Source organism: Oryza glaberrima, chromosome 2 (assembly GCF_000147395.1).
Source record: "Oryza glaberrima chromosome 2, OglaRS2, whole genome shotgun sequence".
Lineage (NCBI taxonomy): Eukaryota > Viridiplantae > Streptophyta > Magnoliopsida > Poales > Poaceae > Oryza > Oryza glaberrima.
The window spans coordinates 25,414,371-25,551,073 of NC_068327.1; the positions used below are offsets into that span (position 1 = coordinate 25,414,371).

At 44.2% G+C, this 136,703-nt stretch overlaps 15 protein-coding genes, 11 non-coding genes and 1 pseudogene across 35 annotated transcripts in view; 16 read left to right on the top strand and 11 right to left on the bottom strand.

Moving 5' to 3' along the window:
- The first annotated feature begins 2,969 nt into the window (after positions 1-2,969).
- On the top strand, positions 2,970-4,364 carry LOC127761841 (homeobox-leucine zipper protein HOX24). Its single transcript, XM_052286172.1, has 2 exons — positions 2,970-3,513; positions 3,601-4,364. The coding sequence occupies exons 1-2, from the start codon at positions 3,055-3,057 to the stop codon at positions 3,925-3,927; spliced, it is 786 nt and encodes a 261-aa protein (XP_052142132.1). The 5' UTR covers positions 2,970-3,054; the 3' UTR covers positions 3,928-4,364.
- Positions 4,365-5,917: 1,553 nt separating this feature from the next.
- Positions 5,918-10,983, bottom strand: LOC127761297 (embryogenesis-associated protein EMB8). Its single transcript, XM_052285569.1, has 9 exons — positions 10,522-10,983; positions 9,847-9,975; positions 9,052-9,183; positions 8,565-8,707; positions 8,372-8,469; positions 8,181-8,275; positions 7,461-7,514; positions 6,552-6,873; positions 5,918-6,436 (listed from the first exon to the last, which is right to left on the bottom strand). Exons 1-8 carry the CDS (start codon positions 10,981-10,983, stop codon positions 6,646-6,648), a joined length of 1,341 nt encoding a protein of 446 aa, XP_052141529.1. The 3' UTR covers positions 5,918-6,436; positions 6,552-6,645.
- Positions 10,984-15,873: 4,890 nt separating this feature from the next.
- On the top strand, positions 15,874-22,044 carry LOC127763490 (ATP-dependent zinc metalloprotease FTSH 7, chloroplastic). The gene is made up of 13 exons (XM_052288211.1): positions 15,874-16,985; positions 18,100-18,165; positions 18,259-18,393; positions 18,504-18,569; positions 18,651-18,836; positions 18,912-18,998; positions 19,120-19,233; positions 19,309-19,433; positions 19,510-19,618; positions 20,433-20,558; positions 20,646-20,966; positions 21,280-21,403; positions 21,539-22,044. The coding sequence occupies exons 1-13, from the start codon at positions 16,101-16,103 to the stop codon at positions 21,661-21,663; spliced, it is 2,469 nt and encodes an 822-aa protein (XP_052144171.1). The 5' UTR covers positions 15,874-16,100; the 3' UTR covers positions 21,664-22,044.
- A 619-nt stretch (positions 22,045-22,663) lies between these two features.
- Positions 22,664-24,300, bottom strand: LOC127763493 (cytochrome b5-like). Its single transcript, XM_052288218.1, has 3 exons — positions 23,444-24,300; positions 23,224-23,290; positions 22,664-23,107 (listed from the first exon to the last, which is right to left on the bottom strand). The coding sequence occupies exons 1-3, from the start codon at positions 23,528-23,530 to the stop codon at positions 22,845-22,847; spliced, it is 417 nt and encodes a 138-aa protein (XP_052144178.1). The 5' UTR covers positions 23,531-24,300; the 3' UTR covers positions 22,664-22,844.
- Positions 24,301-25,795: 1,495 nt separating this feature from the next.
- Positions 25,796-34,657, bottom strand: LOC127763492 (metal-nicotianamine transporter YSL2). 6 transcript variants are annotated; one of them, XR_008015724.1, is made up of 9 exons: positions 34,108-34,657; positions 33,828-34,000; positions 32,917-33,014; positions 32,703-32,837; positions 32,410-32,599; positions 32,204-32,318; positions 31,146-32,119; positions 30,103-30,230; positions 25,796-26,009 (listed from the first exon to the last, which is right to left on the bottom strand). XR_008015724.1 is itself a non-coding variant. In XM_052288217.1 (8 exons), the coding sequence occupies exons 1-7, from the start codon at positions 34,490-34,492 to the stop codon at positions 31,191-31,193; spliced, it is 2,025 nt and encodes a 674-aa protein (XP_052144177.1). In that variant the 5' UTR covers positions 34,493-34,657; the 3' UTR covers positions 25,796-26,009; positions 31,146-31,190. The 6 variants fall into 6 exon arrangements, 4 of the variants coding, with proteins under 4 accessions (XP_052144177.1, XP_052144174.1, XP_052144173.1 ...); XR_008015723.1 differs by having other exon boundaries at positions 25,796-26,017; XM_052288217.1 differs by lacking the exon at positions 30,103-30,230.
- Positions 34,658-45,355: 10,698 nt separating this feature from the next.
- On the bottom strand, positions 45,356-45,494 carry LOC127764835 (small nucleolar RNA Z247). The gene has a single exon (XR_008015978.1). It is a non-coding gene; the product is annotated as a small nucleolar RNA Z247 (small nucleolar RNA).
- Positions 45,495-51,207: 5,713 nt separating this feature from the next.
- LOC127763199 (iron-phytosiderophore transporter YSL15) lies at positions 51,208-55,646 on the bottom strand. Its single transcript, XM_052287837.1, has 8 exons — positions 55,558-55,646; positions 55,023-55,443; positions 54,133-54,302; positions 53,162-53,259; positions 52,925-53,059; positions 52,634-52,823; positions 52,430-52,547; positions 51,208-52,304 (listed from the first exon to the last, which is right to left on the bottom strand). Exons 2-8 carry the CDS (start codon positions 55,396-55,398, stop codon positions 51,373-51,375), a joined length of 2,019 nt encoding a protein of 672 aa, XP_052143797.1. The 5' UTR covers positions 55,399-55,443; positions 55,558-55,646; the 3' UTR covers positions 51,208-51,372.
- A 3,474-nt stretch (positions 55,647-59,120) lies between these two features.
- LOC127763200 (probable serine/threonine-protein kinase PBL19) lies at positions 59,121-64,013 on the bottom strand. Of its 2 annotated transcripts, XR_008015685.1 has the most exons (5): positions 63,097-64,013; positions 62,263-62,523; positions 60,925-61,047; positions 60,178-60,785; positions 59,121-60,084 (listed from the first exon to the last, which is right to left on the bottom strand). XR_008015685.1 is itself a non-coding variant. In XM_052287838.1 (4 exons), the coding sequence occupies exons 1-4, from the start codon at positions 63,553-63,555 to the stop codon at positions 60,231-60,233; spliced, it is 1,398 nt and encodes a 465-aa protein (XP_052143798.1). In that variant the 5' UTR covers positions 63,556-64,013; the 3' UTR covers positions 59,122-60,230. The 2 variants fall into 2 exon arrangements, 1 of the variants encoding a protein (XP_052143798.1); XM_052287838.1 differs by having other exon boundaries at positions 59,122-60,785.
- A 6,722-nt stretch (positions 64,014-70,735) lies between these two features.
- On the top strand, positions 70,736-77,025 carry LOC127764025 (SNF2 domain-containing protein CLASSY 4-like). 2 transcript variants are annotated; one of them, XM_052288830.1, is made up of 6 exons: positions 70,736-73,080; positions 74,004-74,156; positions 74,297-76,152; positions 76,271-76,348; positions 76,473-76,624; positions 76,732-77,025. In XM_052288830.1, the coding sequence occupies exons 1-3, from the start codon at positions 70,747-70,749 to the stop codon at positions 76,127-76,129; spliced, it is 4,320 nt and encodes a 1,439-aa protein (XP_052144790.1). In that variant the 5' UTR covers positions 70,736-70,746; the 3' UTR covers positions 76,130-76,152; positions 76,271-76,348; positions 76,473-76,624; positions 76,732-77,025. The 2 variants fall into 2 exon arrangements, with proteins under 2 accessions (XP_052144790.1, XP_052144791.1); XM_052288831.1 differs by having other exon boundaries at positions 76,607-76,624.
- Positions 77,026-77,753: 728 nt separating this feature from the next.
- On the top strand, positions 77,754-80,805 carry LOC127764026 (glutamate dehydrogenase 3, mitochondrial). 2 transcript variants are annotated; one of them, XM_052288833.1, is made up of 9 exons: positions 77,754-78,218; positions 78,360-78,473; positions 78,596-78,817; positions 78,921-78,995; positions 79,088-79,204; positions 79,307-79,557; positions 80,093-80,168; positions 80,317-80,403; positions 80,488-80,805. In XM_052288833.1, exons 1-9 carry the CDS (start codon positions 78,111-78,113, stop codon positions 80,671-80,673), a joined length of 1,236 nt encoding a protein of 411 aa, XP_052144793.1. In that variant the 5' UTR covers positions 77,754-78,110; the 3' UTR covers positions 80,674-80,805. The 2 variants fall into 2 exon arrangements, with proteins under 2 accessions (XP_052144793.1, XP_052144792.1); XM_052288832.1 differs by having other exon boundaries at positions 80,317-80,805.
- Positions 80,806-81,245: 440 nt separating this feature from the next.
- LOC127764027 (uncharacterized) lies at positions 81,246-83,958 on the bottom strand. Its single transcript, XM_052288834.1, has 6 exons — positions 83,588-83,958; positions 83,414-83,497; positions 82,555-82,804; positions 82,301-82,397; positions 82,083-82,148; positions 81,246-81,752 (listed from the first exon to the last, which is right to left on the bottom strand). The coding sequence occupies exons 1-6, from the start codon at positions 83,739-83,741 to the stop codon at positions 81,558-81,560; spliced, it is 846 nt and encodes a 281-aa protein (XP_052144794.1). The 5' UTR covers positions 83,742-83,958; the 3' UTR covers positions 81,246-81,557.
- A 2,453-nt stretch (positions 83,959-86,411) lies between these two features.
- Positions 86,412-89,765, bottom strand: LOC127763723 (protein ORANGE, chloroplastic-like). Its single transcript, XM_052288507.1, has 8 exons — positions 89,308-89,765; positions 88,658-88,772; positions 88,092-88,208; positions 87,868-87,954; positions 87,694-87,770; positions 87,447-87,574; positions 86,864-87,000; positions 86,412-86,744 (listed from the first exon to the last, which is right to left on the bottom strand). The coding sequence occupies exons 1-8, from the start codon at positions 89,565-89,567 to the stop codon at positions 86,667-86,669; spliced, it is 999 nt and encodes a 332-aa protein (XP_052144467.1). The 5' UTR covers positions 89,568-89,765; the 3' UTR covers positions 86,412-86,666.
- Positions 89,766-98,772: 9,007 nt separating this feature from the next.
- LOC127764058 (uncharacterized) lies at positions 98,773-101,675 on the top strand (annotated as a pseudogene).
- On the top strand, positions 99,581-99,699 carry LOC127764851 (small nucleolar RNA Z107/R87). Its single transcript, XR_008015993.1, has one exon. It is a non-coding gene; the product is annotated as a small nucleolar RNA Z107/R87 (small nucleolar RNA).
- Positions 99,805-99,900, top strand: LOC127764875 (small nucleolar RNA R30/Z108). Its single transcript, XR_008016014.1, has one exon. It is a non-coding gene; the product is annotated as a small nucleolar RNA R30/Z108 (small nucleolar RNA).
- Positions 99,962-100,059, top strand: LOC127764858 (small nucleolar RNA snoR31). The gene has a single exon (XR_008016000.1). It is a non-coding gene; the product is annotated as a small nucleolar RNA snoR31 (small nucleolar RNA).
- LOC127764850 (small nucleolar RNA snoR31/Z110/Z27) lies at positions 100,106-100,201 on the top strand. The gene has a single exon (XR_008015992.1). It is a non-coding gene; the product is annotated as a small nucleolar RNA snoR31/Z110/Z27 (small nucleolar RNA).
- On the top strand, positions 100,281-100,362 carry LOC127764855 (small nucleolar RNA snoR77Y). Its single transcript, XR_008015997.1, has one exon. It is a non-coding gene; the product is annotated as a small nucleolar RNA snoR77Y (small nucleolar RNA).
- On the top strand, positions 100,427-100,607 carry LOC127764839 (small nucleolar RNA Z112). Its single transcript, XR_008015982.1, has one exon. It is a non-coding gene; the product is annotated as a small nucleolar RNA Z112 (small nucleolar RNA).
- Positions 100,633-100,783, top strand: LOC127764859 (small nucleolar RNA snoR2/U65). The gene has a single exon (XR_008016001.1). It is a non-coding gene; the product is annotated as a small nucleolar RNA snoR2/U65 (small nucleolar RNA).
- On the top strand, positions 100,845-100,965 carry LOC127764872 (small nucleolar RNA SNORD14). Its single transcript, XR_008016011.1, has one exon. It is a non-coding gene; the product is annotated as a small nucleolar RNA SNORD14 (small nucleolar RNA).
- Positions 101,018-101,138, top strand: LOC127764873 (small nucleolar RNA SNORD14). Its single transcript, XR_008016012.1, has one exon. It is a non-coding gene; the product is annotated as a small nucleolar RNA SNORD14 (small nucleolar RNA).
- LOC127764874 (small nucleolar RNA SNORD14) lies at positions 101,227-101,340 on the top strand. Its single transcript, XR_008016013.1, has one exon. It is a non-coding gene; the product is annotated as a small nucleolar RNA SNORD14 (small nucleolar RNA).
- A 5,775-nt stretch (positions 101,676-107,450) lies between the features above and the next one.
- On the top strand, positions 107,451-108,525 carry LOC127761582 (putative glycine-rich cell wall structural protein 1). Its single transcript, XM_052285892.1, has one exon. The coding sequence runs from the start codon at positions 107,617-107,619 to the stop codon at positions 108,253-108,255; it is 639 nt and encodes a 212-aa protein (XP_052141852.1). The 5' UTR covers positions 107,451-107,616; the 3' UTR covers positions 108,256-108,525.
- A 3,451-nt stretch (positions 108,526-111,976) lies between these two features.
- LOC127761644 (cyclin-P4-1-like) lies at positions 111,977-114,418 on the bottom strand. The gene is made up of 2 exons (XM_052285969.1): positions 113,849-114,418; positions 111,977-112,553 (listed from the first exon to the last, which is right to left on the bottom strand). The coding sequence occupies exons 1-2, from the start codon at positions 114,223-114,225 to the stop codon at positions 112,289-112,291; spliced, it is 642 nt and encodes a 213-aa protein (XP_052141929.1). The 5' UTR covers positions 114,226-114,418; the 3' UTR covers positions 111,977-112,288.
- A 2,536-nt stretch (positions 114,419-116,954) lies between these two features.
- On the bottom strand, positions 116,955-120,892 carry LOC127761137 (probable WRKY transcription factor 12). Its single transcript, XM_052285367.1, has 4 exons — positions 120,253-120,892; positions 120,097-120,158; positions 119,849-120,022; positions 116,955-117,387 (listed from the first exon to the last, which is right to left on the bottom strand). The coding sequence occupies exons 1-4, from the start codon at positions 120,562-120,564 to the stop codon at positions 117,222-117,224; spliced, it is 714 nt and encodes a 237-aa protein (XP_052141327.1). The 5' UTR covers positions 120,565-120,892; the 3' UTR covers positions 116,955-117,221.
- Positions 120,893-133,603: 12,711 nt separating this feature from the next.
- Positions 133,604-136,703, bottom strand: part of LOC127763979 (uncharacterized) — a 4,426-nt gene continuing 1,326 nt past the window's right edge. Inside the window, exons 4-9 of one of the 2 annotated variants that reach the window (XM_052288781.1) lie at positions 136,055-136,170; positions 135,917-135,971; positions 135,160-135,280; positions 134,972-135,019; positions 134,408-134,502; positions 133,604-134,259 (exon numbers count right to left, since the gene is read on the bottom strand). In XM_052288781.1, coding sequence (XP_052144741.1) covers positions 134,158-134,259; positions 134,408-134,502; positions 134,972-135,019; positions 135,160-135,280; positions 135,917-135,971; positions 136,055-136,170 — 537 coding nt within the window. In that variant the 3' untranslated portion in view covers positions 133,604-134,157. Of the gene's footprint in view, positions 134,325-134,407; positions 134,503-134,971; positions 135,020-135,159; positions 135,281-135,916; positions 135,972-136,054; positions 136,171-136,703 lie in introns of both variants that reach the window. The other variant, XM_052288782.1, reaches the window with a different exon arrangement.

A 136,703-nucleotide genomic window follows, 5' to 3' on the forward strand; every position in this document is an offset into this window, starting at 1 on the left:
AGATGTGTCATATTTGGTACGAGGTTGGTTTATTTTGAGACGGAGTGAGTATGTCCTTAAATTAATGTTTTTAAACAACACCTCACTCGCTTTTATGCGCATAGTTCTCAAACTGCTAAACGATGTGCTTTTTAAAAATTTTAAGTGAATTTCACAAAACTACAATTATTTTGATGAAATTATCATAAAGCTACATTTTTAAGGCATTGTTTCACAAAACTACATATTTAACATAAAATTTATCACAAAACTACAAATTTAGGACCAACTATGATAAAACTATAGATTTAATACTATAGTTATCACAAAACTATATATTTTATAGCTTAAATCCCTACCACTACTACTATGTTAGAGTGATAAATGTTGTAGTTTTGTACTTAACATGATGCAAAACATGTACAATAGTGATAATTTTATTACTAAATTTGTAGTTTAGTGATCTTTCACCTTAAATGATCTATAGTTCTTTGTAGTTTTATGATAGTTTTGTTAAAAGTACATGTAGTTTTTCTGAAATTTGCTCAAAAATTTTCTATAGAAAAGTTGTTTTTAAAAATCATATTAATCTATTTTTATTTTTAAAATAATACTTAATTATTATTCGCTAATGCACATTTCTTTTTCTTTTGTGTACTGAAGGTCAACCCCCTTCCCGAACCCACCGTAAATGTGGGGGAAATTTAACTATTTGCCACTCTTGTGACATGGCAATTAACGATTTGCCACACCCTGTCAATGACATGTGGGCCCTCATGTGTCTATGACATGTGGGTCTAGTGAAAAATCGTTAAGCACCACTCGTAAGAGTGTCAAATAGTTAAAAGCCCCTAAATGTGGAGCAGCCCAACTAATAAATTTTCTTCGTCCCACGAAAACGAATCTAGAATTGGATGTGATGCATTCTTATACAACAATTTTGAACATAGGTATGTTCAGATTCGTACTAATAGAATGTGTCACATCTCGTGGTAGTAGATTGTTTTCATGGGACGAAGAGAGTAGTGTGCCATAATGCCATGGCGATCAACCAATCACGCATGTCAGATCTGCAAATCAGTGTCTTAAAAAAAAACTGCAGACGAGAAAGGAGTGCCAAGTGACTCATAAATCATAAACGGTCACACTCCAGTTAGCAAAAGGTCTGTGCACCGCGACCGCGAGATACGTGTTGCCGACATGGTCCTATCAGTGACCAGATAACAATTCTCTCTCCCGGCTTTGAACGCACAGATAAAAACACGTACGCAAAAACAATCCAATCCCCTAAAGGCAAGGCTCTCGCAAAAGCTAAACCCAATGCCTACATACATGCATCCGCCCGCCAGTAGTAGTGCTCGCCAAGTAAGTTGCTAGCTACTCCGACTTGATAAACACACACAAGAACACACACAGTGCATATCGGAAAAAAGCACTTGCGATTGCGAGTTGCGACGAGGCGATCGAAAGCTTTGCCGATCGAGCGAAAACAAAAGCGGTTTTGTCCGCGCGGACACGCGCCGGCTCGCTCGGCCTCGCCGCGGCGTACGTCGCCATCACGCCGTCGACGTCGCGGCGACCGCACCACCACCCACCACCCCGCGCACGAGGACCGCGAGCGCGACGCTGACCCGGGCCCGGCGCCCCTGCGCGCGCCCAGCCACGACGGGCTGGCTAATCACTGCAATTATCCCATTAACTACGGGCTTATCGGCGACAGGTCATCCTTAATATATCGGGTGATCAGCGTGTCGTTGTGAACTGTGACCTCGGAGAGCCACTGACGTGTCGGCTCCGGGGACGGGACGACTCCGCGGCCGGCTCGGCCGCGCGCGCAAGCAAACGGTGAGTACGTACGCATGAAGAGAGTATTGTATTGTAGCATTAGTTTTATGTTAAGAGTGATTTGGTTTGATGTTAGTGGCTGCGACTACGTTTCCAGGGGATTTGTGGCTGCCGAAACGGCAAAGGCAGCCATCAGTTCGTTTCCCCCTACGTGAGGGATAGATGACACAACATGGTACTGATCTCAGCCGAGCCGACCACCGAACGAATCACGTGCAGGAGAACCTGGCATGCTAATCGCGCCCTGACATATGTGCCAAATCATATCTGTCGATAAGAAACTGCAAAACTGTAAACTAAGAGGGTGTTTGGGAGAGAGAGACTAAACTTTAGTCCTCTCCAAAAAATAAGTCCTTAGAGAGAGCCCTCTCCCCCAAACACCTCCTAAAGCAAGCGAAGAAGCTCCTAGCTGCAGCTAACCTGCACGGTGAAAATTGCCCAAGAAGCTCACTGGGCGCGTGCAGCGGCGGTTCGACCATCTGTTCGACGCGGAGTCACTCCTGGGACACGTAACGCCGGGGATGATAAGCTTATCTGACTTTTGACGACCGGTCCTAGCTAGGAGAAGGTACAGTGCGTGTATACTCTGCTTGTCCTGCCGAGCCGGGAAAAAAACGCTAGCGTACAGCGACGCCTCATCATCCCTCCCTCGCACGGCCACACACCCCCAGATGGTTGGGAGCCCTCACCCCTGCAAGATAGCCTCACACGCGAGCCCCCCCAGCCGCTGCAACGTGACAAGCCACCCCCTGCCACCTCGGCTTCCCGTCCGTGAGACGCTCTCCGCCGCATGGCCCAGTTGACGTGGACGCTGCCCACCTATACTACTACGCACCATGGCTGATGGCTGCTGCACATTGGCAATTTGGAATTGATTTTTTTTTTTTTTTTTTTTTGCGTAGAGGAGGTGAGGAGGTCTCACACTCCAAGCTCGCGCCACGTGTACGGCGAGAGCTCGAATCGATCGCGAGACGGATAACCATCCGGGGGAGTGTGGGGGCTCCGATGCGGGACACCTGGCGCGGGACAAAAGGCGAGGTGGGGCCCACGCGTACCGGGGCACGAGACCGTGGTGCCACGTGTCGGCATCGGCTCCGGTATAAAAGGTCGCCGCGCGCGCCGTTGTTCTGGAACACACACACTACTGCGACTGCTAGTGCTCTGGTCTTACATTCGACGAACTGATCGATATTCGATACGACGTCTCCTCCTACCTGGAGCTTGGGAAAAATGGAGAGCGACTGCCAGTTCTTGGTGGCGCCGCCGCAGCCGCACATGTACTACGACACGGCGGCGGCGGCGGTGGACGAGGCGCAGTTCTTGCGGCAGATGGTGGCCGCGGCGGATCACCACGCGGCCGCCGCTGGGAGAGGAGGCGGCGACGGCGACGGCGGCGGCGGCGGCGGCGGTGGCGGGGAGAGGAAGCGGCGGTTCACGGAGGAGCAGGTGCGGTCGCTGGAGACGACGTTCCACGCGCGGCGGGCCAAGCTGGAGCCGCGGGAGAAGGCGGAGCTGGCGCGGGAGCTCGGGCTGCAGCCGCGCCAGGTGGCCATCTGGTTCCAGAACAAGCGCGCCCGGTGGCGCTCCAAGCAGATCGAGCACGACTACGCCGCGCTCCGCGCCCAGTACGACGCCCTCCACGCCCGCGTCGAGTCGCTCAGGCAGGAGAAGCTCGCCCTCGCAGCCCAGGTTCGTGCGCCATTGCCGACCAATCATCAGCTATACCTGCTGCATACGTGCACGCATGGTGACAATGCGCGCTTTGCCTTCTTGCAGGTGGATGAGCTGAGGGGGAAGCTGAACGAGCGGCAAGACCAGAGCGGCAGCTGCGACGGCGGCGGCGCCGAAGGGGACGACGACGACAAGAGGAATAGAGTGATGAACGCGAGCAGCAGCGGCCTCGTGGAGGAGGACTACGTGAGCTGCCTCGCGGTGCCGGTGGTGGACGTCTCGGAGGACGGCTCGGCGGCGTGCGGCGGGTCGTCGTACGAGTACGACCATCACCTAGACTACTTGGGCGGCGGCCAGCTGCCCGATCCGTTCTGCGGCATGCCGGATCTGTGGGAGACATGGCCAATGGTGGAATGGAACGCAGTAGCATGATCATGCTAATCAATCAGCGTAGCATACAGTATATAAATATATATGTGTATGAGTACGTGTTGTATTGGGTCTATATAGATATTTTGCTGCTGTTGCTGCTGCTGGCTTGTGCAGTCAGTTGGTCCGGAGAGATCGACTAGAGCCGCGGCGCTCGTAAGCTAGACGGGAGAGCAGATTAGAGATGGAGGATGCAACCGGCCGGCCGGCAAACCATGCAACAATGCAAATCCACACATGCATTGCGTTGCACATATAGAAATCCTCCGGCCGGTCGATCGCCGAGTCTTGCTGCTTGTTATGCTAGGATGTTACATTAATTATTCATGTTCGTGAATCTGGCTCCCCTGCCTCGGAGCCCGTTCGTGCACATATGTGAAACATATATATCAACGCTGCGCATGTGTGCCATGCCCATGCGCATGCCGGCGCTTGTCGTCCATGCTTTGAACGTTGTTGTGTTCGCGCGCAGTGAATGTTACTGTAGGACGTGCAGCGACCGCACCGAGCGGCGGAGGGAGAGATCAACGGAGAAAACATCGCAATCGTTGGCGACAAGGTCGTACTCGCACCACAGGAGATGGGTCGCGTTTTCCTCGAGCTCGTTTGGAGGTTAGCGGTCGATCCGCTCGGCGTGGCGATCGACTGTTCGTCGTCCCGCGGCCCGGGCGCTGTTGCGCGGGGGAAGCAGAGATGCGGGGGCAGGTGTCTGTCGCGGAGAGAGATCGACGAGAGGATATGCTGCGGCGAGCAAGGAGCAACTAGCGAGGATTAAGAAAGTTCTGGATGCGTGTGGCTGTGCCGGCGGCCAAATGTGTGGTGGAAAGCCGGAACGATCGAAGCGAGCCAGTGGGACATGAAAGCGACGCGAGGCCAAATGAGAAGCACGAAAAAGACGTAGCGCAGCCATAGGTGCTGTTGAGCTCTTGGAATCGAGGGCGCTTTGCGCAGGACTAAGAGCAAGATAATAATAGTAGAGCTAATTTCCTGCTATTAGTCCATCTTTGGATCCCTTTGATTTGGAGAATAAACATAGGAATTTTGAGGATTCCAATCCTAAAACAAAGGATTAAATTCTATCTTATCCTTCAAAATTCCTACGAAATGGACAATCCTATAGAGATTTTAGAAGAAATTTAGCGAGAGCTTAAATCTCTTGGAAACTTTCCTTTGAGTCTATCTCTCTCATCCGATTCCTGTGTTCTTCATGCGGTTCAATCAAACGGTCATACATGTGTTTTTCATGTGTTTTACAATCCTCTGTTTTGCACTTGCATTCCTATTAGAATCTTACGTTTTTCTATTCATCCTTTTTTTTCATTGCTACGATTTAAATGGGCACTTAAAGCCAACATATATAATAGATTAGCAATAAGGTTGACCACAATTTTCTACTCCTCTCTCTATTGACACGGTCTCCAAAACACAACTTTGACTTGTTGTTTCTATAAAAATATTTATTGAAAAGTGATATATGTATACTTTTATAAAAGTATTTTTCAAGACAAATCTATTCATATAATTTTTACATTTTCAAACTCAACAATTTAAGAGTTATTCATGATTTATATTCCCAAGGTTTGATTTAAACATTATTCTAAACGACTTCTTTTACGAGTACAGAGGGAGTATACAATTATTGTATTTGTCTTAAAACTTGTGTTAAGCTGCTCTTACATAAGAGCCAACACCTTTGATTTTTTTTCTTACCTGTCTCCACGTAAATTTATAGTAGGCTTATAACTCATTATTATCCTTGCTGTTGTACCGAGCTCAAGCCATTCTGAGAATGAGATGTTCTACCATGATCTTAGTGTTAGAATCAATATATAGAATAATAGGCTTGTTTGGTTTGGAGCCAATTTTTACCTTACTAATTTTTTATAGTGTTAAAACCTCATCAAGTTTTGACACTAGTATAGAACTTGTTCGGTTTGAAGATAATTTTTACCATATACTAAGATTTTAGTGTCAAAATCTTTCAACCAAATTTGGTAATATAGAAGTTGAACTAGTATGGACGTGAAAATTGGCAGCAAACCAAATATCCACGTGGTACCATTAAAGTTGCCAATTTTTTTGTAAGGTGCAAATTGGCTTCAATCTAAACTAGCCTATAGATCATTTCTATGGATGATCATATGATAGTACTATATCTAGGAATAGTAGGGTATGTAGGTACGGTGCTCGTTTGGATACATTTTCTACAGGCCCGGTGGTTGTTGGTGCCACATATGGCCTATAGGAGTATTACTATGTGGTGTTATCTGCCTATCTATGAACTAATAATTACATATGAATATCAGCGCCGCACTTGTATAGACGTATAGTTGTAGGATGTATATTAAGAACACGATCGATATACTGTTTATACCGTTTTATACAGCACGTATCGGCAATGGTCAATACGGAATAAATATTAAAATTAGTTGAACAGGCAAAGCCCATAAATCTGTAAAGAATCCCAGACTGCAGGCCGCGACAATATCGTCACAACTCAATAACGTAGAACCTGCACAAGTAAAGCAGAGGCAGAGCGAACAATATTCATCAAACTATTGATGGAAGAACAGAAAATATTTATACTTAGGAACAAAACTAGGGGTGCATGAGATTTGATCATGTACCTGTCATCCTGGAGCACTGTAGAGCATCTCGACCTAACAACTATGTGCACAAGACATGCCTAGTGAATGGAAAAATCTGGCAAGAGAAACGTTACTATCGCTGCACATGCACAGAGACATCTGGGGCTGACGTTTGTGTAACAATCTGCTGCTCATATGAGATGCTACCCTTGGTACTAGAGTTCTTTTCGTTATGAACATATTCTAAAAACTCCATTATAATTGGGTCAGTCCAAGGGCATCCAAATGGAGCATCTTCACCTGCCACCCATCCAAGGTGACCACCCTGTGGTGTTACTATCAGTAGGCAGTTCGGGTTCGCCTGAAAAGATAAAATAACAAGATTTTCTTGAGTCATTTTAGAGCAACACAGAGCAGAATAAATACATAACTATTGAATGAATCATAAGTTACAGGCCTTCAGTGATCTCAGTGTAAAAGGTAGGTGCAGTACCCTATTGAGTTTTCTATCCTATCTTGGTAGGATTCATGACTATCTTGGTGATGTGGAAAAAGAAAGATCGACTCTCCAATTAGACGCATTAGACTATGGCATTACAGCCAAACCCAAATTTGTTGTCTTTGTTGTATAGTTCAATTCACTCATTAATTAATAAAACAAAACCCCCCACATAAGAGTACCTGAATCCCAGTTAGATATGATTCTCATTTCAGTTAGCACGACCCGGAAATTGTACTTTTAATCAACAAGTTACAGTACACAGAAGTAACAAAGTTCTACTTTTCACCCTTTGGATCTGCATGCACTCTTATTTGTTGACTTAAAACAGAACTCTCATGGATTAGACTCGGTATGCTGGCCTCATGTTCTTATGCAAGAGATCAACGCTGAGTAATAGGGTCCAGTAGGGTGCATACTACAAAGTACAAACTGCAACAAGCGAATACCTTGATATCTTCTCTGGGAATTCCCCTAGATGGTGCAATTGGGTCATTATCCGCCTGCACATAATTAAGCAAGAATAAAAAACTATAGCAGAAAATATCTAAGCAACCCTTAATATGTGATTGTACGGCCTAATTGTTTTCTCTTTTTTGAGAGAGAAAGCCAAATTGTTTTCATTGTATAATATATGAACCAGTACTGACAACTGAATACAAACTGTTGAGCATTGACCTTGTTTTCCAGCATGTCTATGGAAGTACAAACAGATCTAACTACTTTTAAAGCCTTCATGTATTCCTTATTCCATGATTGCTCTATGAATTCCATAGTGCCGACTTGAAGTAATGTGTGAATGGAAGTGCAATACCGTAACTATTGTCATCTAGAATTATTGAAGTAATTTGTTCTATATTGGCAAGACCAAGGCAAGCAATCAAAAGTTTTTTTCCCCTGGCATTTCAATTACACAATTAAGTGGGCTGTGTACATCCATTGTGGATGTAGAGGCCAGGTTTTAATCCATTTTCTAAAAAAAAAATTACACAATTAAGAGGCCATGAGTTGACTTGCATTGAGATACTCCTGCTCTATTTTTGCTTTACAATTTTGACTAAATATTTTTACTGTTCCCTAAGGATGACAAAATGATACTATCAAACTAAGTAATAAGATAATTGTTGTTCCTAATGTGCGAGCGAAGCATATAGAACTAGTAGTTTCACCTGTATGCACAATAAGGGTATGGAAACATTTTTTATGTAATCTGAGCTGCTTGAGTTGGAGTAATAATCATCCACAGACTTGAAGCCAAATGAAACTGCATACAATTGAAGTGTAATTTTAAATGCGGGTCCCAACAGAGAAAAAAAATGAATAGCATCTGGTAAGAGTTATGCTTGATGTCATTTCAAACCTCGGGTTAGCCCTTCATCAAAGTCTCTAACTGATCTTGCATTCGCTGCCTTTGGTATATTATATTCACCTTCCAATCCTTCAAAAAGAAGTGCATGCCTAAAATTTTATGAATTCCCTAAAAGTCAACTGTTAGAATTCATTGAAGGAGAGCAGTGTAATTTAGATTTGATGAAAGGTGAACAGAAGAATACTTCTTAAATATATTCCTCAGAGCCTTAGCAAGGGCTCTGTCATAGACATTGTTAAATCCTTTGTGGAAATCTTCATCTGCAATTACCAAATCGAATGGATTGCACAAAGACACAGCTCCAGAAAGAACACATTTATCAGTTTCCTGGAAAGAGAAAACATATAGCTGTAAAGTTTCAGACTGTTAGAGTAAAGCGTGCCTTGGGATCAATTCTATATAACCTAATGCAGAAAAAAAAACACATGTCAAATTATTAGGTGATAAAAAGGAGCAAGTCCATAAGTTTAAAACATATTGGATTAAATCACACACTGAATCAAACAAAAGTGGCACATATATAGGTCAACTCCTAGTCATCATCAGCTACAAAAGGTAGTACGTAAATCATATGACTTCAAGATGAAATAAACCCTGATAAATATGGCACAAGGAAAAAAAATGCTGTTGTGTAGAACTGTAGGCTCATCATCAATGAGTAAAGAACTCACCTCTCCAAGGTAGCGCACAAGAATGTTTGCTCCAAGAGACCAGCCAACAGCATAAACGTTAGATTGAGGAAAACGTCCTAAAACATGATCAACTACTTGCCGGAGATCTCCAGTAAATGATGCCGAATAGAACTGCACATGACAGGAAAATCACGTTTTAAGAAGACGAGATATTGTAGCGTTTTTTTGCTTTAAATGTGATTTGACTCCATTATATTATACAGTCTGCTAATTCGTAGGTTTCCTCCACAATATTCAATATTAAGGCTTATGAACATGGTGAATGGTGGCTTGCCAATATGTCTGCATTATAGATCAGGTTAGCCAAAAGATGCTGATAAGTTTGAAGGACACAAGACAACCATTTTTTTTCCCAATATAATAGGAAGAAATGTTCTCTAGAAAAAAAAAGGTCAACAATGAAGTGCAAAACTGAATTAACCTTTCATTGTTGACTACATATCTGAGTGCCAAACACTACCATGGAATTAGGAGCCATATGGATTAGCCCTTCACCATATGGTGCTGAAGTAGGTGGCTCATGTCATATTCCCAGCAAGAGCATAAACAACCTTCAGCTTAATTAAGAGTGATCAGAACCAACTAAAGTGCAAGCTACATGTATCAGACAGGATGAAAATCTGAAAAACAGTCCCATAATAAACAACCTCTACCAGCTGAGAGAGTAAAGTTGATCAACTGATTCTGACTTCTTTTTTCAATTGTTACTTGATTTTTCAGGATCTACTGAATTTAGTGAATACAATGAGATTAATAAAATATTTGATAAAGTACCTTGGCTGTAGTCACTGGACTGCCTGCACATCCACGGCTGTTAAACACCACCACGCGCCATCCTTTGTTTCTAGCTCTTAACAGCATATGCCTTACATATGTATCATCACTTCCCCCTGTTAGACCAGGCTGCCGATGTCGAACTTTAAGCATTAGTCACTAACCATAAGCTAGTTAAATGCATGTCTGAACTACAGATAAGCACTGGCCATCTAACAGTAAAGATAAAAGGTAAAATAGAAGTCAGATCAGTTGATTTCAGTTCTGTGGTCATATATGGAGTGGATGTCTTTGACTGCACATTGGACGATTAATTTTAGTTCTGTCAGATGCTTTCAATGGGTCATCTGAGATGTCGTGAACCTGTTCCTTGGAGCAGGTCAACGAAATGTTGCTAGAATCTCCCGTTTGGGGGAAATATTATGACGGCAAAAGCTTAGTTGCTTTTCACTTAGCCACTCTGAACACTAGACTACTTCGATCCTGGACTAGTCATCCTACCAGTGTTATTTGGCCATTTCTGAACAAAAAAAATACTATCCCAATCCCAATGCGAATCAAATCTCATTCATCGATTCATTTCTAACTACCAGCAAATGCATTGACGCTCGATGTATACAGGCATACAGCGCGCAACCACACACGAGACTACGAGAGGGAAAACGACAGGCATACCAGGAGTATGAGCACCGGCGCGTCCCGCGGAAGCGCACGGTCGTCGCCGGAGACCCAGTCGAGCGCGACGGCGCCATCGTCGGGCGTGCGGAGGCACTCGCGGCGGAGCGCGACGGCCGGGAGCGACCGCGCGAAGGCGGCGAAGATGGTCTCGACGTGCCGGTTCGACGCGACGATGGGGAAGGCTCGGTACGGCCGGCGGAGGCTGTCGAACCCGGCGAGGAGGCCGCAGCGCGCCCCGGCGACCTCGAGGCTCGCGTGCGGGAGGAGGGGACTCGGCGGCGGCCGCTGCTCCCCGGCGCCGCCTGAGACGGGGCGGCCGTTGGAGGGGGCCGAGATGGAGGAGGAGGAGGTGCTGGACATGGAGACGGCGGCGGCCGGGAGGAGGGAGCGGAGGCGAGGGGCGACGAAGCGGCGGGTGGAGGCGACCAGTGGGGATGATGGCGTGGGTGGCGCGGCCATTGGGGGGGGGGGGGGGGGGTAGGGGTGGGGGTGGGGTTTGGTGGTGGTTTGGGACTTGGTGGTAGTTTGGTGCTTGGAGTGAACAGGGTGGGGCTTGGGAAGTTGGGATCCTCGGCTTTTCGAGTTGCGGGGCCGGACAGGTAGGAGCCAGAAGGATCTGGTGGCCGGGATTGCGGCCACGTGGCTATCGTGGGAGGATAGCCGCTCAAATCTTGGGCTGGGCCGTGTTTGTTGATTTATAGGCCTATTTTAGGCCCTTTCACGGGATGAGCTGGGAACTAGACTTCGTATAGAAACTGAAAAAGGACTCAGCCCTGTTCTTTTTCTCCAACTAACGTCAACTTTCTTATTTTTCATTAGCATGTTTTTCAAACGGTTAAATAATATATATTTAAATATATATATATATATAATTTGTTAAGAAAAATAAAAAAACCATTTCTAAATTTTATAATAATTAATACTTGGTTAATCATACAGTAATGATTTATTTCGTTTCATGTATCACCAAATATATGGGCCGAACTACTGGGTCTAACTCAGGGGCTTCTAGTTAGCGCACCTGCGCCGGTAATGTTGCTAGCGCGCACTTTTCTGTTCCGCGTCGGGGGTAGAAGGTTAAGCCCGTGGGCCCGGATTAATCTAATTATAGTTTTTTATTATCAAAATAATACATAATAATATAGTTAAGTTGAAAGTTTTGAAAATATGAAGAATATTTTCAAAATCTGAGTTGAAAGTTTAAAAAAAATTATCTTGAAAGTTTAAATTTCGAGTTGGAACCTTTTAACCTCGAGTTGAAATTTTTCAAATTTGAGTTGAAAGTTTTTAAATTTTGACTTGAAAGTTTTTAAATTTCGAGTTGAAATTATTTAAAATTTGGGTAAAAAGTTTTCAAATTTGGGTAAAAAATTTTCAAATTCGAGTTGAAAGTTTTTAAAATTCAAGATGAAAGTTTTCAAAATTGACTTGAAAGTTTAAATTTTGAGTTGAAAGTTTTCAAATTTTAAATTGAAAGTTTAAATTTTCAAATTTTGAGTTGTTTTAAATCATGGTCGTGACTTTTAATTTCTTCTATAGAAAATTTCAAATTTCGTGTATAGAATTTTAAATCTTTAGTTAAAAAGGAAACAACTTCATGGAAAAAAAGGAAAGATTAATTAAAAAATAACTATCGGAAACTAATTACGTGAATGAACTAATCGTCAGATTTTTCTCCAAATCTAGCGCGGCGGCGCGCGTGCACACGCCTCTCGTGGTGTTTTTTTTTCACAAAGAAAACAGAAGTGGACTGGAGCGGAATCGCGTGAGGATATAGGCTTAAAACGCGCGCCAGATCGCTAGCCAGCGCGTCTGCGCTAATTAGGAAACTCGGTCTAACTCAGCCTTACTTGGTTTTATTTTACTTGCGTGGTTCCTACCCACTTGAATCAAATTTCTATGCAACATTTTTCAAAGAAGCTTCTAATGAAGTAAAACTTTGTAATCAGACAGGAAAATTCTGATTTGTCCTTATTTGTACGAATCATTTTCTATCAATAAGTTTTCCTCGCATACGCTTCTTGACCAAAAGTATAAACGACAAGTCAACTTTTACTTAATTAACGAATTGCCATAGTTTTACACCTTTTCTCTTCCTAGTGTCATTTGTGGTCTGAGTATAATTTTCATCCTCGTCCAACTAATGCAGCTCATCCATTGAACTTGCTAGAGATTACTAACTAACAAGCTGCAATTTGTGGTAGCAAATGAGTTATACTAATAGCCAGTAAGAGGAATTGTCACATAGCTATGTCTGGAAAAACATGATATTTCAAATATCTAATGAGAATATAAAAAAGTTGGATTTTCCCAAACTATATATGCTGGAATAAATTGTCCCAATGATATGGCAAGGACCTTCCTCCTAGGCCCTGTTTGGAAGATTAGCCCAGGGCTAATTTTGAGGGCTAATATTTAGTCATGAATTGGTAGGCTAAACATTAGCCTAGGGTGATATGTTTGGATCTATGGACTAATTCAAGGTTAAAAGGTGGAGAGAGATTAGAAAGAGAGGAGAGAGAAGGAGAGAGAGAGCTGCCTTTTTATGGTCCCCACACAAAATTAGTCACATTAGTACCTCTTGGAGGGGCTAACATTTTGAGGGGGGCTAATTCACATTAGCTCAAAATTAGCCCACCTGTTTGGATCCTTGAGGGCTAATTTGAGGCTAAAAGGTGAGGGCTAAACATTAGCCCATGGAACCAAACAGGGCCCTAGTTGTCCAACCGAACATCATATCTATATGTATTATGTTTCATAGTTTACATGGAAAATTATACTATTTAGGGAACTAGAGATTCTGATAGTAACTATTAAGCACTGAAAATTACACATTCGAGCGCGTCCCCCGCCGTCCTCGCGCGGTTGACCGGGGGCAAACCCTAGCCCCGGCCACTGCCACCCTCCCCTCCCCCCTACCCACCTCGCCGCCGCCAGAAACCGCGCGGCCCGCCGGGATAGCGGCGGCAGTCTGTCTCTGGCATGAGGAGGTGACGTAGCACGCCCGCCGTGCGGCGGCGCGGCGAGTGGCTGCAGATTTGGCGGCGCCGCTGTTGATGCGAAAAACACAAACTGGTCTAGAAGATCTGCTTAGCTTCTGCGCATGTCCAATATCGAATCCGTCTTGATTCCAATATCGAACCTGGTTCATATTCTACCAAATTTGGTCGTTAATAGCCGCCGCCAGATCTAGCCCCTCCACGGCTGGATCCGGCGCCGCCGTTGCTGGATCTGTCCTAGGGCACGGTGAGCAAGTGCGGGAGTGGCGCTGGTGGAAGGATGCGGGCGAACAGCGTCAGCAATAGGTTGAGGGCATTGACGACGGCAGCAGGAGGCAGAGAGGTTGCGGCCTCGCTACGGCTGGTCGGCGCGAGAGGCACGGTCGGCAGCCGGCTCGGCGCGAAACCGACGGCGGCGTTAGTCGGCACGGCGCGTCGAGGTGCGGTCGGCGGCGGCGGACGCCGGCGAGGCGCAAGGAGGCACGGTCGGCGGCAGCGAAGGCTTGTGCAGTGCAAGGAGACACGGTCGGCGACGACGGAGGCCGGCGTAGCGTGGCAACATGTGGAGGCTGGCCGGCGGGGGGCACCAGTGCAACGCCCATGCATCGGCGAAGGTTGATGGCGGTGGAGCATCGACACGATAGCTGTGGTTTTGTAGGCGGCGGGCGGCGAGTGAAAACTTAGCCTGGCCTTGGTCTGGGCCGGCAATTACGGTATTTTTGAGTCTCTTCCCTCTTGAGGGTGTTGTCGTGCCATCCCATCTCCTCCAGTGGGTCTGCCGGGTGAAAACCTACTCTCAGTTCTCTTTGAGAACTTGACAGACGACGACAGCGGTGTTTTCATCGCTTCTCTCCCTGGAGACATCGTCTAGGCAACCCCCTTTGCCGAAACCCTCCTAGACAACTGGTGCAAGACCGTGCTCTAGATGCTTGTCCTCTTGTGTCGGCGTCCTAGCTTATGTAAGATGGCCACGTCGGAGGGCTTAGGGGGAGAGCGGTGCCATCTTCTCTCTCACCCTCTCTCTCCCTTAATCCAAAAGAGGTGGCTAGAGTGCGCTTTGGTGTCGGTTGTTAGAGTTATGTTTTGGGCATCCTCAGCTGTAGTTCCTTTGTTAGCCTAGCGGTTGTCGGGTTTGTGTTTTGGTGTTGTCGGTGCGCGGGGTGGTCATTTTTTCTTGTTTTCCTAGTTACAACCTGCCAGTGTTATAATCTTGTAATTTTTTTCTCTATCAATATGAACCTTTTTTTTTCATGAACATGAAAAAGGATTGCACGTCAATATATTAGAAGAAAAGAGTTATAATTACACATCTCAATCAGTTAGACCGGACTATCAATATAAACTTAGCAGTCTTGTGCGAGTCGTTAACTATTAGGAGCTCGCAAAACAAGACCTAGTCGCATATGCACTACGTAAAGCTTCAGACACCTTTGCCCTATTTTATCGAGATGTTTTTTTTCCGAAAAATATGCAGATGCTATCATGCTTATCCTAATGCGGATTGCTGACCTAATTAAAACTCCTTTATGGCTTTACCACAGCCACTTCCGAAAATCACATCACATAACTTGTATCTGCTCTTTGTTAAGGTTGAACTTTCACTATTGGGCATATGTCTAGTTATCTACATTAAATTTGTCTTATAAGCAGTATTTTATTATCCAACCTGTGAGCTGAACTTAATTAGTGGTTGCCACAGAATCAATAAGCTCCGCCTAATGCAACCACCAGACAAAGTGACAAACGGAACCCCACAAATCTGACGGCTTTCAATTAAGTTGGATAACTTGATGGCTACATGGTTATCACGCAGACCATTTACATGCACCAACGTAACAAAACTGACAGAGTGATAAAAGAGGTGCAGATTGTGCCAACGAGTTCAGAACAAGCTTCCCCGCAAAAATAAAGTTGAATAAAAACGAGTTCAAAACATGCTACTACTACATCCAAATTAAATCCATCGGTTTTTGTTTGCAGTGGAAGAGATATGTGCACCCAAATTCTCGCCGTCGTTCCATCGTTTCTGTGGACACGAGCGCCTCGCAGCGCTGCACCATCCGACGTGCCAAATATCTCTAGCGTGTGATAATAGTGTCCCCACATTCTGACGACACACGAGCAAAACTACTCCGACTGACAGCACGGGACCCACCGCCTCCAATCCCGTTACCGCTCCGTGCGACATCCAATCGGAACGGATAAGCCCCGCGCTCTTCCGCGGTGAAACCCCTGCAGCAGCCCATGTGGGCCCACCTCGTCAGCGGCACGTCGCGTACAGATGCATCGGTGACGGGATGTCCGTATAACAAACCATCCCGTGTGACGGCGTAGTGGCGTAACTAACGGCCACCCTCTTTCCCTCCCTCCTCGCCGGTCTCGCCTCGGCCTCTGCCTTCCTCATCTCTCCCCCTCTCTCTCTCTCTCTCTCTCTCTCTCTCTCTTCCTCCTCCTCACCCCGACCCCTCCCCGCCGATTCCTCCCTCCTCCACGCGCGCGCGGCGCGGCGCAGCGAGCGCTCTCCGATTCTTCCGGCTCCGAGGGATTAGGGTTCCGGGGGGGCACGCGTCCGCTGACATGGCCTCCGCCTCCGCCGCCGCCGAAACCCTCGCGGCGGCGTCGCTCCCCGTCGCGTCGCCTTCGCGGTCGCTGCTGCGGCCGCTCCCCAGGAGAGCGTCCGCGGGAGGCGGCTGCTCCGCGTCCGTACGAATCTCCGCCGTGCCGCCGCGGGGGCTCGGGTTCGCGGTCGTCCAGCGCCGCGTCCTCCGCCGCCCGCCGGCGGCGCGCGCCAACGTCGAGCGCGAAGGGGACGGGGCCGAAGCGTCCGGGCCAGGAGAGGCGTCGTCCTCCTCCTCTGGAGATGGGGACCGCGACGGGGCGGCGGCGGCGGCGGAGGCAGGAGGTGATGGCGCCAGCACGAGCACCACGAGCGCGGCCGCGACGCCTCCGCAGCCGCCCTCATCGAAGAGGGGGGAGAACAAGTGGCGGCGGAAGCTGATTAAGGGCGGAGGCGTTGGGCGGTGGCTTTGGGAGCCCATAGTTCAGGGGAGGGAAATGGGGTTCCTCCTGCTCCAGCTTGGGTTCGCCATATTCGCGCTCCGAATGCTGCGGCCCGAGATCGCGCTGCCTGGCTCAGAGCCCCGGCCACAGACAACGTACGTCAGCGTCCCATACAGCGACTTCCTGGCGAGCATAGACAAGAACCAGGTGAAGAAGGTCGAGGTGGACGGGGTGCACATCATGTTCAGGCTCCGTCCTGAGGTTGAGGCCCGTGCAATGGAGCAGCCACAGGTGCAGCGTGGAACAGATTCTGTTGCTGATAATGCTGGAGTTCCAAGGCGAATTGTCTTCACAACAACACGTCCAGTGGACATTAAGACACCATATGAAAAAATGGTGGAGAATAGTGTTGAGTTTGGGTCGCCGGACAAAAGGTCTGGTGGCTTGCTCAATTCGGCTTTGGTAAGGCACTACAGCTGAAAAATAAAATTGTTATACGTGTGGTATTTTTAGGCTGGATATCTTAGTATAGGGAAAGCAATAATCACATCAGAACATAGATAGGGAAGAATGCAGTATAGCATGTAGAATGATGGTTATTGTAGGACTGGTGTGGTGTTGAGTTTTGAAATGGAGAGATCAATTAGTTGCAGTGACTTATGCAAACTAGTTATTTTGTGGCTTATAGCACTATATACAGCATACTTACCACTGGCCAGCCATGAAGGAGAAGAAAATGCTGTGTGTTTAACTGTTTACTATTAGCATGAAGGCTCGAGATATTTGCAACTGCGCGAGAGCACATAATTCATGTTAGTTTCAACTTATGGAAAATCAGAAGCATCATTGCTCAATTTGCTAACAGAAGACTCAGAAATCACATATTCCATGGTGTTTGGTGATAGTTGAAATGATGTTTTATAGACATGGTAGTTCAGAGTTAAAAGTTTACTATATTTGTGCCCTGGTCACAGATAAGCCGATTATTACAAGAACATAAATTATAGTCAGTTGCATATCACAAAAAATCCTCGCATCAATATGCCAAATAAATCTTCGGATATGACCTGAAATAATGGAATTATCTGAGGATTCATGTGGGTATTTCTACATGCAGTTGTAATATTACGCAGTAGATTGAGTTTCTAACCTGACTTCAAATGCAAATTGAAAGCACAACTTTTAACATTAAGACTTTAAAATCACTAGTACTTTTCTTCGTTATTATCATATTCCCCTCGTCCCTTCATCCTTGTGAACTCTTCATTCATCACCACTGTTGTATACCTTGAATGAGAAAACAGGATGGAATGATTTATGGATTGGTTCACACGAAAAACTGAACTTCCAGTTGAATGTTGGAACTTACAGATCAATGAATTAATGGGGTTTTGTTAAAACTTAGTATGCAAAATGGAATCCTAAGTAGAAAATAGGTTACAGAGCATACCATTTATCTGAGACAGCACTGTTTTGCTGTTTCATTTTGTTCCTAACTTCTTCTTTATTAGAAATATACAGCTCTCTCTCCTAGCTGCCTTTTTTTGTCCTAACCATGCCCTTATTTTTTTTGCAGGTGGCTCTTATTTATGTTGTATTAATTGCTGTAGTTCTGCAGCGATTGCCAATAAGCTTTTCTCAGGTACTGATGAATGCACTTCGTTACTTCAATCAACTAATGAACATACTCGGTTATATCTTTAATAGATATAATATAGTTTCTTGTGTATATCAGCATTCAGCAGGCCAGCTGAGGAATCGGAAGAATTCAAACTCTGGTGGGGCCAAAGTTTCAGAAAGTACCGATATAGTTACATTTGCTGATGTGGCTGGAGTAGATGAGGCCAAAGAAGAGCTGGAAGAGATTGTGGTATGTGTTTTATGCTCAATGTTACTGGTATATGCAGTTATCCACTGATATTATGCCTTATCTGTTGACTCGAGGGGAATAAGCTAGTTATATCTTAATCTTATGTTCAGGAGTTCCTAAGGAACCCAGAAAGATATATTCGTCTTGGTGCGCGACCTCCACGAGGTGTCTTGTTGGTCAGTTCTGCAGTCATTTAAGTAATGATGAATGTTGCTGGACTAGAGTTTTTGTACTATGATGTAATTCATTATTTACAGGTGGGCCTTCCAGGAACTGGAAAGACGCTTCTTGCAAAAGCTGTCGCAGGGGAAGCTGAAGTCCCATTCATAAGTTGCTCTGCAAGTGAATTTGTGGAGTTGTATGTAGGCATGGGAGCAGCTCGAGTGCGTGACCTATTTGCTAGAGCTAAAAAGGAATCTCCTTCGATTATTTTTATTGATGAGGTAACCTACTGTTTGAGGACAAAAATCTAGTTTTATGTGCTTAAATGTGTGATAACTAATTGCATTTCTTTGTAGATTGATGCTGTGGCAAAAAGCCGTGATGGCCGTTATCGTATCGTCAGTAATGATGAGCGAGAGCAGACACTAAATCAATTACTCACGGTATTGATAGTAAAGAGTCCTTTAATCTTGTGATTCTGACTATATTTTACTCACATACACACATCTTTAGTTGGGGTCCAATTGAATTATCTTCGTCTTAATTTTCTCTGAATCTACCTAGGAAATGGATGGATTTGACACCAACTCAGCTGTCATTGTACTTGGAGCAACAAACCGAGCAGATGTTTTAGATCCTGCCCTCCGACGCCCTGGGAGATTTGACCGTGTAGTTATGGTAAATTGATCTTCTCAATAAAAAAAAGTGATACTGGATCTCTGTTGTCTGAGGTCATAGATATTTATGTGATAGGTTGAAGCTCCCGACAGATTTGGAAGAGAATCTATTCTGAAAGTTCATGTGAGCAGAAAGGAGCTTCCACTTGGTAAAGATGTAGATCTTAGTGACATTGCTGCAATGACAACTGGTTTTACTGGGTGAGAATTCTTCTGCTCCTTTTTAATAAGCATGCAGCATTTTCAGTTGATTTGACATTCTTTTTACACTATACAGGGCAGACCTTGCAAATTTAGTAAATGAAGCTGCTTTGTTGGCTGGGAGATCAAATAAAGAAATAGTGGAAAAAATTGACTTCATCTGTGCAGTGGAGCGCTCTATTGCTGTATGTTCCTTTATCTCAAATTCGTTTGCTATTATTGTTTGCTAAGGTCATTTTATACAAGGAAATTTCGTCTGCTTGGTTTCTTATTTCTATCCTAGTTTTCTTAACCGATTTACAAGAATATGTGGAATGGCAACTTATACAAGACAAATATCTAGATATCCATTTTGAAACTATTCTTGACTTGTCTCTCCCAATTCTGCTTTTGTAGTATAGGTAATAAAGCTGCCAGTGCATTATGTCCACTAAATGCGTTCGGTTTCTTGCAATGAATTTATGTCTATTTCCACCCTTGCTGGTAGTCAAATTTTTTGAAGTTTTTGAAATACCGTTCAACTTGTGAGTTTTTTGATAGATTTTGGGGCCGTTTGGTAGGGCTCCAACTCCTAAATTTAATTCCAAGAGTTGGGTCTGAAGTGGATTTATGGAGCTGCCTAAACCCAGCTTCACCTCTCTAGTTCATTTTGTGAGAGCACTCCAGCCAGCTCCACTCCATTCATTGGTGGAGCTGAAACTGTTTGGTTGGGCTCCAGCTCTAGGAGCGGTGGAGTTTGAGCTAGAGATATGCCAAGCAGGCCCTTTATGGATTTTCTTTATTTGATAATGGGGACGCCATAAGGTCATATATGATGTTACTGTCCTCATTCTTTTCCTACATGCTGTCCATTGATTCAGCACTGAAGGAATGGCCCTTTTGTTGATCCTTGCCCTAGTTCAATATTGTTATGGAAGATGTATCTGTTCCAGCTGTTAGAGTAGACATTGTTTTACTTCCACATTGTTTCCTGGAAACTAACTGGAATTATTTTCTTAGGGCATTGAGAAAAAGCATGCAAAGCTGAAGGGTAATGAAAAGGCTGTTGTTGCACGGCATGAAGTTGGTCATGCCGTTGTGGGAACTGCTGTAGCAAACCTATTGCCAGGGCAGCCACGTGTGGAGGTTTGAACGCAAGCAACTATCGATAGAACAGTTTAAGAAAATGTTCGTATTGGGCTTACATTTTAGTGTTGTTCTTTTTTCCACCAGAAATTGAGTATATTGCCAAGGTCAGGTGGTGCATTGGGCTTTACGTACACCCCTCCCACAACAGAAGATAGATATTTGCTCTTTGTTGATGAACTGCGTGGACGTCTAGTAACACTTTTGGGTGGAAGGGCAGCAGAGGAAGTAGTACTGTCAGGGCGTGTTTCTACTGGAGCACTTGATGACATAAGGCGTGCCACTGACATGGCATACAAGGCTGTAGCAGAGTATGGTCTTAATCAGCGCATAGGTCCGATATCGGTGGCAACATTGTCAAATGGTGGGCTAGATGAATCCGGAGGCTCTCCATGGGGAAGGGATCAGGTCTGTCTCAAAATGTCCCTACTCCTTTACTTGAATTTTTTATTTGGAATTTGGACATTTTCGCGGGTACTTTTTTTTTAACTTTTTAGAAAGTCAAGTTCTTTTTTAGAAAGATTACCCGTCTTTGTCCACGCCTATGAATCAGTCCACATTTTGAACAAATTTTACGAACAGAAGCTCTTTTTTTCATGTTTCCGTATTCCTTTATTAAACTATGAATTTACTCTTTTGGAAAAAAAAAAGTCTCTTTGCCTGACAAATGCATAAGCTACCATCTGCATGTATTGTGCTCACACTGCAAAACTAATGACAGGGCCATCTAGTTGACCTTGTCCAGCGGGAAGTAAAAGCCCTTCTTCAATCAGCCCTTGATGTCGCTCTTTCAGTTGTCCGTGCTAATCCTACAGTTTTGGAAGGCCTTGGAGCATATTTAGAAGGTAAAAAACTAGACCAAATTATCAGGTTGCATATGTTATTGTGGCTCTCCTTTCTATGATGGGTTTTGCTTCATTAGATTAAAAATGAAAACTGTTTAACCTATGCATAACGGCTTTCTTCTCTACCCCATTCAGAGAATGAAAAGGTTGAGGGCGAGGAGCTTCAAGAGTGGCTCAAGTCGGTTGTTGCACCAAAAGAATTGACCTCATTTATAAGAGGAAAGCAAGAGCAGGTTCTTCAGCTGGAAGCAGGCTCCTAGCACTATACATTGGTCTCGTAGAATCAATTAATTAATTTAACACAAGTAGCTCCAACAGTTTAAACTGTACAAGTTCTGAGGTACGCAACTCACGCCCAAGCCAAGACCCTTGTGATGCTGTATATATCTATGTGCCGCTCCACGACCCTTGACTACAGGTCTACCAGGAATGATTCATAGCGAGTTGTAAACCCCGGAGTATTGTAAGTTCCTTCGGTTTCCTCGTTTGCCGTTGGATGTTGTTTATAGATTAGGCGGGTGGTACACATGTAAAAGAATATTCGTTTTTCTTCTGTGTTCTTTCTCTTTCTGTTCATCCTGCGGAAGGAATTTTTTGTTACATTGTCATCTTGGCAAATATTAATAGGAATAATTCATATACGTCGTTGATCCTTGTATTTGGATTATTTACTCAGTCTGTTCCCCCATGCTTGGCTTGCTCAATTGCCTGGTTAAACGATGTTTTCCTGGACAAGCTTTTCAACATTTAAAGAAGGCATACATAGCATTGAGATATATCTCATTTGTATTGAGAAAAGAGTATGAAAGCATTATGGCAGATGACTGCCTCAACGGCTCAACCTGCTTCAATCTTCCCTCCCTCCGTCCCGTGTAGCCATAATTTTTCGCACCTAACTTTTATCGTCCATCTTATTTAATTTTTTTAAAAAAATTTAAAAACATAAGTCAGTAAAGTACTATTCATGTTTTATTATTTCATAACAACAAAAAATACTAATTATAAAAAAATTCAAAAAAACTAATATTAGGTGAAAAATTTATGGTTGCATTTAAAATTGGATGGAGAGAGTAGTCCATAGATTTTAAGTCATTATACTAGTACTATAAACGGAAGATGAGTAGTCCGCAGATTTTAAGTCATTATAGTACTATAAACGGAAGATTCTAGATGATCCAAAGAATGTGAAGTGTGAACGATGGAGATGAATCAATGGTTCATGCTCAGATGCTGAATGGCAGAAAAGCAGACAACAACAAAAAATAGAAAACAGAACTTCATCGGCAAACATTTATTTTTCTTTACGGAGATTACTAATAATTAACTAGCACTTAGCACTGGTACACTTAATTGACAGTCTGACACTTCGACCTATGGACCCAAATATTCAGATGACGATTCCAAGAGGCCCCCAGCCTGCAGCGGCAGAGCCGCCCTAGCCCTACGCCGTCTTGGTCTTGGCGAAGTCCTGGAGCGCGTAGGCCAGCCCCAGCAGCACAACCGGCACGGCGAGCTGCAGCGCCGTGAGCCAGGCGCCCTGGCTCGCGGCGTCCGGCTTGGCGCTCGCGTCCTCGGAGACGACGCGGTAGGCCGGCTTGGCCGGGACCGTGGAGGCGTCGACCTCGCCGATGCAGTACTGCGGCATCAGCTCCTTCGCGGTCGCCGTGTGCCCGATGTCGTTGAAATCCGCGGTCGCGTCCTTGCCTGCAGAGTGAGACAGTTCAATCCATTCCCTGGATCAGCTTGTGTGATCATGTCGATCAAAGTCTCAGAGCATATGTGGTGTTGGGGGGAAGGAATCAGATCGAGCGGCGGCTCACCGGTGCACGCCAGCAGGACCTCGTCGCCGCCGGGGTGCTCCTCCATGAACGGCGACACGTCGTACACCTGGAGAAGAAATGAAAGCCAAACCTCAAAAAGAAAGAAAGAAAGAATAAAAGAAAGAAGAAATGAAAAAAACCATCATAATTATCATGCTGAATTCAGTTCAGAGAAAAACGATAGGGAGGAGGAGAGAGTCTGGAAGTGGCGAGAGCTAACCTTGCCGGCGATGATGAGCCAGCAATCCTTCCGGTCGTTGTGCTTGCTCACCTCCTGGAACGAGTACACCGCCTTCCCTCCGGCCATCGCAGCCAACCCTTCCGGTCTTCTGTTCTTCCTCCCGGAACAAACCACAAACTGATTCGCTTATACACTGGAGATCGACGAGTTCTGCAACTTATACGGCGACACGAACGTTTCTGTTTCTTGGACCAGACAGACAGGCGACGGCGCCTTTCTGGCTGGACTATCTATCTTTCTATCTATCCAGTACTACTACTATCTATCTATGAATCTATCCCACCGTTTTGCTCATCCCGTGTGCCGGGCGGCATCTTCCGCGGCTGACTATATAGATAGAGAGAGTCTCGTCACGTGTTGGCGGCATGCGGTTTTGGTGTTGACCTCGCGTGCCTCGGCAGGTGTCAATTTCTAATGGTAAGACCCACATGCTAAGACGTTTGGTAATTGGAGGACGTACTCTCCGAAGTAGCTCTCACACACCAGACGTTTGGTAAAATCAGCGAAAATTCGTTGGAAGTTTGCATCTTTTTGACTTGTAAATTAAAATTCCTCTTGGGAAGGCGGGGGCAAAGGTATGTACTGCAACAGCTCCAGAACTCTATATAACTACAAAATTGCTCTCTGATGCTGAACGGCACATGTTCATATTGATTCTTTTTTTTTTGAAGGGAAATGTTCATATTGATTGATACAACATACAAGTATACAACATCTTCCTTGCGAGCAGAGATCACCAACCTTGGCTTCGAAAGTAAAGAGGTGATGACATACGAGCTTCGACCTGGCTAGTAGTCGAGAAATGCTCAGGGATCTTCTGACTAGCTCTGGGCTATATGATCTGCGTTCGAAGCTTCACCCTTTCTAAATATTTTATATTTTCAATTAAAAAATTTAGTTAAAAAATATTTAATATTAGATCCTTCTCTAATATTCGTGTTTTTTTCCGCCTAGTAGTCTCCATCTGGTCCAAGGTGTTTTCACGGGCAACACAACAGTTGTAGTAGTAGCAGTTAGCAAAGGCATCGAGTGAGGCATCGTATCTCCATCATTCAGATTTGTCTGACCGGGCCGGTAAAGGCTTCCATGGTCTTCCATTTCGGAAATTAATTAACAGCGTCTTGGTACACTGATATCAGCGAAAATGCTTAGGCAAAAGGCCAAAGATTGCTCAGGAAATGGCACATGAATTTCGCCCCCCTCATTTCTATTTTACTGCGGTTCGAAGGTGCAAACCAGCGGCGACATACCTGTGGGCGGAGGCGGACTGGCAGAGTGGAGGACTTGACCCGAGTAGCCTCAGGCGTCACTGCGTCAGCGCGCGCTTGGCACGGCAAGCGGCCCGGCGCTGCGGAAGCGAAGCGGCTGCCGCGAGAGGAGCATATGCTGCTGCGGCTAAGGTTCACCCACTACTAGAATCCTAAGATTTGCCAAGCGTCCAAGCAAAAAATCCTACAGACCGTCAGGAAGATTTAGGTGGCTGACCGTTTAAAATTTTAGCGAGGGTTGTTACGAGAACATTTGGCTATTTAGCATGTGGCCGACGGGATATATCAGTGAGTGAGAGTTATAAGATACCACTCGGAAATGGTTATAAGTGGCCGACGGGGTATATTAGTAACCGAGGGGTTTAATATAACTCTCGGAAATTATTATTAGTGGCCGACGGGGTATATTAGTAACCGATGGGGTATATTAGTAACCGATGGGTTTAATATGCCTCTCGGAAATGGTTATAAGTTCTGAAGGTACAAGAAAAAATTACTGAGAGGACATACCTTTACCAATGGTTCACAATGGTACCTTTGGCAATGATATGTGACAAAGAGAACTATATTTGCATGAAAAAAATGTAATATAATATGTACTGTAGGCTATAACTGAAAAAAAAACAAACGTCCTTATATATAGTAACTTGGTTTTTTTTTTATCTTTAGTTTAGATCAAATTGAAGTATATACACGTGGGCACAATAAAATGGACTCTCTAGTCTTTACCATATTAACCACATAGTTGTTATCTTCAATTTGATTGGTTTCATATGTAAGACATCTTGTGCTTAGCATCAAAGATAGTATATACGCTTATCCATTTTATTCTCATATATCCTCTTCGTACGAGTTATTCTCATAGCCAATTTTCTCCTTTTCCATTTCATTAACGGTACCGTTCACCAAACCGTCCCAAGTGTGGTTACTGTAAAAATCGTACGATTATCGTGAGATATACAGTGATTTTAGAAACTGAAAAAATTACTCTACGTGATAATCATGATAACCGCATGGTAATCATACGATTATGTAAACCCTGCTAATCATGATAACCGTATGGTAATTACTCTATGTGATAATCATGATAACTGCATGGTAATCATACGATTACGTAAACCCTGCTTGCAACGAGCTGCGTTCTTTGGCGGGCCGGGAGCCGTGCGGGCGTCGCCACCGTTCAAGGGGGTGGCTAATTGGCGATCGATCGCTTGGAGCGATTGATTCCCATCCCCCCTATACGCTCTCTCCCCCTTTCTCCTCCCATTCTTCTCTTCCTACAACACTATAAATTTAAAATAAATAAAAAAAAATAAAGTTGAAAAAAATTATGTATAGAAATACTATATATAAAAATATTTGAATTTAAATTCAAATTTGAAACGGGTATATAAACTTTTGATTTATAAACTTTGGATCTATAAACTAATATTTGAATTCAAATTCAAATTTGAATCGGATATGTAAACTTTTGACTTATAAACTTTGGGTCTATAAACTTTAGGTGTATAAACTTTAGATGTATAGAAATACTATATATAAATAATATTTAAATTCAAATTTAAATTAGATATAATTCAAATTTGAATCAGGTATATAAATTTTTGACTTATAAACTTTGGGTTTATAAACTTTAGGTGTACTCCGTATAAACTTTAGATGTATAGAAATACTATATATAAAATGTATTTGAATTCAAATTCAAATTTGAATCGGATATATAAACTTTTGACTTATAAACTTTGGGTCTCTAAACTTTAGATGTGTAAACTTAAGATGTATAAACTTTATGTGCATAAATTTACTAAAATAGAAAAGTAATGCGGTGAAAAAAAAAAAGAAACCACTGGAGGAGAGGGGGTATCGGCTGATCCGATCGATCGCCCCATAGCCTTTTCGCCGTTCAAGCTCTCGTGGCGCACGCTGGGTCGGTTGTTATAAGTCGTGCTGGGCCTAGGACTTGTGTGGGAGTGGGACATGGATGTCAACCCAACATTTGCTTTGTGGAGGACCGACCTGCAATACACCAACGTGAGCGAAGACGTACGGGTCATGACGCCGATGCGCACCGGCAGTCCGGCACGTACGGGAGCTCCATCTGCGGACCAACGAGTGCTTCTGCCTCTTTATGAAAACTTTCAATCTATTATCTATGGACTACGTATTAAAAGTTAATTAAACTTCGTATAAACGCTTCTAAACAATCACGGGTCACTCCTACCAACGCTTCTGAGCCGTCAACTGACGCTCTAATAAATTAGAGAGAACATTACAAATTTCCGATAAAAAAAATAAAAACATCCAACACACTATTTTCAACCATTAGATTAAATTTACTTAAAATACATCCTATATAACCTCCCCGAATAAGAAAATCATGTGAATAGTTGTACGTACATATACGTACTTCCGTACTTTACTACTCATGAAAAAAAATAAACAAAAAACGTAAGTACGGTTGAGAAAAAGAAAGAAGGATTAGCCCTGCCGCTCCCACCAAATTGCTATGAGAGAAACTGCATACATACTGTTCCCCAGAAAAAGTGAAAAAAAACTCACATGTACAATACGTACTACTATTCATGGATTGAGAAAAAAAATCTTCGAATATGTACATGCTATGCACCGTCCTACCATCCTTGAATCTTTATATATACAAGCAACATCCATCCATCCCATAATAGGCCCCTTTGAATCAAAGGATTTATATAGGAATTTCATAGGATTCAAATACTATAGGAAATTTTCCTATTTGGCCCTTTGATTCAAAGGATTGAAGCTTTTCAAATCCTATGAAATTACTATGGAATGGCACATTGCATGTGGATTTTAGAGAAAATATAGCAAGAGCTTCAACCTCTTGGAAAATTTCCTTTGAGTCTATCTCTCTCATCTGATTCCTGCGTTTTTCCTGCGCTCCAATCAAACGACCATTCCTGTGTTTTTCCTATGTTTTGCAATCCTCTATTTTACACTTTAATTCCTATCAGAATCCTGTGTTTTTCCTATTCCTCCATTTTTTCAACCCTGCGATTCAAATGAGCCCTAAACTTATCTAAATTAGATGTATGTATGGAAAATATTACGACTAGATTTGATATTAACTATATTTTTTAAAGGAGATATTAACTATATTTTAGTTTAATAATTATCACATGTAAGCATATTTAACTCTTTGTCCAGTAAACATCCTATAAACGCTGTCAAACCATCACGTAGCACTTCTACAAACGCTTATATGCCTGCATTTTAATAAATTAGAAAAATCACAAAAAAATATGAGAATGAACAAAACATTTTGATGTAGTTTTTTACTAATATGCAGTGAACCCATTGTGCGTACATACCTCCCCACCTATTTCCTTTCTCTCCTATTTTCCTCTTTTAGTTAGATGGAAAAAATATTTTATGGTAACAAATTTTAAACAACTACATCATCTAAATCATATAGCTAACCTCTTATTGGTGCACACCACTAGATTATTTACTATAGAACTTAAAATTGAAAATACAAGTGAACTATATTATTAAAAAAATCATTACTTTGGCTATTGTTCACTGATCCATACATCTTTAAGAAAAAAAATCAAATAGATTTTTAACCTTCGGATTAATAACATACACTTAAATTAGAATAATTTAAAACAATTTAAGTAGTTTAATTAAAAAATACAATACCCAAAATATTTTCTAATAAATCTAAGATTAACTGTATTTATAAAAATAGATAACTCGAAACTAGGACCCATTCGATCTATCTTTAAAACATTAATATCCTCCCATCCTCATGCCGTATGTATATCTCTGACCCTCCCGTCCTCTTCTATCCAATTCAATTAACCTCTTCCATTTTTTTAACTAACATAAAATAAAAACAGTCATAGATATTGTTTTATTTATAATTAAATAAATAAATCAAGATCGCATTAGCTATATTTTACTATATAAAAGTTAAAATTACATCATTTGAAGGTAGACTCTATCGTTCGCATGGCAACTAAATAACAACAACAAAAATTAATTGAACATATGTATTATATTATACTAAATCATTCTACATAACAAAAATCAATTAAACACCCTCCAGAACGCTTATAAATAATTGTATATCATATTCTAAAATTCTAAGAAAAACCAAATAAATTGACGTGTCCATAATTTTTAACTATTAGATCAATTATTTTTTTTTAAAAAAATCTTGAATCGCCATGTGTCACGTCCTATTAAAAAACAGAAAGAACCTTCAAAATTCTTAGAAAAAACGAAACACCACATCATCGGCTTTCACTTAAATCATTTAGAAAAAAATAGAAAAATAAAATCTCCTCCTCCTCCTCACCCTCACATGTACACAACACTATCCGCCCCCTCATATTTGTATCTATTAAAATTAAAGAGAAAAAAATCAATAAAGTTGGATATTGTTTTGAGAAACAAAGTACAAACGCATACGCTCACAACGCGCACATACTCACCCCTATAAACGCGCACACACACCCTATCCCTATAAGTACCTCCAACAGACTAGGCTGACATATTTTGAGATTAACGAAGTCACCACGAGTGCCACGCTGTCGACAGATACGTTGCTTAGCACTGAAAGAATTTGTTAAGTCTAGGACTTGAACCCGAGTGGGCAAGTTCTACCATAAGAAACCTAACCAGTTGAGTTAGTTTACTTCACAATAATGTTGGATATTAAAATAACCATAGTTTTTAAACTATATTTCTAGAATACTCATATGCGTTTTAAACTGGTGGAACCATTATTTCTAACCGTTAGATCTATCTTATATTAGAAAAAACATGTGTGTATTCATCGTACATTACATTTCAAAAATATTATTGTGCAATTATATTTCGTCCTTATCGTATTCACGTTAGATTGTGTGGTACCTCCGACCCACTTTACTGAAATGTTCATAGATGGACCGCCTCTCAAACTATATCAATCATATTAGGCTTTATAAACCCATACATTTAGTGGAGCTTCATATCCCATCCAATTTGTCCTCTAATAAACTTAGGTTAGAAAATTATAAAAGCAATTAATGCCGCCAAAAACAATTTACGGAAAAATCATAGCTGATGTTCTCCGGTTAATGTTTCGTTCTTATAAGTGTCTCAAACTTAATTTGTGTATGACGCATGCCCACACGAATGTGCGGGCTACCTTCGTAGTTGTAGAAATAGAAAAACAAAGAAAAAAAACACAAGATTCTAACCTAAATACAAGATACATGTGTAAAACAGATTATTGCAACAAATAGAAATAATCGTTTAATTGGACCATAGAAAAAACATAGGAATCGGATAAGAGATATATAATCAAAGGAAATTTTTGAAGAGGTTGAAGCGTTGTAACGTTACCACACAGGTGGAAAGTTGTTTCTTTTGATGTTCTGATTGTAAGCTGATGTCCTCATCATCAACTTTTTCTGTTTTTATTTACTTCTGTAAGTATCAGCTTTCAAAACAAGCTGAGGTCTCCCTCGCCCCTTTATCCAAAAAATAAAATAAGATCCATTATTATTTTCCATAGAGTTCCCTAGGCAAAGCTGAGAGCTCTTCACCTGCCTGGGATGCGGCAGGAGAGGAACACAGAAATTTCGCCAGAAGTTCCACTCAGAACCCGGAAAGGTTCTGAATGAGTACACTCTCCAAAAATTGCAATATGCTACTTGCAAGGTCATAGCACTATTAATTACTGTAATTCTTTGGTGTAGCAACTATCTAAAAAAACAAACTAAAATAACTAAATACAGGAGGTTGGGCAATAGTACTCTATTCATATTTATCCTTCAAAATGATGCAGAACTACAAGTTCTCTATTATGTACTTAACACAATACACAACCGGTAACAGTAGTCTGAAGAAGTTAAGATCCACTTCCCTCTGGAAATACTGAGAAAAACTGATTTTCAAGGCACCAACAGATAACCTCCAAAATGGTGCCTATTTAATACTCCCTCCGTTTCAAAATGTTTGACACCGTTGACTTTTTAGTACGTGTTTGACCATTCGTCTTATTCAAAAAATTTAAGTAATTATTTATTCTTTTCATATCATTTGATTCATTGTTAAATATATTTTCATGTACACATATAGTTTTACATATTTCACAAATTTGTTTGAATAAGACGAACGGTCAAACATGTGCTAAAAAGTCAACGATGTCAAACATTTTGAAACGGAGGGAGTACTTGACAAACTTGTTGCATTTTTATCTTTCCAAAACAGCGTGGAACTATTGTAATAAGTGATGGTTTGCTTTGTGCATCCTAGATACAGAGGCCGGTCTATCCATTACCTAAAAGAACAGATAACCTCCAATAAGCACGATTCATTAAAAGGAATAATACGGTAACAGAACAACACTAGTATCCAAAATGATTATATATTAGTCATCTCACCTATCATACCATGTCGAACTCAGCATCCAGGAAACACCTGTTTCTCTAGCTTCCGGGAGTGAACTTCATGCAGATTGGTGGCTTAACCTTAGCAAGGGAAAGCAGGGAAGAAGGGAACATCCATATACCATCTCCACAAATAAAACCAGACGCAACCGCTGGCACTAGCAACGCAGACTCCTTGCTGTTGATCTTGTGCCAGGCAAAGACTATCAGGCTTCCCACACACATGTCAATAGCAAAATTTGCACCAACAAGGAATGGCACAGCCATTGCCGTCGGCAGGGGCACATAATCCCTGTACTTGCGTGGCAAGAAGTCCCTCATAAGGTTGATGAGCACAGAAAATGCAAAGAAGCCAGCAGACAGCTCAAGACAATGCTTTGGTAGTGCAGAAAAGCCCTCGACGCCAAGAATGGCCATGTTTCGAAATATCAGGGCATATGGAGCCTTCCAGTATCCATCAGGGTTCCCAATATCAAATGCTTTGTAGAAGAGCAAGAAAGTCAGTGGAGCGATTATGCAGCCCATGGCTGTACCAATGGCCTGCCCAACAAGCATGGATCTTGGTGATGTTAATGTCAGATGACCAGTCTTAAAGTCGTGCATCAAATCAGCAGAGACTTGTACTAGCTGCTTCACTATTCCACAACCAACAAGACCAGCAATGACACCGTTGTCCCTCCCTCCCCAAGCTGCAAAGATGAAGAGAGCAATCTTGCCATAGTTGTAGCTCATGTTCATGTCAGTTAGCCCAGTTCCATAGGCATTGGAGAATCCCAGCACAGGAGCAAGCACAAAGGCTACAACAACATAGTACCACTTCACCTGTTGGAACATTATGGGTATCGCAATTACCGCAACAATGCTCAGTAAGGCATATCCAGCATACGCTAGCCAGTTTGGAATATAGTCTTTGTTGAAGAACTCGTCACGCTGCATATCAGCAATTACAAATGTATCCTCATCTGTCGCTGCAATTCACTCAGCTTCAGCTACCTTGGTGATATAAGAGGGAAGAAAACGTGGAAATAGTTAATTTCGCAGAGCACGTTTACCTTTCTTAGCATGTCTACGATTGGATCGTTCATGCAGGCTCTTAGCAGTGATACCTGTTACTTTTATGAAGTGGTAAAGGCCATCCCCCATGATCAAAGCTACACACATGAAGGACTGAGAAGGAGAAAATTAGAGATACTGTACCATATAAAATTATGGATTCACATCAGACTATTTTGAGAAAAAGGTAAATTGTATGCCTGACCTTGTAACCAAACAAGCTTGTCATGCTGCTTTCAGGAACATTTCCAGGATACCACTTACCCTTTTGTATGCTGATCAGTGGCCACATTATCCCCCAAGAAAGTATTGCGCCAAAGAGCGCAGAGAGGTTTACAAGGTGTGAGCAGATCATTCCCGCACCAACATATGTGAGGCTGAAATCAAAATAGAACCTGCAGCAAAAAAAATTGGTAGTTAGGAGAATCTGGCTGCCTGACGAATATGCAATTATGCATAAAGTAGGGGTACAAACAATGGGTGACCAATAGTGCATACGTTTGTTTCCAAGCCTTTAGACCAAAGGTAGGGAATTGAAGAAACCCACAACTCTCTCCACCAGTGTAGAACCACTGGAAGAAGCTCCATAAGAGGCTGATCCCAAAGCAATTCAGAAATCCGCGGACTTGCTTCCTGGCATGAAAAGTAGAATTAATAATTCATATCACGAACTGCGATGATGTATTTAGCACAAGTGAGACCTGGACCATACTTTGCACTATTTTCTCCTTGAGGGGTATGGAATCCGTTTATAAGAACAGCAGTTGCAGTCCCACTTGGATAGGTTAACTTATAATCTATGATCAAAGCCTGAAAACGTCATGCACATCATTAGGTGGGACAGACAAATGCAAAGAAAACTGGTTTCTGTCTTAAAACTACAGATTGTAATGACAAATTTTTTAGACTTGAAGAAGAGTATCTAGAGGGAATTCGTGTGTACAGTTGTCTCATTTAGTCTATGACATTTTATTTGTCTCAAAAAAGTTCATTTCGTTTTAGCACTTTAGTCAACTTGTTGGTTAAGGATAATGGAAATGTAATGCCGCATACCAAATATTAGGATGTGTACTATGTAGAACTCCCAATTGGTGTTGAACTGTTGCAGGTTAGTTGGGTTTCCATGCCATGCACACGATGTGCATTACTCTGGAGTCTGAACAAGTAGTTCTAGTTAAAGCCTTAAAGGTTAGCAAGATAAAGCAGATCAAGAACCTAACAAAGTAAAACAGATAGTGGTAGACTGATGGGTAACTTAAACTTCCTAGTCTTTCTTGAAAACATGACCTATCCGTATACTGGGATCAGACAAATTTACAAATGTAACAACAGATTGTTTATGTAAAATATCATCTTAAAATAGGAGTGAGTTCACAATTTTTAATATCAGCACAAAACTGAGAATATAGCACGGATTTCACATGCAACAACTGAGCTATATTCTCCAAAAATCCGAAACAAAACTGAGAGAAAAAAACAGTTCACTGAAAGATAGCAAATCACAACAATTAACGAACATAATAGCAGGAACTCCAGAGAGTCCTGAATTTGCAGGGACAGGTCTAATTTAATCCATTGCATATTCAGTACCAACGGAACAAAAATTGTGGGCAAAGTACACACCTTTCTGAGTGGAAGCAAGTTAAGGAGCCCAACGAAGCTAATCGCAAACAGGAATCCGGTCATCCACCCGACCCCGGGCTCCTTGTAGCTCCCCGGCGAGTTGCCCGGCGTGCTCACCCCGGCCAACTCGTACGTCTTCCTGTTCAGAGCCAGCAGCGACGACCCGAACCCACCTGGGCGCACGATATCCCCCAATTTTATATACAGGCGCCATCGCAAGAACAAATTAAGAAAGACTTGGGGAGAGAAATCAAACAGGAAGTAGTAGCGGGGCGCGCACCGCCGAATCCCATGGTGTAGCAGGCGACGGCGCAGGTCTGGACAACGGTGTTCTCCTGGCGGGTGAAGGGGCGGCGCCGGGAGGAGGAGGAGGCGGCGCCGCCGCCGGGGAGGAGGAGGGCGGGCGCGCGCGTCCAGCCGCGGAGCGCGAGGAAGGCGAGGAGCGCGGCGGAGACGTTGAGCGTGGGGATGATCCCCGTGGTGAGCGCCAGCTTCATGATGATGACGGTGTAGACGAATCCGATGAGCAGCGCCGCCACCATGCCCCGCGCCGTCACCTGCTCGCGCCACGGCGGCACGCGCTCGGCGGCGGCGGCGGCGCCGTCGTGGTCCGACTCCACGTCGCCGGCGTCGCACCTCTCTATCTCGGGAGCGGCGGCTTCCATGTGAAAGGTGGCGGCACCAGCTTAGCCGCAGATTCTCTCGTCGTCTCCCTGAAACGAGAGGGAGGAAGTTGGTAGCGTGATATATTTAGGCATGTCATCTCTTGTATAAGAAGTCTTATCTGTGCTAATTCACACGGTTCTCTAATCTCTCTCCATTCTGTTTTTGTAAATAGGTTCAGTAGATAGCGTAGGGTTATGCTTATATATACTCCGTGAAGTATATATTTAAAAATTAGTTACACGTAAAGAACTATACATGTTTTATCGTTTAATAACAATAAAAATACTAATCATAAAAAAATTTTAAATAATACGAATGGTTAAACGTTGAATATAAACCGTGCAAAACTATATTTATTTTGTAGCGGAGAAAATATTTCACATTAATTAGATTGTTGTTTTATGGAAGGTTGGAGAGCTGCGCCGCCGTTGCGCAGACCTAGGAGGCTGCTTATAAGTTATAATCAATCAATTCACGGATGCCGGCTGGGACGCGGCCCATCGTCCGGGAAGACGACAACGCAACGCAAAAAGCCGATATGCCTCCAAATTGCCATTGCCACCTCTACGGCTGTTTATACTGCTCCAAATCAAAAGCGTCCATGGAAGAATCTAGTATTTCCCGCAAAGACGATGATGATATGCAGGATTGGATATATAGGGGGTTGTTGCATGATTGCTAGAACTCCCGTTTCCGAAGTTGTTCGTCCATTTTTAAAGCTGCCAAATAGGAATTTATTTTGTTTTCAAGTGTAATAGAGCTCTGTCCAGATGAGTGAATTATAATTTGGTTCACATTTTATTTGCTAAGTTTCAGTTTGAACATTCTCAAATAACTTTTTTCTTCACTTTTTAACCGAGTAACTTAGTTATTTTTTCCGTTTGGACCACCCAACAATTTGTTGCTAAGTGCATCTCACCCGTCAAATAATTCCTTTGAATCCAAATTCAATTATATCCCAAAAATAAAAAGCTTCTGAATTCCACATCAATTCAAACCCCAACCATTTTAATTTCTCTCCATATTTTCCATTTCTCTATTTTTACCTTTCTCTTTTTTCCATCTATTTATTTTTTTCCTTTTCTATTTCTTTCTTTCTCCTTCCTTTCTCTGTTTCCTTCTTCTTCTCCTCGGCTAGGCCCGAGCCAGCCCGTGCCGCCTCGCGCCAACCCTGTGCCGCCTTACGCCGTGCTTGCGTGCGCTCGCGCCCACCTCGTGCCCAACCCGCGCACGCCACACGCACACACGAGGACGATCGACGGACGAATGCCGCCGTGACAGCTTCCCGCAATCATATCCCCTTCCTTACTCAGCTAGAAGGCTCAAGAACCGCAACTTTGATCTCTTCCACCCTCTCAAATCCGCCCCAACCCCTGCTGACTCAATCGCCATTACCGGAGGAAAAATCCCCGAAACCCTATTACCGGCGCCACTAATGGAGCTCCAAAATTCGTCGCGTAATTCGAAAATATTCTGAAATTGAAGGTAAAAATGGAATCTACATGCGAAGTACTCCCTTTCCCCTCCAATCCGTCGCTGGAACGCCGCCGGCGCTGCCTCCCGCTGCCACTGCCCTGTTTGGCCGCCGACAGCCGCATGGCGCGCCGCTGCTCCAGGCCGCCCTAGCTTCAGCCGCCGCCACCTTTGGCTCTGCCTCCCTCCTCTTATGCTCACCAAGCCCGCCTCCCTCGCTGGAGATCGCTGGAACCACCGCCGCCATGGCCGCCACCGCCTCCTGCTTCTGGCCGCCGCCGCCAGCCTCGCCACCGGCGCCTATGCCACCGCCGACCACGGTAACGGAGTCCCTACACCTTGGGGACCACAAAACCGGCGGCATCCCTCCCAAAACCGGCCGCCTCCACCGCCGGCGTTCGTGGGATTCCGGCCAGTTCTGTGCAGAGCGAGAGAAGAAGAGGAAAAATAGATTTTCCTATTGAAAGATAAATCAGAAAATTCCTTTTTATTTTCCTATCAAGTTGACCATCCGTTTGACCTCAAAATCAAAATCTGAGACCTACTTCAAACTCCTAGATTTATTCCGAACCCATCCGTGCCAGTTTCATTGCAATCTGAGCACCCGTTGACGCAACCCTAATTTTGGCATAGGTTTGTCGTTCGCCGAAATTCCAAAAATCTTTAAAATTATTTATTTAAATCCTTTTCACCCATTGTTGCACTTTGTAATACTATTTGTTTGGGTTATCTTTATTTTTTTGTTATTTATTGTGGTGATGATTGTTGCGTAAATAGAAAACGCCGACGTTGGTCCTGTAGTCGGAGCGAGTGAAATCTCCGTGCCAGGAGGAGACGGTTTGTATGACTACATCGAGCCCGAAGGTTGCAAGACATGCACCTCCTTTGAACAATTTAATCCCAGTATTTAGAGAGTTATTTTAGTAATGTACTTATCCTTTGAAATATGATAGCCCGCATGAGTTCTTTTAAATTAATTATATTATTGTTAACGATCAAATTTGGTAAATCATAGATTGGATTGGGAGTCAAAGCCAAAGTGGATTTGGAAGGACTTCGTTCAATTACTAGTATTGCATTATATTTTATGTTGTTGTTATGGACACCTTAATGAGCCTTAGAGTCTAACAAGCTTAGGATAAAATTTGAGAAACACCTAAATGAATAGTAAGGAGAGTTAGGTAGTCCATACCGAAGAAATGGTAAAGTTACCCGGTCTAATGTAAAAAGACTGGTTTAAGGGTGATCCAAAGTGAAACTTTAGCAATAGAAGACTACTCACACTGTAATTTATTCTAATACTCTCTCCGTTCAAAAATAAGTGCACTCATCTAATTCAAATTTAAACTAGAAGAGTACACTTATTTTAGGAGAGAGGGAGCATGGATCAGTATTATATTCTAGAAGCAAATGCTAGCAGTATTTCTTACTGTAGGTTTATGATAGGTGTGCCAATGTGTAACGCTCCGCTTTTCGTGAGACGTTAAAAACTAGTTTGAGAAAATCCTAATTGCGAAAATTTTCGTTCTTTGAGTGAGAGTTAAGTCGTGCCGTAGATCTCAATTCAATCTCCATCGTTGTTCCCCCTCATCGCGATCAAAAATCCTCCACCTCAAGATTCCAATTCCGATTCAATTATTCCAAAGGTCAATCGCCTCCTTTGAATCCTCGCCAAATATTTGTCCTGATTCCAAAATATCCGAGTCCACCTTGAATCCATTCCTTTGCTCCTCCGTATTTCGCTGAGTTCAAATATGCAATTTGAATTCAAACCTAAACTCCAATTCTCTCCAATTCAATATCTCTGCAGAAGTCTGTTTTGCGTCCTTCTAATTTTGGATGGGCCGGATCCCCTCCCATCAGCCCATCTCCTCTCTCAGCCGTTCCCCCTCCTCCCCTCGTATGTGCGTCGCGCGTGCGCCGCGCTCGAGAGAGAGAGCGCTTGCTCTCTTCTCTTCCTCTCTCTCTCACCCGATTCTCTCTCTCTCCCTCTCTCTCTCGCTCTCTCTGTTTCTCTCTCTCGTCGAGCTCTCCCCCCAGCGCCGGTTTCCCGCCGTCGCCGTTTGAATCCGGCCGCGCCCTCGCATCCGCGCGCGTGCTCGCGCGTGGCCGACCGCCCTCGGTCGCCGTCCGTCCTGGCCCGCCTGCACGCGCAGCCGCCCGCGCCTCCTCTGCCGCCGCAGCGCGCGTGCGTCCAAGACGCGGAGGCAGCGCCTCTCTCTCCCACGCGCTCTCTCCTCCCTCAACTCGCCCAAAAACAGCAAGGAGCAAAGCTCCTTCCCCCTTTCCCTTTTTGCTTTTTCCCTTCCAGCCACCATCGCCTCCTCTGTCGCGCCCGTGACCACGCTCGACCACCATCTCCTGCTCCTTGACCGCCTAGGTCGGTTTCCTCCCAAACCGACTTCATCACCCCTATAAAGCCCAAAGCCGAGCTCCCCTCCCCATCTCAATCCCTCCCGCTTCAGACTCCTACTCCACCGCGCCATTGTCGCCCTCCCTCTGCTCTCGCCGTCGCTGTCCGCCGCCGAGCACCGGGGAGACCGGTGCGTGCGAGGACGCGTGACGCGGGACTCCGGGCGCCCGTCTTCCTCCCCTTCCCAGGCCCGAGACCGGATGGCTTGCCCCGCGCCATCGGCCGTGCATGCCTGCGCCCATCTCGATTTGGTAGTGCCCCCTTCCGTTCCCCTTCCTCGCTCTCCCTCGCCTCCTTTAGCTTGCGCAGAAGCTCGGTAGCCGTCCCGAACGCGCATAGACCAATGCCCGCCGCCGCCCGGCACGACCTCGCCGCCATTGCCGCCCGCTCCCGGAGGTCGCCGCTCGTCGCTGGCCCTCCTCGGTGAAGGAAATCACGAGAACTGGAGTAACGTTGCCCTTCACGCTAGGGTCAACGGTGCGTGTTTCACTTAGTGCACAAATCGGCACAGGTAAGTACATATATATGCATAGACTTGTGAGGCTCGGCTGGGATTGTTTACATAACAAACTTGATCTTGTCTAACTATCTAAACCACCGGCCAAGCCTCATCTTGTCTATGTTTGTTACATGGGATAGTATCTCTAACACTCCCCCTCAATCTAAACTTCTAATGTTGAGATTGTTTCTGAACAAGAAAGATAGGATTAGCTGACAAATGTTTAGCTTCCATGTTATCACACCATACCTTTGCAGCTCTAGGAGTTTCAATGCCCAATTCTTGAAGCAAAGTCTGTATCCACATCAATTCTGCAGTTACATTAGCAAGTGCTTTGTATTCCGCTTCAGTGCTTGATCTAGTCACTGTTGCCTGTTTTCTTGCACTCCATGACACAAGGTTGGAGCCAAGATAAACAGCAAAGCCTCCAGTAGATCTCCTGTCATCAAGGGATCCAGCCCAATCTGCATCTGTAAAAGCACTAACAAGACCAGACTTTGATTTTTCAAACTTAAGTCCTAGACTGGCTGTATACTTCAAATATCTTAAAATCCTCTTCACTGCTGCCCAATGAACTGTAGTAGGAGCATGTAAAAACTGACACACCTTATTCACTGAGAAGGAGATATCAGGTCTAGTCAAAGTTAAGTATTGCAGAGCCCCTACTATGCTTCTATACTGTGTGGCATCACTAGACCCAAGTAAATCTCCCTCATGTAGAGAGAGTTTCTCTGATGTTGATAAAGGTGTGTTAAAAGGTTTGCAATCACTCATATTGGTTTTCTTAAGCAAGTCAGCAGTGTACTTTCCTTGAGTTAGTAGCAACCCATCATTTACCTTGTTCACTTCTATTCCAAGGAAATAGTGCAAATCACCCAAATCCTTTAGTGCAAAATCCTCCTTAAGATCCTGCAACAAAGCTGACACTGCACTCTGTGTTGAACTAGCAACAATTATATCATCTACATAAATCAACATAAATATTATGACATCACCCTTGCTATAATAAAACAGAGAAGTATCTGCCTTAGAAGCTTTGAAGCCTAGCTGCTGTAGTTTCCCACTCAGTCTTGCATACCAGGCTCTTAGTGCTTGTTTCAAGCCATATAAAGCTTTATCTAATTTGCAAATAAAATTGGGTTGAGATGAATTTTCATACCCTGGTGGTTGTTTCATGTAGACATTCTCTTCAAGAAGACCATGCAAAAAGGCATTCTGAACATCCAGTTGACGCAGACTCCATCCCTTGGACACAGCTATAGACAAAACAGTTCTAATAGTAGCTGCTTTGACCACAGGACTAAATGTGTCCTCGTAGTCTATTCCATACCTTTGTTTAAAACCTTTTGCTACTAATCTGGCCTTGTACCTGTCTAAGCTGCCATCAGCTTTCCTCTTCACTTTGTATACCCACTTACAATCAATGACATTTTTGCCTTGCTCAGGAGGTACAAGGTGCCATGTTTTGTTTCTCATTAATGCAGTATACTCAACATCCATTGCATTTCTCCATCTTTCATCAGTTAAAGCCTCATCTAAAGTTTGAGGCTCACCTGTAGCAGCAAACCCAGTATATTTATATGGAATGGTGTCACACCCTAAAAATCCTAAATATATAAATTGTTGTTTAATTGGAATTATTAGAAATGATTTTAAAAGCCTAGAAGAGAAGATCTAATTTTAAAAAAATAAATTCCAATATAAAATGGGGCTAGATAAAATTTCATTAAATACTTTGCTTAATTCTATAATTCCTAGATTTTTCTGGGATTTATTTGAGCTAAGGAAGTATTTTTAATAAATGGAATTGCATTTCATGAATAATTTAAATTGGAAAAGGTTTTAAAAGTCTCTTTTGGCTTTGGGCCGAAAGTCGGCCCAAAACCCTCTCTCTCTCCTCCTCGGCCCAAGCCAGCCCAGTCTGCAACCGAGCCGCCGCTCGCGCGCGCGCGTCCGCTCGTTGACAGGTGGGGCCCGCCTGTCAGGTCGTCGTCTACCTCCGGCCGATCGCCGCCCGAACCCTAGCGCCGCGCCGCCGCCGTCTCCTTCCAAATCTGGCCGTGCCTTTCCTTCTCCGCTGAAATCAATAGAGGGGAAATGATCTTCGGGACCTCCTCTACCTTTTCCCTTTTGGAAACTTCATCTAAATCGCTTTGGAAATTCGTGGATTCGATCTCGAATCGGATTCGTCTCTTTTCCCGAACCCTAGACCTTTCCTTCGCGTCACCGGTCGCCGTGGGCCTTCGCCGCCACCTCCTTGCCCCTATAAAAGGATCCCCAAGCCCGCCGCTACCCGTCGCCACCCTCGTCTTCGTCCGCCGCCGCTTCTTCCTCGTCGCCGTCGCCGTCCGTTGATCTTCCGCCGCCGTTTTGGTCACCGGTGAGTTCGCCGTGCCGTCCGCTACCCGTAGGTGCTCTCCGTTCGCGTCGTCGCGCCGTCGTTCGCCGGCGAGCTTGCGCGCCCGAGCCGCCGCCGGTGGTGACGTCACCGCTGACGTCATCGTCGTCGTCTCCCGTGGTCCAGCCGTGGACCGGTCGATCTCGGCCGTTCGTTTTGGTTGGATAGATCTCGGCCGTCCGTTCCCGTGAACCGTCGCCGTGCACCCGGTCCACCGCGAACCCTAGCCGCTGACGCAATAATTCCCTTTTTCTTTTCAAAAATAATTCATTATTGCGTCATAATTCAATTAAAATCCATATAAGTGTTTTAATCCGATTTAATCTTTAAAAATTCATAACTAATTCATCTTAGCTCGGATTTAGTTGGTTCAAGTCTCTAAATTTTTCTAAAATTGAGATCTACATGTTAAAAATATCCACACGTACTGTTCATGCTTGTTTATGTGCTATTTTGGTGTTTTTGCTCTTTTCTGTTTAGTTTCCGACGTTCCCAGAGAGTCTGAGTTTGCGGGAGAAGATTTTGAAGAGTTCCAAGGCCAGCAAGGCAAGTCACACAGATCCCAAACAACCCTTTGAGCATGTTGATCCCGTTTAAAGCTATTGTTTCTATTCAACTATTGCACTTATTTTCGAATGTCATTGGGTGGAATTAACCTATTGTTTGTTATAGCCCTTTTGTTCTTGATTACTTTATTCCTTGATACCTTGGGTTATTGTAACTTGACTAGTTGAGCTTTATATATTAGTTCAGCTAGATAATAGATACGATTGCTTAGCCATGCTTAGAAACTTTAGCACACTATTGGAATAACTTGTGACTCACTATTATTTAATGATGGCTTAATGATAGCTCGAGATGGTTCATCATGATTGGTTAATTAATTAATTTGTCAACTAAAATCTGATAATGGTGGGTTGTGAGCACATGGTTTTGATGGTCGTGCTCATGACAATTAAGGACCGGTTCACGAGTTTCGGTTGTGAAACATTAACCGTGCCAACCAAAGCCAGCGTGGGCAACGGCTTTACCTTTTGTATAACATGGTTCATTGCGGGGCACCAGACTGAGAAGTGGCAGAGATAAGCCCACGGGGGTCGCTAGGAAGTCCATGCCTTGTTTATAAGGGGGTGATTATGATCCAGGAACGGTGCGCCATGGTGGATTGTGTTGTGCGAGGGGTACTGTCACAGCTCCTTTCCGAGGTACCGTGGTGGTATTGAGGCACATGGTGACATGTTGTGGGGCTGTGTCTTGTGGGTACAGTGGTACACCTCTGGCCAGAGTAAAACTATTCGAATAGCCGTGCCCGCGGTTATGGGCGGGTCTAACAATGTCTTTCGTGATTAGTTTCACACTTCTCATCATAATAAAAGATGCTATAGCTGGTAATAATTTGATTAGCTCCTGGTTTGGAATGGTATATTCCTGGTTTGGAGATAGAACTGTGCAACCGGGATGGTTGTTCAGAATGGTTGGGCCTATGCAACAGGGTGTGTTGTATAGCGTTGGATTAATATTGTTTAATTATTACTTAACTGTTTTATTAAATTCTGAAATGTTTATTAAATGTTGTTTATGCAAATGAAACCCTATTATGCCATCCCTTGTTATCCTGTGCACTTGCATATTTGCTGCGTGGCTTGCTGAGTATGTCATATACTCACCTTGCAATCATTCATCAGAGGAGGAGCTCTATAGTGATGCTGATGGTGTGGAGGATTAGGTGTAGCCCTGGTCAAGCTGCCTGTGGAGTGGAGTCGTCTGCGCCATTTATCTTATTTTCCGCTGCTTAGATCTTTATTGATTGAGAGGAACTATCTACCTCTGTAATGACATTTTATTCGCTTATTAATTAGAGTAATAATTGTACTCTATTATCAATTTGTTATTGTGTGCCTCGGCTGATTCCTGGACGAGGGTTCACACACATGTAAGCGTTTGGAATTTTGGATAGAAATTCCGGGCGTGACAAATGGTTCCATCAGTATATACCTTAGGTTTGCGGATTCCTCCTTGCAACCGTGTTTTCGGTCTTGTAGGTTCTCCCCCTGTCTCAGGCATCAGTATCGTCTGCTCGACAGTACTATCATCAGGAGTACTACTTGCATCTGCAGCAGGAGCACTGGTGTCAATAATTATATTATTCACCGGTGCATGCGTCAGGGAGGGAGTGCCAACAGCTTCTCCCTCTCTTTCTATTGATGTGGACGCGCCCGGTTGGTCAGTACCGACGCAAGTATGCGACGGTGTTGCAGTGCCGCTATCACTTCCATCTATCTGCATGGAGCTGTCGCTTCCATCTGGCTGCATGGAGAGTTGTTCTGCTTCCTGCACACCATCACTTGCACCCAGATTTTCTGCATTTTCACTAGGAGCATTAGTGGTATTAGGAAAATCAAGCACAGAATTATCTATTTGTTCTCCCCCTTGATCATGTGCAACTAGAGAGGGTGAAAGTGATGTAATTTCTGCACGCAACCGTGCACCTGCATTGGGCTTGAGGCTAGAAAAAGGAAACACACTTTCATCAAATATAACATCTCGGGAAACATATATTCTTCCAGATGAGACGTCAAGGCATTTAAAACCTTTATGCTATGTGCTATAGCCAAGAAAAACACATTGCTTCGAACGGAACTGTAATTTTTGAGAATTACATGGGCGCAAATGTGGCCAACATGCACAACCGAAAGTGCGAAGAGAGGAATATTCAGGACTTTGGTGAAACAATCGATCAAGAGGTGTCTCAAAATCAATAACTTTGTTAGGAATTCGATTAATAAGGTAGGAGGCAGCTAGGAATGCCTCATCCCAGAACTTGAGAGGCATGGAAGCATGGGCTAAAAGAGAGAGACCAACCTCAATGATATGTCTATGCTTTCTTTCAGCTGACCCATTCTGTTGATGGGTATGAGGACATGAGACCTGATGGGAGATCCCAATTTGGCGAAAAAAGCTATTTAGTTTTTCATATTTTCCACCCCAATCGGTTTGCATGGAGATAATTTTTCGATCAAAACGTCTCTCAACTAGAGCTTGGAATTCATGGAAAATTTTAAAAACATCGGCTTTGAACTTTAAAAGATAAACCCATGTATACTTGCTATAATCATCCACAAAACTAACATAATACTTCTTTCCTCCAACAGAAGTGGGTGCAGGCCCCCAAACATCAGAGAAAATGAGTTCCAAAGGAAATTTAGAGACACTATTAGACTTATGATAAGGTAGCTGATGGCTCTTGGCCATTTGACAAGCATCACAAACCGACTCTCTACTTTCCACAGCTTGACATGGCAATTTATTTTTGCTAATGATTCGAGACACGATAGGATTAGCAGGATGTCCTAGACGACCATGCCACCTTGCAAAAGACGGCACCACAGCATGAGCTTGTTTTGTTGGTGAAGTGGATGACGACGAAGTGGGCAGGGGGTAGAGGCCTTGGCGACATCTCCCCTCAAGCATTGTGGTCCTCGTGGCTCGATCCTTAACCAAGAAATATTTACCATGAATTTCAACAAAGGCAGAGTTATCGGAAGCAAGTTTTGATGCGGAAACAAGATTTTTTGTGGCTTGTGGAACATGTAAGACATTTTTCAGATGTAAATTGCGCATGGGGGTAGAAACAAAAGATTGACCTATGTGCTTGATTTCCATACCTGCTCCATTGGCGGTGTGCACATGATCATTAACCTTGTATTTGTCGCGGATGGAAAGTTTGTCGAGCTCGCTGGTGATGTGATCTGTGGCACCAGAGTCTATATACCAATTGGAGTCAGCTCCATAGGCATATGAGACTGCTGCTGCTACATGACGCTCTTCCGGCACATAGTTCTGATCAAACCTGTGCCAGCAGTCAGACGTAGCATGTCCTCGCTTGAAGCACACCTGGCACACAGGCCGGGTGTCATTGCGGCCACCGCCACCAGTCCGGCCGCCACGGTTGGAGCCAGCGCTCAGAGCTCCACGGCCGCTGCCGCGATTTCCACAGCCACCGCGACTGGAGAAGCCACCGCGGTTGCCTCGCCCTACTGCATTGGCAGCGATTTCTGCTCTCCTCATCTCGAGCCTGTTCTCAAAACTTAATAGTTGTGCATATGCATCTGACAGTGTAAGTGGTTCAACCCTAGCAACTAGAGCCGAAACAATAGGATCATATTCATCATCTAGACCATTTAATATAAAAGCAATCAATTCTTCATCATCAGGTGGTTTTCCAGACGCTGCAAGTTCATCTCCATATGCCTTCATCTTACCAAGATATTCAGAGATTGTGGATGACCCCTTCTTTGTTGTGCAGAGTGATAGCCGCACGTTCATGGACCTTGCTCGAGTCTTCGTAGTGAACATACCTTGAATCGCAGCCCATCCTTCAACCGCCGTCTGCACCGTGGCTACCTGAGACAAGACGTCTCGAGATAACAAGGAGAAGATGAAGCCGAGGACCTGTTGGTCCGCAGCGAACCACTCGTCGTACGCCGGGTTCGCCATCCTGACGATCTTGTCGCCGGTCTTCTTGTCATCTGATGGAGTCTTGTCGATCTCCTTGGGAGGAACTTCGGTCTTGCCGGTGATGTGTCCCTCCAGTCGTGCCCCACGAATCGTCGTGAGCACTAGAGCTGACCACAGTTGGTAGTTCTGCTTGTTGAGTTTTTCGGAGACATGAGATCCGAATAGAGGGTTGGTTTGGGAGGTGGAAGAGGAAGAACTGGCCATGGTGGATGGATAGATTGGATCTAAACTTCAGAGCTCTGCTACCATGAAGGAAATCACGAGAACTGGAGTAACGTCGCCCTTCACGCTAGGGTCAACGGTGCGTGTTTCACTTAGTGCACAAATCGGCACAGGTAAGTACATATATATGCATAGACTTGTGAGGCTCGGCTGGGGTTGTTTACATAACAAACTTGATCTTGTCTAACTATCTAAACCACCGGCCAAGCCTCATCTTGTCTATGTTTGTTACATGGGATAGTATCTCTAACACTCAGTGCCTCTCCTCCCCATCCGGCGCCGGAAACGGATTCCCCGAGCCCCGGAGATGCTCCCGCCGCCCTCAATCGATCCCTCGTTGACCGCCGCCGTTTCCCCTCTTTGCTCGCCGCCGGTATGCGCCGCCGCGATTCATCGCCGCCGGCCTCCCTCCGGTGAATCCGGGCCGGTGGTTCGCTCCTTATTGTCCCTCCCGTCGCTCCGGTGACCTCCCTCTCCCTTGAATCCCCGTGTGCTGCCCCGGCGAATGTCGCCGCCGTCCGCCGTCCATCCGGCCGTGGCCTTTCTCCCTCCTCCCGCTCGCCAGCGTGGCCGCCACCTCGGCTTTGACCGAGCCAAGCGGGTCAGCCACCTCCTCCCTCCCCCACCCTCACGCGCGCGGTCCACGGTGCGCCAACCGGCTGCGCGTGGGCCCACCGCATCCATGGTCCATCCGGTGCACGCGCGTGAACCGCGCTCACCCGAATCCTAGCGCCACCCTTGCGTGCGCCCATCCCTCCGTGAGCCGCGTCACCGACAAGCGGGTCCCACTCGGGACCACGCGATATGAGCCCAGTCCACCGGCTCCCTCCTCCCCTCCCGCGCGCCCTAATGGGCCGTGTCTCCTCAGGCCGGCCGGCCCGTTAGCTCGGCCGAGCCGCGCCCTAGCCGCCCGAGGGAAGTCTAAATCTCCTCCCCATTTCTTTTCCTTTTTAAAAAGGGTTTAAATAAATCCTTTTCCCCCTATTCCGTAAATCAATTCTTTATTCCAAAAATTCCATGAATCATTTCCCTTGGTTCCGCACGTCAGTGACTATCAATAATATTCTTGAGAATATTATTTCTATAAATTCCATAAACCATTCCTCTCATTCTAGAAATTCCAAATAAACTTCCGAAATCCATATCTTCTCAACCGCTCATCCGATTGACTCCGTTCAACTTCCAGTAATTCCGTAAAATTAAGATCTATCTAATGGCACTATTAATTAGTCTAAATAGGGTCTTTCTTTTGATCTTTTGTTTAGGTTTTTGATTGTTTGCGTATAGTTGCGGTTGCGGATTTTCATCAATCAAGGATTTCTCGAAGATTCGTGAAGCTTCGTGAAGACCTTGAGCAAGGCAAGTCACCCTTTGACCAATTGCTCCTATAATCAAAAAAATCATTATTATTTTGTTTGCAACTTGCATTATTAGAATCACTCGTTTAACTTGCTTGGCCTCGGTTTGCATGCCAAACCGACGGACCTACCTAGTAGTCGCACTAATTCCTGTAGGCTATACTACCCTGACTCCTTGTAGCTCCACATTTGTGGTACCTCGGTATCCATGCTCTCTGAGCGCGTATACCAAATATCCCACATACACCGTTGTTTGTCGAAAACTTGGGAAATGGGTTTGAGAAGCCTTGAAAACCCGACATGTAGTGTCGGCGTGTTTGAAAATAAAATAAATTGTGAAAACTCGCGATGCGGGGGTTGTGCCTATGTGGCACTGTCCCGTATTCGCATATAAGGACCGATTCCTGTGGGAAATTCATCCGAGCATATAACAAGTGCGACCACATGGGTGCAATGGGACGCCCCTGGCTAAGTAATTAGCTAATCGGGGGAGCCATGATGCCAAGAGACATGTTGATTCAACGGGGTGGTGTCGGGGAGAACCCTCGGGCTTCCTAGCACAGTATGGTCTAGGACCTAACCTGGTGTTGGTCTGGGACCCCTCTCGTTGGTATATGGTAAACCTGTGTCGGCTTTCAAAATGCCTTGTCATGAAAGCCTTAGGGTCTCCCGACGTGGCTGATCTCACGGGCTGGGTGATCCGGGTTAGTAATGTCGTGCGGGTAAAGTGTACCCCCTCTGCAGAGGTTAACTAATTGTTCGAACAGCTGTGCCCACGGTCATGGGCGGATGTGAGGTGTTTCCTGTAGCGTAGATTTGTTTGCTTGTGCTTTGTGAAAAGTTGTTGTGGTGTGGGAATCGTTACCAGAATCAGCCTATGTGGCAGATGGATGACCTGAGTGGTCAAGAAACGAATCTGTGTGATTCGGGATGTCTACGGGCATCATAGACTAGGCTTCTCGAGCGGAAGCGGATTGTTGTGCTGCTGGGCAGCTGGACTCTGGGAGTCCGAGAACATGAATAAGGCTCTGGGAGCCGCTTAATCAAGTGAAATGGCTCTGGGAGCCGAGAAGTAATGATCTGACCTGGGGGGGTCGGTACATTACCAATTGAGTTGTTGAAAAACATCTCTTAAAGTCGAATCGAGACGCAAGCTTCTTTTCGGCCCAAACTTAGAAAGAAGTAAACCACTTAGTGATTTCAAAATGATTTCAAAACAAAAGATTTGCAAAACAACCTTGCCTCTCTTCCAAGCTTGCATTAAACACCTAAATTCCTGTGACTTGCTGAGTACGAAAGTACTCACCCTTGCTCTATATAAATATATATAGTTCCTCCGTCCTGAAGTTGAAGATGAAGTAAAGTGAAGATTAGGGTTTCGTCCTGGTTCCCAGCCGTCGCCTGTGGTGTTGGGTGTTAGTCCGTTGGTTCCGCTGCTGCTGCTGTTGGTGTTTCCTCGTCCGTGTCGTCGGTTGTATTCTCGGGCTGTCTTGAGCTGCAACCTAAGTTAAGGTAAATAAGTCCTCTATTTATTTTAAGGATTGCAATGATTCATATTTGTCACCGTGGGTACCAACGCTATGTCCTGGGATTGGTACTGAGATCGCGGTTTCGTAGGAAGTGGTTCGCGCCGTTTTTCCTACTACACACTCCTGTCAGGTGCCGTTGTACGGTGGTGCCAGATTGGGGTGCGACACAATGGAATGTGAGGCAAGATTTATGATGTCATTTCATTCGCCCTTGTACGATAAACACGACTGCAAAAATTCCTTACAATAATTGATTGCGGAGCAATAAGAAATAGCCTTAAGCTTAAGACTAGCCTTTACTAGCTTATAACTCATCCATAAGAAATAAAAAAGTGTTCTTTCTCTTACTTCCTTTCATCATGTTTATGTTTGTGTCTGCAAGCTTTACTATTCTGGATATCTTTTTTCTCGTGGGATCCACCTTATGGCTTTACGTACTATTTTGTTTTTATTCATAGAACACCATGACCAGCGTGAGATCTCAATTAAGGGTCGTATGACCTCCATACATTGAGGATGCCCATAGACGATTATGCTGCTAAGAAGCATGCGAACGAAACAAAATAGGAGCAGCAGTTCTGATATAAATGCAGCCGAATAAGCACCGAATCTGACGTTCCTGCTCAGCTAGCGCCACGAACGTGAAGAAGCCAAGCCGATCGAAGGATGGCTGCCGTGTCGTGTAATCGTGTTCGTGTAGAGCCACGTGAAGAGGCTGCATAATTTAAGAAGCTGATCCTGAAAATGTTTGAGAAATTCACGAACTTCGATCCCTCGAGTCAGTTATGAAATCTTCAGAGTTCCGGCTATGGATGTATGGAACTCATCGAGTCCTCTCGTTTGGCGTTTGGCGTTTGTATGGGCCTAAAACTCGGCCTGATGATATATATGGGCCTAAATTTTAGTTCGACTTTCTTAGCCTATGCCGGATCTGGCCGGGATTGATGAGACCCATCCAAACAGGTAAGATCGTAACAGATGTGGAATAGGTCCGTTTTGCTTTCCCTATCTTTGCTTTGAGTTTAAATCGCAACTCTGAATCACTCAATAATGAGTATTTTTTATAATGTAAAACTTTCTAGCATGCATTGTCTATGAATGTGAGTAATGCTAGAAAGTTTTACATTGTGAAACGAAGGAAGTAGAAATCTTGAGCACCTAACTTGTAAAACAGGATTAAATTAGATCCTCTGAAAGTATAGATGATTGGTTTCACTGACAAGCCGAATGATCAAACAAGATAGAAGCACATGTCATTACTTTGCCATGTCTCTTGTCTTATTGATGTCAAAGGTACTAGACAAAGACGGATGGACGGAGGCACACTATACCACATTTACATAGAAGAGGAACTCCTTTTCTATAGAGCATTAACTATATTTAGTACTATTCAATTTCATAAGATAATAATTAGTACATGCTTTTGCCCACTGATTGATACTTGAGCAGATATAGGAGTGGGGTACATGTAGTAATTCTATACTAAACTTCTCTAGACATTAATTAAGTATAAGAAACAGGGTTTATGATTCTGAGATGGTCTTCCGTTTTGGGCTCTAGCAAAATGACGGTTTTCGCGAAATCTAGTGGAAAGCCAGTAGATTCCGAACAAATTTCATAAAGCAAAATTTGAATACAAATTCCTTGACTTTACCAGTTGGCTTTGACGAAATTCTGAGTGAAATCATCGAAATTTCAATCGGTAACTAGAAAAAAAGGTGAACTGAAAGTGCTTTTCTTTTTTTAATTCGTTATTCTTTTCTCTCTTACCGTAAGTTTTAGTAAATACACGAAATATATCAATTTTTTCGAAAATTTATATCCCAATATGTTATATGAATATCATACTATATATAATATTTTATTTGATATTTTCCTTTTTTATCAATTCAAATTTGAATTTGGATATAATTCATTGAAATCTTAGACGGCATCTACTTTCGAGCCTCATCGAAACCTTGAAATTTCACGGAATTTGACCGGTTTTTGTCGGAATTGTGAGTCCTATTAGTATCGAGGCCTTTACAATTATGCTTAGGCCCCATTCTAAACTACAATTCCAAATTATTTTTTCGTTAGCGTGTCCATAACTGCTAAATGGTACATTTATTTTTAAAAAATTTATATAAGAGTTTCTAAGAGAAGAATTAAACAAATTTATTTTAAAGATTATAATAATTGATACTCGAACACAACCTTAGCTGAGATTACAGTGTAGTAGTCATCAATCCTATACATGTGAGTAAAAAAAGTTATAACATATTTTATGTATGCCAAACTAAACAATTCTCAAGTTATAAAATGTACAAGTGTACAAACACAGCTAATTCGATAGGTAAATTAAAACACAAACATGACTTGGATCATAGGCAAACAGCAGCTCACTACAACCAAAAGACACATTTACAGTTAATCATCACTGTTTATTTCTGCAATCCTCCACCCATGAAATTAAACACACTACACCTCTTAGCTTCCAGGCGTAAACTTCATGCAGATCGGTGGCTTAATCTTAGCGAGAGCAAGGATAGAAGAAGGGAAGGTCCAAATGCCATCGCCACACATGAGCCCAGACGCAACAGCAGGCACCATGAAGGCAGCCTCCTTCTTGTTCATCTTGTTCCAAGCAAACACCACCAGGCTCCCGACGCACATGTCGATGGCGAAGCTCGCCCCTACGAGGAACGGCACGGCCATCGCCGTCGGCAGCGGCACGAGCTTCTTGTACCTCGCCGGCAGGGCGTCCCTCGCCACGTTCGTGAGCACGGCGAACGCGAAGAACCCGACGGAGAGCGAGAGGCAGTGCTTGGGCAGCGCCGAGATGCCCTCGATCCCGAGGATCGCCATGTTGCGGTAGATCAGCGCGTATGGCGCCTTCCAGTAGCCATCGGGGTTCCCGATGTCAAACGCCCTGTAGAACAGCATGAACGTCAGTGGCGCGATGAAGCAGCCAATGCCTGTCCCGATGAGCTCTCCCACGAGCATGGACCTCGGCGATGTCAAGGTGAGATGTCCCGTCTTGAGATCGTGCATCAGATCGGCAGAGACGAGCACCAGCTGCTTCACCAGGGTGCCAACCACAAGGCCGGCTATGACGCCATTGTCCTTGCCAGCCCAAGCTGCAAAGACGAAGAGAGCGATCTTGCCGTAGTTGTACCCCATGTTGATGTCCGTGAGCCCTGCTCCGTAGGAATTGGCGAATCCTAGCACCGGGCCGAGCGCGTAGGCTATGATCACGTAGTACCACTTCACTTGTCGAAACATTATCGGTATGGTGATTACCGCAATGATGCTTAGCAAGAAGTAACCACTGTATGCCATCCAAGAAGGGACAGTACCCCTCTTGAATACCTCATCACGTTGTAGATCATCTAATGAAACCATATCACCCTCCTCTGATGCTGCAATTCATTTCATTTAGCCATCATTAACAGTGTTATGAGTATGTGAAAATTAAGGTGATGGAAGAGTGTGAGAGGCATTCCATTTCCATGTAGTTGAATTTGCAATGGTTTCATTTTCTCACCTGTGTTGCTAACGCTTTTTCGGTTAAATCTATTATGTAAACTCTTAGCAGTGACACCGGTAACTTTAACAAAATGGTACAGGCCATCCCCCATAATCAGAGCAATGCATAAAAACGACTGCAAAAGGAGCAATTTACATAAGTTATCTGATGGTTTTGTAAGTAGTATCTGCTTTTACATTAAGCATTGAGAAAATATGAGACCTTGTAACCATACAAACTTGTCATGCTGCTTTCAGGTATGTTTGCAGGGTACCAGTCCCCCTTATGTTTGCTGATAAGTGGCCACATTATTCCCCATGAAATGACCGCACCAAGGAGGGTAGAGAGGTTCACAAGGTGTGAGCAAATCATCCCCGCACCAACATATGTGAGGCTAAAATCAAAGAAGAATCTGATATCCAAACAAATTCAGACTTAGAAAATTTGTCACCGCATGCTACAATTTATATAAATCTGTGATGAACAATTAGGAAATTAGCATATAATTCTTACGATTGTTTCCAGGCTTTCAGACCAAAAGTAGGGAACTGAACAAATCCACAGGCATTGCCTCCCGTGTAGAACCATTGGAAGAAGCTCCAAAATAAGCTAAGCCCAAAATATTTTAGAAACCCATGGAGTTGCAATCTGTCATGAATGCAGATTGCAGAATTAGTTCATTTAGGGTCAACGACTGTCTAACAAGAATAATGCAATGAGCACAATTAATTGAGGTGAAAACACGTATACTTTGCATTCTTATCTCCTTGGGCTGTGTGGAACCCGTTGATAAGAACAGCTGTTGCAGTTCCACTTGGATAAGTTAATTTGTAGTCTACGACCAAAGCCTGAAAGCATTTAGTACCAATTAATTTAGTAGGAATAGATAATTGAGACCTATTTTTTATCCTTAAAAAATGTTTTGTGTCACATCACTACTTATATAATGCTACTGTAGTCCATGAATGTTCCCATCCTTTGGGCTCTGCTTTTTTTTTTTTTACATTGCTGCCACGTACCAACCGCATCTTGGATTTGTTATTTCCAAAAGTTTTTTTTTTACTTGATTGCATTTTCTTACTGAGTTTATGACAGCTTTGTCAATTGTCAACCAACTGGCTTTAGAAATTAGGAGAGGGTGGCGCAGTTTGAAACAGATCATTATTGGGCGGATTATTGCTACGTATTATCTACTTATTTATATATATATATATATATATATATATATATATATATATATATATATATATATATATATGTGTGTGTGTGTGTGTGTGTGTGTGTGTATAGTATATATATAAAGAAAATATTTTAATAAATAAACTTAACAAATCTATACTGCTTTAAAAGATTGTGGTGGTAGTGTTCAGCCACCAATCCACCACCAACAACAACTATCATGTAGGGGTCCATGGAAAGTGAGATAACACTTTGATTTTTTTTAGCCACCTCACACAAGAGAGTTATGATAATTGAATATCCTTTTTAAGGAAATTTTATTAATCTATGATATATTAGATAATAGGGATGACTTTTTCTAAAGGCTCTAAAAATATATACAATGAATTATTTTTTAAAAGTGATCCAAACGGTACACTAGTAGAAAGTTTTATCAGAAAACACATTTTTCAAACATTAAGTAAATAATTTGTTTCAACAATTCTATAAACAATTAAAAAGAACTAACCGAAGTGGATCAAATTAAGGGAAGAAAGGCACACCTTTCTTAGGGGAATCAAGCTGAGGTTACCCGCGAAGCTAATAGCCAGGAGGAGCCCTACCATCCAGCCAATCCCAGGCTCCTTGTAGCTCCCTGGCACATTGCCTGGTGAGTTCCCGGCCAGCTCGTACGTCCTCTTGTTCAGGCCCAGCAATGTCGATCCGAACCCACCTGCATGAACCACTCACACCGATCGATCAATACAGAGCACAGATCAACATCTATGTGAGGTTCACATTCTCGGTGTAAATTTCCGAAATTTCAGGTTTTACGGTGGTATCGGTACAATTTTCCAAAATTTCACTAAGATTGGCTCTGCTTAAAAAAAAATTTTTGAAACATAAGGCGGAATGAACTTTGTTCCACTTTTATATTTAGAAGAAGAGAATTGATCCAGTTTATAAGGAAAACCGGATCCGAAAACCACACAATTGCACGGTTAATTATAAGGAAACTGGCTGAAACTCACCGCTACACAACTAACAACGACGGTGAAGCCCAAAGCTTAAAAAAAAATCGCATATGTATAAATTAGCTAAAATATGTTTCAAACTTCAAGAAAGTTATTCCAAATTTTTGAATTTCGGTCTTTTTTTTTCCATTTTGAAATATAAAACCCTGCTTAGAGTCAAGTTATTGAAATTGAAAAACATTTCAGGAGTACTGATAGAAGCGAAATTTTAGAAATTGTGGGAATCTCAAGATGTTTTGGACGAAATTAAATACTTAAATTTAAACAAAATTTATTTAAATTTAAATGTTTTCTTGAAAAATGGCCGAAAGAATATTCTATTGGAGGATCAAAATTTCGGAAATTCCGTTCCAAAAATGGAACCCTCTGCCTATATAGTAATAAGAGATCGACGCAGAGGCTGCAGCCCGGCGACGTACCGCCGAAGGCGATGGTGTAGCAGGCGACGGCGCAGGTCTGGACGACGGTGTTCTCCTGCCGCGTGAAGGGCCGCGGCGAGAAGCCGAGGCGCTCCAGCGCGCGCGTCCAGCCGCGGAGCGCGAGGAAGGCGAGCAGCGCGGCGGAGATGTTGAGCGTGGGCACCAGCCCCGTGGTGAGCGCGATCTTCATCACGATGACGCTGAACACGAACCCGATCAGCGCCGCCGCCACCACCCCGCGCGCCGTCACCTGCTCCCGCCACGGCTGCAGCCGCTCCATCTCCCGCGCCCGCGCCGGGTCCGCCTCCGCGTCCTCGTCGTGCAGGCTCCCGATCTCGGGCGCCACCCGCGTGCGGTCCGCGTCGGCGCGCTCCATGGCGGCGGCGGCGGCGGCGGCGTCGATCTCGCTTAGCTGCTCGATCTGCACCACGAGGACAAGAAAGAAACACGGAATTGATTATCTCCTCTTCAGCGACGTCGAATTCCGACGAGCATTATTTGAGCCAAGATCGATGAACACGGCAGCATGCTTCACCTCAAGTTCGCACTGCTCGTTCGATCAGTGCGCCAATGGAACAGTTGCTCACTGCTCAACGTGAGATCTGCAGCTTCCAAGTTCGAGTGATGCAGGGGTGATGCTAACTGCGATCGATGGCATGTATTTATACCCACGAGCTCTGGAAAAGGTCTACGATATACGTACAAGATTTTTTGTGTCCAATTTGTCACAAAGAAATTCCCGGATTACTTTTCATGCGTTGAACTAGTTTTGCTTCTTCTATAAATGTTTGCTGCAGTAGAGATGCACACACAAACGCATTCTATCTGTGCTTCCTCCCAAATCTTATCGTTCTACTAGATATCCTAATCGCGGTTCCATTTGACTGAGCACCAGTTGTCTAGGAACTTTATATTCTTATTGTGTATCACTATATATTACGTAATCAGTGGCGGCACTTTTCTTGCCGTCATATCATTGATGTGGAATTCACTTCGGCAATGCTCTACTCATGATTTTGTTGAATCCGAAGCTGATGATATGTACCGAGGAAAAATGCTCACTAATAGTACGGCAAAGTCAAAACCCCAATATGGTTAGTTCTTGTTTTTCTTAATAAGTGCTCTAATAAGGAAGCGGAATCATTAAACCACAAGTGTTTCATGGCAGTGCAAAAAAATTAACGTGGTCAACTTCAGTTTATAGTAAGCTCGTAAATTAACCTGAAAGTAACTTTTGGTTGTACATTAACCTGCTATTTTTTTAAACTTTTTTTTTAACGAATTGACGATATTTTTTTCATAGCTTGATTTTTACAAACTTTGAACCGGGAAAAAACCATGAGGAAATTCAGCAAAAAACATTGCGATGGAGAATCTGGAGACATGCTAGATTTCGCACTACAAAACTTGGCATGTTTTCCTGTTAAGCCGGCTCTAGGCCTCTACTTATATTAAGTGATCAATATTCATAGAGTAACAGAATATATATACTCCCTCCGTTTCAAAATATTTGACACCGTTTACTTTTAGTACGTGTTTGACCATTCGTCTTATTTAAAAAAATTAAGAAATTATTTATTCTTTTCATATCATTTGATTCATTGTTAAATATATTTTCATGTACACATATAGTTTTACATATTTCACAATTTTATTTGAATAAGACGAACAGTCAAACATATGCTAAAAAGTCAACGGTGTCAAATATTTTGAAACGGAGGGAGTAATTAACTATTTTTGTAGAAGACTATATAAAAATAACCAAAACCACACTGACGGGGTTATTTGATGAATAAAGCAAGTAAGCAACTGCAGCTTTCGGAATGTCAAACGAGAGAGAAAAGATGCTTATCACGCAACGCCAAATGCACTAATTCAATAAGTCCGCGGAGTCAAATGCTATACTATATGCATCATGGTTCAGCATTTCCTGGCATAAAAAAGAGTAGTAGAACAGTACGCCCATTTCATGCCGCCTTGCTCTTAGTCTTAGTGGCCTATGCCCCTTGAAATGATGGGTTGAGGTATCAAGCAACAAATGCTTTTGTGCTCTCTCTTTTGATTTTAAACCACGATTCAAGGATGAATGACAACTAATTGCCCTCTTTAAGCGAACCTGGTTTAAGAACGTGTTTGGTTTTAAAACTATTTTTTGAGATGAATGGTACACATGTCTGATGTTTAGAGGACTTGTTTGGCTGAAAATCATACAAAATTTTGGTAGTGCCGGTTGGCAAGTTTTAGCACTACCAAAAAATTAGTAAGGTAGATTTTAAAACCCATTTGAATGGATGCCAATTAGACACATGTATATGGGTAATGCCAAATTGTTTTGTGAGGTATCAAAACCAAACAGGCTAGAATGTTTCAGTAATGCCATAGCCTTGCCTGAATACTTGGTTTCGGCCCAAACTATGAATAAAGAAGGAATAAGTTTATCTGAAATTTGTCAACGAATCTGATTTTCATCCTTCAACCTGAAAACCAGATACAACGGATCCCTCGACTGTTAAAACCGGTGCAAAATAAGTCCCAAGGCAGTTTGTATGGCGGTTTTAGCTAGCGTGGCGCCTACGTCCCAAGACCGAGTTAAACTAGCCACGTAGGCGACACGTCAGCCAAATCCGTCTTGGGACTTATTTCACACCGGTTTTGACAGGACCCGTTATATCTGGTTTTCGGATTGAATGATGAAAATCAGATTCGTTGGCAAGTTAAAAACCTCATATGAACTTAGACCAATAAAGAAGTGCGGTGCGGTGCTGGGCTGGGCGGCCTGCTTGCTGCCCGGCAAGCCACAGGCCCACAAACACCGAAGCCGGCCCGCCTCGCCGCAGACGTTTGCCATCCTCCCTCAACAAAAATGGAAGGCGCTGCTTCCAGCTGTCCTCAAGCCATCCTCCACCGGCTACTCGACAGCGCAACCTAGCTAATCACCTACACCTACTGCGCAGCGCAGCTTTACTGCTTACCATCTCCCCTTGCCAATTCTGTTTTCCGCTTGCATTGTCACGATGGAGAAGAGGGAATGAGGGATGGAGGGCGAGAGAGGTCGGGCGCCATGGACGGGGGCTTACTCACCAAGGGTCAACCGGTCGACGTCGCGCTTGACGCCGCAGTGGGTGGCGAGCCGAGGAGATCTCACCGTGCATGCAATGCAGCCCCTGTGGTGGCTCGGGACCGGGAGGAGGGGAAGCCCCGGGCGACGTGGGCCGAGGCGCTCGCCAGCTGTTCGATGCAATGCCCACGCCTGCCTCTGGTTCATGTGCCTGTGGGAGGAATCGAGGGGGTGGAGTAGTCAAATGAGATCACAGACTTCCACAGCTTGTTTCAGGCAATGAGGCAAGTGTTAGTCATGATTGGCATAGCTTATTTATCTGAAAGAGGCTATGAACTTATCATGGCATCTTGTGACTGGTATGCAGATCACTTGAGAGTATATGATCTGAAAACTTACATGGCATACACCTATATCATAATTCATAACTTACAAGCTCAAATTGTCAAGTGCTGATCTACAGCTAGACTCTGAAATGCTACTGCTCATTATGTAGTTTCAGTGGCCTGGCTTGCTGAAGTCTGTGTACAATACACCGACTGGTGTCAGCCCAGAGTTAATTTGCACTATGGACACTCTTCTCCTTTGCTGGACTAGAACTCTGGAAGATAATAACCAAGTCACTGTGAGCTCATGTTTTGTGAACATCAAGTGCTATGGGTTGCCAAGATTGGGTCGGATTTCCCAGAAGGACGGAATATTGATTATGTTGATCATTTGGTGGCCATAATCGAAGGTCAGCAGTTCTTCTAGTTCTATTTTCGTAACCAATGAGTTAAGTCGTTAAGATATTGATTGATACTAAGGGCATGTTTGGTTGGTTCCCCATAATTAGCCAAACTTTCAAGCCACATGTTTTGTATGATGCAATTTTGGTGGTGGCAAAAGAGCTCAGTGCCATTGTGGCAAAGTTTGGCTAAGAGATGAGCCTGTTGTGGCTGTGTACATCCTTCGGGATGTAGAAGTCGGGTTTTATTTAACCCATTATCTAAAAACGAGATGAACCTGTGGCATGTAAGGATTGGGGATAGGAAAAGGTGGCAAGTATTGGGTGCAACCAAATGCTTCCAACTGTACGTCAAACTTGCCTAAATTGTGCGTGACAAGTTTGGCAATAAACCACAAACATGCCCTAAAATTCATGTTTACTAGCTAAAAATGTTTTTCTGCCATCATGTTCCGTTATGCACTTTACGATGTTGCACGGTGGTAATTTCTAAGTATTCGGTGTGCTTTGTGATTAGTGTTTAGTACATAGTGTTCTCTTCTCAAAAAAAAAAAAGGAAGAAGAAGAAGAAGGAAGTACGTAGTGTTCTGTTTTTTTCCATGTGGACAGAGATCCTTTTGCCAAGCCAGTCAAAAGAAATATATACTACAGCATAGTAAGGTTGTGTTTAGTTCACACTAAAATTTGGAAGTTTGATTGAAATTGGAACTATGTGACTGAAAAGTTGTGTGTGTATGAAAGATTTGATGTGATGGAAAGTTGGAAGTTTGAAAAAAAACTTTGGAACTAAACAGGGCCTAAGCTTCAAAAAGAGACATGAAAATTCTTAATCCTAACTTTTCATAATTGGAAGCAAAATTATGACTCACATGTTAGATTCTCCCATGAGAAAGGGAACTGTTACAGTTAACCAAATCACTTATTCATCACTAATAAAGAAAATATTAAAGGGGAAAAAGGACAATTTGTTGAAGAAAACACAGGAGATCAGTTTAAGTTTTACCTTACAAATTACAAGAAATCAAGAATAGAGTGCAACATCATATTTCATACTAATGGTAGCAGGCAACATTATTTCATACTAACTGCAAGATTTTTAGTCCATGCAAATATCAAATCAATCACAATTTTTTTCATACGGAAACATTTTCAGAGTCTACATTCACAAGTTCAGAACACGTAACAAAAAAGAGAAAGCAGAATTACATTTTGTATTTACAAAGACACCACAAAGAACTCCTCACAGTATTAACTGTAAGTCTGATGTTTGACTGAACCTACAGAATTGTGTATTACAAATCTACAGTAAGCAAAATGTTGGATCTTTTTAAAGTATTTATAGTGATAAAAAAGTTGACTAATGGACCTACCTTTACAAGCACATCAGAATAATACAGTCAAGAACACCAACTCTTGCAGAAGTTTATGTTGGAGTTGGAGCAGCAGCTGCCCTCATGAGCATGAATCTCCTCCTCGCAATATTGTTTGCATTTTCACCTAGCGCAGCCAGGTGAAGCATCCGCCGCCTTGCTGCCGCCACAGCAACATCATCTGCGGTTGGCTTCCCAGGAACCTCATGAGGTGGTGAGCTCTCCCCTGATGCCTCGACGTCACCATCCAATTCATTGTGCTGCATCACTTGCTTTATGCTCTCCACCACCTCTCTCATAGTTGGGCGGTCTTTTGCATGTTTTGCAAGGCAGCTGTTGGCCAATTTGGCAATTTCTCTAGTGCCCTGCTTAGAGTAATTGTGCCTGAGTCTGATATCTATAATCCTGCTGAACCTCTTAGTCGCAACAGGATACTGCCTCACCCATTCCAGGAGTTTCTGCTCGTTCTTGGGACGATTCCTTTCCATTGAACGGCGTCCTGTGAGGATCTCATATAGGACAACTCCAAAGCTCCAAACATCACTCTTGTTTGTGAGATGGCCTGTCTCAACATAGTCTGGAGCTGCATAACCATAAGTCCCCATAACCTGATAGCAGTAAAGAAAATTGTTCTTGGTGAGCTATGAAATCCATGTTCCATTATCTATTTTGATAAGAACTGGAATGTGCAGAAGCTGCATAGAGGAATTCCTTTACTTTGATCAATGAAAATAAATCAGTACTTACCGCTGTGGACACATGAGTGTTATCTGCAGTTGGCCCTTCCCTTGCTAATCCGAAGTCTGAAAGTTTCGGTCTGAATTCCTCATCGAGTAGCACATTGGATGCTTTGAAATCACGGTATATGACCTATAAAATTTTCAAGTCTGAAACAAGAATTTTCTGTGTTTCCTCAAGCAAAATCAAAACCATAATTGACAGGATTGCATTTTTAAGGATCTCTTAAAAGCCATTTACAAGCTGGAGGTAACATTCATCGTTGGGAGAATAGCCACTATGGTCCCTGAAGTTTCGCTCTGAGATCATTTTAGTCCCTGACCTTTCAAATTGTCCAAGCAAGCCCTTAAACTTTATCATGTGGACATATACAGTCCTTGGCCCATCGAAAATTGCCACGTGGACATGCCATGTCATCTTCCAATGCAAATATATGATGACATACCCAATTTTCCCTTACACATATCGTCATAGGGAAAAAAGAGAGAAAGAAAAGGAGAAAAATAATAATAATAAAGAAGTAGGTGATCCTGCATATTAAATATCCGTTAGAGTTTTAACATTGAAATGCAACTACTTACATGAAATTTATTTGGCATGATAATTATATATTTAGTGGTTGTAGCTAATTTAACTTTGTATTAGCATAATCCAGTGAAAAAAGTTTGCCATATATCCAGTCACATTGAATAAAGTTTGTAAATTCTTTTCATTATTTTTTATGGTACATGGAAGGGTAAATTGGACATTTTACCATATATTTTGCATGAGAGCATAACATGGCATGCTCATGTGGCAATTTAAGTGGAACTAAGGACTATATTAGCCCACATGACAAATTATAAGGACTCGTTTGGACAATATAAAAGGTTAGGGACCAAATTGATCATGGAGCAAAACTTCAAGGATCATGTTGGCTATTCTCCCTTCATCGTTCATGGTAATCATTTTCTTTCAAGTATGTCCCATTCAATCAATATGTCATATGACTCAACGGACATTCAAAATACTTGCAATAAAAAGGATTGAGTAATATGTCCATCCAAGCTATATGATTAGATTCATTCCAGATCTCCAGTCATGAAATATATAGTTAACTTTAAAATTCAGAAGTGTTGCAAAAAGATCAACATAATTGACTTGCAGACAACCATTCTTGCACAGCATTTGCTAAATCACAACATTAATATGGTACGGCTCAGGGACACCAACAAACTGTGAGGCCTTTAGCAATATAACTCTATTAAAAGCTGTCCTATTTCAGACTTTAGGGGAGAAAATGGGTAATCCGTTATGATTCAGATGAATAAAATGAATTTCTTGATGGTGAGTTGCCAGCGGTGTTACCTGAACTTCCAATCCCTCATGGAGGTACAACAACCCCTCAGCAGCACCCAATGCTATCTTCAACCTGATGTCCCATGGGAGGACGGGATATGCTTTATTGAATAGATGATCATCCAAGGTCTTGTTCGACATGAACTCATATACCAGCAACCTCTGAGGGCCTCGTTCACTCTGAGCGGCACAATATCCAATGAGCTTGACGAGATTCGGGTGCTCAACAACCCCTAGAAATTGAACTTCTGTCAGCCATTGCTTGTGACCCTGATCAGAATTGGGATAGGACAGAAAAGGATAAGGTAAAACACTGAATGGTTTCTAGGCTCTTAAATATAAGCATTGAAATGAACCTACAATTTTAATTACATAGAAGGCATGCATCTATGTACACCATTAGAAACTACAGAACAAAGAAGTGAGAAGACAAAAACATTGAAATGATACACTAACGCCATCACAAATCTTATTACCGTGTTAGCAAATTCCATATTATCTACTAGACTATACATAGTTATTCAGACCATGCTCAGCTAGGAAGCCAATATGCCGCAGAGTTGCATAATTCACATATTAGAACTACCACAATAGAAGTCAGAAGTATGAATGTCAATTGGCTGGTACTTATAAATTGTAAAGTACTGGCTAGTGATCAGGGATTCCAAAAGTTTGAGCCCAAATTTTTTAATTGAAAAACAGCTGCATTTTCTTTGTTTAAAATTTTTGGGTTTAAACTTCAGTTTGATATTTTTTTTTCTAGTGATTATATACTAGTAATATAGTTGGATTAACCCGGACAACACCGCCCAATTGGACAATTAAATTGCAGAAGAAGGATACCTGTCGGCTGTTGGGATTGAGCTTTTTTATGGCGACCTCGGTGCCACCGGCGGGCCCTCCGGGCAGCCGGACGACGCCCTTGTAGACGCTCCCGAAGCCGCCCTCGCCGATCTTGAGCAGGCGGCTGAAGTCCCTGGTCGCCGCCTGGAGCTCCCGGAGCCCGAACTCCTGCAGGGAGCTCGCGCCCCTCTCCTCGTACAGCTCCGGGATGCTCCGCGCCGACGAGACCGACCCGGACGACCTGCTCCACCCGGCGGCGGGCCTCGCCGCCGCCGCGCTCGAGTCCTCGGTCGACTGGCTCGTCGCGACGGCCGACGACGACACCGTGGAGGTGGAGTGGGACGAGCCGGCGAGCGACGACGGCGGCGGCGGCGGCGGCGCTGGCCCCTCGTGCGGCGGCGGCCTCTTCTTCCCCTTCCGCTTCTTGATCATATCCCTCACGCGGCCGAAGCAGCCCATCTCCGAGGAACAGTAAGCTGGAGAGAGGGGGATTCGGGTCAGCTCGTGGTGCTCTTCTCCATGGCCTTCACCTCGTCAGCTCGAATCGTGAGGAGAAAGGGAGCAACCTTTCGGCGATAGAAACGGAAGCCTTCTTCTTCTTCCTTCTCCTTGCTGATCGGATACAACTACAAGAACTATTTTCTCCTGGCCTCCACGAAACACGACAACAAACGGAGACGAACACGAACGAACTCGCGTGAGTCGGTAAACTGACGCAGAATCGTTTGACGCAAGCAAGGACGAGGGAAGGATGACACCAATTTGTGCTGGGTGAACAGGAAGTTCGAGTGTATTTTCCTTGTTCTTTTTCCCCTGGGAGGCGAAGAATTTTGAGCCACGCTTGCTGGACAAGTACGGGAGTAGTACTTGAGGAAGCAAAGAAAGCAGATTAATAAAAGAGGTGGTTGAAGTACAAATCTCGAATCGCGGGGGCTCAGAACAAATCGTAAGAAAACCTTGTAGGGGGTCAAACGAAATGGGCTGAAAGTGACAGGAGAGGCCGCGGATGCAAAACTGCAACAACTACTCACCCCGGTCGCAGCTCCACAGGCCCCCACTATACTCGTCGGGACCACCTATACATTTATCGACAAATTTTCTACTAAAAAAATTTGACAGATGTAATTATAGTACAATCATAGTGTAATTACACTGTAACTTGTATGTAATTACACTGTAAATTGCATGTAACTACAGTGTAACTTGTATGTAAGTTTCATGTAATTTTGAATCGTTAGATCTATTACAAGATTTGTTCTGGTGAGGAAGAAAAAAATCACAACACACACATATATGAAAGGATTTGTTCCCACGACCTCTATTTTATTGAAATAACATGTTACAAAGTTACATACAAGTTACATTATAGTTACAGTGTAATTACATACAAGTTATAGTGTAATTACACTACGATTGTACTGTAATTACATCTGATAAATATTAGGGGGAGAAATTTGATGACAAATATCTAGCAAAATTGGACTCGTTTGGTGTATTTTCTATTGTGCTTAGTCTTTGATAAAATCCAACCACGTTACAAAAAATTTTGTAAGTTTAACACTAATTTTGTTTGAAGTGTTCAAACACGTGAACATCAACCACCACAAAAAAGATTCACACATAGACACGCTATGGTTCGTCCATGAACCCCTTTTTATTTTTTTTGGAACGATCATGCTGGTGCTAACGTTTTATATATAGAAGAAGATGTCTCACTCTAAGGAGAAAATGAGACCAAACCTTATAGCGCACAGTTAATTAGAAATAATTAGACGAAAACCACAACTACAAACAACTCATAACAAACTAACCTAAACAACTAAACTATAAGAACGCGAAAACTGACAACCAGGCTTACTAAATAGTGAACCCCTTTTTATGCTCTTGAAATGCAAGTTTTATACAAAAGAAAAACTACAACAAGATCGAGAAGTGTACATATTGTAATCACGCACAAAATATAATTAAGGTAAGTGATATATATATGGTATTTTGCTAAAAAAAGGTTTAACAAATCAATCAAACTATCACCGACGGATCGCAAAACGGATGGTCCAAATTAATCCTTACCTCCTATATAAAGTTCACTTGCCATTCCCAAAACCCTAGTTCTCTTCCTCCCACTCCACTGGCCGCCTTTCGCCGCCGGCATCAATTGTCCTTCTCTCCGCTACTTGCCTCCCTTGTTCCTCGTCTTTCATGGCAGCACAACCTTCTTCGTTGCTTGCTTTTCTCCTTCCTTGACTCCGCAGCACCACTGCCTTCCTTACTATCTCTTCTATCTTACCCCTTACTTGTGAGCACCGACTACCACCCTCGCTCGGCCCGACGCGTCGCCACCCCTTGCCATCCCTCTTGTCCCTTTCTACTCCAACCCCAAATCTAAACAAGAAAATACATAGGAGAGGATGGCTCATCGGACTTATAAATGACATTGACCGTGGTTAGAGCATGGATCTGGACTTCTATCCTAAGGTTAGGATTTCTATCGTAAAATCAAAAGTTATTTTTAGTTGAGCACAAAAGGGATCAGATGTAACATATGTTAGAAGATTGGAATCCGTTTCAAAATGGTGTGGTATCAGGTGGTACCAGATCTGATACCTATGAGTACCAGATCTGATACCAAGGTATTGGTACCCACAGGTACCAGACCTAATACCTGAGTATCAGATCTTGTACCTAGGTATTTTACATGTACCAGCAACAGGTTCCATCCTAATGGGTCATGTGCACCATTGCGGAGATCGGGCACAACCGGTGATGTGTCTGTGCTAGTGGCCAGAAGCAGGTCGCAGCGCTAGTGTTCGCCATGGCCGTCTACACCGAGATCATTGTTACGGTTGTGTTGCTAGTTGTTATTGTTATAGTGATCATGGGGGTCGATGTTGTGGAATCGTGCGGAACTGTACAAAGGAGATCATGTTTGTTGTCCTCAGCGCCACCGTTGCATTCAATCATGAAGCAAACGATGGCGCAGAGGGCCCGCGAGTTGCTTACGTAATGGCTATAGTCTGGGTTGAGACGCGTTGGAGAGCAAGGTGGAGGCACACAGTGGTCGCTAGCCAGCGACCACCGCATGCGCTGCATATCATCAACCTGCATCACGTCGATTTACAGCCACATCACCTTATTGCCCTGGCAAACCCGCCCCTTGTCGTCATTCTCATGGAAGTTGATGTCGCGCAGAGGACTATGACGGTGGCACTTCCAGCGGGAACACCTAGCTAATACTGTCGTGCGCTGTGCACGTGATCTCATGCACTAGCATTTTCAATATTAGAATTCCTATTTCCAATTATTTTATGGTCATATTTTGAACCTATTGAATCCAAAACTTCACGATTCTATCCTATGCTTTCGTCGACATGATGATCACCCTCTCTATGATACTCCTGGCATAGTACTTCCTCCATCATAGAAAAAAGGGGATTCCTAGTTCTCCAAAACAAGAAGAGTAGTGAGAAGTAAATACTAAAATGCCACTCATTAATAAGAAGATAGAATTGGTGGTTGGGGTGAAGGGGTATGGAAACTTGGAAATGATAGAATTTCGTGATGGACCCGGGTAGATGAGAAGGTATAGGTTGATTTATTTTTGAAAAAAGTTTAAATTTTAGAAGATGTTCGCTCTTTTTTATACTGAGGGGGTATGATTGTGTCCAATCCACTGAAGGGCTCTCCCATTTTCTTGGCGGAACATATCCCCTAGCAAGGCTTTAGCTTAGAAATATATTTCCTATCCGTCCAGATTCGTAGTATTAGAATATATTTCATCCATCTCAAAACCCTTATATTTTAAGACGATGGGAGTATGTACTATATTTCTCTCTTTCTTTCTTTCTTTTCTCCCTTTCGTTTGCAACAGTGCTCGAGACTTATGACGAAGGAATTGCTGCTCAGGGTAAATTTTTGTTGCTGATGCACAGGAGGGATGTACGGGATGGTGCATATAGCTAGCATACATATAGTACATAAATGAATCAAAGCAGTTTTTTTTCCCCCACTTGAGAGAAAGCTCTAGTGTTGCTGAGTACATAAAAATGTTGACAAGTTGACACGGTAGTCGCTTTCGACATACCTTGCGACCTAACCATGTTTGACTTCATTTTCCCCTTGACCTTTATATATCAGTCAGTACTGTATCATGTTGATCTCTCATGAGAGGGGGATTCATTTACGAAGGAACTGATGTTCTCAACTCTCCAAACAGGACCAGGACTATACATGACTATACATAGGATGTGCTTGTTGGAGTTTTTGGCTTATGCAGCAAGGTTGTCCTAAAAGTCAAACTCTACATTGAACATCACTGGTATATCCCCTGTAAGCTTTTACCCTTTCTGCTTATTTAGTTATCCGTTCTGCTAGTTATGGAAATGGTTTGCCATAAATACCCAATGATCATGATACTTACTACTATATTTGTCCTAAAGGGTGTGTTTAATTCACGCTAAAATTGGAAGTTTGATTGAAATTGGAACGATGTGACGGAAAAGTTGAAAATTTATGTGTGTATCAAGCTAGGAGGAGATGTGACCAGGGATGTGACCCCTATTAAGACAATATATGTGGACACCCCTTATGTCCACATACATCAATCTAGGAGGGGTCACATCCCCTATTAGATTGATTCTTTTTGGGACGGAGGGAGTAGGTGGGCAGAATTAAATAGGCTTATGTGTGATTAGTTGGGAAGATAAAGTAGGTGGAAAATTAAATGAGGAATGTTGTAATTGGTTGATAAGAGAAAAATAGGTGAAGTTAATATATTTGGCACAAAATTCAACTGCTAGAAGTTGTTATATTTTTGGACGAAGGGAGTAGTACGAGTGCTTACTGGTATTTAGAATAATTGAGAAATTTGATGAATATCGTTAGGCACTCATTCTTTTATGGGCATGAGCCGGATCGAATCCTGAATGTAGTGGATACTTTAGTATAATTTGCAAGTTTTGAATTTGACTTGAAGAATATAAAAAAAATTGAGAAAAATCCTATAAACATTGATCATGGTAATCCTATGAGGCATCAAAATATGTTTTAAAAGTAGATTTATGTGAATTTTGGCACTTCAACATAATCAAATATTTTCTAAAAAGAAAAAGGCAAAAAGACAATAGAATGTTATATAGAGAAATATCTGGTGAAAACCAAGGCACTATTCACCCCCCAAATGAAGTTGAGATTGAAATTAAGATTTGGTGGAAATGTATCTCATGCCTATACCTATCTGGCTATCTCCAGTATTTTTTTCCATGAATTTATAAAATTTTAGGTTCGGTTGTTCACGGGTTTTCACTTGTACGAGGTTTTTACTGGATATTTTTTTACATGATATATGTTGTTATATCAAATATTTTTTTACTATTATATTCCTGATGTCATAGCCATTATAATACTACATCCGTCTCAAAAATATCTTCATTTTTAACCATACGTACTCAAATAAAGTGAAAAAGATCAAAGCATCCCTCATCAATATGAAAAGTAGTATTAGTGGGTATGTATATAAAGGTAGGTAAGTGGTATTGAAGGAATAAGACTCATCAATTTGTGGACCAAGAGTAGGTAAAGAAAAAGAAGTGAAATTATTTTGGGATAAATGGGAGAGGTGAAAAATGAACTTATTTTGGATGGAATGAGTATTCTGTTGTCATATTATATTATATTATATTGCTTCATGTTTGTTAGACATTATAATATTGTGTTGATGATGGCATGGACTTTAAACTTTTTCAACCATTGTCATAATAATTTTAATTCTATACATATGTTACATAATTGCATAACTATCAATTGTGTTGTTTCAATTGGAGGTGTCCAAATCATAGCAAAGGTCAAAATGTTTCAATTGGGGGTGTCCAAATCATAGCAAAGGTCAAAATGTTTTCTTGGTCGAAATCCATTCTTCGTTCACTCAAAATTGGTCACTAGGATTCAAATATTGATTTATACTATTTTGTTGTTATTTTTCGCGCATGCCACTCGGTATTTCACAGATTTTATTATTTTGCGGAGTTTTGCATTCCTTGCTTTAAACGGTTTTGTAAACCCTGATTTGGTCAGTTCATCTCCATGTTGTGGAAACAATCATTCCTGGATTATATCTCTTTGGTTTGCTGGGTGAAATCAGCCTTCACAAGTTTGGTTTAGAACAATCCGAAATTCCTAAAAGTCAAACTTTCCAAATCTCTGTGGCTGTGTACAGTCTAAATATTAAATGAATCACCTAACAAAGTTGTACATAATTAGAATCCTAGAATACATGACAAAATAAAGATCAGCCATCATACCTGTACTCAGTAAAGTTCCAGTTGTATATGAAAACGCATAAAAATGCTGGCACTTAGCTTGATCCTTAACACTAGGATTAACTGTTACCGCTACCAACCTCTTTGTTCTTGAAGCCAATGATGATGGCTGGCTCTTTGGCCTGTGTGTCGTCCATGACCAGATAGGAGTAGGAGATGTAGGAGTATCATTCATTGGGCCAGCTAGTACTTTCAGAGGATCTTCATCGGGGAAGGATGAACTGGCTGCTGAGAGCAGGTACAATAGCAGCAGGCTATAAGTCAACTGCAAATATATTTTAAGAAGATAAATGAGGAAAGAGAAAATCAGTGGGCTACAGATTTATAGCCAGCTGTAGCACGGACTTCAAGAAGGAGTGTGTGTATGACAGGTGGGACCAGATATTAATAGTGTAATATGTAACTATTATATGAATGGGCTATTAGATTGGCTATAGATGAATTAGAGTTAATAGTTGGCTATACTATTAAACTTGCTCTGACTGCTGAAGTGCTGAGCACCACCCAACCCCCCCTACGTTGGTTACCTACGAATGACGGTTTGGGGCAAACAGCACATGCATATGTAGGCCCTTTGTACTTTCTACGTAAAAACTTTTCATTGCGTGTAAATTACGAAACAAATCTTTTAAGTCTAATTGCTTTTTGATTTAATAATATGGTGCTACAGTAAATATTTGCTAATGATAAATTAATTATGTTTAATAAATTTGTCTCGTAGTTTATAGATAGAATATGTTTTGTTATTACTCTACTTTTAATACTTTAAATGTGTGTACATATATCAATATGATACTTTTCAACCCCTCGAACTAAACAGTGCAATAGTGCAGCACGAGTAATAAAAGAGCTTTGGTCTTTTCCAACAAACGCCTCACACATTTTTTTGTCACGGCTGTTTCGTGCGTTCGCCCTCACTGACATCCATCCCCCGATCGACGACGACCCGGGGGAGACCTGACCTGACCGTACCCGACCCTGAACCTGAACCATCGGGCGCTGACTCGTGGGCCCCACCTTCCGTTACTTGCCTTGCACCGGTGAGCGCCCGCGTACTTCCTTCACCGGCGGGGTTCACCCGACGTGTCCATGACGGGTGGGCCCCACGATCCCGACCCCCCAACACCCCCCCCCCCCCCTCTTCCCTTTTCCCGTTCTGGTATGTCGAAAATGCCTTCCCCACCTATGCGCGCTCCTCCTTCCCGTGCATATCGTAAAACAAACAAAAACCCATCTCCAACGCGGAGCAGAGTAGAACACCGCCCCGAAAAACCCACATCGCTCGCGTCCTCGCGCGGTCGCGCCCCCCGCCGCTTCGCCTGCCACCGCCGCCGAGATGCCCCGCCGGAAGGGGAAGGGGAAGGGGGTCGAGGACGAGGTCGAGGTGTACGAGCCGGCGTCCCCCCCGGAGCGCGTGCTCATCATCCTCGACAGCAGCGAGGACGATCTCGACCTGCAGGAGGTGCGCCGCTCGCTGATGATCACGGGCCGGGGGCGCGCGCGGGCGGCGGAGCGCGTGGGGGAGGAGGCTCCGCGGGGTTCTGGGCGGCGCGCGGCGCCGGTGGTTGCTAGCCGGCGGAGACGGAGACGGTCGCGGTCGCGGTCGCAGAGCCCCCGCGCCGCCCGCCCGCGCGCGGAGTCCTCGCGGCGGCCTACGGCCCGCCGTGCCCGTGCCTGTGCACGTAGCCCCTCGCTAGAGATCATCGACGTTGACAGCGGGAGCGACAGGGGCGTGGTGCGCGTCAAGGAGGAGCCGCGTTCCGGAAGCGACTCGGACTACAATGGTGCGAGAGGTCGTGCGCGTGCGCGGGCGCGGGCGCCGGCCGCCGCCACCGCCGCGAAGAAGAAGAAGAGGAAACGAGGAAAGGAAGCTCCAAGCAGAGCCCAGGAGAGCCGGGAGGTTGTCCGCGTCAAGGAGGAGCCGAATTCCGACGGTAATGGTGCGGGAGGTCGTGCGCGTGCGCGCTCGCCGGTCGCCGCCGCCGCGAAGCAGAGGAAGCGAGGAGGAAGAGAAGCCCCAAGCAGAGCCCAGGAGAGCCGTGTGCCCGTTCAAATCAAGGAGGAGCCGTATTCCGGGAGCGATTCCGACGGCAATGTGGCCGGTGGCCGTGCGGTCGTGCCGGCCGCCGACGCGAAGCAGGGGAAACGGGGAAAGAAAACCCCAAGCAGAGGCAAAGGGCGACGGGTGGTTGTTCGCGAGACTTCCACACCCGCTGCTCCGTCCAATGGTGCTCCCTCCGTCGGCAGGGGAAAAGGTAGAGGGCCTGGGAGAGGTCGCCAGAGAAGCAAGGGCGCTGTTCGTGGTCGCGCTACTCCGGTGAACCGGGTGAGCACGGGTGTTGGTTCGAGAACTCGGTCACGCTTGGCAGAGCAGGGGAGAGCTTTTGCACAAGAGGAAGAAGAACAAGTGGAGGAACGAGAGGAGGAGGAGGAAGAACAAGAGCAGGGGAGAGCTTTTGCACAAGTGAAGGAAGAACAAGTGGAGGAACAAGAGGAGGACGAAGAAGAAGGTGAGGAGGAGATGGAGATGGAGGTGGAGGTGGAGGTTCGTTCAGATGACAACGATCATGGCAATGGTGGAATCAGGGGAGAAGGTGGAGGTACGGACGATGTTGCGGAGATAGAGGAGGAGGAATTGGGTACGGATGAAGATGAAACCAGTGATGATAGCGATGAGAACTTCAGCGATGAGGAAGGGGATGAAGAGGAATTGGAGGAGGAGGAGGAGGAGGAGGAGGAGGAAGAAGATGATGATGATGATGACGAGGAGGAGGAGGAACCGGGTGATGCACCTGATCAACCGGGTGAGGCCGGTGAGGAATCTCCTCCCCGATCAAGAATCATGGCAATGCCGCTGATGGGAAAGAGGATGTTTGAGGGATTTAGTTTTCTACAACAGGTGGACACCTCGACTGGCAGGGATATCAGAGCTCGCACACGATCAAATTTCAAACGCAAGAAACTCCTGGACAAGAAACTGCTCAAGCGTGGGACGTTTGCGAAGCCTTACTGTATCGATGTGTCTAGCTCGGGGTCGGAGGAGGATGTGCCACAGCCGGAGCAGTCGGCGTACGGTGGGGATTGTGCGGATGATGATGGCGGCAGCGATGGCAATGAGGAGCATAGAGCTGTGAAGAGGAGGAAATTGAACAGGAGGCAAAGTGCCCATAGTGATAGCGAGGAGGATACAACATTTGTATGTGATGTCAAGGAAGGATCAGGTTCTAGGAGGGTACAAGAAGGAGCACCTCGTAGGCAGGTTAAGAAGGAGGGTTCCAACAAGAAAAAGGATGGCTCCACTCCACAATGCGTCAGAAACAATGGACCAAAAGTTGGGAGACAAACAAATGGGCTCAATGGACAGGGTGGTGTATCCTTCAAGAGAAATGTAAAGATTGCTCAGAGGAGGAAGCGCAGGCGAGCAACGGCAGACCAAGAAAAGTATGGTCATTTGCTCGACCCCATGTTTGATGAAATAGAGAGCAACCAATATGAGCCTGTTCCTGAAGAGCAAATTGACAGGAGATTGCCCCTGGTATTCGCATTTGGGGATGACGATAAGCTGGAAGAGATATCCAAACATGACAAGTTACAGGATGAAGATGAACTGTGGAAAGAATTTGATTTTGCTTTGGAATCCATAAATGTTTGTTCTCACAACTGCGAGGAGGTACATCGTGCTCTCTGCTACGCAAATATAGTTAGAATTATAATTATTATCTAAAATGATAATTCTAATTATGTCAATAGAAGTGCGCTATCAGCCCTGACTTTTGTGTTTCTTGAATGGCTTTAATGTGAGGTTTATTATTTAATCAGGAATAATAGCTAGGATGGATTCTATATATATATTATATAAGCCAAGTAAATGTGTCTAATGACTAGTTTTGGATTCTGAAACTATTATTGAAATTAAATCAGCCTGCTCCAAACCTGACTATTGATCATTAATTTATAGAACAATAAACTGTTTTGTCTTTTGTGTATGAATAGATATTTATGTACATAAAAATTCAAAACAAAGAGTAATTAAGAAACAAAAAGTTTGTTTGCATAAGAATATATATGTATGGCGCAGTCGCAGTCCCATTTTTCTTGCTTTGTTTCCCTTTCTAAGTGCAACTGCTTACTTGCACCATTGTAAATATTGCTGCCTTTTCTTAATATAACACCAGCAATTGCTTGCTCGGTTTCAAAAAAAAAGAAAAAAGAAAGAATATATATTTAAAAAGAAAGTTAGTCTTGCTGCCTCACAAGATTATTCATAGCTGTAGTATCATTTAATTTGTAGTAAAATTTTATATGCATATAAGTATGCAAAATAAATGCATCATCAATAGCCCTTGCTAATACACGAGTTAGCTTAATGTTCTTAATGGATATCCATCAGCCTCAGGAAGTGGTTGTCAGAATAAGTTTGTAAAGCCTCCCTATAGGGAGGTCTGAGTTGCCTTGTTTGTCCTCTCAGCATGTTAGGACAAACATTAACTTTTGTATGCATTCAAATGTAAACCTCTTTTGGAAATTCTGTGTTTTTTTATCTCCAGTAAAAAAATCTAAATACAAAAGTGATGCTCATATCGTTGTTTTCAGGGTGAAAAGGAAGATGAGCAAGAAATCCCTGCGGACAAAGCAGCTTCATGCATCCAAGGGAAGCATGAGCTCATTATTGATGAGCAAATAGGACTTCGATGCAAGCACTGCAACTTTGTTGATCTTGAAATCAGATTCGTACTTCCCTCCATGGTAAGCTACTACTGTACACTTCAACATGTTTCCCAAAGACCTTATACTTCACCTGACTGATGCTTTTGCCTTTCTTCTGATTAATCATCTATTATCTTGCAAAAAATTATATATGTTTTCTTTTTTTTCTCATTCAATAGGTAAAGTCCTGTACTGAAAGGGACATGAGAAAAGATCACGAGTTAGACTTGTTTTTTGATGATATCCTAACATCAGCGGGATATGAAGGACCACGTGATTTTGGTGGTAAAAAGACTGGCCTGGTTTGGGATCTAGTTCCTGGGGTCCGGGAGGACATGTTCCCGCACCAGCAAGAAGGTTTTGAGTTCATGTGGAGAAAACTAGCAGGGGGGACTTCAATTGAACAGCTGAGGAACAATGCAAACACTATTGAAGGTGGCTGTGTGATTTCTCATGCACCAGGGACAGGGAAGACCAGACTAGCAATCACATTTGTTCAATCCTACTTTGCGTTTTTTCCCGAGTGCTGTCCAGTGATAATTGCTCCCAGAGGGATGCTTGCTACATGGGAACAGGAGTTCAGAAAATGGAAGGTGAAGGTCCCTTTTCATGTATTGAACTCCAAGGAGATTAACTGGAAAGAAGACAGGACCATCAAACAGCTGGCTATCATGGATGAAAATTTGGCCCAAAGTTTGGCTAGAAACAAATTGGATCACAAATTTAGGCGAAAGTTGAAGTTGGCATCATGGCGTAAAGGGAGCAGTATAATTGGTGTGAGCTATACGCTTTTCAGGAAACTAGCGAACCAGAGCAGCATGGATGGGAACATGGTGAGGAATCTGCTCCTTGAGAAGCCTGATTTGTTGGTCCTTGATGAAGGGCACACACCAAGGAACAAGAAAAGTCTCATATGGAAGGTTCTTGAAGAAGTTCGCACCAAAAAGCGAATAATTCTATCTGGTACTCCATTTCAGAATAGCTTTCTTGAGCTCTCTAATGTCCTGTACCTGATTAGACCAAAGTTTGCAAGACACTTCGCTTCTAAAAGTTTCAAGAAAATAGGCCTTGAGGATTACTGGACATCCTTGACACTGAATAACATAACAGAGAAAAAGATAGATGAAATCCGGCAAATACTCGATCCAATTGTGCACATCCATAACGGTGACATTCTTCAAAAGTCTCTTCCAGGATTGAGAGAATCAGTTGTGATTCTGAATCCTCTTCCTCATCAAAAGGAAATCATCACAGCAATGGAGAACACAGTGACAATGGGGACTCTTGATGCAGAATACAAGATCTCCCTTGCATCTATACACCCGTTCCTCGTCACATGTGCAAAACTGTCGGAAAAAGAAACATCTTCTGTGGATGTCTCTTTGCTGAAGAGCTTACGGCCAAACCCGTGCGTAGGAGTCAAAACAAAATTTGTTTTGGAAATTGTCCGTTTGTGTGAAGCCATGAAAGAGCGAGTACTTGTTTTCAGTCAATATCTTGAACCGCTATCTCTGATCATGGACCAACTTAGTAAAATGTTCAATTGGACAGAAGGTGAGGAGATCCTACTGATGAGTGGAAATGTCCTTGTTCAAAATCGAGAAGCTTTGATGGAGGCCTTCAATGACATGAAAAGCAATGCCAAGGTAATGCTTGCATCAACGAAGGCATGCTGTGAAGGCATTACACTTATCGGGGCATCACGTGTGGTTCTCCTTGATGTTGTATGGAACCCTTCAGTTGGAAGGCAGGCGATTGGCCGAGCTTATAGAATTGGTCAAGAGAAGATTGTGTATACATACAATCTAATCACAGAAGGGACAAAGGAGAAGGACAAATATGATAGGCAAGCTAAGAAGGATCATATGTCCAAACTGCTATTTTCAAAAGAACCCCATGCTGCAGGATTCAACTTGTCTCAAGAAGTGATATTCAATGACAAGATATTGGAAGCAATGACATCACATAGGGAGCTCAAAGACATGTTTGTGAAGATTCTCCATTCTCACTAACAGTAAACTTACAGCTAAATCTGGTAATTTGATTCTTATGAGACTAAAATGCAATTTGATTCTTTTGAGATTAAAATGTCAGTTTGATTCATCTAAGACTAAACTTTGTTGTCCTTTTTTATGTTGTTTGCGGAAAAGTAGGCATGCGGACTCAAGTTTCATCCATATCTGATTTTTTTGGCTTCTCAAGAAGAAAATCACCTGAATTTTTGGAGGATGGTAAGCTCAGGAATGTTGATGTGAATAAATTATTCACTGTCAGGCTATGCGACTGATATTGAAGTGTTGATTGCTCAAATGTTGAAACTGGGATTAATTGCTACCATGTTTTGTGGTGATCTAGGCACCGTTAGAACTGTAGCGATGGAAGCATGAAGATGTGCCTTACTTTTTATGTCCCTATGTCCTGACCGAAGATTCTCGGTTCATACTTCATACTATGTACGATCTTCTAACTGAGCCTTACGGTTTTTGTAGGGAGGTTGCATATCCTTGGTAAGTATATGGAAAGGCACATCGGTATATAAGTTACTAGTTGATCAGCATCTATGTCCTAACTGGAAATTACGTATACAAGTTACTTATGTGTTTTCTTAATTTAGGGAATGCAGCGCTGCTTCTTATCTGTGGAGAGGAAAATGTGTCTGCACCGCCATACTGTGCTGCCTGGAATTTTGCTCAGCTATAGATGCTCAAAGGACTGAATAGAAATTGTAGAAAAACCTGCAAGGCCTGAGAATAGGGGAATTTTTTTTAATTGCTTAGAGTTCCAGGGCTTCCTTGAGTTCTTAGGCCAGATGCACGAATGGATGACCCTGAAGCTCGTATACTGAACTATGAGATGATCTGTTCTTGAGCTGCACAATGGCACAATGGATGGTTGACATTTGGTTGTACTGCTTTTACAAATACCCAGTTGGCGATTGTTTTGTCTGCTTCTTCTACTTTCGAGTTGCAGTACTAGTCCTCATTTGACTAACTAGCTCTGTGGTTTGCGAAATCCATTGACGTTTCAGTGTCCTGGGTATTTGGGAGATCGCGTCTCAGGCTAGTTGCAGCCAGGGTTTCCCAAACCGTCGGGGCCGGGGTTACCGCGCACCGGCGGTAACCGTGAAAAACCACAAAACCGTACAAAATTTATCAAAAATTCAAATTATTTTTTAAATTTATTTGAATATAAGGAGGTTACCGTGGTATTTATATTACCGTACCCCCACGGTAAGCCTGGTAACCGCGGTAACGGTTACCGCGGTAAGGTAAACCCTGGTTGCAGCTACCACCGTTCAATCATGCAATCACACGTTGGTGAGCTTCACGTTTTAGCTTGTGTTTGCACGGTGCAAAGCCTGGAAATTTTGTGACAACTGAGAACTGAGAGAACAGACGTTCAAAGGTCCATGCTTTCAAAACGCTTCTTTTTTCAACCGAGACGCCGGTCCAAGACCTCTAAGCTCTGCGCTGAGCAAAAAACACTTTGGCTACTTGATTAAAAACGTGTCCGAAAACAGTTTACGTGCTTTGTGCCTCCACAGATGTCCTGCTTGTGTAACGTCGAGAATTCTTGACTCGTACTAGTATATGACTCGAGCAGTTCGATCCACCAGCCAACTGAACTGAAGAAAATAATGCAGAAAGATAGCATCAAAGCACCCTTTCCTCTTCGACAAACTCTCTACTTTCAACGATTCCCTTGCAGAATAACTTTCTTGATGAATAATTCTATTAGGCTCTAACCAGCGGTGCAATGCCGTGTCACCGAGCCTAATAGAGTTCCTGTTTGTATTCTCGAAAGAGTTCCTGTTTGTTCCCGGCACGCTTTCAAAGTCACTCAGCTATTAATGCCTTCGGATTCCAGAGATGAAAATCACGCCTTTGGTTCGCCAAATTTCCGTCTCGTGAGCTTCTCGTCGTTCTTGTGCTTGTTTTCCGTCGAATCCTCGTGCAATTCTGTGAGAAAAAGAGGGCGATCTCCGGTGCTGCCATGAACGCGCTAGCCGCCACCAGCCGCAACTTCCGGCAGGCGGCGAGGCTACTCGGCCTCGACTCCAAACTCCAGAAGAGCCTTCTGATCCCTCTCCGCGAGATCAAGGTACCCGATTCCCTGCTTGCATTGCATAGATTGATTGATAGATGCTCTGTGTGATTTCCTGCTTCTCTGTTTCTTGCAATTTGATGCTTGATTCAGTGGTTCACATCGGCTTCACTGAACCATTGGCATTTGTGTGTTCAGGTTGAATGCACCATCCCCAAAGACGATGGCACCTTGGCGACGTTTGTTGGGTTCAGAGTGCAGCATGACAATTCCCGTGGCCCGATGAAAGGCGGCATCAGGTATCACCCTGAGGTGAGGAGATGATGTTTTTCTGCCAATTCCTTTAGAAACTACAAAATTTCTTGCGTTCCAAAAGAGTAGGTCTTTAGAAGGATCGATTAGTATTGTAACCATCAAGGTTTCTCCCTGGACAGGTTGACCCAGATGAAGTGAATGCACTTGCTCAGCTGATGACATGGAAGACTGCTGTTGCTGCTGTGCCTTATGGTGGAGCAAAGGGAGGCATTGGGTGCACTCCTGGTGAACTGAGTAGAAGTGAACTTGAGCGTTTAACGCGCGTGTTTACCCAGAAAATTCATGACCTCATTGGGATCAATACAGATGTTCCAGCCCCTGACATGGGAACAAATGCACAGGTGAGTCATCCAATTCCATCTGCCTTATAATTTATCATCTGCTGTCTTCATACTCTGCTTCTTCTTTACATGTTTCTGAAAATTTTATTTTCAACTGTCACAGACCATGGCATGGATACTAGATGAATACTCGAAGTTCCATGGCCACTCCCCAGCTGTTGTCACGGGAAAGCCAATTGTGAGTTTACATGAGTCATGAAAAACCTATTTCATCTAGACAAACTCTTCATATTTTATCATTAACTTTACTTATTGTCTTATTTGATATAGGATCTTGGAGGATCCTTAGGAAGAGATGCTGCGACTGGCCGCGGTGTTATGTATGCTACTGAGGCTTTATTGACTGAATACAGCGAGTCAATTTCAGGATCAACCTTTGTTATCCAGGTAACAATGACAACATTATTGATTGACTTAACAATATGTTAATATTAGGATGCCAAAAATTGTATAACTTTGTACTTGATCAACTACTAATCTTTTCTGCAGGGTTTGGGGAATGTTGGTTCTTGGGCAGCCAAGCTCATCCATCAGAAAGGTGGCAAGATAGTTGCAGTTGGAGATGTAACAGGTGCAATCAGAAATAAATCCGGGATAGACATACCTGCTCTCTTGAAGCACAGGAGCGAGGGTGGATCTTTGGAGGACTTCTACGGTGCAGAAGTTATGGACGCTGCAGAGCTGCTTGTGCATGAATGTGATGTTCTCGTCCCGTGCGCCTTGGGTGGTGTTCTCAACAGGTAAGAACGGCGCATTGCTGCATTTGATAAAAGAATCTCGTATTATGGTAATTTGATTGATGTTTTTGCTACATTTTCACCTGGTTTCCAATATCTCATTATTAGGCCGTAGTGTTTCCAGAGAAATATGTAGTACAAATTTCATATGTAGCGCAAACCTAAAAACTAACGTAGGATCCAATTAAAAATAAACCGTCTAAGATATCCTGAGTAAAGCATTTACTCCCAATAAAACTTTTTACTTATTATTAAATCTGAGAGTAAAAGTTTTACTCAGGGTGATGAGGACAAATCTTAGACGTCAGTTTTTTTTATCCTATGGTAGTTTCTAGGTTTGTAAACTGCAAATGAGATTTGCTTTATATTTTCCTGTGCTTCCATTCATATAAATATTGGCACCTTGGTATTTGGTAGTGTGTGCGGTGTCATGATACCAAAAATTGTTAGCTGTGTATTGTGGAGTTTTCTGTTTTAGTTTTCTACCTTAGTCTAGCTGCATGTTGCAGAATTGCTAATTCAAATGAGTTATCTGCAGAGAAAATGCAGCTGAAGTGAAGGCCAGATTCATAATTGAGGGGGCTAATCATCCCACTGATACAGAAGCTGATGAGGTAAGCTCAAAACCACAATTAGCTCTCTCTCTCTCTCTCTCTCTCTCTCTCTCTCTCTCTCCTTCAAGGAACATGAATATCCTCAAGACATCAAGAATGATAATTTATTTATAATTCTAATCTTTTGAGCTTACTCTCTGCCTTGAAGATACTCGCAAAGAAGGGAGTCATTGTGCTGCCAGATATCTATGCAAATTCAGGCGGCGTGGTCGTCAGCTATTTTGAGTGGGTTCAGGTAATAGAACAGAAGATTTTGTGCCTTCTTTGGATCTTTCCCATGAATCTAATGGCATATGTTTGTGCTACGCCTATGGTGCAGAACATTCAGGGCTTCATGTGGGATGAAGAGAAGGTGAACAGGGAGCTCCAAAAGTACATGAAGAACGCTTTTCAGAACATCAAGGACATGTGCAAATCCCAAAACTGCAACCTTAGGATGGGGGCATTCACTTTGGGGGTTAACCGGGTTGCAAAGGCTACTCTGTTGAGGGGATGGGAGGCATGAGAATCTGTTGAGGAATCACCTCAATTTTGTAATTCAAAATCTTCATTCGGTAATATATTGGCACAATCTGGTACAGTGTTGGTTGTCACTAGATTTTACAAGGAATTCTAACTAAAGGCACCTTTTAGAGCAAGTTTAATAGTATAGCCCACTACTAGCTACAATTCATCTATAGCCAATCTAATAGCCAATTCATACAATAGTTGCTTACTATACACTATTAATATATGGCCCCACCTGTCATACACACATTGCATCTTAGAGTCCGTGCTGCAGCTGGCTACAAATCTGTAGCCCGCTGCTCTTCTCTCTCATCTTTCATCTCCAATTCATCTAGAGCAGGTACAATAGCAGGCTATTAACCAGCTATAAACATATTTTAATGAGATAAAAGATGAGAGAGAAGAGCAGCGGGCTACAGATTTGTACCCAGCTGCAGCACGGACTCCAAGATGCAATGTGTGTATGACAGGTGGGACCATATATTAATAGTATAGTAAGCAACTATTGTATGAATTGGCTATTAGATTGGCTATAGATGAATTGGAGCTAGTAGTGGGCTATACTATTAAAGTTGCTCTTAGAGAGACTTCCTTTTTGTTCTAGATTTTGTTTTACCTCATGCAGTCATTTAATCATTGTGAATTTGTGATCATTTTGGCCATCATTCCTTTCTTGGAATGGAAAGCCTGCACACTATCTTGCTGTACATCAAAAGATATACAACCATTGATCAGAAGCATGCTGGCAAGAAGTTTTAACTCTCAACCAAATGAATAATATTGTAGTTTTTCCAAGTTACTTCCACTCTGTTTTCATGCTCATTTGTATATCTCTGTTGCAACCCCAGAACTCAACGGTCAAGTGCACAAGAAATTTATCTCTCAGTCTGCAAGTTTACAGATATCATACACCTTCTTGCCTATTTTACACACTACATGACTAAACTTGTATCTCAGATTAGATTTTTGAGATGTGCCCAGACTGCTCTGAGATTTTTCGATCTCCTTAATTGCTTGTTTCAGTTTGCAGCTAACATCACCCAATGCCCACGCCAGTGATATATGTGGCTGTGGATTCTGCCATAAGTTCAAGACACTAGTTAAATAATTTTGCACAAATGTGGTGATGCTACAGATGATAATGAATTAGTAATACTCTGGGTGGGACACTATAATCATTCTAATCAGCCAGTGACTGATTCTGTCAGACAGATGTTCCAAACCAAACAAAATTATAGTACACTACCGCCCTCCCCTTATATTGCAGCAGTGTATTAGATTTCTGTTTTAGGTTGCAATTATGTTGCTCGCATGTTTTGAAATTAAACCATAAAATATGTGTGATGTGGTACCCATCAAGTAAAATATGCAGAACACCAGCACAAACATTGCTAAAGAATATATTACCTTATAGAATTCAGGAAGCCCATGTAATCGATATACATCATCTACCATCGTTATCTGTTTACTAATCTGCAAAAGTTTAACAAACAGTAAGTTAATAGTGCATTTCATTAATGACATATAAGAACATATATTATATGGTTTTTTTATTATCAGACTTAGTAAAAAGATCCATACAATGCCTAAAGATGCTAGGACACTAGGTAGATAGTATTAAGCACCTCTGGCAACCCAGTACTTGTAACTTCTAGCGAAAGAAATGACCGTGTACAATCATCATTGACAAAATGCTCCCATTTGTTGAAGTCCATCCAATACCTGATTAATATATAGTCAATTCTATCAGTGCAAAAAATTATTATACCCAAATAGGTACATAAAGCAAGTATAATCTGTAGACAAGTACACATAGTCTGTCCACTGAAAGGAGTTAAATAGTAAGAACTCAGCAATAAAGGTATAAGAGATGACTAACCGTTGCTGTGAGCGGAACTTTTGCCGAAGCATTGCGACGAGGGACTCAATTTGATGCACCTGAATTGCAACAGTTCTTCCTAAACTTACATGAAACTCCCTGCTCAGAAGCACTTTCTCAAGCTTTTGTTCATCCTTGCACAACTCGGAAAGTGCATAATCTGCATCGATGGCATAGAGATCCGGCACAAAAGACGCGGCTCTTCTCATAACAAGGGCCAGGTGTTTCTTTGCATCAGAAGGTATGACAACTGCACGAGAGAGATCTATATGTAAGAGCAAGGGCCTTTCAGGACGTAAAATTTTACATGTCCAACAGTGAGAAAGTGAATCCTTCTACCCGTTTTCTGTTCAATTCAATACAATAAAAAAAGAAACCATGATACTGAACTGAATCAACGGCATTCCCCCTTACACTATATAAATGACAGAATAAGGGAAAATGATGTTACTAAAATTTTGCTATGTTACTAATTCTACAACTTAGGATGATGAACATGCTGAAAAATCAGTTCAGCAACAGCAACATATAGAAAGTGCCCTTCGTCGCTTAATGTTGGCAAGGTGCATGCTTATTTCGGTATATCAGTATATGTACTGTGCAAACATGCAGTAATGTCCTCAGAATGCATCCTGTTTCCTAAGGAAAACCCATGAAACCAGATAGGTAGGGCTAGGCAATAGATCCTACTCCTACACATCTGATCTTGGTGTTAAGCAATATAAGCATGCCTATTCACATGGAAAAGCAACTAACCTTGCGGTAACATGCAACCAGCGATAAACGACCAATAATTTACATTCACCTAAGCACAAACAGATATAGAAAGATCAAGAGAAAAGAAAGAGAGAAAACAGACCAGGGATGTAAACATGTAGCGCATAGTTGCCTTCCACATGTGGGAAGCTCCGGACGCGACTCCCCTGCGCCATTGTCGAGCAATCTGCAAAACTTCAGTAAGAACACATCACCGGGGGGCCTCAGAATAAGAATTGAGGAAAGGCTCAGTACGGTAAAGAAGTATCAATCATGCCTACGAAGTTTGGGGGCTGGAGGAGGTCGAGGGGCGGGGGAGGGAGCAACGCGGAAGGTTCCGGAGGCACCGGGGCGGCTTCGCCCGCGGTGGCCGCCGGAGCATCGCCGTCGGAGTCGGAGTCGGACGCGTAGTTCGCCACGAGCGCATCCATCGCCTCACCACTATCTCAACCGGATCGAGTCAGAGGCCAGAAGGGGCCAATCGGATCCACCGCTGGCCCCGCCTCCGGCCGTCGGAACTCAGTTACCCACTCTTCCCTCTTAGTATGGCGCCGGCGGCCGGCGGCCGGCGGCGCAGGGTGGCCGGGGGCGGCGAGGAGGCCCGCTGCGCTGGTGCGAAAGGCTGCGGGAGCCTGGAGGAAGAAGATGAGTGGGCTTGGATACTTGGCGTTGGTGGGCTGGTTCTTATTGGATACGGAAAAAGTACACCAAAGGTCCCTGAACTTGTTATTGGGATAGAAAATCGTCCTTGAACCACGAAACTATATATGCATATGCCTTAACTATACAAAACCGATCACCCGACATCTTTTATTAGTTTTGATTTCGGATTTGGTCTACGTGACGGCTGAGTCAGCATGGGACCCACGTGAGCTCCACGTGTTAGTTTGCCACGTCAACTTCCCCTTTCCCCTCTTCTCTTTCTCTGTTTCTCTGCTTCCTCCCTCCCTCTCGCTCTCTGCTCTCGCAGGGCATGGGGATGCCGGCGCTAGGGCGCGCGCGGTGGCGCGTGCGGCCGGGGTCGTCGGCGGGGAACGGGTTGGCATCGTTGTCGTTGTCGAGGAGGCTGAGGAGGTCGTCGGCCGTGGAGAAGAGGAGGGAGCAGGAACGGCGGCGGGCGCGGGAGTAGCAGCCGCGGTGCGGTGAGGTGGCGGGCGGGATGGCGGAGAAGCCGCATCCGCCGCCGGCGACCCCTCCTTCGTTCTCGACACATCCACCGCCCCCGACAACCCCTCCTCCCAAATCGCCTATGGCCTCACGGTACGCAACACCATGGCGGAGCCAGAGAAGGCGATGGGTTCCCCGGCCGCGAAGGAGCTGGAGAAGACGCCGCCTCCTCCTGCAACTGATGGCCCCAGCGGTGACATTATGCAGCGGCAGTATAAGAAGGACGCCGACGCCACCCATGGCACACTTGTTGGCGACGACGCGGACGAGGCGCGCCGCCTCTTCCTCACGGACGTGGTGGAGCGACTAGACGCGGTGTGCGCTGAAGAGCTCGAGCATGCAGATCCTTCGGAGCAGAGATTGGGAAGACTGGACTCTGCTCGCGGTTGCCAATGGCGTCACCGCCCGCCGACGCCACCACCCCAGTGATGAGCAGCTCAGTGAACGACGGGGCCTGAGCGGAGGAGAACCCAAGCACTAGTTGACCCTGGCTGACAGTATTGTCATGGGTAGATTAAAGAGGCCCAGTTGAACTTGCACGCGATGATTTGTCTCAGTTCTTCAAGTATCGGTTAATTTGTTCTTGTTATCTGGCTCTAGCATGCTATTATCATGCAAATGGAATGTTTGACACAGGTAGCTGGGAGCTAGAAATGCATGCAGTCACAAGGTCAGATTGATCGATGCAGAGAACATGGGAAGTGTAGGCGAGATCGATTGCGAGTAACGAGCCGTGGGCGGCGCAGTTCATGGGCGTCGTGGGGGAGCTTGCCTGCGGCATCGACACCATCAAGGTGGAGTCGGTGTGGCATCGCGTCCCCACCAATCCGGCGTCCTCGCGGATCCCGCCGTCCCTGCTAGTTCCGGCTGATGGTGCTGCTGCTGCTCCTTACCGTTTGCCTGCAGGTCAAGAGGCTCGAAGCGAGGATCCGCGAGGCGTGCGCCGCCGCTCAGCCCCGCTCGCCGCCTGGCCGTCTGCTCCCTACCCGTCGGCCCAGCCTGCGAGAGAGAGAGAGCAGAGGGGAGGAAGGGAGAGAGAAGAGGGGAAAGGGGAAGTTGACGTGGCACGCTGACATGACTCAGCTGCCACGTAGACCAAAACCGGGGTAAAAACCACCAAAAGACCTCAGGTGACCGGTTTTGTACAGTTCAGAAACCTTATATATCTGATTTTGCGGTTCGAGGACATTTTTGTATGCCGATGACAAGTTCAGGGACCTTCGGTGTACTTTTTCCTATTGGATACTCGACTGTTGCCTCGACGGCCCAACTAGAGGTTAACGAAGAACTCCCATCATTAGTCTTCTTGGCTTATCAGCCGCTACTGCAATTTGAATTTTGAAATTTAAAGCTGATTTTAAAGTTTTTCTATCATAGCTTATTTTTCATCATTGGCTTTTAAATCATAGTTTATTTTTCATCGTTAGATCGCTGAAGAAATATTCCCAGTTTGATCATCACTAAACAAACAGCATACAAGTGAACAACGCAACATTCATCATTCTTAAAATTAATACTCGCGATCAAAGTGCTACGTCGCTTCATGTCCCGTGAAATACATCAAATTTTAAATATTGCACGAAATTGCACCAATATAAATTAATTTTGATTGGTTACATGCATCGTATTCAATAATATTCATTTATTTACTCTTTGCACAAATAAATAAGAAGGCACTTGCACCAAATAAACAGACACTGATCATTTTGAAAAGACAAAAAAATCTTAGGTGATGCTCAAACGGGATGAAAAGAGCATATAAAAGTTTTACCCATATTTTTTAAGTAGCGGCTTATAATCTTGTTTTCTCCAGTCGCGCATAAACTGTAACTACATTTAGAGCATCATGGGCAGCTAGGCTAAATCATAAAAAATGTGCACCAAGCCAACACATTCGAAGGTCTACAAAAGACCATTGAAAAGCAAGCAAAACGCAGACAAATAATTCGTGGAATTGAACTGTTAGTGTTGGGTACCATAAACATACTATACAGATACAGTGATACAGCTTTGACAACATACACCTCTGAATTGTCCACTGTTCAATTCAAGCGATTCGCTCCGCACATCACTAAGATGTGAAGTGTTGCCCTATTCGTAAGCCTGGAACCCCAGGCGCGCCTGTCAATACTATTATCTACAAACAGTTTATATAGTGGTACAAGAATTTCTGAACTATGACGTGCCTTTTAATCAAACGGATCAATTCGAGGGTCGTGCTCACTTGCCATTGCCATCCCCGTGCAGAGACATGTTGGACACATCACCTGCAAACATTTTGTTTGAAATCAGGGCTGTTTTTCAATCCAAAATAGCAAGTGGAAATATGCGTATATTATTTGAATGACATTGTTGTTGGGAATCATTGTGCAAAAGGCTGATTTACCTTTCCTGCGCCCGAACAATTTGGGCACCTCTCTGTTCTTGGCGTAGATAAAGGCTGATCACCATCGCTGAATGTTGAAACCGGTTCAGTAAGCACCAGAGTTCCGGTACTTGAACAGCGAGCACAGGCCAGGTATCCTACAAGCCACAACTGTCAGTACCCTAGCAAAGCTGTAGTTTAAACAATTAAACCTATAGCAATTGAGCAACTATAAGAAAATTTTCTTAGAGGGGATAGATTTTTTGGTAACAGGTCCATAAAAACAAGCTTAATAACTAGGCACTAACAAATTAGACACATTATACAGCATTACAAGCTATCAGACCTTTGAATTCATTCTGAGATTTTTTGATTCTTGTGAGCATCTTTGGACTGAGCTAACACCAGTATAGCATTCTTACATTGAAGTACTAAACTTTTTCTTTACATAATGGAGAGATTTTACTAAAGCACAAATTGTACTGCATTGAAGTACTGAACTGTGCTGCCAAAAGTCCAAAACACAACAGCAAGTGCAAATCTTAGATATTTATTCATATTTTATGGGTACGAGGATTGAAGCAGCATTGGAAGAAATAAGTACCAGTTCCTAAACAATATTTGCACCGCTTATGCTCCTGCTGTTTGACATTGTTGATCTCAACAACCATTAGAGCGGAGATAACTCCAACTGCTCCACCTGAGAACGATGCCACAATAGGATCTACCTGACTGTACAGATAGAAAAATCATGAAAAGGATCAGCACACGGTATCTCTAAACTTCCCTGGTATCAAGAACTGGTTAAAAGATGTTCACTACACCAATAGAACATGGAATAGTTGTAATACCTCAGTTGCATCGGCAAATGGACACTGCGGATGAAGTCTGCATAAGATGTTCCTCCCACACCGAGTTTAAGTTCCAGCTGCAAGAAAAGTACAATAAATTGTTAAACATCCACTGGATATTGATGGAATCAATAATGATAAAAATGGTGACAAGGACTAGACAGTGTAACTTACAATTGGTGCAAGAAATCCACCGAAAACCATTATCCCAGCAATCAAAGTGAAACACGTAGCATAGTAGATTTTGAGATTAGCTGCACTCTGTTTAAAGCAAGAGAACCATTAGTAATGAGCTGATTTGGAACTTCAAATTCAACAAATAATATCAATAGCATATATACACTCCTTAAATATGAACCATGTGAGATGGTGCTGGATGTAGAAGTATATATACTTACCAGGGGAGGCAAGAATGGAATGAATGATGGAAAATCAGGAAGTTCCCCTTCAGGCACATCAACTGAGATCCCAAGTTCAACATTCTTTATTCTTTGTTGTATTCTCAACCTGCGAATCTACATACACGAAAATAGAAAAATAAGGATACAGCACAAAACACATCTGACACTGCACAGAAGAACTTTAGAAGGTATAACAAACTGAAAGCAATCTAAAGTACATGCAGAAAGAAGATGTGCCAGATTTATTCAAAAGGATTAACGGGTGTTTCCAGTTCTCTGATGATTTGCAACACACCTGTTTAATATCACAATATCTAGAATAAAGATTAACTAACAACGGCGCAAGCTGTGACATCATTGCGTAAACAATCTAAAAGTACTATGTAATAGCTCAGAGGATTGCCATCTCCACGTTAGTTGAACTCATATGCTGATTACCAAGCAAGGACTACACATTATCTTCTGTATTTTAACTATTTGTGAGGGATAATCAGATCATACCAAGCTTACACTATTGCCATTTAATGAAAAACAGTAACATAGAAAAAACAAAGTCGACATACCTCCTCCATATGCAAGAAGATCTTGTTCCGGCGGCTCCTAATATTATCCTGAATCTCCTGCAAGTCCAGCTTTTCAAAATCCTGGACTGTCTCAGGCCCTTCAATGATACAAAACCTGAGAACAAGCCGGGCATGACTCAACATGAGCTCCGTGCAATACAACACCAAACCAAAATGTTATCATCTCTAAAGGTCCAAAACGACAGAGTTCGGGACCAACGTTTTGTCAGCTAGATCCACCTAACGTGTTCAGTCATACTCCAGCACCAACACGGAAGGAGCCAAGCAAAGGCTACAAAAACTACTTGAATTTTTATCGTCTAGATCCGGCATGTTCAGACATCCTCCATCAACAGCGAAGCTGAGGCAAGCATATCATATATATATAGCTACCCTGGTACTCGGATTTTTATCAGCAAGATCCACCATATTCAGACAAACTCTATCAACAGAGAATTCGTCCCAACCATGAAGCATATGCTAAATCTATTCGAATTATTTCTCCCCTCAATCCCCTGTATGCTGGTCAACACAGTACTGAGCGTATATTGGGGGGTCAAGCTCAAGAACACTCAGCCATCCAGCGTGATTGACCCACGACCAACCCCCCCAAAAAAAAAACACCTACTGATCGTAGAAAAAGCATTTACCCCGGGGAGCCGGTGGCCTGCTCATCACCAGAGCCGAACGACGCTGCTGCAGGCGTCGGAGGCGGCGAGGACGACGACGACGACGACGGCAGGTCGGGGGATCCGCCCGACGCGGCGGCGGAGGACGCGACCCGCCACCTGCGCGCCGGCAGCGGCGGCCGCAGCCGGTCAGCGTAGGCCCCCGGCCGCGGCGACAGCCGGAGCCGCCCCCCGGGGCCGCCGAGGCCGCTGCAGGCCAGCATGCGGGCCGAGCAGAGCATCGCCTGCGCCCTGCGGATATGCACGCGCGCGCGGGGAGCTGATGGTGACAGAGGAAGGATGGATAAAATATAGATGGATAGGTTGGATAAAATCGGAGCTGAGCAAGGAAGGAAGGGAGGAAGTGGTGGCTGCCTGAGTTCCTCCGATCGGTGGAGCGGGGAGGAGCAGCGTGGCGGCAGCAAGACAGCAAGTAGTGGAGCTGATGTTTTCTAGGAGTACTAGTTTTTTTTCTTTTCAAGAAATTGCTGATGGGCACAGAGGAAAAATATCCGATACTAGTGGATTTCTGATGCCGCGCGGTGCGCTGCACAGGGACACGTACGCGCCTACCACCGGCAGGCGGCGCGCCACTAGGGTCTGTTTGGATGCATGTCCGGTTAACTTTGCTACCATTTTCAACCTTCTTTTTTAAGTTAAAAAAAGGCTACATTTAGTTTGTTGCTAAATTTTAGTAAGTATATATGAAATCTTGACAAATTTTGTCAACCTTGCTAAAATTTTAGCAATCTTAACAAAAATTTGGCAATGCCAAAACTTCGTAAGGTTGAAAATGGTAGCAAAGTGAATAAGCCGTTAGTTGCCATCAAATCATATGTTTAGACACTAATTAAAAATATTAAACGTAGTATATTGATAAAATTCATTCCATAACTCCGAACTAATTTGCGAGACGAATCTATTGAGCCTAATTAATCCATAATTAGCCTATGTGATGCTACAGTAAACATGTGCTAATTATGGATTAATTAGGCTTAAAAAAATTGTCTCGTGAATTAGCTCTCATTTATGCAATTAGTTTTATTATTATACTACGTTTAATATTTCTAACTAGTGTTAAACATCTGATGTGACATGGACTTAGTCGTTTATCCAAACACCACCTAAACATACGCATTGACCACCTAAGAATGGAGTTAATGTGGGTGGTGTGCAAAACTTACAGATACTAGGTGAAACCCCCTGTGTTACTGCATGAGTTTAGTATGATAATAATAAAATAATATATAAGATAGCTAAACAATATAAATTTACATAAACACTAGAATCAGTTGATGTGATATGGCTTAATTAAAGAAGAGAGAAATAGCATAAACCAAGTGATAAGATATTATAAAGGTATATAAGATATTATAAAAAATAATGAAGATATATATTGAAATATTAGGAAAAAGTACGAATTACCCCCCCCCCCCCGAACTATTACGGTCGTCCGAATTACCCCCCCTAAACCACAAAACCAGACATTCTTCACCCCCAACTATGTAAACCGGATGAATTACACCCCTCGACCCAATCCACGGTAGTTTTGGTCTACGTGACGTACGCGTGGCAGCTCAGTCAGCATTCTATTTATTAAAAAATGTGGGACCCACCTGTCATATCCTCTTCCACTATTCCCCCCCCCCCCCCTCTCTTTGACGCGCATGGCAGCAGGCTCTCTCTTCTCTCTCTCTCTGACACGCACGCACGCGGACGGGGGCCAGAGGCGGCAGCGAGGACGGCGGCACGCACCGGCCGCAGGCTCGAGGCCTCGACCTCCGTTCGCCTGTGGCCCCGTGAGCAGCACCGACTCAGGCGTCGGCTGCGGCGCATCCGCCGGGTAGATGGTCGAGCTGGCAAGGACAAGCAGATTGCGAGCGGAGCCGCAGCGGCGGGCGGCGTCCACGACGTTGACGGTGATGCGGAGGTTCTCCGTTAGGTACTCCGCTGGTGCAGCGGAGCCGGCGTGGACGCCGCCGATGTTCGCCGTCGCTAGGATCACGTAGCGTGGCAGCTCGGCGGCGAAGAAGACACGCCAGGTCGAGCTCGGCACGAGTCCGGACCACGATATTGGTGAACCCCAGCGAGTCCAGCTTGCGGTGCACCGCCGAGCTGACCATGATGCGATGGCCGGCGATGAAGACCTTCGCCGACTTGTCGACGAGGAAGGACACGGCGGCGGCGGCGTCGCCGGTGGTGGCTCGTCGATCCCGCATGTAGGAGCTCGAGCTTGCTCAGCAGCTCATCGATCCCATGGAGGAACTCGAGGAGGGACGGTCGCCATCGCCGCCGTCGCGCGCTCTTCGCGCCCCGTGCCACCGCGTGCCGTCGCGTCGCGTTTGTCACACCCTAAAGTTCTTTCCCAAGCCTAAATTGAATTTATAAATCACCTAGAGAAAATATCGGTGTAAAAGCAAGAGAGAAACCCTAATAAATTAATGCAAATAATAATCGGAATTGGCATGTGGAATTTTTAGTGAAATTTTTAGAGCTCTAGAACTAATTGCAACCAATTAAAAATGAGCACAAGCAATATTTAATCCCAGGAAAATCCATTTCCTTCTTTTTCTTTTTCTTTTTCTTTTTCCCCTTTTTCTTTTTCGAATGGGCCGCCGGCCCATTCTCTTCCTCCTCCCCCTCCCCGCTGGGCCGGCCAAAGGCCACGGCCCAGCCGGCCGCCCGAGCCCCCTCCTCTCTACCGGGGTCGCCGACAAGTGGGGCCCACTTGTCGGGTCCTCCCCCAACCTTCAGCCGCCGCCGCGCATCCCGCAACCGCCGCCGCCCCCTTGCGCCCGCGCCTCTCGGGCCACGTTGCCCACGTCGCCGCCCGCGCCCGCTTTCCCCGCGACCCCACGCCCACTCCCTCTCTCTCCCGCCCGCGCCCGCGCCGAAACGGCCGGGATTCAATTTTGAATCCCGCCGGCCACGCCCTCTCTCCCCCTCCCCACTACTCCAGTGAAATCGGGCTGCTCCCGGCCACGTCCGAGCCCCCTCTCCCCTATTTAAGCATCCCCACTCTCCCCTCTCTCTTTTTCTCCATTTCGCCGAGCTCTCCCGTGCCCTCTATCGCCCTAGCGCCGTCGCCCTCCTCTTCACCGCCACCTCCGCCGCTCTGGTAGCCGCTAGCCGCCGCGCCGTTGCCGCCGTCGAGTTCACAAGCCCGAGGGCCACGCCGTCCGCCTCTCCGCCGCTGTTTTCCGCCGTGGGAACCCCGTTCGCACCGCGCGCCGGTGAGCTTCGCCATGGCCGGCGCCTTCGGTCGGCGCCCTAACCATCCATGGTTTCCCTCTCCTTCTCTAACTCCCCCCTTTTGATTCCTTAGGTGATCCCGGAGCTCGTCCCTCAATCGCCATCGCCCTCCGTCGCTCGCCGTCGTCAATCGTCGTCGGTGAGGCCCCTCCTTCTCTTCCTTTCTCTCTCTCTCGCCGCTCAGCCGCCGCGCCGCCGCCTAGCCGCTCAGCCGCCGCTAGCGCCGCCCTCCGCCACCGGCTGGTCGCCGCCGATCGCCGCCTTGCGCCGCCGCTGCGTCGAGCCGCGCCGCCGTGCGCCATGGCCGCCGGGCCGGCTTGAGCCGCCCGTGCGTGCCGGCCCCGTACTCCCGCCGCCGTCTGATCTACCCTCGGGTAGATCGGGGCCGTCCAACCCCGCCGCCCGCGTGGCTACCACGTGGCCGCCACGTGTGTGCCGCATCGGCGCCACGTGTGCACCACGTGGTGCGCCGCTCCTTCCCCGGTTCGTGGACCTGGTCCACCGTGGACCACCCCCCTGAGTCACTGCCATGTGGGGCCCACATGTCGGCGCCGCCCTCTCTCCTCGGGATTTTAATTATTGCGTAATAAATCAATTAAGGATTTTTCTGTTTATAGTAAAACACAGTGAATCTTCTAAAATTCATATCTAATTCATCTGAGCTCCATTTAAGCCCATTCAAGTCTCAGAAAATCAAGAAAAGTGCATAGAATCCATTAAAAATGGTCTTGTTTTCTGTTTCAGTAGTCTTATAGCCTGTTTGTATTGTTTGCTTTGTATGTCGCTTAGATTCCGGCTCTCCCGACGCTCCGGTGTACTTTGAAATAGTCGCCGAGGTTCCTCCAGCAGCAGAGCAAGGAAGTCATGCTTGTCACTTGAACATGTTGATCCTATATTGCAAATGCTCTACTGTTTTCCCTTAAATACTGCATTGTTTTATAATGTTACTATGGGATGTTTACCTACTGTTACAACCATGCTATTTTGTACCATGCTCCTTTGTTAGCTTGGGATATAACATGACTAGAGATTGGACTAGGGATTGCTTAGCCTTGCTTAGTTCAACTAGCACACAATAGGGGAAATCACATTAATGCTTAGACTTCAGGTTCTAGTGTTGGCGGCGGAGTAAAGCCACCGTCTTGGTGTTAGTCAATTAAAATATACTAATTGGTGGGCTGTGGGTGCATGGTTTTGATGGTCGCGCCCATGGCACTTAAGGACCGGTTCGCGGGAAACCCTGGAAGAATTCCTCGTACTTGCCACAAGCCAGCGTGGGCAACGGCTGGGCTTGTAGTGTAGCTTTCCTCTAGCTGACGCATCCAGGCAAAGGTGGGCGTGATGGAGTTTGGATGGGCCTTGCGACGGCCTATGCGGCTTCCGGATTCACCTAGGCATGAGAGAGGACTGCCCGCTGCCTTGCGAGGAGTGGGGGTGAAACCTGAGGTGTGGTGTGCTTGGTTAGAGGGGGTAATGCGAAGGGTCCTGCCACGGCCTCTATTCGGTATGTCGTGGTGGCATGTCGGCGCACGGGAACGCGTTGTGGGGCTGTGTCTTGTGGGTACAGTTGTACACCTCTGATCAGAGTAAAACTATTCGAATAGCCGTGACCGCGGTTATGGGCGGTCAACCAGATTCACCGTGATTAGTCTCACCCTAGTCTAGTCTAATGGAATTGATTAGTTCAGGTGGATGGTTGGGCCTGTTGCAACATGGTGTAGCGTTGGACAGTGGATGGATAATATTGGGTAATTAATACAATTGTTATACTGCTTTCAACTACTGTTTATAAATGCTCACTTTATGCAAAAGAACCTATCTAGCTATCCATTGGTAATACCCTGCATCATACCCCTATTCCGGTAGGACTTGCTGAGTACGGTGGTTGTACTCAGGCTTGCTCTATTTTCCCCAAAACCCCAGAGTTTGAGTACGTGTCAGATGGCGGTTTCTCCGAGGAGTAGGCTCCGTTCGTGCCGTCAAGGATGCCTGTGGAGTGGTGTTTCCGTTGCGGTCCAAGTCAAGGCTTAGCTCTAGTTATCTTTTAATTTTTCGCTGCATTTATGTAAGACTTTTATAATGTTTGTAAGACATGAATCTATATGTCAACTTTGTCGTTTGTGTACCCCGGGCGGTCCTGGATGGGGGTTTTAATGCACATTCTGCTTGGAATTCTATTCGGGAATTTCTGGGCGTGACACCTATCGTCGTCGCTCGCGCCGCGCGCTGTCGCTTCGCCTGTCATCATTGCTCGCGCCGCGCGCCGTCGTTATCTCCCCTCGAGCCCCGCCCACGCCGCGCGCCATCGTTCGTCGCCCATCGCCGTCGTCACCTGGAGCCCCGTCCGCTCGCTGTCACTCCGTAACTGCGTGCTGCTGCCGTCGCGTCGCCTCCTCGCGCCCTGCCCCGTTGTGCTGTGCATGCCGCGGTCCTCGCTGCCGTGTGCGTCTTGGCCACGAAGCCGTCCTCGCCGCCACCTCCGGCCCCCGTCCGCGTACGTGCTCGCCGCCGCCGCCGCCCCCGCTTGCTACCGTGCGCGAGAGAGAGGGGAAGAGTGAGACAGAGAGAGAGAAGAGAGGGGAAGAGAGAGAGAGAAATGGTGAAGCATCTAGGCCCCCGGTGTTAATTTTGGTAATTAATGACACGCACTAATTGTGGACTAACCGTTGTGTTTGAGCTATTTATTTGAGTTAGGTTCACTTATTTGTGTGCACATGGATGATCATTGATGGATTAAAACTGACGGCGCAAAGCAAAAGGAAGAGAAGACGGTAAACTAGTGTTTTCATTTTAAATTGATCGAGGCGTTGGGCGATCAAAATTGTGCTAGTTTATTTAAAGCCTTGCCGTACTATTAAGTAGGGTAATGACCTAGCAAAGAGATGATTTTAATTGCCACATTAGGTCATTATGCATTTAGACTTGTGCTCTCATTTCATCACACACACACAAACATTCTTCTCTGTTTGAGTTCAGCCTGACAAGGACCAGTCTGACCGCGGACCTAGTGCCGGTCTGACCGGCCAGGGCAGCCGGTCTGACCGTAGAGTCAGAGCCGGTCTGACCGCCGCCTCAAGGCTGGTCTGACCGGCAGGTGCGGGCCGGTCTGACCGGCCGGCCATATGGTGATGGTGCCGTCTCGGTGTGCCGATCCCGAGCCGCCGGAGCCGTATTCGGTCAGACCGAGCTGATGGCGGTCTAACTGAGCCGAGGCCGGTCTGACCGGCCAGGGCAGTAGGGCCTAGTGTCAGCCCTGCAACAGCTAGAAAACTAACCATTGCACAGTAGCACGGTTTGACCGGCCACATACCTCCGGTCAGACCGGCAGAGCACTGAGTTGGGGGATTTCGCCCTCAACGTCTAGTTTTGGTTGATGGGAGTATAAATACTCCCCCTCTAGCAGCAAGGGGACTTTCTTGGCACCCAATTCAATTGCATAACCCCTTGCACCTCTCTCATACACCTTTGAGCTTAGTGTTCATCCATTGTAGTGGTTGAGGTTGTTTTAGCCAAGAGTCAAGTGCATTTGCTTCCATTGTAGAGCTAGTGTGGCACTTGATCATCTCCACGCCGGGTCATTGCTTGTTACTCTTGGTGGTTGCCGCCTCCTAGACGGCTTGTGGAGGAGTTGCCTAGTGACCTCTCCGAGAAGATTGTGGAGGAGGCCCGGTGCCGGTTTGTAAGTGGTTTAGAGTTCACTACCTTCGGAGTGAAGGAAGAACTACCCCGAGTGATCGAGGCTTGGGTAGTCCTCTCCGTGGGCCGGCTCCCGCCTTGCCCACCCCTTGACGAAGGGGGCGTGCGGTGGCTTCGTGGTTGAGCGGTAGAGTTGGGCTCGCCTCAACGGGAGTAGGAAACCGGCGTGTTTCCGAACCTCGGTGAAAAATCTCTTATCTCATTGTCTCATTTGATTGTTGCATTTACATTTGTGTCCCACGGGGGAGTCGGGTCCGGGGCCCTGCATTTAGGTGGGGAGGGGACGGGGGACATTTCACCCGCGGCCCCCCGCGGGTGTACATTAACCCTCACAATGTAGCCCATATAAGGTCTAAAAGAGCCCAATCCAATAAAATACTTATATATACACGAAACCCTAGCCTTATCTCTTCAGTCTCTGGTCTCCCCATCTCCTCTCCAGTGCGCGCACCCATATCACATATAGGGAGGCAGCAGGACGCCAGGGGCAGCGCACCGGCACCACGCATGACGCATCCCCTCGCCATTCCTAGTCGTTCGCTCCCTCCCCTCTCCTCTGGACTCCGAGTCCCATGAACCAGAACCACGCACTCTGGTCTCGCTGTCCTGGTCGCCCTTTCCCTCTCCCCTCTAGCCTCCCACTACCTAATGCAGGGCCCTGGAGGGGGGCGGGGACGGGGCCTGATTTGGCCCTACATCTCGAGTCGGGGTCGGGGGTTGGGGGCGGGGTTGTTCCGGCCCAACCTGGCCCCGCCCCGCCCCGTTGCCATCCCTATCTGAAAGGGAGCTCAATCTACCCCCATAATGGTTCCTTCTTAATAGAAAGAGGGCATAAGGGGGTTAAGTGTCCATATTCAACAATTGAAGGGTGTATGTTGTCTGTTTTTGCGGTTGAGAGGGGTAAATCGAACTTTTGTAGTTGAAGGGGTTGTTGTAAAACAGACTTAACCTTTTTTTTTAAAAAAAATCCCCTATCAGCACAAGAAGGAATAAGTCCACTCGTTGTCCCTCAGCTTTACCTCGAATTTACTTGACATCCCTAAACTATAATACCAGAAATCTTCTTCTCATCTTTGCAAAAACCATCCAAGTAAAGTCCACTATGGATGCTTGTTTGGGCTAAGGGCATGGCCAACGCAAGGTATAGTCTCATAAAAAAGGTGATGCCAAGTGGGATGAAACCACACTTCTGATATCTCTCACATAGTGCAAGCCATGCCCCCATCTTATTGGAGAAAGCCATCCTAACGGGCCGGCCTGAGGTTGTCTCGCAAGTCGGAGCCCAATTCTACTGCTTCAACCCGCCGCCACGGCCCAGCCTAATCCACTGGCCACGGCCCAACTAGCCGCCACGATTGAAGAATCCGGAAGCTCCACCCCTCGAACCCTAAACCCTAATTCATCATCCATCTCGTCCCATATATAACCACAGCCTTCGCAGCTGTTATTCCTATCGCTGCCTCCACCCCCGCCGCAGCAAATCTCCTCCTCATCTTTTCCCCATCGTTGTACGCCGCATCTCCCTTAGGGATGGCAATGGGGCCCCGTTCCCCGGTCTCCGACGGAGAATTCCTCTATTAGGGTGAGTTAACGGGGTGAAATCATCCCCCACGGGGGTAGAAAACGGCTGAAATTAGGGTTAATTGGATACATGCCATTAAAAATTTGTTGGTTTTGAAATATATCATTACTACTTGCGTATTTGGAAATATACCATTATAATTTCACACATATTCAAAAGATACCACTTCTTATCCCTTGGATGCATTAAAAAAAAGACCAAAATACCCCTTTTCCCATCTTCTTCCTTCTTCCCCTTTCTCCTTCCTCCTCTCTTCCTTCTCAGGTCTCAGCGGCCCGGCGCGGCGCGGCCTGGCTGCGGCAGTGGCATGGCTCGGCCCGGCGGCGGCAACAGCAGCGCAGCGGCGGCAATGCGAGCAGCAGCCGGAGCGGCGTGCCTCGGCGGCGAGCGGCGGCAGCAACAGCGGCGCGCGCACGGCCCGGCGGCGGCAGCAGCCGCGGTGGCGGCAGCAGCGGCGCGCGGCGCGGCGAGCGGCGCAAGCAGCAGGAGCGGCGGAGTGAGCGACGTGGCGGCAGCAATGGTGGTGGAGCAGGCGGCGTAGGGGTAGAAGATGTGGAAGAGAGAGATGTAGAAGATGAGGACATTTTCGTCTAATATATGCAAAATACGTATTTCGGTGGCACCGTTAAGATTACAAACAAATAGCAATGGCATCGTTACAAATATGCAAATAGTAATAATATTTTAAAACCGGCAAATTTTTAATGGTATGGATCTAATTAACCCCTGAAATTAGGCCCCATCGGGTGGGCTGGGGACGGGGTCGTTCCACCACTCCCCGGCCCGTATCCCCATGGGGCCCAAGATATATCAGCCCATGAGCAAATCCCTAGGGTGTCAGTCCATTCTAAAAAATAACAGCCCAACTATGAGGCCCACTTAGAGACAATATATATACAAAAACCCTAATCCCGTGATGCCGTCCCACCCCCACTCCCGCCGCCGCTCACAACCACGTGCGCACAGAAAACACATCGCGTTTTTTCTTTCTCCCATCTACCGATCCCTAATTCCCCATTCCTCTCTTTTCTCTGAACAGAAGTCCGATTGGTGAGGCGAGGCGACGCCAGGGAGCCAGCGAGGCAGCGACGTGCCTCCAGGCCGCGCGCCGCCGTCGCCGCCTCGAAGCTCCCTGCGCCGCCGTCGTAGGTTAGTAGCGTGCCGCTGCCGCTGCCGTGTGTGTGGAGCCGCCGTCGCATGTGATGTGTACTCTGTTGAACTCCAAAACATGTGAGCTTGTTATGTACTGCATGTGATGTGCTGCTATGATGCTATGCATGCACCGATGTACTGCTTAAGTTTATGTGATGAACTTGTTAAGTTTAATGTTTGTTGGAGTAAGTTTACTATGTTTTCTTCTTCCTGTAATCCTGTTGTTGCTTGCTTGCTGCTCTTTCTGTTTTTTCGGGTGCTGAGACCCGGCGGGTGCCCCGTACCCGCTACGGGGACGGGGACGGGGGAAATCTACCCCCTGTGCGGGGATGGGAAGGGGAACGTCCTGTTTTTTATGCTGTGGGGATGGGTACGGGGTGCACAAACCCGACGGGGGCAGCCCCGTTGCCATCCCTAGGGAGGGACTGGAGGGACCCTCCAGTCCCTCCCTACCACAGCCACAGCCAGATCCGCTTATTCTTGCGCACTTTTTTCTGCATCCTGCGATTTATTTTGTTTCGTTTTGATCTTTTTTTTCACGGTTGTTTTGTTGTTTTATTATGCAAGCGATGCGATGGCAGTGACGACCTGGTAATATTCAAGCTCAACAGACCAAATCACAGGTCTTTCTCTCTGGATCTACTCCTCAGGGATTGATTTGTATGCCGATTTTCCCGCTGAGCCGAGCCATCTGATTTTGCTCTTTTTTCTTATCTGGTTTAATTGTTTTTCTGTTAAAAATTGCTATCTTTCTCTATTCCTTATTGGTTTATATTCGTGTTCTTTGCACTGGAGGAGTCTATTGCGATGAGGATATTAAGCTCCCTCTTCTGAAGGCATTGAGGACACTCGCTGGCAGAATCGAACCAATTAACAAAGCCACCACTGAGTAACTTGAAATCCTCCTTCAATTTGTTCTGCTATGTTTTTTCTGTTGTTTTTCTTAGATCTGTTTGGATTGTGAGGAGGTAATTGATGCATAATCCAACACTTGATCAGAGGACGGCTTCTGTCGTCCATGTGACGTTACACATCTTTGCATCTGAATCCAATCACAGAACAGATCTTATCGTTTATGGTTTTATGTGGATTTTTTACAGTATCAGAGGATGAAACCTTATAACAATCTTAGGACACCTTCTGACACAGTGCTATAACACCGTGAATGAGAAGGCTTTTCTTTCTGATGATGCTTTAAAGATCTTTTTTATATTCTTTTCTTTTAAATCTTGCGTGTTCTATAATTTTTTCTCCTTCCTATATCTACGATTTTAAGCCTATGATGATTAGCATATTGTTGGAATTACCGTCAGATTATCAAATGACGACATTTGTCTGGCTTCCTGAGGTTTTATAATCCAGTAATATTGTAGTGTATAAAGATCTAGATTTTGTTCATGTATTATGAGTTGCAATCTAGTCCCAGTGAGGATTCTATGACCATAGGAAGTGCCGTATGACACTTTAAACAGCAGCTGCTTTTCTCATTTGCAAGTGTCCATCCTTCGACCATAACCTTTGTGGTTTGGTCTGGGAAGGAGTACCCATTTGCAATTGGTTAATTCAGCTGTGTGTGATTTTAAATGGGTCTCTGAGGGATTATGCGTAGCTGTCTCATGAGTTTGGGCCTGATGCCACGTCACCTGTAGCTGCGGCTTTGACCGGTGATGCTTTGATTAGGCCAAAACAGAGTTGGTTTCCGACGTTTCACATGTTGATAGGAACCTGGGACTTCATCTCCATCGGTCTACAGAGCCCGTTTCTGTCATTACATTTGATTTATTTGAATTAACAACCTTTTTTATTTTGCTTTTATTTTTTTGGTCCCTTGATTGTATGGCAATGATGATAAATTTAAGGCTTGTTTCTCATAACATTCGCAGTTGCCGCCTAAGAGCTTCCGCCCTGCCAGGCTTGAGAGCTAATGCTGTTAATTCCTTCCTTGGATGTCTGAGCCATTTTCTTCATGCAAGTTTATTTGTTGTTCTTCTGTAAATTGGTGATCTGCATGGCAAATGATGCTAAAAGCAAGGCTTGTTTCTCATAACATTCGCAGTTGCCGCCTAAGAGCTTTCGCCTTGCCAGGCTTGAGAGCTAATGCTACTAATTCCTTCCTTGGATGTCTGATGCAATGCAACACCAACTGTATTCTCTTTAAATTATTGTTTTGCCACTTTTATAATTAATGTTTACTGAATGTAAGTGAGCTGTTGATGGACGCCTAATGATGCTAAAATCAAGGCTTGTTTCTCATAGCATTTGCAGTTTGCCGCCTAATAGCTTTCGCCCTGCCAGGCTTGAGAGCTAGTGCTGTTAAATCCTTCGTTGAATGCATACCCAAGCTCACTATTTTGATCAACCTGTGTTTTTAATAAATATAAATTCTAAAAGTTAGATGAAATGTTGATTTCATGTGAAAGTTGTCTGTTCGAGTTGTGAATTCAGCCATTGAGACAGTGAAAAGAGCAGTTATTCCACAACATCCAGCTATTGAGATAGTGAAAAGAGCAGTTATTCCACAAGATCAGAACTAGACAAGAACACTTCCAACCTGTAAAATCTTATTTTGTACTATTGGCTGTAATGACAATATGCGGACTATGAGATGTATTTGTAGTATGCAATATCCGTTGTGATTTTTGCATAACAAGCAGCTGATTATGTTTTATTATTCATCTTGCATTGTCATACTGTGCGGGTCTGTAGTATTTTGTCTTTATTTTACAGTCTGTTCCTCTACTATGTTTCTATTATGTTTATGCATGGAGATTTAGTGTGAAAGCTACTTGGCGGCTAAGCTGAGAAGAGGATCTAACTGATTCGTAGATGTTCTGCGGACAATTCTTCGGCAGAAATTTCCTTCTCCTGAATTCTGTTCTAAATTTGTCAACTCAATTCACAATATATGTACATTGTTCAGCTTTACATACCGTTAATTACAGTTATTCCAATCACTATCGCCCCATCTTATCAGATTTGCATAACGCTCAGTGCAGTACTTCCGATAATTTGTTGCTGCATGGTGTGAGATGGTGGAACGTGAGATTGGGTTTTTCTTCAGTGTGTCCTCAAAACCGATTTTCAAACTAATCGAACTAACACGGCTGCTCAGATAACATTGTTATATTTGGGAAGGTTTGGTGATAAAAATAAAATAGTCTTAACTTTTGGAAGAAAAAAAATAAAACTTTTGGATGAAGGTGGTATTGTCAGTGTGTAATTCGCTGAAAACCACCTTCATTACCCCCTCGTGTAACAGTTGCTTGGTCATTTGTTGTGTAACAACTGTCAAAATTAATGAGAATTGAATACTGCTACACGGAATAACTTATTTTCTAAATTTACTAACAATCATCTCAAACATTTGATTTAGATAGATAAAAATTATAAAAAATCTATATACACTCATAACATGACAAATTAGTGTTAGTAAGAATTTTGTTGGTAAAAGAAAATGAGTATGTATAGCTTTTTTCCCCTTTCTTTTCGTTTTTCACCTTACTCTTCAGATAACCAAGCAACTGTCAGACGATTCTCATTAATTTTTAGGTCATCAGCATTCTCATTACTTCTCATTAGGTTCTTTTAGTTCCTGGAAAATAACTAATTACATATAAACCAAAAGAACCTAAAAGCTCTTTACAAATTACAAGCCACGGCAAAAGAACACACGATGAGAGAAGACAATACAAACCACTAAACCAGTATCATATCATATGGTTCAGTGTGCAGGATCCACAATAATCGATCTGACACTGGAGGTTCGTCGACATTCTCAACCTTCGATGTCCCTTCGATCTCCTGAATTCTGCTGCACCGCTGTAGCCAAAAATCCATCTTGTAGACTTCATAAATTGTCTTCAGGTCGTATCCAAACAGGGTGCGGGCCATGTAGAGTTCGTCGTCAGATTTGACGAGATATAAATATGAGCGTAATTTATATACCTGAAAAAAAATATCCGTCAATCACGTCAGTTGTTGTGATCTTGCTGAACACAGGCGCAGGGCAGAACTCGAGCACGCCTAGCTAGCCGGCCAGGCCGTTGAAGTAAAAACTTCCCCTGACAGGCTGCTATCGGGCAAATGGGCAGTTTTTCTTTGACGGCCTGCGTCCCAAATATCGTACTTGTACCTCGTCCACTCCTCGTCGACACAACAGTACAAAAGCACAGGGGAGACAGGCTCATCGAGAAGCACAAAGCACCGGAGATGAGAAGGCGTGCCGGAGAGGAGGCAAGTGCTGAATCTTGCCAAGTCAGTACTTCCTCTCCCTCGTAATATAAGAGATTTTAATTTTTTTATACTGTTTTACCACTTGTCTTATTTAAAAAATTTGTGCAATATAAAAAAATAAAAAGTTATGCTTAAAGTACTTTGGATAATAAAGTAAGTCCCAAATAAAATAAATAATAATTCCAAAATTTGTTTTGAATAAGAAGAATAGTCAAACAGTGTAAGTAAAAAGTCAAAATCTATTATATTATGGGACGGAGGGAGTATTTGGTAGGCGTGGCAACTAAATCCTGGTCCAAAGGACATGGAAGATGGAGGTGGTGACATTATGCACAGAATCCAACCCTGTTGCTATTGTTCTTCAACACCTCAAGTGCTCAACCATGTTGTCACAGGTGGACTTCTTCTCAGGGATGCTGAATTATATCACCGGCTTATTTGAATCTACACCGTCCTTAAGGGCGAGGCAGGGAAGAAGAAGAGGAACACGCTCGACGTATCCATCTTATCGCAAGATTGTCACTATTGGCTGTATCGGCGGAGAAAAGAGTAACCACCTGTCTCAACTCATGGAAACGAGGGAGGGTGTAGAGATTACCGACTAGTCCAAAGCTCGAAATTAACCAAACGTGACTACGCGAAACCGGAGCCGGAGTACAATACGTTGGTTTGGTTGTGTTAGAGGATCTCCAACAACCTCTCTAACTATCTCTCCAAGTTAAAATTTGACAACTCTAGCAAAAAATAACATGCTCCAACAGCCTCTCCAACTGGATGGCCAAGCCATCCGGCTGGCCAAATCTCTCCACTCATTGGTCAAATTTGGCCATCCAAACTCACTTGCCAAAAGTGGGCCCCACAACTCTATCCCCCCCTCTCTCTCTACCATGAAAAGGTTCTAGCCGAATCCACCACGAGACCACGATGACGATGGCGGCGGCACGGCGAGGGCGAGAGCGGGAGGGCGCGCCGGCGGCACGGCGGTGGCACGGCGAGGGCGGGACGACATGGTGGTGGGTGCCAGCCTCCTAGCGCCGCCTCTGCCCGGCATCAACTCGTGGAAGGACGAGATGGGGGCGAGGATGGAGGGAGTGGCAGATGCGGCGTTGCTCGACAGTGAGGTCGGTGGCGGTGGCGGTGTGGCTTGACGGCGAGCTCGGCCAGAGCAGCACCGGCAGGAGGAGCCCGAGTGGCAGCGGAGGGCGGATGGGGATGGAGCCCAAGCTCAGCCCGAGTGGCGGCGCCGGCGGATGGGGACGCGGCCCGAGCGGCGACGACGGTGAGGGAGGAGCGAGGGAGGCCAGTGAGGAGCGAATCCGCTCGCTGCAGCCCGCCGGCTTAGCGTCGTCTCCGCTCACCGCTCGCTACTGTCCCCCGGCCTGCCTCCCGCGTCCGTCACCTTCGCGCCCACGAGTCGCCGCTACTGTCCGCCGTCGAAGGGCAGAAGAGACTGACATATGGGTCCTATTCGTCATAGACTTATAATGGAGATAGTAGATGGAGAAGCTGTTGGAGTAAACAACGAGTTTGACTAGCTAAATTAGATGGAGAGTTAGACAAATAGACATTTGGAGATGTTATTGGAGATGCTCTTAAGCAGGGAACCATAACCGCACACGAAGTGGGTACCCACCTTCAACTCAACATGCCGTGCACTAACTTTTGGGCCCATAACCATAAAGCACGGTGTTTGCGAGGTACTTAGAGGTGGAGCAATATGAACCGTTGATCAAGAGAGGGGCAAAGTACGGAATAAAATTATTATAATATGACGGCAGTAGAGTAATTAATTAGTAAAATATGGACATTTCATATGAATTGAATACTTGGCTCTATTGATCGGTATTGTTGTACATATTGGTATTGCTGTAGATAAAAAAACGTGAATCATGGATACTCCATTGATTTAGCGATTGATTCGATCTGTAATGAGGAAAAAAAGAAAAGATCATGTATCCTTTCTTCTCTACCTTCACTTCATTATTGTTCTAGGACTTTAAATGGTTCACCAAAGGAGACAAAGGGATAAGCACCGACATGGTTGAGGGTTGAAGAAGAGACGAGATCGGCCGGTTGACGGCTAGATGCAAGCGCATTGGTAAGATATCTAGGGCATATGTGCGCACTTGATTAGCTATTTATGTATGTAGTTTACAAATTCCTTGAATAAGAAATTGAATCGAGATCTCCTCCTATATGTTCTTCAAGGGTTTGAATGGGTGCACCCACAAGGAGAGATAGCGTGGAAGAAGCTCAATCCTTCATGTTTTATACAGATAAATTAATAAAATGTATAACTTAAAACGACGAATTATCCTTCATGTTTTATACGGATAAATCAATAAAATGTATAACTTAAAACGATGCAAACCTTCGGTTATATTTTAACAGGTTATGTTTTTAAAACACAATATAATCTCTCCGCGTAAAATAAATATAAGTCTCAAATGAATTAAAGGGATAAGTTTTGACATGTTCTTTAGAACATAACATAAATCTAGAAAAAAAAACATGATCAATAACTTTTACGCTACTAACGTGTTTTCTGAAACAAAACATAAATCTAGAGGAAATCACGCAAATGAGAATAGCAAAGTACATAACGTAAATATAGAGGAAACCATGCAAATAAGAAACACTAAGCTAGTTCCCGTAAATGACTAACTGGTACCTATACGGTACCGATTAAAATTAGGAACAATTTTACCATTTTCTATCAACTAGTGCACTTATGTTTTTATCTTTGGTATCTAAGTAACTAGCGTTGGGTTTTTACATTTTTTTGGAATGCAAATCCTGTAAAAGTTCTCCTTTTTTGTGCCTAACCGCTTCGCGGTGGGCTCTGCCCGCATCCTGCGCCTACACGCGTCGTTGCACCGGCACGATACGCCGCACCATATATGCACGGTGCACGTGGCTGCTGGGCTCCGCCGGTGTAACGAGCCACCCAGCTGCCGGCAATCGTTTCCGTCCCTTCCCCTCGGCGGCGCGCCCCCGTCGACCGGAAATTGCCCTGGCCACCGCGCCGTTCCGCGCGCTCCCGGCGGCCCAGGACGAGCTGCAGCATGCACTGTGCACACACCTCACTGTACATGGGGGCGAGGTGACCATCGCCATCGAATCGCACGAGAAAGCTAGCCCAGTCGAAAGCTACGCGCGGAGACGGGATGGGTTCGTTGTCTCGTTGAATTACTCCCACCGATCGATCCCACCGCATGTCTGCATCGTGCCCCTTTTCCCCCGGCCGACCACGCACGATTGCACGCACGCACGCACGCACGCACCGCACCGCATGCATTGGTTGTGAGGCGGCGAGACGCGAGACTAGCTAGAGTTGAATTGTTAAAAGAAGGATGCTGTAATTGTAGTATTGTACTATTATTAAGTGTGTCCTACCATGGGCACAGTGCCGACGGTATCACACAAAAGGCTTCATATATCCTTGTTAACCCCGAGGGTCAAATTTAACGGCTACGTATGTGGTCAGTGCTTGCATACCACTATCTTGATGCCCGTGATTATGGCCTTGGATATCTTAGGCCGCGGCTTGGCTACTTGATTACGACGTTCAAGCACGCCGCATTGGCACGATCGAGTATCAAATATTATTGCGCCCATCTTTGGATCAAACCGCTAGATAACTAGTACTACCACTCCAGTAATGTACAGCACTAGCTAGCTATGAGTGTAAATAAACGGACTCCCGATTGAGTGTGTGTACTCGTGTTCACGAAATCACTATCGACGTCACGCCCATATCGTTTTCTCCTCTTTGCCATGCGTGCGGTCACGGGCGCGCTAGCCGCTAGCCGCCGAGAGATCTCTCATTGTCATCAACACGAACCTCTGGGAACAGACGAACGACGCAGGGCCAGCTGCATAGTGGCAACATCAACATTTTTTGTCCAGCTGTTGCTAGCACATTTGCACACCTCGACACTAGCCATCAGCAAACCGGATTCTCTAGCTCACGGGGCCTCGCTCTCGACGAAGAAAAATGCACGCACATGAAGGAACAAAAGAAAACAGAGATCATTCCTTCTCATGCCATTACAGTGCGACGCGGCACGGACGGGATAAAGGTGAAAGCGGCTTTGGCGAGAGACTTTTGTAACGCTCGGTCGGCAGCGCAGCTGCGCAAAGCAAAGCTTGGCGATCGACGCGACGAAGAGGACATGCATGGCAAAGCAGAATGGCAAAAGGCAGCAGCAGCAAATCGATCGATCAAATCGTGGCAATGGGCCGGTGGTGCGTGAGCGCGATCGGTTGCTTGTGGACGCTATAAATAGGGGCATGGCACGGGACATCCACTGCAAGTGCAACACAAGTACACAGAGCCAAGAAACAGAGCAAGAGTGAGTGAGAGAGAGCTTGCAATGGAGAGAAGCGGTGAGCGGCGGCGAGAGAGGGTGGTGGCGCCGGCTCTTGCGGTGCTCCTCCTCGTCTTCGCGTCCGCGTTCGTGCGGTGCAGGGGCGACGCCGACGGCGAGGGGGACGGCGCCGGCGCGGCCGAGCCGGGAAAGACGGGGCCGCCGCTGCCGCCCGGGTGGAAGGGCGGCTCGGGGTCCGGCCAGGGGTCCAGCCCCGACGGTGCTTGGAGGTATGGCTGGGGCTGGGCCGCTAGCCCTGGCGGCAAGGGCTCCGGGTTCGGGTTTGGGTACGGTGGCAGCAGAGGCGAAGGTGGCGGCGGCGGTGGCGGCGGCGGCGGAGGAAGCGGTCGAGCATATGGTTTCGGTGGAGGATACGGTGGCCACCCCGGAGGCTTTGGAGGTGGCGGTGGCGGTGGCGGCGGCGGCGGAAACTATGGTGGCGGCAGCGGCGGTATTGGAGGATATGGCAACTATGGTGGTGGCTATAATGGGGAACCTGGAGGGGGTGGTGGCGGAGCCGGAGAAGGTGGTGGATATGGCGGGGATTATGGCGGCGGGGATGTCGGTGCAAACTGGAGCAAGCGCGGGAGCTTCCGCGGCGGCGGCGGCAAGACACAGCAGAAGGACGGTGGCGGTAACAACTGAAGCCGCCCGTCCTCGTCTTCCTCCTCTGGCCATGAGACGAACCATGAGCTTCATAACTAGAGCAATGTATAGGAATCTCCTAAGATATATATAGTGTCATGTCATCCATGCTACGTTATCAACTGGGGAACGCTGATGTACGAGCTTCAATTTGAGCATAGCGGTACCGTACGTGCTGTGTTCTTCAGGCTTTGTAACTGGTAGTACCTTCTACTACGATGGTTCATGCCCCAAATGCCAATATAGTACTCGACTTGTGAATTGGTGATACGCCATGCTAGCTAGTTGCTTCTGCGCTGTGTTCGTGGCGGAATTCCGTCTGGCTTGCGTTTCCAACTTCCTGAATAATCGACCTGCATGTCAGATTTCTGAAGCAAAGCTAGATGTAACCGAAGGCTATTCGGCATAACGTATTGGATGGCATGAAAACATAAATTCTCTGCTAGTCTGCTACTATTGTCTGATGTATAGCGGAGCTGCTATGGATTACCAAATGTGAAATACGGCAATTTTGATTTTCTTTTAAGTTAAAGTTCTTGAAAGTTTGATCAAGATTATAGAAAAATATAACAACACTTATATAACACCAAATTAGTTTCATTACATCTATTACCTCTATCCCATAATAATTGTATTTATAGGGTTTGAATTTGTCCCAAAATAATTATCACAATAGAGTACTAATGATCCTATTAATCACTTCTCATCCAAATTTCTTCCTATTTTACCCTCAACTAGTCTCCACTCTTACCTATAAACCGTTTGACAAGGGGTATTATAGTCTTTTTTTCTCAAATCTCAATATATGCTAAACAACCTAGAATAACAATTAATATATGTAACATTTAACATATTTTGGTAGTTTCTTTGTTTTATGTTTAAAATTTTGTTACATTTTTTCTGTAAACTTGGTCAAACCTAACAACGTTTAACTTAAAAAAAGTTAAAACAACTTATAATATAGAAAGGTGGCGCCTCCAACCACGGCTTGCTCCCCATCCCCATCCTCATCCCTTTCACCGTCTGCAACCTCTGCCATCTATCTCTCCCTCACCGATTGCGCCGCTCTCTCATCCTCCACATCCAACCGTGAGCTCTAGCACCCTATCTCGGGCTCCATTGGTCTAGAAATCATAAAAAAAATACACTAAAGGGTAAGTAGTGATACATATCAAATAATCAAGAAATTGTAATAGCATGATTCCAAATAAATGAATAATAATAACATGTTTCTAAAGTTGAAAATTTATAATAGTATGGATCCAATTAAACATATAATTTATGCCCTAGTGTACAAAGCTATAATATAAACCATGGGCCAATATTCATTATGGGCTAAACTTTTCAGCATATTCAGAGTACAGTGGTCACTACTAATTGGGCCATGCCCAGGGCCTTCATTAGTATTCGGCCTACTGCAGTTTTGTGGGGATTCTGGTAACTGTATAAATGAAAAATAATATTTGGGCCTCTCTTTTTTAAGTAATGGCTCAATCACTAACTAATCCACTACATATATTTTCTTATGAAGGTTACAGAATTCTCCTATTCTTCTATATGCTCTTGTGTTTCAATTCTTAAAAGGAGAGAGAAGTTGTGATAAACAATATGATTATTCATGGTGGCGGAAGTCAGCAGTGAAGACGATGACTCCTCGAGGAGATAGGTTGTGACGGTAGCTCGGCTTCGGTTGTGGTCTACGATGACAATGTCGTGGTAGTAGCATATCACTGACGAGATAAGCTACGGCAACTCAGTGGAGGTCATGGTTTCGGACAAAGAAGACGTAGCGGCGGATGTTCTCTGGTGAGATAAGCTTCGACGGCTTTGCAGAGGTGAGGTTATGCGGCAATGATTTTTTTTTGGGGGGGAGGGGGACATCATAGCGCCATTGAATTTTGGCAAGATAAGCTGTGGCAGCTCAGGGGAGGTGTTAGTCTATGACGACGACGACACGACAGCGATGAACATATTCACGTTCAGGGAGCACAGTTTGTTCGGACATCACGAAACCGGTGCTTATCGATGACAAGGCGGCTGGGTGGACTAGTTCTGTCCCCTTCCTTTGTTCATGACGGAGCAGAGGAACTTTTATGGTTGTTGTAACAACAACGAGAGGGTGTGGAGGTGGAAGAGCGGGCTAGCTCCGCATTCCCCTAAAGTTTGAAGTGATGAGGGAAAATTTGAAGCTAGTCTCTTCTAATATTTTCTTTTAGTTTGCTTGTTTTTCTGTGTATCTTAATGAACTCGTGTAACATTTAGTTGTGTATATCTACTTATGGATATAGATACCGTACTTCTATCTTATTACCTAAAAGAACTAAAAGACTTTAGGTTTTGTTGATTTATTGCGCGATGATTTTATTGAAAAAGATCGTGCTCGCGGTATCTTTTTCACTCAGGACTGGGTATCCATGCCAGGTGTTATACCGGTGGCTTCAGGGGGTATTCATGTTTGGCATATGCCAGCTATGACCGAAATCTTTGGAGATGATTCTGTATTGCAATTTGGTGGAGGAACTTTAGGACATCCTTGGGGTAATGCACCTGGTGCAGCAGCTAATCGGGTGGCTTTAGAAGCCTGTGTACAAGCTCGTAACGAAGGGCGCGATCTTGCTCGTGAAGGTAATGAAATTATCCGATCAGCTTGCAAATGGAGTCCTGAACTAGCTGCAGCTTGTGAAATATGGAAAGCGATCAAATTCGAGTTCGAGCCGGTAGATAAACTAGATAGCTAGACTAAGTGGATAAAATTAGATAGAAAAAAGGTCTAAATAAAAAAGAAGAGAAATAGAAAGATCAAAAATCAGTAATTAATTAGCTGACAAGTAAGCTCATAAGCTATGGGTAGTTAACATATGTTCGTAGCCAAATTGTTTTTTCATTGCAACTCGTAGAAATTAAATTTGATTTTATATGTTTGTGGAGTGATTTCTCACATATTATCTATTATTTTTTTTCATAATCATTTGAATGACATACAAATAACGAGAGAATGTCTCCTAAAAAATTTAGAATAGTTTCCTATGCTGTAGTACTACCTCTGTCAAAATTACTTGTCGTTTTGAGTTTTTGTTTATAACGTTTTACAATTTGTCTTATTCAAAAGATTATTGAATTATTATTTATTTTGTTTGTGGCTTACTTTATTATCAAAAGTACTGTAAGTATGGCCTATCTTTTTTATATATGTACTAACTTTTTAAATAAGATAAATGGTCAAACGTTAAAAGCAATAAATCAAAACGACATCTAATTTGGAACGGAGCGGCCGTAGATACTACTGGCATAGTACTTTCTCCGTCCCAGTATAGTGGATGTTTTTGACTTTGTACTTTCAACGTTTGACCATTCGTTTTATTTGAAAAATTAGTGCAAATATAAAAAAAGATAAGTCATATGTAAAGTATTTTTGATAATAAAGCAATTGACAAACAAAATAAATAATAATTCCAAAATTTTTTGAATAAGACAAATGATCAAAAATTATAAACAAAAACTCAAAAAAGACAAGTAATATGGGACGGAGGTAGTATTTCATTTCCCTCCAGTACCCAAGATTTCGGTGCCTGTAATTATTGTGATAGTCATAGGAGCTTGGTGAGCCCCCCTCCCGCCCATTGCTTACGGTCACATCTCTTGCCTTTCAGTAGTGGTTGGCGCATCCACCGTGTGTGAGAGTGAGACACCGCACAACGCCAGTCTGAGCTATATGGTCGACTACATACTTCACTTCCAAGATTGAAAATTACTTTTTCCATCAAAATTTACATAGGATCAAATTGCATAAATGTTTCACTGATCTACACCATTAGTACACACCGAAACAAAAAAAGAAAAAAGAAAAAGAACAAAGGAGTGCACAGCAAGAATGCACTGCTGTACGCATCATGCAGGAGGAGGAGAGGGCGATCGACCACCTATTAGCTACTATAGCTAGCAGGCTAACTAAACTAATCAAAGCAACTGCCACACTAACTAATACTCCAGCACGTAGGACAGATCACGACATGTATGTACGCAGTGTGACATGCTAGCTTGCTTCCATGGCCGCTTCACGCAGCGAGCTGCTGCTGCTGCTGCCGGCATCGTCCTCGGACAGGCAGCAGTAGTGCAGCCTCGGCGGCAGCGCCGCCGCGCAGAGCATCTCGGACTGGAGCACGGCGCAGTAGTCGGCGAACGTCTCCGGCGTCACGTTCAGGTCGAACCCTACGCCGAACAGGAAGTCCACCTCGAGGTAGTTCATCTCCGCCAGGCTGATGCCCCCGACCTTGGCGAAGTAGGCGTTGTTGTAGCATCTGAATATATATATATACAGATCGATCGATCATGTCAAAAGTCAAAACAATTCGGCTGTTAATCTTTTCAGACAAAAAGAAATTAATGACAGTATTATTGTATATTGCCTGTATGCTCCGTCCATTCTTTCAGGTCGTTTATGATTGCTCTCCAATGATTGACGGCACAATCACCAGTAGCATCGAAGGGATCGATCAAGCGACCGAACAAAATCGCAACCACAAATCACCGAATTGGCACCAAACGGGGCTCATTCAGTACGCCAAGTTGGCCAATTAAGTATTGTCACAGTAGTGTCGCTCTTACTCTTAAGAAAAAGCTAGAAAAAAGAGATGCTCCCGATGAGGCCCTGACACGGGGAAATTGAGCTGCAAACATCAGCAGCAAGGGCAAGTTGCCAGTCCCAATCCCCCACAACTGGCACTGAATTAAATTCCAAACAAAAAGGCGAGGGGGTCCTTGTGCAGGGTGGAATTCTGGTTTGTGTTCTTGGGTCCACGGTGGATGTGTGTGGTTGGACGCAAGGAATAGTGAAATGAAACCACCTCATTTTTTTTTGCTTTGCTGGACAAGCATAATTCTGTCCATGTACTGCGTTTGTTTGCGTGGACAAATCACTTTGGGTACCCGGTGCAAAGCCTAGTTTTGACAGCAAAGTTAAGGTGGAAACCTTTCCCAGTGGCTTCTTTGGAGCATGATTACCGACAATTAATAGCTGGTGGTTGCTGTGATATTCAGATGTAACTATTTCGGAGGTTCTCTTTGCCTTCCGTTTCAAGACTGTAAGGAAAAACTCATTTTGGAATTGTAAAAACAGAAAAATTCCTGAACTAGGGACCGAAATGATTCTGGAGTTACTTCGAAGACACTCCCAGTTTATTCCTAGCTGGCAGTGTCTCGAACAAGGGAAGTTTGTGAATAGAACAAAACTATGTCGAGTAGGAATAAGAAACAAAGTGATTGAAATTATCCAACTATAAGTTGAACCCAAAGCACGGTACAAAATTCAGGTGATTCATCAAATATCCATCGGCGATTCACCACTCAGGTGTGTTGAAATTTAGTTCTCTGTAAATATTGACAACCCGAGTAATTAAACAAGATTACAAGAACATGCCAGGAACAGAGTGAGTTCTATTGCAAATTCATTTTTTCTTCTCTAGAACCAATCAAGAAGATGATCGTGTTACGTGTAAACGTGCCTGCATATTAGCTGGTTAAAACCGTTCTGTTACTTGATCATGAGACCGTAAATGCGTGAAGAGTGGCAGCAGAGTTTGCAGAGAAAACTCACATGTCATCCATGAACTTGACTGCGGAGAGCACGGCGGTGATGAGGAGCCGATGCACGCTGTAGGAGTCGACGGCGAGGGCGAGGGCGAGGCACCGCCGGCCGCGGCGCAGGAGCCGGTCGAGGTAGATGTAGGCGACGACGTAGCACGCCGGGCTGCACCCGGCGAACCGCGCGATGCGCGCCGCGTACGCGCGGACGGAGATGCCCGGCTTGGCCGTCGCCCGGAACGGCGACGCCGGCGCCGCGGCGAGCTCCGCGGGCGTCGCGGCCGCGTCGTTGCGCCCCGCGACGCGCTCCAGGATGCCGGCGAGCGCGGCGACCACCCGCGGCATGTCCTGGTGAGCGCTCTCCCCCACCAGCTCTGCGCCCTCGGCCATGGCTTCCCTTGCCTCGCTCCGCAGGCGCGCGTTGGCGGCGCACGTGATGTGCTGACCCGGCCTCAGAGCTGGTGGGGAGCAGCTGAAGTTCGGGAGAGAGCACGGAATCCGTTATATGGAACGGGAGCAAGAGGGAAAATGATATCCCAGAGATGTGACACCGCTTCTGTTAAGGTCTTTGCATGACATTTCAGCAAAAAATAGTCTTCAAACAGGACAACATATCTTATACACACAGGCCCTCACGTATACACACGTATACATTAACTAAAAAATATCACCAAAAAATCTAGAAAAAATCATACACATACTTTCAATTATATTACACCTAGGGTTAAAATCTTAACGTCAAATTCATTATATTTTAGCCGTAACAAAAAAACAAAAAATCTGACAGTTTTAAGGTTACAATTTTGTCATAATTTTATTTTTTTTGTTATTCTCTATGTAGAATGAATTTGAATATGCGACTTTGCACGTAGATATAATACTATTAAAAGTATATGTATAAATTTTTCTAGAATTTTTTGTGAAAATTTTTAGTTGGTGTATACGGTGTGTACACGTGAGGGCCTGTGTATATACACATAGGATACGCTCAGTTCAAACAGTGGCGATACAAGGGACGCAGCCACGCAGGCACCACCGCAGCAGACAGCAGGTGAGGAGTCGCGACCGCGGAGATAAAAATAGCGGGCTCGGCGCATCCGCCGGGACGGGTGCTCCGCACGGCGCTGGAGGAAATCAACGCAATTTGGGGCGCATTGGACCGTGTCACCCTCTTCTCCTCTGGGCCCAACCAGGATGCCCGCGAACGTGCGTCCTGCCGCCTCAAGTTGGGCCGGGACGGGATCCCTGCGCACGCAGTGACCGGGCCGTGTTTCCTAGGCCATCATGATGGGCCACCGCGTGTAGGTGGAGCTCATGATCGAAGATTCGAAGGTGACACACCCACTCACCTCGATTTCATGGCAAGCTCGATCGATCTCACAGTGTTAATTTTTTCTTCAGCGACCACATTTTGAGGCCCTCCCCGATGGATGACCACAATACCAGACCGATCGATTCGCGTGCAGCTGCATGCCTGCATGCCCTCCCTATGCATGGCTAGCTTCTGAATACACACACCAGCTGAAAGACGCCGAGGAGATGCGAGCACGCGAGTGTTGATGGCGGTTTTGTTTGCGAGCCCCTGTTCGTTTTCGCCGGAACTGCAGGTTCTCTGTTGCAACAATCATTAGCGCGCATCGATCGAAGCATATATGTGCATCGATGCACATATACGTAGGAGTACATACAAGTACGCAAAGGAGCGCCGCGCTGATGAGCCTGTGTTTGTTTTTTCTCCTCCTCCTTTTAGTTCCTGTGTTGTGTGTTCTGTCAGGCCTGCGCTCATCAGTACGTAGTATATGATCAAACTTAGTACACCAAAGTGGAAAAAAAAATAAAGGTGTACAGTATGATTTACTACCTCTTTTCTAAAATAAGTGTAGCCATAGGTATCCGTGTCCAATGTTTAACCGTCCGTCTTATTTAAAAAATTTATGAAAAAATTAAAAAAAAAAGTCATACATAAGTATTATTTATATTTTATCATCTAACAACAATAAAAAATACTAATCATAAAAAAAATTAAATAAGACGAACGGTCAAACGTTAGATATGAATAGTACAGAATTGCACTTATTTTGAGACGGAGGGAGGAACTTAGGACTCACGGATACTACCTCCAACCAAAAAATAAACCTACTCCATCCGTCCCATAAAGAACGCATTTTTAGATTTCTATGTCTAACGTTTCCTGTCCATCTTATTTCAAATATTTATGAAACAAATAAAAAAATAGTTACACATAAAATAATATTCATGTTTTATCATCTAATAATAATAATAATACTAATCATAAAAAAAATTAAATAAGACGAAGAGTCAAATGTTCTATAAAAATAAAAAAAATGCACTCTTTATCGGACGGAGGGGAGTATACTCTTTACGAGACATCGTATAAAATATGAGATAACGTACTAGATTTATTTTTTATCGTAGGAAGGGAATACGTGTATGCGCATGCATGCAGAATTGCAGATCGCCGGACTTGCAGTGTAGTACTGGATCCATGAACTGATCTCAAAGTGATCAGTATATAGGATGTGTTTAGATTCCAAAAAAATTTGGTCAAAAACGTCTTAATGTTTGAACACACGTATGGAACATTAAATGTGGTCGAAAAAAAAAATTGCATAGTTTGCATGTAAATTGCGAGATTGATCTTTTAAGCCTAATTGCGCCATGATTTGACAATATGGTGCTATAGTAAACATTTGCTAATGACGGATTAATTAGACTTACAGTAAATTCGTCTCGCAGTCTACAGGTGGAATCTGTAATTTGTTTTGTTATTAATCTACGTTTAATATTTTAAATGTGTGTCCATATACTTAAAAAAAATTTGGACGATGAACTAAACACGGCCATAGCTAGTTATAGTCGTAAAGTGAACTGCGTTCATGGAAACACTTTCCCCAGTACTATATACTCCCTCCGTCTTAAAAGGAACGAATCTTGTACTGAATGTAACATATTCTAGTATAATGAATCTGGATAGAGGTATGTCCAGATTCGTAGTGCTAGGATGTGTAACATCTAGTACTATATTGGTCTAATATTGGAGTTTTTTATGTGTAACATCTAGTACTAGTATGGTCTCAAACTTTGCATGTGCTGATGTGTGCATAGAAGAAATACATAGCTTAATTTATTGACTGCTGCTTGTACATTGTACATGCATGCACGCAATACATCTCACGTATAGCTAGCAGTACTGGTACATTGCGCAGGCATGGCTCGATATTACGTCGCCTATATATCTCAACCATCAAAATGAAAGAGAGCTAGAGCTAGCCACAGTTAATCGATCAAATGGTGGACATATAGGTATACGACGGTATATATATTGATGGATGGATCAACGACGAAAATGCAAAGTGCTAAAATCTTCAGAAGGAGCTGAAGCAGTTGGTGTGCTCGCCGGAGGAGTTGTCGTCGCAGGGGGAGTGCGTGTGGCGGCCCTCGTAGGTGGTGATCACCATGCGGCAGTCCGTCGACAGCCGCTCCACCCGCTTCTTCACGCGGCAGTTGCTGTGCGTGCACCTGAAGTAGCTCCTACATGCATGCATATGCGCATTCATATATATATATCGTCGATCAGTTTTGGCATGTGTACATCCAAATCACACAAAAATGCCTGTTTGTAGTTCTGATCTCCAACAGATCAGAAGCTCCGCAAAACAAGAGATTATATTCATGGTGTCCTCCTATATACTTCCTCCGTTTCACAATATAAGTCATTCTAGCATTTTCCACATTTATATTGATGTTAATGAATCTAGATAGATATAACATCAATATAAATGTGGAAAATGCTAGAATGACTTACATTGTGAAACGGAGGGAGTACTAGTCTATCCCTTATACTAGGGGACGGAGGGAGTACTGACTAACAAATTTCCATTTCTCAATCTAATATATAGATTAAAAAAATATAGATGTGTTTATTTACTGAAATGAAAGGACTATTACATGTTTTTTTAGATATTTGGCAGTGCGATGACTCCCGCATGCGACGTAATTAGCTAATTGACAACATTAATTAATTTTTATCGATCGAGTTCTGCAAGCAGATGAGAGTTAGATTGGGCCCGCGCATCGCAGCGGAAGTTCTGTATAATAATAGAACAAATAACATGTAAAAATAGCTAGATGACGGATGACGTAATTTTATATAATTTTCATCTTTGATCGACCATGAAAAAAGTTAAAAATAGTTTAGATGGTGTGATTTTTAATAATTTAAATCATATATAAATTGATCATTAAAAAGTAAAACTAAGGTGATATGCCTCAACGACAAAATAAAAAAAAGGGAGAAATAATATAGATTAATCATCTAAAGACAAAACTAAGGTGATATAACTTCGTATGAGAAAGAAAATGATAAAAATATTTGGACCATAAATCAATCATATAAGTGTCAAAGATAATTGAGATGATATGGTTTAATGAGATAAAGAAATAGTATCATTATATGAACATTATACCTAGATATATAAGATGCCAGATACAGTGCAGTATACTCCTAACACAGCTTCTCACAAACGGATGTATGAATTTGGAACTGAAGCATCTTTCTTATTAATGTACCTTTTGTGCCTATGTTAATTGGCTGCTAATTGCCGTTGCCGTTTATTTTATCGCATGAAATAGCTAAGGCTTACACTACTTGTGTTGTATGAGTGTGTAGAATGGCATGCATCGTCCTTAGTTTTTGCAAATGTAGGGTCCTCTCTTTCATGGTGCCAATATTAGGATCCGTTATACCTTAATTAATTACCCCAAGACTCCTTCTCATACATGCATATTCAGAATATTTGTGGTAAGAACTCGATCCTTAATCTATTTATGACCCGTCCCTTTATCTGCATCAGGGATGAGAGTACCTATCATAAATTAAAGAACTGATACGGCTAGTTATGTATGATGAGTTTGTTAAACTTGTCACCGAAATGTAACTAGTAACTAATTAAGCTTGTTCACCAAAATGTAACAATTTGCATTAAAAATATTTTTTTAATAAAACTGTGCAGAAGGTGAGCCTGTCAGATTCAGCTCAATAGATTAATTTCATTGTTATAACAAAGTGAACCCCAATTTAATTAAAATACCAATTAATTCTTGGACCTTAATTAACTAGTACATAATTAAGATTATTTGCAAGGGTCATCTGATGACAAGTGTGTGAAACTTTTCCATATACTGGCGAACACTTTTGACATATGGATCATATAATTTGACAGCAATATGTTATAGGAGTAGCTGCGTTTATTCCGATTGTAGGTAGAAGCAAAATAAACATATATATCATAAGTACAGAGCTAATAGATAAGCACATACCAAATTAAATGAGAAATTTTACATTTCCCTTGTTAAGAGATACCATATTTTCTATTGTAAAGACTTGGTAGTACCTTAAATACTAATTATCAGAGGTACCAGAATTTACATTAAAAACGGTGGCACCTCCTAACATCTCCTAAGTACTGTAAAATCGCTTTTAACCATATTGATATAAAAAGGAAAGTAATAATCTAGCCTGCATATATATAATTATATTTGTAGATATTTTGCCTTGTCTTAAATCAGCTTCTAATCTATTCATATCAAGACCTTTGTTGACAAGTTAGTTTAACCAGGCATGCATTAATTCTCTTCTGCCATAGAGAGTACCCTTGGTATATTTGGTTTGGAGGAATTTCACGAGAATTTTGGAGAAATTGAAATGTTTCCTGTGAAAATCCTACAAATTTTCCATGTTCTGAAGAAGCCCTTTAGGAGAAAAAACAAGATCAACATTGCTCAGTTCTGTACATATAAAATTGATATTTTATCTGGTATATATAAACTTGCGTATTACTAATTAACCAAATTGAATAGGCATCGAGACATTCTTCTGTTTATGTTTATAATTAGTTAATTGATAAGAAACGGGGAATCTATTATCTACACATATGTATAAATGATATAAGAAATCAAATATGTAGGGTTTGGTTAAGTTGAGCATATGTACCTGGGATGGAGACTGTTCTTGACAACCTTCTGTCCGTACTTCCTCCACTTGTACCCGTCATCCAGCACATCCACTTCGCTTCTGGTCTGGAAGCAGAACCTCGGCTCCCTCATCTTCCTCCTGATCTTCATCTTCCCCTTCTCCCCCGCCGCCACCATCGTCGAGCCCCTCCACCTGCAAGCTCCCACAACTGGAGATCTCAGCATGGGTTTGCATCTATCTTATGTTTTCACTATATGCACGCGTACCATGTAGTGGAGCCATTGCAAGTAGTACTCTCATTGCCAGCTTTGGTTACAGAGGTGGCCACCTGAAGAACAAGATCATACTCTATGAGAATTAATAAGGAACAAGAAAAGAGAACTTGTTGATGATCAGAATAAAATCTAGCCCAGCCAGTTTACCTCCTCGGCGCCGCCAATATTGGGCATGGAACCGGCGGCTGCACTGTGCTTCCCCAATGCGACGGTTGCGGCGGCGGCGGCGGAGTTGCTTAACGGAAGAGCCGGCAGAGGGTACAGCCCGCAGTGGTCAGAAGAGAGCATCACGCCATGGATTCCGGGCTGATCTTCTTGGTCGAATGGCATCTGGAGTAGCTTCGGATGGCACGGTAGTTGAAGTGGAGGAGGAAGAGGCATGCCGTGGTGATCTGGCAAAAGATAGAAATTCGGAAGACAAGTCCCCAGTTGGCCACCTCCTTCCATGCAAGTATGCATATGGCTATAGCTATATCGTGTGTGGCGTTTGTGGCAGTAGTAGTGATCTCTATCTATCGCCAATCGATCAAAGTGGCTCTTGGGACATAGGATTTCTTGGGATAGATCTCCTCTCCCTGTCTTTTTGGTGTCAATTTTTGATAGGGTTTGATGCTTTCAGGGTCTAAGTGGTGGGCTATGGCTCTCTGGACTTTGGAGTCTAGGCTGCCCTTTAAAGGGCTTTTTGCTCAAATTGTGTCGTGGGTACAGTGCCTGCTTCAGTAGCTGTTGCCCTCTCCTTGAGCTAGCTAGGTATAGTGCATGCTAATTTATCGGCTCTTGGCAAGATGTCGGATCTGCCTTCTGTAGCTGATATGTGTACTACTTATATAGATGTCGGATCACAACTGATTAATCGTTAATCATGTTTTCTATGAGAAACGCTGTTGCTATGATATTTGGTTCTTGAACTTTCATCAGTGCCACGAGCTTCCTGTTTCAGTCGATATATATGGTTCATGTTTCTATACCAGATTAGCTAGTTAATTGCAACTTTAGTGTTGTGTAAGCCAGAAACTTTTGGCCACTACTTTGAATCTGTGATCAGCAGGGCTTTTTCAGGCTGGGCGCATGTATTATTGCAGCGATTGTTCCGCGTACAGGATAGCACTGATTGTACCTTTTGTTCCCTGCAATTGCCAGATCATTTATATGACTTTTGGATAGATGCTCCTCACAAAAGATCATACTGGTGCTCATAGTTCTCTGTGATGCGCACCTATGTGAATCAACTCTAGTCTTTTCCTGAATCATCACTATCCTACTTTATTGGGTGCGTATGTATATCTAGGGTACGTGTGTCTTCCGAAAGGGACTGGTTTTGATGTTTATTCACAAATTAATATCCACAATTAAACCAATAATAAAACATTTGACTGCAGTACTGCCTGGTCTCACCTACCTACCTCCCATCCCATGTGTTATAAAGCCGGTCCCGAAATCACATCGGAAACCAAACACGGAAGAAACACCATAGGAGATCCAAACATGGTGACGACACCGAGGCGTGATATTTGATAACGGAGTTCAGCCAAGACCTACATCTCCGGGGCATTAATTATGGACGCTCCTCCCCGATCCAGCATATTACAGCGTATCAGAGTTACAACGACTCATAGCCGGCAGCCACTCTCTCTCGCATGCTATGTCGCCCTATCGGTTACAACAGGCACGCTCCTCTATTTATGAGAGAGCCTAGGATAGAGTCCGACTCTTACTCTAATCCTAACACCTAGTACAACTCCAAGTCCTAAACTGTAACCGATTGCGTACACATATTCGACACAAACTCTAACAAACTCCACCTTGACGAATATGCCACGCCAACCTGAATTTGTTCCTTGCACGAAACTCCGTGCACCCGAAATTGATTTGATCCCTTTTCGCCGTTCACGCCGAGCCGCCCCGATAAGACTCCACCAGGCTCACCGTAACAAGAGTCAACTCCTGCTATCCCTGTAATTTCTTCTTCTTGACTCCACCTACAACAGTGCTCCACCCTCTCACCTATTACCACAGTCGTCTTGCCAAGCATAATGGAATTCCTTCCTAACTGTCACATCATAGACTTCCGCGAAGACCATGTTCAACTCCATCTACCGTCTTAAATTTGACTTGATCTAATCCATGGCCAGATAACCGACGTCATCACCAAATAAATAAATCAAACTCATCAGACATGAAGTGAACCCTTTCTTTCTTGTTGTCTTATGAACCGAGCTAATAAATCCAACATCCACGCTTTCCGCATCCGTAGACTGAATATCCGATAATTTGAGAAAATTCACCATTGCCTTAAATCACCCGAAGAAATTACCAACATAGCGATTGCTCTTCATCTTTAGTGACGCATATTTTATATATCCCCAATATGCAAGCCCCGCAGATTCTGGATATACCCTGTACTGCCAAACGGCCCGTTGATTCCATCAACGATTTTCACCCACTGTTTCCCGGGATTTCTAACTGTCTCGTACAACTGCATAACTAAGTTAAGCCACCCTTGCAATCTTGCCGAACCAATACTTTGGCTTGCCATATCACCTCAGCTTTACCTCATGTACAAATTAACCATTACACACAGCATGGTCCCAACTAACCAAATCCCTGTGCATAACTAACGTAGCATGCAATCCGCAATATAATTGGTAGGTTGTGGGTTTTTGTTCCATGCACAAGCCATCCCAATACTTCAGAAAATGCATCGTTGTAACTTGTCCTTGCCGTCCACAGTTGCTTCCCGTGAACAACTCACTCAGTGAAACAGTACTCAGCCCAAATGCCCAATGAACGGTAATTGATGATGGAGAAGCACGACTTAAAAGGTAGGGGCGGTCCTCACCCATCAGACTAGTCTTTTGGGATGTGTAGGTCCAGGACCTAAAGTTGTGACTCCGGTTAAGCTTGTGGTGGAGCAGGCCTCATGTGACCTGGGTGGCCCACGGTCAGTGGGCCGGGCTGCGCACATTAACAAGTGGTATCAGAGCCCAAGTTTAGAACCCGGAACGATTTTCATGGGTCACATGGTGAGGAGGCCAAGTAACAAGTCTTCGAGGTCACATAGGTGATGGGTTGATGTGACGGGGAGATTGTTGGGCCCGAGGCCAGGTAACAAGTCTTAGGGTCACATGAGTTAATGTGACGGGGAAGATTGTTGTTCCCGATGTGTGACGGGGAGATTGTTGGATTTAGTCCCATATCAATAATTAATACGACTTAAAAGGTGGGGGCAGTCTTCACCCATCAGATTAATCTTTTGAGTTGTGTAGGTCCAGGACTTAAAGTTGTGGCTCATGTTTAGCCTGTGGGGGAGCAGGCTTAATGTGACATGGGTATGGGCCGGGCTGCGCACTCTAACCCATGAAAACAAACCTAAAATTGGATGCGACTTAATCTAGCACAATAAATTTGGACATGAACTTAATCTAGCACAATAAATTTGGACATGAGGTTATCCAGATTCGTGGTACTAGATTAAATCACATCTAATATAAGGTTAATTTATTTTTTTGGGACTGAGGGAGTAGCTAGTTGCTGCTGAAAAAAAATTATGTAGCAAGGTTTTAAAAAAACAATCAAATAACTAGTTTTTATTTTTGAAAGCATCTGAACCCCATACTTACATACATGATTCACCGGGAAAGGTTTTAAAATGCAACCGGTACGTAGTCAATAACCCCTGGCGGTTTCATCGATAATCGAGCGGTTAAATTTGGATTTTTTTTTTGCCAAAATATTGAATTTTTGTTTGATTTTCTTTAACTTGGCTAGTTTACGGAGAGGCTTTCGTAAATGGTCGGTTCAATAAGACCGATAACCATGATAACTTATCAATTATCATCGCCTTTTGAAACCCTACCACAAGATCTCAAACTCAACGCATCTTAGCTTGAAAGCCTATTGAGTTTCATGCACTAATTAGTTCTTATAAGCTTAAGCAGATTAGAAAAGGTATACAGATAACTCAGCAGGGTCAAACTAACATGGTCTGCGTTTATTACTCAGTCTGTTCAGGAATATAAGAACATATGGAGTTTTTTTTTAAGAGATTATGGTTTAGGTGAGAAATGGTTGTGATAGAAAATAGTTGAGGAAATTAAATAAGTGAAAGTTGTAATTGGTTAAGATAACGATAACTATATTAGGTGAGGATATCTTGTACTCACTCCGTTTCAGGTTATAAGACGTTTTGACTTTGGTCAAAGTCAAACTACTATAAGTTTGGCAAATTTTATAGAAAAAAGTAATAATATTTTTAACACAAGACTAATATATTATGAAAATTTATTCAATTATAGATTTAATGAAACTATGCCAGTGTTGTAAATATTACTATAATTTTTCTATAGAGTTAGTCAAACTTAGAGTAGTTTAATTTTAACCAAAGTCAAAAACGTCTTATAACCTGAAACGGATAGAATATTATTAAACAAAATTTGAACTTTAGATGTCCTTATTATATTCTTCGGCAGGGAGTATTCAGTTGGCAAATATCTATATTAACACATATTTGGGTGGCGATTTAATTGAAAATGTCAGAAGTAACATGCATTTCTCTAAAGTGGATATAATCACAAATAAGCTTATGCATGCAGTGCAATGATGCGGCTTCCGCAGAAATGCAGGATTCACGAGGCCGTACTGATCTTTTCCAAGAAAAAGAACTTAAAAATCGGGTAAATATGGGAGTATGATTTTTTACTGAGAAAAAAAAACTAAAAGTGGGGGGGTTGCAAAAGATGTTGGCAAACCGAACAAATTGCTGCTAGCTGCTGCTGCAGGCACTCACATTGATGTTTCCAGATTAAGGGTGTGTTTAGATCCAAAAATTTTTGGTCAAAAATGTCACATCAAATATTTAGACACATTCATGGAGCATTAAATGTAGACGAAAAAAGAAACTAATTGCACAATTTGTATGTAAATTGCGAGACGAATCTTTTGAGCCTAATTGCGCCATGATTTGACAATATGATGCTACAGTAAACATTTGCTAATAACAATTAATTAGGCTTAATAAATTCGTCTCGTGGTTTACAGGCGAAATCTGTAATTTGTTTTATTATTCGTTTATATTTAATACTTTAAATGTGTGTTTGTATACTTAAAAAAGTTTTAGCCGAAGAACTAAACACGGCCTTAGCCACGGGGATTGCAGCAGCAGGCAGTGGGCGAAATGGAGGGGAATTCCTATCATTGCACCCTGCTGCAAAAGCCTCTTCTTCAGGGGCCTCCAATTGGGCCACTACTATTCATCTGCTATCATAGCAGCGATCTCCAATTCAAAAAAGAATATGCAATTGCAAGGCATGCACATAAACATGCAATGATCAAATTGAGTATAGCACACACACATGAGTACACATGACAATTGACACATGCGTGAATATATCCAAATAGTTGGTCCATGAAGACGTGATCAGGCAGAGACATGTGATCGCCACCACTACTACTACTACTACTACTCCCTGCTGTACTTGCACAGAATCCCCAAGGACTCGCATGGTGTGCCCTAGAAACGGTGAGACACAAAGAGCTTGTACTATACAGCGCTGCAGAGAACAGCAGAAGCATGCACGAGATGTAGTAGCAGAATAGTACGTCGTAGTAGCAGAAGCAGCCGCGCGCGAGCCTACTACTGCCGTCCCAAAACATCATCAGCGGATGCAGCGGCGTGCGAGAAAAGAATAGAAACCCCAAAGTGGCGGCGCCCTGATCAATCCCTGATGCATGCATGGGTATAGTAGCACTGTGCATATGCAGAGAGATCACGACCACGGAGATATACACGGAGAAGAGGGGCAAACGCTAGGGGACAAGAGGAGATCGACGCGTATGAAAGCGAGACGAGAGACGATATCGATGAAACGCGAACGGTATGATGGACAACACGTACTATTCTGTGCGCGTGCGTGTGTGTCTGTGCACGTACGTACTAGCTAGCAGCTAGCTAGCTAGTGTTGTTGCCATCGCCAATCGGAATCATTCGCAGCTCCGGCCGGCCTCTCCGGCGGCCTGTCGCGTTGATGGGGGGAAATGGTTATGTCATTTTGCAGCTGGGAGATAGCATGGTATAGGCATAACTACTATTGCGTGATCGGTTTTTGCCTGATCTAGGGTGCAGCGACAAGGAAGGCTGCAGATACGTTGTCCCAAGCTCTGGTCATCTCGTCTTCTCCGTTTGTTTTATGTGTCTAGGAGCAGGGAATCAATAGACACATACCCTAGTTCCTCTACCACAGAATCCCTGACAGGGAACATATTATCTGTGGCGCCGGTATATAAGGCATTAATTTTGCTCTCTTCTCTGGTCCTTCGCGAGGGTCTAAAATTAAAGATCAGTATTTATATATACTCCTTTGTAAGTTTTGCTCAATTAAAAATTTGACACCAATAATATATGTGATATTTTTGTAAGTACATCAGTACTGATATCAACGTATTTTTTAAAGAAAACCGACAATGTTGGGAATGGAGCCGAGCGAGCCCGTTTTGGTTTTTCAAGTCCTCCACCTCTCTCTCCTTCTCCCCTCACTTCTCTCTTCCTCTCTCATCCTCACCCTCGTTGCCACCGCCACTGCCTCAGTGCCTCTCCTCGCCTCCACCACTGCTGCCACAACCCCTCACTTTCTCCCTCTCCTTCTCTCTGGACTCCGGTGGCCAGGCCAATGGATTTGCCGCCACAAGCTTGGTGGCAACCAGATCTAACCGTCACGAGATCGGCAGTAACGACGACGGGTGCTAGCAAGACTTCATCATGGACCACTGGTGACCTCCTCTTCTCCCCAGTGACTAGGGCAGCGGATCTAGCAGCCTGGAGGTTGGGGGCAGCGGATCTAGCAGCCTGGAGGTTGGGGGTCACCGGATCTAGCTGCCTGGAGGTCCCTGTTAGCCTCTGACCTTGCCGCCTGCATCCCTCCGCCTCTAGATCTAGGTGTATGTAGAACTTGGGAGATTATTGAATGTTGTTCTTGTTCATGCGTTGATTTTGGGAATGGGATATGTCGTCCATCTATTGAAATGGGGATCTAGGGGTTATTGTTTGTTCTTCATGTGTTGATTCGAGGAACATGAAATTATTGATTGGATGTGTTCTTTTGTATTTGATAGTTCTGGATGTGTCGACCGAGCTGTGCATCTAAAGGATTTAGCTTGAAGCTAGAATTGGCTCGATTCATCAAGTCAAGCACGACTCTCTTTTTTTGGCTCACAGAAGTCTAAATGTGTTGGTTCCCCATCTATCATCGTGAAAAAAATTAATAAGATACAATAATATGTAATATATCACTTTAAATTTTGACATACAAGTTGTAAAAAACAACATATTTGTTTGTTTATTTTGTTATAAGTTTTGTAGGTCGAATTTAAACATTCATTTTTGCGAAGTGATATATCACAATATCTATCATGTTAAATTTTTTATAATTATTTGAATGGCGCACAAAAAATGAAGGGGTCTAAGGATGAAAATACTTCTCTCATCTATATGTAAATTTAGCACCTCCAGTTATCTTAGTACTTCCTAGTACCTTCTCCAGAATTGTAAAATCCATTCATGTATTACATACATAAACACATGCACCCACCAGCATATAGAGGTCCACGGCGGGTTGATCCGTTGGTATTAGACCGCAGTTCATTCAAGGGAATTCTATTCGATGCGCGTGAGAGAGATGGACAAGTCATACACAATGACCTCCTACTATCTCCCCCCTCTCCACCTTATCTATTCCTCTCTCTTTCTCAACCTTAGTGCACGCAAGCGGAGCGGAGCAAGCGATGGCGACGATGACAACTCTCCTGCGAGCCCTTTCCTCCTCCTTCTGGTGAATTGCCCCTCTTCCTCCACCGCCACCTCCCCCACCCCGCGAGCACACAATGTCATCGTCTCAACCACGCTGGTGCCGAAAGTCATCAATGTGCTAGCACGACCCTGGCTAGCCGGCCTCATCCCCCCCTCCCCCACCCCGAACCTTTGCCCGCTGCTGAGCCCGCCTTATCCATTGCCCACCGCTGGTCCGCCACCTCATAGGTCATCCCTCTAACCCCAACTCCCCACTCTCCCTCCCCATAGCCACCCCCCCCACACCCGACCCTCGAAACCCTAACCCAGCGCGTACGATTTCGTCTGCTAGTGTGTATACGTGAATTAGCATTCCTGGTTCGTTCAATTCGATGGCATTTAGTTCCTGCTTTTGAGTGGTACAATGGGCCACTCGAATCCCTCCAAAATGGTGGTCTTTGCGCTCTTGCTTCTCCACGCACACAACCGGCCTAGTGATCAGAGACATCATGACTCTCAAGTCTCAACACCACTGATCTCTTTCTCTCTGTCATGAGAATAATGATGATAATTTGGCCCTTCGGCCCAGATTACTACCTTTTTCGATCATGCATGAAGCCAGGTTGGGATCAAGCTGAGAACGCGACCGCGATGTGTTGTTTCGGCAAACGCGTGCGCTGATCAGCACGAGCTTCAGTATACGCATGCATGTGTGTTCTCCTGTACACATCGATGACTCGAATCTGCGCGCGGGCTCGTGTCGTTGTGACACGATACAAATACATCAATACGGCTGGATGCGTTGCACGATCGATCGAGTCGCCGCGCGGTTCGCCATGTACAGGTCCCCGGCAACAAGGCACGCGGCGATCGATGGTTGAAACCCCTGCCGAACCCGTAAACTTTTTCTCCCGTGGAGGACCAGCACGCGGTTAAGCACAAACCCTGAACTGACGCGGTGCCGCGCGCGGCATGCAGTGCAGAGTGGCAACAGGCTTTCGGCGCGCGCGCTCACACCCCGGCCCTTAGCCCCGTATCGCTGCCGCCTGATCAGACCGACGCGGAGAGAGAGGAAAACCGCATCATTTCCGCGAGGAAACGAGCCCGTGCGGTGCGCATGTGCCCGCGCGCGTGGATGTGTGTCATCTCGGCACCTGCACCTGCTTCTCGTTTCGTTTCGATCCGATTCCGAGTCAAATTAAATGACATGGACGATCGAATCTGCTGCTCGATCGGCCAGATACCAGGTCTCTCTCTCGGAGGTGTGTACCTGTGATTCTCTTTTGACGTGCACGCACCGACCGGGAATACGGGTTGGAAATTAATGTTGCTTGTACTACTACGTAGCAGACACGTGAGCAGTTGCACACATACGCACACACAAGTAGTAGGTCGCTCTGCTGGGGCAGATTCATTTGGTGATGTGTACATTGGGCCTATTCTTCGTAGACAGGATAGATATCCTTATTTCTTTGTTACATAAAAAATGAGAAGATGGATTAATATATGATATATTATTTTATAACCAATAATTTAGAGTTTACTTTCACATGTTGTAAGAAAAATAAACTCTAACTCCTACACAGCATGTATTTAGAGCCATGTTAGAAAACCTTTTTTACAATCGTAGAGGTTAAATTTGAATTTACATGCCTATGTATAATGATATATCACGTATTAATGTATCTTTTTATTTTTTAAAAAATATAATTGTTTAAATGACATGTAAGAAATGGAAACACCCCCTCTAGAGACAAAAGACTTTTCCCTTTCATACTCTACTTGCGAATAATTTATTTTTTACCGGGATGACTCAAGAAGAGGACATTCAAATATTATTGAGTTTGAGGGGAAAAAGTTACCAAAAACACTATTGTCAACAGAAGGCTTTCAAGATTTGTTGTATACTGAAGCACACATGACCAATAACCACAGCTAACCATACAAACACATATCACTAAGAATGGCTTAGCACCAAACCGGCACCGTAGTGCATGGCCAATTGTCATCGGGCCTACAATAACACCAATGATGAAAAAGTGGAAACCCGAGTCCCCATCTCCAGTTGCTTAGGGCACCAAGGGCCTCCAAGATCGCTCAACAGTATCAACCGTGAGTGGAGCCAAGGACCTGGCCCCCATGGTTTGGCTAGTTGCGCCCCGTGCTCAGGACGCATGCGAAGAGCAGGCCCCGAACACAGAGGTTGCCCAAGCACGAAGCAGAGCTTGAGCACAGAGCATGCCCTGAGCTTGACCATCCATGGGCTGCTCAAGGACTTAGGGTGCCATTAATATGACTGGACTTGACTCATCATTCCCGCACATCGTCCGCCCGATCTTGCGTTATTAATCAATGCGCCGAATACAAATCCGGCGGTCGCACGTGGCAGGTGACGGGCGACATATCATCACTCCTAAAAATCCGGGGGTGTGGACTGTTAGGAGACGTGGGTCCTTAACCCATCGATTGGCCGGCCATACCATGACTTGGCGCGCATGTCTATCAAAGCGAGGAGTGAGCTTGGTAGGTGTCATCCACAGTCTCGTCACCAAACTCGGGCCATGCATGGCATGTCATGTCATCCACAGCATCGGCGCTGAGGGTGCAGTGAGCTAGCAGGCAATTGTCCACTATCATGCCAGCTCCTCCGACGGGACACTGAAAATAGAAGGCCCCACCTGTCAGCACGTGATACGACTAACCCTACCTAACTCCTGTGTATATGGGACTCACTTGTAAGTGACTAGCAATTGTAGATTAGACTATAAAGGGAGGACCAAGATCACAGAAGTAGGGGATCAAACCAAAGTAGCCCTAGTTTGCTAAGTCTCTTTCCTTTAAGATTCGAACCCCAAGCAACGAAATAAATTCAATAGGGCAAAGTGAGTGTAGCTCAACTAGTTTGGTTCCTTGTGGTGGAACCAACCCACCCGGGTTCAAATCATAGATTTGACATGGGTGCTCGCTTTTACGGCTAATTATTCTTTTAGTGGTAGGCGACGTACCCGTCGACAGCGAGGCGTCTGTGGTGACTTCGTCAATCTCAAGACATGCCGACCCAGTTTTCCGGAGGTGCTCATAGGGGTAGGGTGTGTGTGCGCGTTGTGAGCACCTGCGTTTGTACTGTGTTTCTAAAAAAACAAACTCAATAGGAGTAGGGTGTTACGCCTCCGAGCGGCTCAAACCTGTATAATCATTTTGCCTCACTTTATCTCGCGCGGCCCAAATTTAGCATCCACCATTTGCTCCTTGGCCAAATCCAAAAAGGGGGGCTACATGACTCCCTGCTATTGGAGTTTAGGTTCAGACAACCACAGAGCCGAGTCTTCAAAATGATGCTTCCACGGAGGTTGTGATGCTAAGGACGTTGTTGTCACCCGTCTAAGAAACTTAGATGTGGTTTTTACCCGAAGATTCTCGTCAAGAAAGGCGAGGAAGGAGATACCTCGATAGCATCTCCAGAGGGGTTATAACACCCGAGGGTATATTCACTGTCGTCCTAGTGAATGGCTGGGCTAGGCTTTCGCCTAGAACCGCTGTAACCCTATCTACATATGGTTTGTCACCCACCATCTTAGTTACCACCATCCAAACGTTGGCTGCACGCGGCCTATGCCACATCGGACCAACGTCTCTCTGTCGGCCCACTTTTAATCCTGTCACCAGCAGGACCTCCACTGCACCTCGTCACCAAAATTAACCCTCTATCCCGCTGCAAATTCCCCACGTGTTGGCTGAGGCCTCCTCCGTCCTGCTGTCCACCAGCCTCCTTACCGAACTTGCCCAAGGATAACCCGGAACTGGGCGCGTGGTGTCATCTTGACAGCTCAAGTCTTTCATAGCTGATCAATCGTCACCTCCACGGTGCTTCACCTTGCTTATAGAGCTCCCTGCATAGGAGGAGAGGAGCTCCACAAGCTAGTTCATTTGCTTCACAAAAATAACTCGGAGTGCGTGCACGGATTATATCAAAGTTTATATTTGAGGGGATTATATCAACGTTTAGGTGGAAAATTATTGGAACATGGTTTGAGTGAGCTGGGTGCTCAATGACCTAGAGTGGCAAGTTTGCAGCAAGTGATCACGCAGCTTTGTAGCATCTCTTAACTCACAGACATGCACACCTTACTTCAACTGATTACCACAAGAATGAAAAGTAAGTACATCTTTAAGTGTAAAAAAGAAGCTTTCTGCTTAGCTAAATAGTTCGAGCCCAGCTAGCTAGCTAGAGCTAGTTTGCTACAGTAAATTGGCCCATGCTGGACTAATGTAAATGCACACGGCCAGCTAATATCATTTCTCTAGTTCTGTACATATCGACATCACGAGACATGAACATTTGTTGTGTATAGTTACTGGTAGCTGAGGTAGGACAATGGGCCCAGCTCTTTCAACGTCGTAGGGTTGGTAAGACTCAAAAAATCGATCGATTATTTGAGGCAAACGGTATCACTACCAGAGATCAGCTGAGGAGGAGACGGCAGAAATCTAATGCTCGCCAGAGATTCCTCGCCATGATGATGCCTTTCGTGCCATCGATGGCTCCCGGCGACGAACGGAGGCGACCAGATCTCTTGCGATCTTTCGCGACTGCACACATGTCAAATCCACCATGAGATGGCACACGACAGAGAGCACCACTACCGGCCGGCCGGCCGGCTTTGTTTGATCCCCATAGGGGAGAGACTTTTAAAATTTTAAGATTGTTTTGTTTCTTTGAAATTTTATCGAAGCTTGTTTGGACATTGTAAGCAAAAATTATTCAGCCTCATTAGACATTATGCATATTTGGATATCGTTGTTTGACGGAGGTTACATCGTGAATTTTGCCTGTACTGTAGGGCATATGAGTGCCAAAGAAGTGATCTTTTTTTTGCTTGGAAGTCCTAAAAAAAATCTCTTGGAAATTGGAATGGCTAACAAGAATGCATGGAAACTGTCGTAACTGTTGGAGCTATTCTGGATCAAGTCCTCGTTTTTGCAGAACATGTTCCCGGATTATCTACAGCGAACCGAATATCCAGGCTAGGAATTAGTTAACTGCTCGTATGAGGTTTGGTTGGAAGAATCGTAGAAGCATAGCCGGCACAAAGCTACTAGTAGCGCGTTTACGTACGGTTACCAGTGCAACTATAAGCTGCTTGATCATCACTTCTGTGTTTCTTTTTCTTCCATCGAGGGTTCAGTTTTCTTTATAGCGTTCCTCTTCTAACTATGCATTTTGTTTAGTAGAAAAACGCAACATCCAGACAACAGATACGGCTTCTTTAAGTCATTTTCAGAGTGTTTTTTTTTTAACGATGCAGGTATGAGCTAGTATTAGCAGCTGCCAGCTTTAGTGTATACGCATTCTGTCGCTCATACATTATGCTACAACAATTACATGGATGCTGGGGGACCTGTTGCTTTACCTGCAGTGTCTGGAGTCTGGACCGACCAAAGAGTAGCCACCCCTGAAGTCCTGAACGGCTGAGCCCGGCAGCAGAGGCAAGCACCACCACCCCTAGGAAGCACAGGCACGCTCCAGCTTTATGCAGGGTCATATGATATCATATCCTGACCCCTGAGAACAGAATTAAGTCACATATCAAGTTTGTTCTTCGTTGATTAGTATGGTTTGTCCACTTCCTGTTGTTGGAATCCCTTATCTTTTATCTTTTCGCTCTGCATTCATTTGTTTGAGGAGAGCAGTTCAATCCAGCAGTAGCAAGCAGCAAATGAGCACTCAGAATCCATTCAATCAAGAAAGGCGTGCTGTACCACAAAAATGGTCTGCACTATATAGGAACAAACTTCATGCCCCAGGACAACTAAGGAAACAACAGATTTGCATCATTGCGGGGCTAGCAGAAACAGCTAGCATGATTTCTGCACACTCGGAGAACTGAACACTATCAATTATGCAAATATGGTACACTACAGAAGACACTCAGATTAGCTTTCACAAGAGCCTCTTGTTTATAAAGGAAAAAGGAAAACCTAGAAGCACTTCATTTCGTGGTATGACGGGCATCAACCAAACTGCAACAAAACACCCAACCTACAAACACTCTGCCCTGGCAGCTGATCGGACACTTCAGTTACCCTACGTGGCGTGCTATGGCCAAGAAACCTCTATCTTGTAATTTGGAGACAGGTTAACAGAGTACCTAAACTTGAGAGGAAACAAGTGCATCTGCGTTTTGGAATTCACACTGTTTGTGGGCACTAGTTGCAACCCTTATGCAACTCAAGCCTTGCAGCACGTAGCCATGTTATGGTTCAGTTACTAGCTAGCGGGCCAAAAGCTTGTATGATGGCATGTCCTCAATCCGCTGAATATCTTCAAGCAAGAGCTCCCTTTCTAGCTGACGTCGTGTGGACTTCATGACCGTCTGCAATTTTAGTAGCACAATTTAAGTCAAGACGGATGGGTGATTTCATCAACCATTGTCTGTCTCTGAAGATTTTCGTACAAAAAAAAGGGGGTCAATAGGGGTGAGGGTGTGACGCTACTAGAATTGGGATAGAAAGACAACGTACATTGAAGTCCATGTAAGTGGCATGCATGTCAAGCCATTGCTGATCCATCAACTTGAAGGTTATGCAGTAGAGAATGTCAAAAGCCTGATCATTTTCTGGACCAAAAATTGGTGAAATCAATTTTAGGAACACTATACTGAAATAGATTTTAGGAGCACTATAATTTGGAATCAATTTTAGTAGCACTATAATATGAAACAAATATTCAGGGAATTATTACTAAATCCTTCACCAATCTAATATATGTTGTCTGTTTCAAGAAGTATGACTAGTGTGGTATACCTTAGACCATTAAAGTGAATTTAGCAAACGTAGACTATCAATAGTCATAACACAATAGTCATCTATTTGCAAAATCAATAGAGCTGGTTTATATAACAAAAATATACTGAAACACAAATTCTTCTAGCTGCAACATCTGTACAATCATACACCCTAAAGCCTGATCACAGGTCACTAATGGAGTGCAAAGGAACAAATGCATGACTCAGTTTAGGTTCAAAAAAGAAACAAACAATAAGCATCTCCTGTAGATCCTAAGGGATTATGAAACATAGGCTTTACCAGAAAGTAGCTTTAGAAAAACTGCTCCGATGAACGACCTTGGTTTAACTGCAGAGGAAATCGAAGTGAAGTGTCAATTCAACATGAATTTCTAGCACGTTTCAACAACTCTGCAGGAACTAGTATTGTCTAATAAATAGATCCAATCATCCAATAGCTGATAAGCAAAGAACTTTTGGTCAACAAACCTGATTGAAGATCAAGCATCTGGATGAGCATGAATGTTATATTTACACCAGCCACAGCAAATGGATACTCCCAAATTGCACGGTCACCATTCTGCTTCCGAAGAAGTTCCTGAAAAGATTTCTGCATGGAAAGGTAAATTGGTTAATGGGGTAACTCTGAGTAGTAATAAACCTGAAGGTATGAATAACATTTAATATCACCCGATATATACTACTCTCTCCATCCTAAAATAAATGACCACTTTGGATTCAAAATTTGTCCCAAATTAAGTGATCACTTTGGAGTACCACTTATGTCATTAATTACTTCTAATTCAAATTTCTTCCCATTTTACCCCCAACTACCCTCTCACGCACATACATACCTCAATTAATAAGGGGCATCTAAGTCATTTACCTCCCCTCATAATTTAGACAATAAGTGGTAAGGTGGTTACTTATTTTGGGTCAGAGGAAGTATTTAACAGAACCATTTTCAGCACTCTGTTTTGTCGGATGTACTGTGGATTATTTATGTTTGGCCAACCAGATGCATGAAACGGTCCTCATTTCTTTTTCATAGTAAGGAGATTCTGTACAGCCAGAAATGGTGAAAATTAATTTCAGGTAAGCATTAAATGCTCTATAACCAGAAACGGATCTAGTAGATTATAGCTGTTATACTGAAACATAAGTACTGGGGTACATAAGAATCTCAACTCGTTAGTCATCATCAGTGCTGGTACAAGTATCTTTGGAATCAAGGATTCAAACTTACTGGGAAGTTCTTGGAGAAGTACACTAAGTTCTCCAAGGAGATGAAGCCTCCACCTCTGTAATGACAATACATTTCTTCTTATCTATTTTAGCCACGAAATACTCACAAAAGGGTGGAATGAAGGAGAAAAGCCAATACCTAAAATCTGTAGATGGATCTTTCCCTTGCCAGCCCATCTCTTTCCATTGTTCTGATATTAGTCCCCGAAGCTCAGCTCCAGGAAAAGAAGCACGCCAGAGGTCCTTCAATGCTTCCTGATTGAAGAAATGTGAGGTGTCACATCGAGTAGCTATTCCAACATTTTTCAAGTGTCATCTCCAAGAAGAAATGAACAATACTGGAGAATCACACATGATCTGGAGTTCTGTATTGCCATGCATAACTTCACAAAAGAGTTAAGGATTTAGTTCTCCAGGGATAAGCCACACTGAGAATAAGAGGCCTAAATAAAAAATACAAAATAAACGACCAAAGTTGTTGCATTGTAACCTCAAAAGACTGTCTACATCCTGAAAATCTATTGCCTCTACAAATATCTGAAATCAAATATATTCAGTTACTAACATCTAATATTTCCTCATAAATTCCACATATGTACGGACCTTTTTTTTAATCATACTTTTTCAGTTGAATCAATTCTGGTTATTCAACTTTAGAGAATGTTTCCAACTCATATCTTGTTCTGGACGTTAATATAAAGTTGTGGCACCCCCGCTTCATCAAAAGAGAAAAATATGGAACATCAAAAGTCCTATGTACCAACAGTTAGGTGTCGTGTATCAGCCAA

Bases quoted from the DNA above. Each gene is read 5' to 3' on its own strand.
- LOC127761841 (XM_052286172.1), top strand. From the start codon at position 3,055: ATGGAGAGCGACTGCCAGTTCTTGGTGGCGCCGCCGCAGCCGCACATG. The intron at 3,514-3,600 runs GTTCGTGCGCCA...GCCTTCTTGCAG, and splicing joins AGCTCGCCCTCGCAGCCCAG to GTGGATGAGCTGAGGGGGAA.
- LOC127761297 (XM_052285569.1), bottom strand. From the start codon at position 10,983: ATGGCCGCGCCACCCACGCCATCATCCCCACTGGTCGCCTCCACCCGC. The intron at 9,976-10,521 runs GTATGCCTGTCG...CGACATCGGCAG, and splicing joins CGCCGGTGCTCATACTCCTG to CCTGGTCTAACAGGGGGAAG. The intron at 7,515-8,180 runs GTGAAACTACTA...AATTATGTGCAG, and splicing joins TACCCTTATTGTGCATACAG to GCGGATAATGACCCAATTGC.
- LOC127763490 (XM_052288211.1), top strand. From the start codon at position 16,101: ATGGCCTCCGCCTCCGCCGCCGCCGAAACCCTCGCGGCGGCGTCGCTC. The intron at 18,394-18,503 runs GTATGTGTTTTA...TCTTATGTTCAG, and splicing joins AAGAGCTGGAAGAGATTGTG to GAGTTCCTAAGGAACCCAGA. The intron at 19,619-20,432 runs GTATGTTCCTTT...TTATTTTCTTAG, and splicing joins CAGTGGAGCGCTCTATTGCT to GGCATTGAGAAAAAGCATGC.
- LOC127763493 (XM_052288218.1), bottom strand. From the start codon at position 23,530: ATGGCCGGAGGGAAGGCGGTGTACTCGTTCCAGGAGGTGAGCAAGCAC. The intron at 23,291-23,443 runs GTTAGCTCTCGC...TTTCTTCTCCAG, and splicing joins GGCTCATCATCGCCGGCAAG to GTGTACGACGTGTCGCCGTT. The intron at 23,108-23,223 runs GTGAGCCGCCGC...CTCACTCTGCAG, and splicing joins GGTCCTGCTGGCGTGCACCG to GCAAGGACGCGACCGCGGAT.
- LOC127763492 (XM_052288217.1), bottom strand. From the start codon at position 34,492: ATGGAAGCCGCCGCTCCCGAGATAGAGAGGTGCGACGCCGGCGACGTG. The intron at 33,015-33,827 runs GTGTGTACTTTG...TGACGTTTTCAG, and splicing joins ACTTGCTTCCACTCAGAAAG to GCTTTGATCATAGATTATAA. The intron at 32,319-32,409 runs GTCAGGCATACA...TCTCCTTCTCAG, and splicing joins CAAGCTTGTTTGGTTACAAG to TCCTTCATGTGTGTAGCTTT.
- LOC127763199 (XM_052287837.1), bottom strand. From the start codon at position 55,398: ATGGAGCGCGCCGACGCGGACCGCACGCGGGTGGCGCCCGAGATCGGG. The intron at 53,060-53,161 runs GTATACGTGTTT...CATTCATGACAG, and splicing joins CAAGGAGATAAGAATGCAAA to ATTGCAACTCCATGGGTTTC. The intron at 52,548-52,633 runs GTCTCATATTTT...CTCCTTTTGCAG, and splicing joins CAAGTTTGTATGGTTACAAG to TCGTTTTTATGCATTGCTCT.
- LOC127763200 (XM_052287838.1), bottom strand. From the start codon at position 63,555: ATGGGCTGCTTCGGCCGCGTGAGGGATATGATCAAGAAGCGGAAGGGG. The intron at 62,524-63,096 runs GTATCCTTCTTC...AATTCTGATCAG, and splicing joins TCAATCCCAACAGCCGACAG to GGTCACAAGCAATGGCTGAC. The intron at 60,786-60,924 runs GTAAGTACTGAT...TACTGCTATCAG, and splicing joins ACACTCATGTGTCCACAGCG to GTTATGGGGACTTATGGTTA.
- LOC127764025 (XM_052288830.1), top strand. From the start codon at position 70,747: ATGCCCCGCCGGAAGGGGAAGGGGAAGGGGGTCGAGGACGAGGTCGAG. The intron at 73,081-74,003 runs GTACATCGTGCT...CGTTGTTTTCAG, and splicing joins GTTCTCACAACTGCGAGGAG to GGTGAAAAGGAAGATGAGCA. The intron at 74,157-74,296 runs GTAAGCTACTAC...CTCATTCAATAG, and splicing joins GATTCGTACTTCCCTCCATG to GTAAAGTCCTGTACTGAAAG.
- LOC127764026 (XM_052288832.1), top strand. From the start codon at position 78,111: ATGAACGCGCTAGCCGCCACCAGCCGCAACTTCCGGCAGGCGGCGAGG. The intron at 79,205-79,306 runs GTAACAATGACA...TCTTTTCTGCAG, and splicing joins GATCAACCTTTGTTATCCAG to GGTTTGGGGAATGTTGGTTC. The intron at 79,558-80,092 runs GTAAGAACGGCG...AGTTATCTGCAG, and splicing joins TTGGGTGGTGTTCTCAACAG to AGAAAATGCAGCTGAAGTGA.
- LOC127764027 (XM_052288834.1), bottom strand. From the start codon at position 83,741: ATGGATGCGCTCGTGGCGAACTACGCGTCCGACTCCGACTCCGACGGC. The intron at 83,498-83,587 runs GCATGATTGATA...GAAGTTTTGCAG, and splicing joins CCAGCCCCCAAACTTCGTAG to ATTGCTCGACAATGGCGCAG. The intron at 81,753-82,082 runs GTAATATATTCT...AACTTATGGCAG, and splicing joins GGCTTCCTGAATTCTATAAG to AATCCACAGCCACATATATC.
- LOC127763723 (XM_052288507.1), bottom strand. From the start codon at position 89,567: ATGCTCTGCTCGGCCCGCATGCTGGCCTGCAGCGGCCTCGGCGGCCCC. The intron at 87,575-87,693 runs GTATTACAACTA...CTATCTGTACAG, and splicing joins CATTTGCCGATGCAACTGAG to TCAGGTAGATCCTATTGTGG. The intron at 87,001-87,446 runs GTACTTATTTCT...TGTGGCTTGTAG, and splicing joins CAAATATTGTTTAGGAACTG to GATACCTGGCCTGTGCTCGC.
- LOC127761582 (XM_052285892.1), top strand. From the start codon at position 107,617: ATGGAGAGAAGCGGTGAGCGGCGGCGAGAGAGGGTGGTGGCGCCGGCT.
- LOC127761644 (XM_052285969.1), bottom strand. From the start codon at position 114,225: ATGGCCGAGGGCGCAGAGCTGGTGGGGGAGAGCGCTCACCAGGACATG. The intron at 112,554-113,848 runs GTGAGTTTTCTC...ATATATATTCAG, and splicing joins GTCAAGTTCATGGATGACAT to ATGCTACAACAACGCCTACT.
- LOC127761137 (XM_052285367.1), bottom strand. From the start codon at position 120,564: ATGCATACTTGCATGGAAGGAGGTGGCCAACTGGGGACTTGTCTTCCG. The intron at 120,023-120,096 runs GTACGCGTGCAT...GGGAGCTTGCAG, and splicing joins TGCAATGGCTCCACTACATG to GTGGAGGGGCTCGACGATGG. The intron at 117,388-119,848 runs GTACATATGCTC...GCATGCATGTAG, and splicing joins AAGAACAGTCTCCATCCCAG to GAGCTACTTCAGGTGCACGC.